We start from the raw sequence: 144179 nt of genomic DNA, 5'->3' as shown, positions 1-144179 counted from the left end.
GTCAAGGCTCAAACGGCGATGACGCTGCATTCCGGCAGCTTTATGAAGTGAAACACCAAAGGAAAGGAAACAATGATGGCATTCATGGGATGTCATTTTCTTCAACTTTTATCTGAGGAATTTGTTGAGTATTACTCCTGTTTCTATAACGTAATGTGTGCTCCTTGTCCAAAGTGGGCCATGAAAGCTAAATGTCCAGGTCAGCTGCTCGTCACAGCTACACCCCTCATTAACCCAGAAGAAAAATACACCATAATATGATAAGTTGTGAGTTTTGGCATCCACTCAAAAATGATTTTGACTCAGAATGGAAAGGCAATAATGCGTGGAAAACATCTGATACGATTTTACTCATACTGCTACCAGCCTTCCCAATTCGAATGGATTCAACGTCCATCACAATCAATGGGCCCAAATAACTGTATTTTGTACAGATTGGCTTGGCCTACTCAGGTGTTGTTGTTTTTTTACTGAAAGAGTTAGCAGAGTTGTTCAGAAGCAGTGCTGTCACAGATTACATGAAAAAGTAATCTAATTACTGATTACGCCTCAAAAAAGTACTCCGTTACTTTACTGATTACTTCATTATTAAAGTAAGTTGGTTACTTTAAAAGTAATCAGTTACTTTTTACCAATTTTTCTCCCTTTGTCTCCTCAAAGATGACAACAGAAAAATGTCATTGCATGTAATTGACATTCCGATAATTTTTCACATAAGGCTTGATTTTTGAGTTACCGAGGTTTAATTAGTCAATGGAGTTGATTTCAACCCCCATTGACTCGCGCTAGCTTAGCCCCTCTGGAGCTCTGAAACTAACAAATTACTGACAAACTGCATGGAATTTGTTGAAATCAACTCCACTGACTAATAGCAGCACATAGACATATTGTTCTATTAAACACAACAGTTGTTTCGCCTTAAAATACAGTAGTTTCTGCTGCTTTTTCAGCCTTGTCTGTGTTTTCCGCCATATCTTCTCTGCGTTGGAAAATAATGTAAGGTGTTAAGAAAAAGATAATTTGCTACCTTGCTTCCCCACATTGCTTCCCATGATATTTCTAATCGTAGGGAGAGGGATTGTAAGGCTTTAGCCAATTAAAAAAAGGCTCCAAAGGCTGCCAAAATTCACTCTACTCATTTTACGCTGCCTTTTATCTCTCTATATAGGTAAAACGGCGCCATTACAGTTTGAGCGCGACAATGCGTGAGTGGGTCGTGCAGCGCACGCATTAATTGAGTTAAATATTTTAACGTGATACATTTTTTAAAAAAATTAATTACCACCGTTATTGGGATAAATCTGATAGACCGATCAAGTCTTTCTATCCGTGGATCCCTCTCACAGAAAGAATGTTAATAATGTAAATGCCATCTTGAGGATTTATTGTCATAATAAACAAATACAGTACTTATGTACTGTATGTTGAATGTATATATTCGTCAGAGTTTTATTCATTTTTTCCTTAATGCATTGCCAAAATGTATATGATCGGTAAAAATTATCGGGAATGATTGGAATTGAATCGGGAGCAAAAAAAAAACAATCGGATCGGGAAATATCGGGATCAGCAGATACTCAAACTAAAATGATCGGGATCGGATCGTGAGCAAAACAAACATGATCGGAACAACCCTAACTATAAACCCTCAAAAGTGCAACGTCTATTCCAATGCGACTTACGTTCTTTCTTCTTCAATGTCCATTTCTTGGTTAGTGCAACTAATATACTCAGGGGTGACTTATCATCCAAAAAATACAATATTTGAATCAGGTAGTTGAGAAGAATGTTCAAGTTTTCTCACCGATGGCATTGAAATAGTTCACTCACTCACTGACAGGCCTCTCAGTTAAAATTGCTGTGAATGAAAATGATTGACAACATCTTTTATCATACATATCAGACCTTCCTGAACAATGAGCGAAGCCAGTATGTCAAATTAATTATTACATGTGCTGTAGGCTTTTCTTTTTCTTAAAGTGATCTTCTAACTTAAATACATGTATGCTCTAACAAACCACCTTTTGTACTAAAATATGTTGTTAGAAACACATAAAAAGTTAAATCAATGGCAATTTTTTATAATATGTAGTCCATATTTTGACCGTTAGTTGGCGCCATGGTTTGCGGGCTCGCAGTGATGAAGTCATTGGCATCTTTCCAAATGTGTAGCGTGTTCAACAATTGCTTATTGCTGCCTAAACTCGCGAAGTAAAATGCCACGATGCGCTGCTTTTGGATGCAATTTCCAGTCAAATGGAAACAAGGGGAGTGAAATGAGTGGTCAGGTTGGAATTATTATTTTTAGTGAATAAATGTGCACAAGTGGAAGCTTCTCCCCCTTTTTGGTCCCTGTATGCGCGTATCCTACCCACCACGCGTTACAACTGGCGCCCGAACATTTTTCCTGGATCCTCAGTCAAGTAAGGGATCCATCTATTTTCTGGACCGACGGTCCCACTGCGTCTGCAATATTGGTTTCGGATCTGTTCATTTTTTTGATTTGTCTGTCTCACCGCGGCTTTTCGGATCAGTCTATTTTGTGGAATCGACGGTCTGATCGCAGCTACGACATTGCCATGGGATTGGTCTAATTCCTGGATATTCGAGTGAGTAAAAAACGCGGATTCGATCTTTTTTGTTGACTATTCTTCGTGGGAGTTTTCCCCAAATCATACAAAATGATTAAAGCACTATGGCACGCTACAGTGAACGACAGTGACTCTGACGTGGACCTTACAACAATGTTGGAGTTCGTCAGGGAACGCGTGTTTGCGTACTGCTGAGCTCCCGAGTGAAGAGTGGTCAAGGTGGAAATATTATTTTTTGTGAATAAATGTGCATAAGTGGAAGCTTCTCCCCTTTTTGCTACTTTTATACACGTATGCTAGCTACCACGCGTTACAATGTACAAGACATGGATTACACAAGGTGTGCTCTTTGGCCTGTACTGTATATAAAGCTAACGACAGCTCCGGATGCCAAAAATCTATATAATTATATAGGGATAAGTTTGAAAATGCAATATGCTTACCTTGAATATCTGCTAACAAAACCGGAAAGCATACACTCTCGCTCCCAACTGGAGTTCCCAACAGCATTCTCTCGCATCACCAGTTTTGCCCAACTTTTGTCTTATCAGGTATTTGCTGCACGCATTTTTCCCTGAAGCTTGTCTTGTGAACGACCGACAGTGCTGTCCTGCTCTTCACTTTTCAGATATGGTTCAAATAGGAAGGGTAGAACTGACGACATGTTGGGAAAGCTCACGAGAGACGCTGGAATTTCGTCAACGGGACCAGTGACGTCACGCACTGCGACCTATCACTTAAAATAATTTTACAAACTTTATTAAAACAAAAACATTAAGAGGGGTTTTAATATCAAATTATTATAACTTATACTAACATTTATCTTTTAAGAATTACTTGTCTTAAAAATAGAGGAGCCCTTTAAACGACCCCACATTTTACAAGGTCAGCTTAATCTGGGAAATAATTTGCACTGAAACAAAATTCCACTGAAAATATTTAGTTTCTGAATATGGTATCACCTGACCGCAGATCTGACAGGACTCACTATGCATTCCCTGTCAAAACTTTCCAATGCCACTGTTCTAACATGATGAAAATTTCCCCCGGTGCCTTGACGCTTCACTATGTGTCAGCCAGAAAAATGACTACATGTCAGGTGCAGTTGTTTTTCAAGAATGGATAAGGAAATACCTTCACTATGATCTGAGTGCAAACGGTCATCCGTACACTTCCCAGGGCTACTTGTGAGTTATTGTGAAGAGCCGGGGAAATTTCCCGTTGGTTCGCTAGACCATTATCTGATTAACTGGGCGTGTTGCTTGTGAGTCATAAGTGTGTGCATCAGTGACAAGTAAGACAATTAGACAGAAATAACAACAAATCAACTTGTCGTTAAAAAAATATCTCTTGAACCTTGAAAAAGTCTTTAGGAATGACATGATTAATGCTGATTGTCAGTTGTGTTTCAGGATAAGACTATTGGGCAGATGTCAGTCAGGGCGAACGCAACCAAATACACTTGCTCATTCCATCAAGCTGATCCAACAAAACCCAACAAGCAGACCACTGTGTGCACATGAAGTGGTATTACTCACTGAAGAATACAAAGCATTATATCATGCCATAATATACATTTTTTGTGTGTCCAACACTAATGCTCTAACTTTGCAGGGTGGGGCAAAGTCTTTGCTTTAGGGAAAAACACAAATAAATGTACATATTCAGTTTTTCCATAGTAGGGATTTTTCCCCCCCTTTTTTTGGATGGAGAACAGAGCATGTTCTAAACTGGTGCCGCAGGGTGCAAAGATAAAGAGAGTAATAGTTAGACTGCGGTCACATTGGTATGCAGACAGTCATGAAAGCAAAGCAGTACCTGTTGCATCTTGCAAATTCATTTGCTGAATATTGTGAAATTTACCAGCTTAAATTGAGAAACCACTTTTTTCTATTATTATTATTATTATCACAGCTTCGGGGATTGGAAGCAAATATGTGTGAAAACCATCAACAAACAGGTAAGTATTTTACATTGAATGGATCTTTGAAGTGACATCAATCACTTTGCGGCAAATCCTTGTTTTATAAAAAGAATTGCGCTCTGTCAAACTGTTTCTATTTTTACAAAAACATTGTTTTGTTGTGTTCTGACAATCGCCTGAATCCAAAGAAATTTGAATTTAGAGCACTGTACCGTAGCGATGAAACAATGACATGTTTGGAAGGACCTGTTATGACTGTTTTACAATAAGGGTCCCTTAATTAACATTAGTTAATGCATTTTTAGACAATAACTAATGTTTAAGTAACATTATAATAATTCATATAATCTGTTATCTAACATTAATTAATATATGAATGAACAGGAGTTAATGCAGTAGCCAGTGTTGTCACAGATTACTTGAAAAAGCGATTTAATTACTGATTACTGATTACTCCTCAAAAAAGTAATCTAGTTACTTTACTGATTACATCATTATCAAAGTAACTAAGTTACTTTAAAAGTAATCTATCAGTTACTTTTTACCCATTTTTCTCCCTTTGCCGCCTCAACATAAGAATGACAACAGAAAAATGTCATCACATGTAATTGACTTTCCTATGATTGAATTTAAAGGGGAATATCAGAATTTCGCGCAAGCTTAGCCACTCCGGAGCCCTGAAACTTACAAATATCTGACAAACTGCTTGGGATTTGTTGAAATCAACTCCACTGAGATGCCCACTATGGTTAAAATCCATTTCAGAGCACATACAAACAACATTGTATTCATTCACACGTATGGAAAATCTGACACCCCAGTAATGGCGGCAAACCACTAGAGGAAAAATCTCTACTCGGATTGGTCAATAGAGTAGACTGGCCTGTGTCTTTTGACACATTAATATGCCTGATTGCGCTCATTAACATATTATGTATTATTTTTCTGCAGCCCGGTAGCAAATGTGTCACGGTACCGGTCCCCGGCCACATGGTTGGCGATCCCTGTTGTAAATATCAACAACTTGACATCCTAATTAAGAAGTTATATTATGTTTAACTATATGGCGGAAAACAGACAAAGCTGAAAAAGTAGTTTCTGCTCTTGCACTCCTCTTTAAAATAAACTGTTGTATTTTAAGCCAAAAGAACTGTTATGTTTGATAGAACAATATGTCTATATGGTGCCATAGCAGATTCATGGCTCATTAAGCCCCCGAACTATTTTTAATTTGTCCGTTTTACCCTGGAAACTCCTGTTTCCGCAACCGCTTTTGTTTCAACTCAGCCATAAAATGAAAAATGTCTGTCATTTTTAGCTTAGAATCACTAATTGATGTGTCATATTTCGTTTAGAAAAATATATATATTTACTCACATACTTTAAACGTTTAAACAAATTACATCACAATGAAAAAAATTGTGTCTGCAAAAAAGTCACGGATATCTACCTCATAACTATCGCTTTATTGTTTTTTTTTGTTGTTGTTACTGTCGGATTTTCTCCAATATGTTAGATGATAAATAATCGATCCAAACAAAGATAAATTTAAAAATAACGTTTAAAAGAGTAAATATATGAAAAAGAAAATCTCGACCACTCCTTGATGTCTGCGATTTCTGCATCGCGACCCTTGTTATATTACCATGTTTCACCCATAAAATCCTCCAAAAATCCAGCTGTGGCCGTTCACAGCTGTGTCTTGACACTCAGTGATACATGCTACATGGAGTTTGTGGATCAAAACAAGGTAAGTACGCGACAATATCTCGTTAAAGTCATGGTGTCTTTAATTCTGCTTTTTCATGCTCTCACCTCCAGATAGGGTTTCCCTATTTAAAAATTGTATTTATTGTTTTTTTTAAATGCCCTCCTGTTCAAAATTTTTCTTCCCCCAGAAAATTGAGATGCATATCGGACAATTTTGAAAGTTGGCCAAATTGGGGGTCTCAGAGCAGAACTTCAAGTCACCTGTGTGTTTTCCGCCAAATATTTTTTGTAAGAACTTATAACCTAAAAGTGGTCAACCATTGCAGAAACATGAGAAATGAATATGGTCATGACAGTGCCAATGTTGTAGATACTAAACCTTGAACATTTAGCAGTGCTTTAATCCATTTGTGAAACACTGAAGATTTATTTGTCCAATGAATCGCAACACTTTAAAGGAAAAATGTGTTACATTCGTTTGTTGGTGTTTTCCATAACACTTGGGAACAATAAACATTATCTGCAATATTTGTTTGATATTTTATTGTTTTTAACAGTATAAAGCCACGGTCCTCAATTAGCGGACCGCGGTCCACAACCGGACCAGGGCACACCTCTCTGCGGACCCATGGATGTATGAAAAAATGAAAGAAAAACTCCAACTTTTTTTCAACATACATCATTTGTATGAATCGCAGATCTATCGCTATGTGCTACTATTCTATCGCAAAATTCTGTTTGATTTTTAGTAAAATATCTTACATGTTTTCACTTCTGTTGTCATCGCTATGACAACGATGCGCTGATTGGCTGAGAGAACCTGTGTGGATGCGCTCATTGGCTGAGAGAGCGATCATGGATGCGCTGATTGGCTGAGAGAGCCTGCATGCTACCAGCTAGCGTGGACGGACCGCGGCAGTGCCAGCAACCTCAAACACGCGTCGCACCCGACCCGTTTGTACATGCTGTCGTGTACTTTATTTTTCATTCAAGAACGTGAGTCATACTGTGAGCAAACATGATTTATTTATTTATTTATTTTCCAGTGTTACTCTCGCTGCATACGGGCAACGTTCAAGATCACAACGTTAAGCAACGTTCACTAACACCACACATTCCAGCAGTAGAAGATCACAACGTTAAGCAACGTTCACTAACACCACACGTGCCACCAGTAGAAGACCGAATCTAACAAAATGGCATGCTCAAAGTTGACCAAGAGAAGAAAAGTGGACAACGAAAATTGCTGTTTCAGTGAAGAATGGAATGACAAACATAAGAAGCCATTCTCTGATGGAGAAATAATAAAAGAGTGTATGAAGTGATGACAGCAATGGTCAAAGGGAAAGAAAACGAGAAAATGACAACAAAAATCAAATCTCACTCTCAGATTTATCAACCACAGGACACACTGAAGTACTGGCTGATGATGTGGGTAAACCACTTTGTGACCCTCAAATGCCATTTCTTTCATTGAGCAGTGTTTTACAGTTAGGTTACTGTCAATAATTGTTATGTTTGCACCTTGATGACAGAGCTTGTCATTTTTGTTCTGAACAAGTGAACATGGACTGTACTACTTGATCATTTTTTCTTTTTTTGTCCAACAGTGTTTTACAGTTACAAAATGTACTGTCAATAGTTATTGTTTGCACCTTAATGACAGATCTAGTCATTTATTTAGTGTCCATGTGTCAACATTGTTCTTGCGTGTGTGTTTTTTTTTTTTTTTGGGTAGTTTTATTTAAGTCAAAAAAATGTTTTGTCAATTTATTTCAGAATGTCCATTGTATTTTTATTTGGTCCATCGACATGCCTTGTACTTGACTGACATCAGCAAATAGACCCATGCTTGTATGAAAAAAAAAATAATTGTGGACCTTCAAGATTAATATTTGAGGAGCCCTGGTATAAAGGATACAACATAGTAAGTACTGGTAGATTGATGTGACGGTGAAAAACTGATATCACTTCCGTTGCCAAAATTGAATTAAAAACAGCTACTTATTCCAATATTTTGTGCCATTTCTGCCAATAAAAAACCTTATTTGAACAAGTCAAGGTTCTGAAAAAAAATTTGCTTGAGGTGTCAAAAAGTCCACATGCCAAAAATGTCTGACATTACATGCTGTCAAAATGCTAATTAACGAGACAACACATGGACTGTGGGTTAGCTCCTATTGGTCAGCGAATACACAGCCAAGGTGTCGACCTGTGATTAGGACTCCAGTAAATCTTCCCACCAATGCAGACTTGGAGAGGTGTTTCCCCCCCAGGTCACTGCACTGCTGCAGGGACGCGTGCCTCCCTTTCCTCCCAGTCTGCCCTTGGGGATAAATCTCATTCTTTGACCTGGATCTCATCCACCTGCCCTCCTTGCAGGTCACACCAGAAGCAAAAAGTTATTCTATTGCACATTCTCCATGACTTCCAAGTATTCACAATGTTTTTCATAAGCAGAAAGTAGATAGTTGGAATAGCATGTTGCAATATGTTGTGAAATGTAATTAATAAATGTGATAAGTGACAGGTAAACTTGCTTACCTTTTTTTGTTTTTTTTTCCATTTTCCTCTCAGGCAAATTCCTCACTCACTATCTCACTTTCTGTACTCTTTCAGTTTTTTTTTTTTCATTCAAGCCTATCATCCGTGTTAGAGAATAGGTTTCCAGTCAAATTTGTACAGATTGCAAGCTTCCAATAATAGTCATGGAAAGACCAGAGATTAGCACAATACAGTAATGAAGGCGAAATGTTACAGTGACATTAAAATGATAGCAAGCCATATTTTGGACAAAAATCCATCCAGTAAAGTGAAAGAAAATGCTTTATAGTCAAATTAGATCCTGATTAGTCTTCCTTCCTTAGCCTCAATGGCCCCGCCCACTAAAAAATCTCCAGAGATGTCACACCCAGAATGAGTTGAAGATTTTGCAGTCTGCTAGCATGCTATCCATAGGCTTTCGATTCTCTTGTTGCTGTGTGATCCTGCTGTCATTCTGTCAAAATGTACTAGCTAGCGCAGCTCTAGAAAGCTCACCATGGTCGTCAATATCACAACCAGGATTGTTGGGGGAAAAAAGCGGGCGTTCCCTGATGCATTGTTTTGTGTGGAATAACTATGAAGTGGTAAAACTGGCCAGATTTGAGTTCTAAAAGTGGGAGACAAAATGGTCACTACTATTGATAAAAATATAATTTGTCCATTCTCTATTTTGCTTGTTCTTATTAACCATTTCATGCACGAATTATGTTTTATTTTTCTTTACTTTTTTTTTTTTATTACAGGCATAAGCAGATTTTAAGGGGGGCAAAGGGGGACATGCCCCCCCGGTGGACGAAAAGTGCCATTGCATGAAATTGACTTTCCTATGCTGTATATATAAAAAAATATACAAAAATATATACAAAAATGAATGAAATGAACAAAAAAATCTTTTTATAATGGGTCAAAATTACTTTTCGAACAGTTCATATGATTAGCACCTTAGACGGTCATTTGTTTTGCATATAAAAAAAAAGAAAAATAGGGGGTGGGGCAATTTTATTTTTCAAATGATTTTTTTCTTGAAAATATTTTTTTGATTGAAACAATTTTTTGTCCTTTATAAGTGTCATGCCATGATTAACCAATATTGAGCCATATGTAAGGCGCATCGAATTATAAGGCGCGCTCTCTGCTTTTGAGAAAATTGAAGGCTTTTATGTGTGCCTTATAGTGCGGAAAATAAGGTAAAAAAACACAAACAAACACCCTAATGGAAGTTCACCTTTAAACTTTTCAAGCATATTGACCTTAACATTTTCAGCTCGATTAAAAAAAAAGTTGAATGAACAACTGACATGATGTGCTTGCGTCGTTTTATAACTGTCAATGTATATGTTGCTGTGTTTTATTTTATTTATTCTTTTTAAACCTGTCCTGTTCAGCTGTTTGACACGGAGAATGGAAGTCTAAGTGCCCGGATAGTCTTAACAGTTTTAATGTTTCACATTGAGAGTCTGACATACTCCCACTGTGATCATTTAACATACCTCGTTTATTATAACAAAGCAGCGAACAGGACGGGGTTATGGGGGAATAGAAGAAAAGAAACACAAGAGAAGAAAGAGAAGAAACACAAACAACAACAAGAAATACATTGAATGTCTAACTACACTAACTACTAATATGTTGGTGCTATCGTCAGCTAAATGTATTTCCGGTTGACACCATGTGGGGGGCCTGTTGACCAGGGAAAGCACAGCCCATCCCACCTCCCGCTGCTCAGCAAAGGAGCCCCCCCCCCCCACCCCCATGGAACCCAGGGTGGTCCCCGGGCCACCCGCACGCCAATTTACCGGCCTTCAGGGATGGGACGCACCACCAACCCCACGCCAGTCCCCAACCCCGTCCCCCCACGAGCCGCCGCCACAGCCCCCCAGCCGGCATGGCACGCCACGGGGCCCCATCAAGGGTCCCCCGCCGTAGCAGGCAACATCCAGCCGATACACCGCCGCCCAGCCAGCGATCCGCTGCGGGGCACAGGGCGGATGCCCAGTTAGAGAAGAGAGGGGAAGGCGGAGGCAGGAGAACGCCGAGGAGCCGCCATGGGGCAACGCGAGGCCAGAGCCCCGACCTCCCCCCACTCCCGTGGCCGGCAGCCCAGGCAGAAAGGAGGCCACGCCTCGGGAGCCATGCCATAGAAAAAAAAAGTGTGGGACCCACCTACCACCCTATTACTGTGGCTACCAGGTTCCCAGCTGGCAGCCATAACCCAGCACCGGGATGGGATTGTGAGGGGAGGGTAGTGCAATTTATGCATTAAAATAGGAGAGCTTGGCTTGGGGCAGTGGGAACGGAGCATGGAAATTCAGCCCAGCTGCCCATCCTACCGCCCTTTACCAGAGCTCTTCTGTGGAGTATGATGTGTGTGGCTGTGTTAATTACAACTTAACGAACCAAATTCAAAATCACCTCCCACCATTTAAAGTGCGCCGATTAGCCCCAAATTCAGATTCCGTTCAGACGTTCTAGTAGACTTTGATAAACCATTAAACACAACGATCAGACTCATCACCAAGGTAAGAAAACACAACAAAAGCGACATGCCCAAGAATTGGACATCCCACGAAAACCCTAGAGTGAGTGATTTTTTGACCACAATTTCTGAAGGTATGTCTGGAGAAACAACAAGGTTCATCACCAAAATAATCCTTCACCAAAGCATGAGAGTGGGTGCATCATGTTTTGGGAATATTTGTCTTCACGTAGCGTTTGACAAATTGTGAACGGTTCCAGATATCAGTCAGTGTGAGCAAAAAACCTTCCAACTCTTGCCGAATTAAAAAGAAAAATGGTCACGATCATGATAGGAGGATTTATCTTGGTTTATTGTTTTCATATTACAAAAACCTGGTATTATAACAGGGGTGTCTAGACTTTCCATATCAACTGTATACATATGGCGGAAAACAGGTGACTTGAAGTTCTGCTCTGAGACCCCCAATTTGGCCAAATTTCAAAATTGTCCGATATGCATGTGTGATACATCATTGGAAAGCTTAAAATTTCAATTTCTGGGGGAGGAAAAATTTTGGACAGGAGGGTTTTTTTTTTTTTAACAGCAAAACCCTATCTGGAGGTGAGAGCACGCAAGAGCAGAATTACAGACGCCACAACTTTAACGAGATATTATTGCGTACTTACCTTGTTTCGATCCAAAAACTCCATGTCGCATGTATCACCGAGTGTCAAGACACAGCTGTCAATGGCCACAGCTGGATTTTTTGGGGATTTTATGGGTGAAACATGGTAACATAACAAGGGTCGTGATGCAGAAATCGCAGACATCAAGGAGTGGTCGAGATTTTCTTTTTCATATATTTACCCGTTTTTTTTGTTTACTATTTTTCTTTGTTTGGATTGATTATTTATCATCTAACATATCGGGGAAAATGCGACAGTAATAAAAAAAATACAATTTAGCGATAGTTATGAGGTAGATATCCGAGACTTTTTTACAGACGCCATTTTTTTCATTGTGACGTAATTTGTTTAAAAGTTTAAAATATGTGAGTGAATAATTTTTTAAAGTCGTCTTTTTTTTTTTTTTTTTTTTAAACAAAATATTAGACATCAATTAATGATTCTAAGCTAAAAATGACAGAAATTTTGAATAATAAATATAATTACTTACCTTATTTTCATGGCTTGGTTGAAACAAAAACGGTTGCGCGGCGTCTGTAAACGGGGGTTTGCAGGGTAAAACGGGCAAATTAAAAATAGTTCGGGGCTTAATGCGCCATGAATCTGCTATGGCAGCATATAGACACATTGTTCTATCAAACACAACAGTTGTTTTGTCTTAAAATACAGCAGTGTCTTTTAAAGAGAAATGCAAGAGCAGAAACTGCTTTTTCAGTCTTGTCTGTGTTTTCCGCCAGTGTAAAGACGCAACTGGTGACTTCTGCACGGTAGGTGATGTAGTTAATTGTTGAAATTAGTCAAACATTTGCAGAGGGTGGCCGACCCTATGATGTTACCACTTGGACCAGGCCCAATGTACTGATGCATACTTCCCACTGCTTTTAGCAGACGAGACTCTAGCCTGTGCTTGTTTGCTGCTCAGAATGCCCATTAACACTTTCTTGCCCCCTCAGGTGATGACCACCTGAGCTATATAAGACAAGCGTGCCTATGACGCCACCTCCTCCTCACTCTCATCACTACACTTCATCCAGCACCTCCATCTGCTTGCTGTTGGTGATTTTCTCGCAGCTTTTTGCCATCTTCTGTAAATATTCTGACACCTTCAATGGGTCAAGAATACCTCTTAATCTCTGTGGTTCATTTCCACACTTCCTGTCTGTGTCCTCAAGCTATAATGGATGTATGTATCTTCCTGTCAGTGATGTACATTTCACTATCCTTGGATTACAGCTCCACCTAATCTAGAAGAGCAGATAAAGCTAATTAGGGGAAAGAGATGTCAGTCATCACAAGTGAGACTAGATATACACTCTACATACCAACAATAGAATTTCAGTTACTCAAAGCTACACTCAGTTGAGCACACATAGCTATTAGTGTGAGTTATGCCACGGGGAACATGTCAAAGACAGGAGTTGCATTGATGGCCTCTCTGCTACCAGTGCAACCTAGCAGCTGTTACACTTCCCCAAACTAAAATTAGTGCCAAAATGACACAAATGAGTACCTTTTGTTGGAATGACCTTAGTCGTTATAATTCATCCACGATAGCAGAAAACTGGCATGCAGTTCTGTTTGGATGTGTTGTACACATCAATATTGCTGTCACGGAGACATTCACACCCTTTCCGATGATTACAGAAGGTCTGGGGTGTTCAGTGAACTCAGAGAGATTTAGTGGGTGGAAGGTGACCGAGCAATGTAATTGTATCTAACTAGAGATCGATCATCCCGATCGATCGGGTCCGATCACGTCATTTTCAAAGTAATAGAATCGGCAAAAAAATATCGGACATGCCTTTTTTTAAAAATATATATATATTTTTTTTATTAAATTGTTTTCTAATTGTATTTAACGTTACAGCAGGAGTCGCGTTAACCGAATATTTTCCGTCGTTGACCGATTTTTTAAAACGGTGACGGAAAAAACTGAAGTCCATCTGTCATTTTGACAGGTTGCAATTCACACCCCAGACCACAGGGTGGCGAGTGAGCATATTAATTAGCTATTGTCTCTCTTGATGGATGACGTCGTTTGCCTTAGTCTGAAAAATGTCAAGGCACCTGAGTGTCCGAAGTTTCTTCAAAAAGCCCCAAAACGACGATGGTGTTGATAAAAGAGGTGAAAAAACGGGGACTGCACAAGCGGGCACGCAATTCAAGTCCATGCGCACCAGGAGGAAGGTGTGAAACTACGTTCAGGCCACAGCAGGTGAACTGTTAATTTCATTGTTCCATATGCTACATATGGTAGGCTACCTACCTACTGGGGCCACAGTCAGTTTTTTTTGTCACTGCGGAGAAAAAGTTACATATTCATCTGCTTGATGTGTGATGGCACGGTGTGGATTCTCTGCTAAGCTTGTTCAGACAGAATATTAATTTAAAATGAATGAAAACTAAAATGTTAAGAGTCTTGTTAGCTCAAATTGCTGTGTCCAGCCGCTTTAGCTCTGCTGCTCTCTGTGAACTCTCTATTCAAGCCGGTGTTCGGCCATTTCTTACTACGCGGCGTTCGGCCATTTCTTACTACGCGGCGAAACGTCCTACACAATGCTCAGGGCGCTTGCGCATGCATCCACACGCATGCGCACATCGGTTAGAAGCGGCGAGTACTCACTATTTTTGTTTTTATTTAGTTATTTAGAACCTTTTCACTGCCTCAAAGATACTTTTTGCATGTATTACCCTCTCATACTTTTAACCATTGTGTTATTTTGTATTAGCTTTGAAGCAGTTGACCACATTAGTCACGTAGCGTATTTAAACCGTCCTTATTTAATATAACCAGTGTTGTTAATAACGCCGTTACAATATAACGGCGTTACTAACGGCGTTATTTTTTTCAGTAGTGAGTAATCTAATTAATTACTTTTCTCATCTTGGCAACGCCGTTACCGTTACTGAGGACGGAAAGGCATGCGTTACTATGCGTTACTATATTGGTCGAAAATTCTGAGGGAGACGGACTCACCGAGACGACAGAGCGGAGCAGGAGTAGGGAGGAGGCAAGAAAGTTGTGACGCCGAGCAAACGCGATGCTAGGTAGCTCCAATAATACATGTTGTAGCCGATAGCCTACAAACTACGCCCGCATGTTATGGTAGATATGGTAGACATGGTAGATATCACATTTACTGTACATAGATATAACTAGATGCAAAATGACAGACATGGCACTAAATGAGTTAGTAGACAGCCGCCATCTTAAAACAGTAGACTTTTTAGGACGGCTCTGCTGTAGAGAACCTTCCTAGCGAACCTAAGTAACTTTTAATCTAAAATACTTCTAAATCGGCAAAATCTTGACTTGAATCTATCTTTAAATGATGAAACAGTTTTAAAACTTTCATATGTCGAAAGTAGAGAGAAGGGAACTAATGCAATAATGGGAGCAATTTTACCAACTTTTAACAGTTGATTCAGGGTAAAGGGTAAATTAGGGTAAAGAATTGGGCTCGGGCCAATTGTACCAAAAACCTTCACAAAAAACTTCCCATCGTGTGGCCAATGTTTTTTTTTTTTTTGTTTTTTTTTTGTGGGAAAAAAAAGAAGTAATTATCACCAATTACTTTGCCAAGTAACTAATTACTCTTACATTCAGGTAATTGAGTTACTAACGCAATTACTTTTTGGGAGAAGTAATTTGTAACTATAATTAATTACTTTTTTCAGTAAGATTATTAAGTATTTTCTGCAGGCATTTTTTGAGTACGTTATTCCTGTATGCATCTGAACAAAACAAGTTTAGAGCGCACGGTAGTACTTTAGGTGTCATATTCGACTAATGTAGGACGTTTCGCCGATGTAGCATAATTTGGCAGAACACCGGTGTAGGTGACACCGGAACGCGCGCGGCTCTTAAGTGTCTCTGTCACGTGACTGTGTCGTAGCCGCTAACGCGCTCGGCCAAAATGGACACACAAGTACGGAAGGTGAATTATGCCAAACAAAGGGTCACCACAATGTTATTATCATCATTTTAAAAATTTAAGTGACGGGTAAAAATAGATTATGACCGGATTTTTATGACCCTGTCAGTCAAAATGACAGACAACGAAAAAGTCTAGCGCAACCTCTGCGTTACAGACATATTATGTTACACTCATCCAGAGTCTTTAGTTTAGGCTTAAGGTAGGGTTATCAAATTTATCCCGTTAACCGCGGTAATTGTTTTTTAAAAAAATTTATCACGTTAAAATATTTAACGCAATTAACACATGCGCTGCACGACCCACTCACGCGTTGTCGCGCTCAATCTATAATGGCGCCGTTTTACCTATATATAAAGCTAAAAGGCAGCATAAAATGAGTAGAGTGAATTTTGGCAGCCTTTGGAGCCTTTTTTAATTGGATAAAGCCTTACAATCCCTCTCCCTACAATTAGAAATATCTTGGGAAGCAATGTGGGGAAGAAAGGTAGTAACTGATCTTTTTCTTAACACCCTATGTTATTTCCCAGCGCAGAGAAAATATATCAATTGGTACCACTACGCACAGTCATGGTTGCACTTCCCATCATGCATTTGGGCATGACTACAGTATCATTTACTGAAAGCTCAACAAATACACTAGATGGCAATATTTAGTCACAATATACAAAGTCACATTTATCCTTTAAGAATTACAAGTCTTTCTATCCGTGGATCACTCTCACAGAAAGAATGTTAATGATGTAAATGCCATCTTGAGGATTTATTGTCATAATAAACAAATACAGTACTTATGTACTGTATGTTGAATGTATACGTATATTCATCTGAGTTTTATTCATTTTTTTCTTAATGCATTGCCAAAATGTATATGATCGGGAAAAATTTTCGGGAATGATTGGAATTGAATCGGGAGCAAAAAAAAAAGCAATCGGATCGGGAAATATCGGGATCAGCAGATACTCAAACTAAAACGACTGGATCGGGAGCAAAAAAACATGATCGGAACAACCCTATATCTAACGCACCTTCACCCATAGATTCCACCATCAGTTGACAAGACAGCTCCCACAGACATTGCGCCACGCCTTCCCGTAGAGGGCCGACCCAGGCAGAACGTTGAGTTGGTTTTTACTGTGATAAACTCAAACACAAGCTGCGTTCTAATGCCGGCTTTAGGTGGAAACAGAATTAAGCTTTTACTGCATACAAGTAGGCATGAGTGTCTCATGAGGGATTTGGTGGAGGATTCAAGGTATTACCGTATTGGCCGGAATATAATACGGCCCTGATTATAAGACGACCTCTCTTTTTCAAGACTTTGAGTTTGAAAAAAGACTTTTTGAACACAAAATTAATTTTTATACAGAAAATAATTACAGTACATCCGAAACAAATGATTATAACAATATATTTGAGAGAAAAAGCATGTTATTTTGCCTCATTCAAATCTTAATATCTGAACATTTAAATATGTAAACTAAAGTGCAATCACATTCGTAAATGAATGGTTTATTTACAATTCAAAAACCAGAAGCCAATCTATTGTGATAAAACAACAAAATTGCATTAACTGCATTAACCATCAAAGTGAAGTCTAACTGTAACTGTAGTCTTGAAACAAATCTGAATAAGGAAAAACATTGCAATAAAATAATGCAAACTTGGTAAACTTGAGAGTAGCTGAGATCTGTCATGACAGAACATCGCTTCAATGATATCTGGCGCCATCTAGCGACGTGAATGGGTATAACGTCTAGACCGCGAATATAAGAAGACCCCCTCTTTTTCAGTCTTATTTCAATGCAAAAAACACAGTCTTATATTCGGGCCAATACGGTATATTAATTAGCACCATGCATGCACTTTGAAACGTTGTTGAAAAAAAATCAATGGATAAGATAAGTGTAACTTTGGTTTGAAATTCATTCATTCATTCATTCATTTTCCATGCCGCTTCTTCCTCACGAGGGTCGCGGAGGTGCTGGAGCCTATCCCAGCGAACTATGGGCAGTAGGCAGGGGACACCCTGAACTGGTTGCCAGCCAATCACAGGGCACAAGGAGACATACAACCATTCACGCACACACTCATACCTACGGACAATTTAGAATGTTCAATCAGCCTACCATGCATGTTTTTGGGATGTGGGAGGAAACCGGAGTCCCCGGAGGAAACCCACGCAGGCACGGGGAGAACATGCAAACTCCACACAGGAAGGCCGAAGCCCGGGATTGAACCCTTGATCTCAGAACTGTGAGGCAGACGTGCTAACCACTCAGCCACCGTGCCGCCATGGTTGGTTTGAAATATCTATGTAAAATGAATGATAATTGCCCGTTTTTTGTTTTTAACCAAGAATCTACAATGTTTTATGTTCATATCTATAGAAATTTCGCAATTTAAGCATTTATTTGAAAGAATATTCAACTTAAAAAGCTCTTTGTTTTGTGACGACCGCCATGTTGGATTTCACAGTACCGTAACTTATGCTTGAAATGAACAATAACTGCCCATGGATGAAGGTTTTACTTCATACAAGCAGGCAGGAGTGTCTCAAAAGTGTTTTGGTGGAGGATTCAAGGTAAGTATTATCTTAAATGGCACCATGCATGCACTTTGAAATCTTGTGAATAAAGTCAATGGATAAGATTAGTGTAAATTTGCTTTGAAATATTTACGTAAAATGAATGATAAATGGCCGTTTTTTGCTTTTAACCATGAATCTAGACTGTTTTACGTTCGTATCTATAGAAATTTCGCAATTTAAGCATTTATTTGCAAACATTTTCGACTTAAAACCTCTTTGTTTTGTGACGGCGGCCATGTTGGATTTTGCATATCTAGACCAGGGGTGCCCAATCCCGGTCCTCGAGAACCCCTACCCAGCTTGTTTTCCATGTCTCCCTCCTTTAACACACCTGAATCAAATGATCAGCTCATCAGCAAGCTCTGCAGCAACCTGATAACGATCCTGATTAGTTGATTCAGGTGTGTTAGAGGAGGGAGACATGGAAAAGAAGCTGGATAGGGGCTCTCGAGGACCGGGATTGGGCACCCCTTTTCAACACAATAGCGGAATTCAACCAAGCAAGTTGTGATTGAATATAGAAAAGTGCAAATTTTGCTTTTGTTGAGTAAAATTAAGACGATTCTGCATGCTTTCCTCAATTGAAAATTGAGTGATTTATTATCTGTTGAAAAAAAAAAAGTCACTATCTTGGGCAAAAATGTATATGATATGTTAAATATTGCTATTGATCCTGAAAATATAGGTAATTATCTATGTATTTGGTGATTTTTGTGCATTTAGTGTAAAATTTAACATTTGAAGCCATTTTAAGTTTTGTTATATTTGTATAAAAAATAATTAATCGGGATGTTATTAGGGAACGACTTTCAATTTTTTTTTTTATGTCGCTGCTCATGGTAACTCATATATGGCTAAGGGAGGTGACTGTTTTGAGTTTAGGTCACTTTGGTTTTGAAAATATTTGATTTTCAAGTTTTTGAAAATAGTGCAGTTTAGTTCTCAGTTGTAATTATGAATTGTGTTTATGGCACCAGTATGTGAGTTGAATATGCCTGCCATATAGAAAATAAATCATTATTTTGGGTCATTAAAAAATACTTAACCCTATGAAGACCTGGTATCCACAGACGTGGACATCACATTTTGGGCATGTAGGTCACCTTTTTATACCAAATGTTAATATTGTGGCCATGTAGGCCACAATATTGTGGCCTACATGGCCACAATATTAACATTTGGTATAAAAAGGTGACCTACATGACCCAAAATTACCATTTACACGCGTATCTGGTGTACCCCGCCTCCTGCCTACAGTTACTTGGGACAGGCTCCAGCACCCCCGAGACCCTCTGGAAGATAAACAGTACAGAAGATGAATGAATGAATAGCTGTTGAGAATTCATGATCTGCTGTAATAGTAGCAATTGATAGCGACATAATGTGTCAGGCCCCGGGCTAGGTGAGTATGTGGGTGTGTCTGTCATCCCATTAGAGCACCGGCACTTGACTGGATCGTCTCTTTCAGATGATTGGCAGTGCTTTCTCGCGTTGTGAATATTTCTGAGTGTACTCATCTGATCTTTTTCACTTTGTCCTAGAATTTTGCCTACGCCTTGCGTCTATTGGTACCTTCGACCAGGCTCTCCCTGCCAAGTACCTCACGGCTCTGTATTGAAAAAACCATTTGACTTTCTACCCTCGCCATCTCATGTGCCTGTTATGGGGTTATCTGCCCATGAACATAACATAATGTCGTTTTTCATTTGATGCAAAGAACATTAACCTAAGAAAGTACCTCTCTTTTTTATTATGATTATTACTTTTTAAATAAACTTAACGGTACACTGATGTATTTATGGTCAGCGTTGGCCTGCAGAGAATCTTCAAAACTCCAGAGTCTTTGTGAAAAAATGAGAAACCTTGGGGAGTACCACAGTCAGGAGAGATCCACTCCCAGGACGGATAGACAGGAAGCACCAGGACTGCTAATGGTAATTAGAAGGCAAAGTTACAGTCTGTAAAGATGGAGTGGAGTAAAGGAACAAGAAGAGGTCCATCTAGCCAGATGAGACGGGGGTAGCAATGAGGACGTCCATCCAGCCAGGGGTCCGGACAGTCAGGAGGCTGCAGCTGAAAAATAGTGACTAGGGATGAAGAGACTACACAACTAGATATTAACATTGGAAAATAGAAATAAAGTAAGACAAGTGGTAGGTAGAGTGAGAAAAAGAGATAGAACTCAGTGGCTGTACTTCCCCCAGCATTATAGCTTCTTGTGCAGCTTAGACTAAACCGTGAGTCTACTCCGACTTCAACTAGCCTGACCATAAGCTTTGTCGAATAGGAACGTTGTTAATCTAATCTTAAATGTGCAGACTGTCTCGGCTTCTTTAATATTAGCTGGAAGCTGATTCCATAAAACAGGGGCTTGGTGGCTAAAGGCTCTAGCTCCGACAGTACTTTTAGAAACCCTGGGAACTACCAGTAGACCTGCATTCTGAGAGCGGAGTGTTCTGTTGGGGCGATATGGAACCAGAGCATCAGTGAGATAAGATGGCCCCAACCCATTAATGGTCTTAGATGTAAGAAGGAGGATTTTAAATTTAATTCCAAACTTGACTGGAAGCCAGCGAAGGGCCTGGAGCACAGGGGTGATGTGCTCTCTTCTATTAGTTCCTATTAAAAGTTTTGCTGCTGCGTTTTGGACTAGCTGAAGACCTTTTAGAGAACTTTTAGGACAAGCTGCAAGTAAGGAGTTACAGTAATCCAATCTCGATGTACCGAACGCGTGAATTAATTTTTCTGCATCGTTTTTAGATAAAATATTTCTAATTTTGGCTAAGTTGCGCAGGTGAAAGAAGGCCGTTCTGCAGGTTTGTTTAATGTGAGCTTTAAACGATAAGTCAGGGTCGAATAGAACTCCTAGGTTTTTAACTGTGGTGCTGGAGGCTACACTTACATTGTCCAGAGTGACTATCTGGGCAGCTAAAGACAGTGAGCTGGCTATGATGATGATGTAAATCCTGGCATGGAAGTTGGTGAAGGTGCCTTGTCTCCAAAGCTTCATCTCCACATTAATGAGAGGTCCCTTGGAGCATCAATCTGTCGGTGTAAATAGACGACGCCCGTGTGGGCATTCAGATTTCGGTACTAAAGCAGCCTTCTCGTTTCTCTTGCCGGTGCTGACGATGAGGAGGCAGGCAGGTGCTGTCTGATGTGAAAGATCTGAGTTGGGATGACGATGTTGAACTGGAAGCTCAGGTCCAGGTTAGGTGATTCTAGTTTTGGCACTACAGGTAGTTGGGACAGCTTATTCGGTCACAGCACCTGCAAATGACAAAATCCAATTGTCACACACAAACATAAAAAACTAAATGTTGGAACTGCCCATAATTTCTTCATTGGCTGCCATTTATGGTGATAGAGGAATCAGATCTGGTCTAAATATGAACTGTTTTTACATTGACAAGATGGTAACTTTGACATCTCGCCTCTTCACTGAACCCAAGGAAATAGATCAACAAGCTTCCTATTGTTGTAACTGCTTTAATGTTATTTCATAAGTTAACCCATTGGCTGCCACTGATCCATTTTGACTATGAGGTTAGACGCATAAGCGGAGTTTAAGGGGAGTCCAGGGGGTCCAGGCCCTCCTGGTGGCCGAAAAGTGTCGTTGCATGTAATTGACTTTCCTATATATATAAATGTTTTTAAACCAATAAAACAAACAACAAAAATGAATGAAATGAACAAAAAACGATATTTTTATAATGGGTCAAAATGATCTTTCGAACAGATCATGTGACGAGCACCTTAGACGGTCATTTGCTTTGCATATTATTTTCCCTTAAAAAAAAAAAAAAAAATTAGGTGAGGGCAATTTTATTTTTCCAAATGATTTTTTTTTTTTTTTTCTATTTATTTAAGCAACTTTTTGGGGGATTAAATAATTTAGACACAAATGTCACAAAAAAAGGATTGCTAAAATCAAAGAAATGCAAATATTTGAGTATCAAATATTTTATTACATTCAAAAACTTTTTTTCTCTGATTGAATTTTTTTCTTTTTTTGATTTAAGTGATTTTTCTTTTGAAAATATATTTCTGTTTGAAGCAATTATTTTTTGATTGAACAATAAAGACACAAATCTCCTAGCCAAAATGTGGCCAAAACGCAAAACAACATTACTTCAATCAAAAAAGTTGATTCAATTAAAAAAAAAAAAAAAAAAAAAATCAAAATCAAAGAAAAATAGCTTTCAAATGCATTTTTTTTTTTTGTTTCAAATTTATTTTTGCATTCAAGCACATTTTTTTGATTGAAGTGACTTTTTGTATTGAAAATATATATTTGAATTTAACTTTTTTTTTTTTTTAATTGCTTTGGGAACACTCATCAATATTATTCAACTGGGTGTAGATAAAATCCAAATCATAAAGGAAGTAACACCATCTGCAGTAGCACGGATAGGAGACACTCCTGACTGTAAGGACTACACAAACATTCATTCACATCTGGAGATGAAAGGTTCGAGCTCATTACTGTCAGAATCCACGCGATCAAAGCCATTTCAGTGTTACAAACCTAAAGGAGAAGTAATGTTGTTATTAAACCAATTATGCTTTTATTTGCACATGCTTGAAGGCATGAACCAATGCATTCAACTGTAATACATTTGTGAATAATCCACTGTTCACTGGACTGTAATAGGAATATAAAAAGTCCAGCCCACAAACACCGACAGACATGTTTGTGCCCCTTCACCCAAAAAAAAAAAAAATACACTGACATGCACCAACACGCACAAATGGATGCGCACATATCTACTTTAGCAAGCATTAATACGCACAACTTCACAGTTATTGCCATCGCTGGATAGGTAGAAGCCCTTAGTGCATGAGCACTATTAGGAGCCTCGAGGGTGCTCGCAGGTCTGAGCACACAGACGGCCTGGGTAGTGCCAGCACTCATTTACATCTAAAAAAGTAGAAGAAGAAAAGCTCAGACAGGGTGGATTCACTCCTCCATAGTTTTACACAGCATGTATGTGTGACGATTCCAAAGGTCATTACACCTACAGTGTATCACAAAATTGAGGACACCCCTCACATTTCTGCAGATATTTAAGTACTGTATATCTTTTCATGGAACAACACTGACAAAATGACACTTTGACACAATGAAAAGTAGTCTGTGTGCAGCTTATATAGTAGAGTTAATTTATTTTACCCGCAAAATAACTCAAAATATAGCCATTATTATCTAAACCCCTGGCAACAAAAGTGAGTACACCCCTTTGAAAAAACGTACATCCCTAAATGTCCAAATTGAGTACTGATTGTCATTTTCCCTCCAAAATGTCATGTGACTCGTTACAGGAGTGCAGTCAGCATTGCTGCAGAGATTGAAGAGGTGGGGAGTCAGCCTATTAGTGCTCAGACCATACGCCACACTCTACATCAAAAATTGGTGTGCATGGCAGTCACCCCAGGAGGAAGCCTCTTCTGAAGATGGTACACAAGAAAGCCCACCCACCTCATCAGACCATAGGACATGGTTGACAGTTATAGACATCAAATCCATTTCAACTGGGAAGGCTGGCATTGAGTGGTAATGTTTCAGTGCTATTGATGATTATAGACCCAACTCACCAACGTCACAGAATGACGTGTCGCTGTATCCGGCCGCCATATTGTCCGTCATTGTTTATCCGTATTCTTAATGGTTTCAATTTGTTGTGCAATTTATAGTGCAATTCATGGAAGCCCCGGTGCTTTCAGACGCTGTAAATCCATTGGATGCGTTGCATAAAAGGCGTTATGTGGAAAAGCTTCAGTCTATCCATTCGCCAGATCCATATTTGATGCCTAAATCGATATTTTTCGACCCGCTGTCTTCGCCCTCTCTGCCTGACATCTTCTATCCTGATATCTACAACTATCTTGTCCACACAAAATCAGCCTATTCTCACGAAAGTTTGAAAAACTTTAAGAGCAGCACTCTAAGCAACATTACCCCGTGTGACCCTTTACTTCCAATTTTCTATAATGGCGACAATCAATAAAAAAAAAAGAAGTTGACTGCGATGGCCGACGCTTCAAGGATAGGTGGATGTTGGACTATTTCTTCAATAAAACACGCAACAACTGTGTCTGCCTCATTTGCAAAGAGACAGTCGCTGTTTTCAAAGAGTTCGATGTGACGCGATAATGATATTACCGAACAAGACACGCTGACATGTACGACAACATTACAGCGAAGATACGCAGTGAGAAATTATAGCAACTTGAAGCTTGTTTAATTTCACAGCAGCAGTATTTCGCAAGAGCCCGAGTGTCGAAAGAGAACGCCACAAAGACGAAACTGTTAAAATTATGAATTAAAAATAATAATAAAGCAAATGTGACACAGAGAAGGGCTTGCTAACATTTGTTTAAATATATTGTTCTATGTAAATTAGCCAAGGTAGCCCCCCGCATTTTTACCACACCAAATCTGGCCCCCTTTGCAAAAGGTTTGGACACACCTGTTTGACTGATGATCCGTAGACGAGGCCAGCTTCTTTCACTTGGTACCAGCTAAATATTATTCAAAATGTAATGATGGTGGAAGAAATAAGCATCTTGAATTTGAAACTGTATGTTGTCGGCGATTAGCCTCGCAATGATCTTAATTGTGGTTGTCAGCCCAAAACCCTCTAAATATATATTAAATGCATCTTACCAGATATAAAATGACTACTACATAATCCGTGGTACTTATTTGGAGCCCACTTTTCTCGTCGAATTGCAGCAGTCCATGTCACTCTCCTCTCCGGGTCTCTCGGAATACGATAGAACTTCAAGTCTCGTCGTCTATCTTCTCTGTTATTGCAACCAACCGCCACACACGCCTTCACCATTTTGATTATTAATGTTAACGAGCAGAAAAACACGCCATAATAGGAGGAATTTACGTAGCGGTAATGCGTCAACACAGCGAGTTGACGGACAATATGGCGCGGAGGCGTGGTTGTGACGTCATGTGAGTGGGGTCTATTAGTGCTCAGACCATACCCTGCACTCTACATCAAAAATTGGTGTGCATGGCAGTCACCCCAGGAGGAAGCCTCTTCTGAAGATGGTACACAAGAAAGCCCGCCCATCTCATCTGACCATAGGACATGGTTCTAGTAATCTATGTGCTTTGTTGACATGTCTTCAGCAAAATGTTTGCGGGCTTTCTTGTGTACCGTCTTCAGAAGAGACTTCCTCCTGGGGTGACAGCCATGCACACAAATTTGTTGTAGAGTCCGGCGTATGGTCTAAGTACTAACAGGCTGACCCCCCCCCCCCCACCACCACCACCACCACCTCTTCTCTTCAATCTCTGCAGCAATGCTGACAGCACTCCAGTAACAAGTCACATGACATTTTGGAGGGAAAATGACAAGGAGTACTCAATTTGGACATTTAGGGATGTTTGTTTTTTCAAAGGGGTGTACTCACTTTTTTTGCAAGGGGTTTAGATAATAATGGCTATATTTTGAGTTATTTTGAGGGGAAAATAAATTAACTTTATTACAGTATATAAGCTGCACACAGACTACTTTTCATTGTGTGAAAGTGTCATTTTGTCAGTGTTGTCCCATGAAAAGATATAGTTAAATATCCGCAGAAATGCGCGGGGTGTACTCACTTTTGTGATACACTGTAATTTAGAACATACCCAATCTGACATTCATGGCACAGTAGTGTGCCGTGCTGCAGCACAGTAGTTGAAAAACACTGCTCTTGATGATTTTGTTGCCTGAAACCCTTAGCTCATTCATTGGCATTGACAGTTATAGACATCAAATCCATTTCAACTGGCAAGGCTGGCATTGAGTGGTAATGTTTCAGTGCTATTGATGGCTATAGATGTTCAATCCAATTTGGCTGTAAGGGTAGCAGCGACATCACCCCTCCCCGTCAAAATGGATTAGACGTCTATCATGACAATGGCAGCCATTGAGTTAATACTTAAAAATTAAAAGAAATGAATACATTTTAAAAAAAAAAAAAGAAAAAAAAAAAGGTTATTTTTTACCTGATTCCGATCTTCTGAAAATGATGTGATCAGGCCCGATTTCTGGTCATATGATTGGATTAGGGACATCCGTAGTTTTCGGTCTTCTTCACTGCAGCATTTTCTACAAAAGTTTTCAGGTTTCAATTCATTGGATTTTTTTATACTTGCAACACGGCGGCCGTGGTACAGTTGGTAGCTGGAGTTTTCCTTGGAACGAAGGGTCAGTGGTTCGATTCCTGGCTACGACTGCCCACTGTCAAAGTGCCCTTGGGCAAGGCACTAAATCCTGTTTTGCCTCCACTGGGTTGACAGCGCCTTGCATGGCAGCAGCCCCATTGGTGTGTGAATGTGTGCGTGAACAGGTAAATGTGTGCTAATTTAAAGCGCTTTGGGCAAGGTAACCATGCAGATAAATGCGCTATATAGACCCTGCCCACCGACGTCACAAAATCACGTGATCGCTGTATTGTTCCGCCCCCTTGTCCGTCATTTTGTGTCTGTATTATCAATGGTCTCAATTGATCGAGCAATTTATAATGCATTTCATGGAAGACCCGGTGCTTTCGGATGCCGTAAACTCACTTGATGCGTTGCATAAAAGGCGTTATGTGGAAAAGCTTCAGTTTATCCATTCGCCAGATCCATATTTGATGCCTAAATCGATGTTTTTCGACCCGCTGTCTCCGCCGTATTTGCCTGACATCTGCTAGCTACCCTGATATGTACAACTATCTTGTCCACACAAAATCAGCCTATTCTCACGAAAGTTTGAAAAACTTTAAGAGCTTGGAGGCTTATAAATACTTCGTTGCTGGTTGGGTGAAACAGGTCCTCGTCCACGAAAATTCGGCAGGAATCTATCTTGTGCTTGGAAAGGTGAGTTACGAAATTTTCAATTCAAAATCTTTTGTTCTTGCTAACATCCACTGTCAAGTCTAATATATTTCATGTCATTTGTCAATGGAGCTAGGGCTTTTAATGTTTATATGGTTTAGCGATAGCACTCTCACTACATACATACGTGTATGTTGTCGGCGATTAGCCTAGCAATGATCTCAATTGTGGTTGTCAGCCCCAAACCCTCTAAATATATATTAAATGCATTTTACCAGATATAAAATGACTACTACATAATCTGTGGTAATCGTTTGGAGCCCAGTTTTCTCGTCGAATTGCAGCAGCCCATCTCGCTCTCTCCTCTCCGGGTCTCTCGGAATCCGGTAGAATTTCAAGTCTCTCCGTCTATCTTCTCTGTTATTGCAACCGACCGCCACACACGCCTTCACCATTTTGATTATTAATGTTAACGAGCAGAAAAACACGCCGTAAATAGGAGGAATGTACGTAGCCGTAACAGGCAAACACGATGTGTTGACGGACAATTGGGCGGCACCAGTCAGGAGGGCGGAGTTGTGACGTCACGTGGGTAGGGTCTATAAGTACTGTCCATTTACCATTTAACACCCACACAATACCGTGGTCCACAAGAAGATTTTGTCATAGACACGGCACCCTAAATTGCGCCTGACAGGCAGTGTAGTGCCTCGCAGAGAACGCTTACTGTTCTATGAATGAGTTAATGTGAGCCTCTGTAAAGTGCTTTGGTGACTGTGATGGTGTAACGTATTGTACCGTATTAGCCCGAATATAAGACGGCCCTGATGATAAGACGACCCCCTCTTTTTCAAGACTCAAGTTTGAAAAAAGACTTTTTGAACACCAAATTAATTTTTATCCAGAAAATAATTACAGTACTTCCGAAACAAATGATTGTAACAATATATTTGAGAGAAAAAGCATGTTATTTTGCCTCATTCAAATCTTAATATCTGAACATTTAAATATGTAAACTAAAGTAGAATCACATTCGTAAATGAATGGCTTCTGGTTGTTTAAATGTAAATAAACCAATCTACTGTGATAAAACAACAAAACTGCAATAACTGCATTAACCATCAAAGTAAAGTCTAACTGTAAATGTAGTCTTGAAACAAATCTGAATAAGGAAAAACATTGCAATAAAGTAATGCAAACTGGTTAAACTTGAGAGTAGCTGAGATCTGTCATGACAGAACATCGCTTCAATGATATCTGGCGCCATCGAGCGTCGCGAATGGGTACAATATCTAGACCGCGAATATAAGACGACCCCCACTTTTTCAGTCCTTTTTCAATGCAAAAAATACCGTCTTATATTCGGGCCAGTACGGTATTTCCAATTTTATTTTATTTTTACCAAATGTCGGTAATCATTTTTACTGCACCACATTCATAAATGCAAATGTTATATATGAATGAATTATCAGTGTGAAAAAAAAAGTTTTCCAACTTTCCAATCTTCTCTCTTCGATACTGTATTATTACTTTGCTGTGATAAAAACAAGATGTCTTTAGATTAGTGCACACATTAGTTGCCTACGGCAGATGATAACTGCCCATTCATGTGTATATGTACAGTATATGACATTAGGTATAATTTAACCGTCTTCTTGAATCCAAATTTTTGTAAAATCGCTTAATTTCTCTAATAAGAGTGCTTGTCCTGTCTCTTGTCGAAGTGTTTTCCCTTGACATACCCAGTTTCAATCAACTTCATAATTCAATGCCGAAAACTGGTTCCTGTTTCCAATGTTGATTTATAAGGGTGTGCAATATTCAAATTCTCTACATCATTACGTACAGTGGGGCAAATAAGTATTTAGTCAACCACTAATTGTGCAAGTTCTCCTTGAAAGATTTAGAGAGGCCCGTAATTGTCAACATGGTTAAACCTCAACCATGAGAGACAGAATGTGGGGGGAAAAAACGGAAAATCAGATTGTTTGATTTTTAAAGAATTTATTTGCAAATCATGGTAGAAAATAAGTATTTGGTCAATACCAAAAGTTCATCTCAATACTATGTTATGTACCCTTTGTTGGCAATAACGGAGGCCAAACGTTTTCTGTAACTCTTCACAAGCTTTTCACACACTGTTGCTGGTATTTTGGCCCATTCCTCCATGCATGGGCACTGCTCATCACTGCTCATCACTGCTCATTACATCACTGTTCTCCTCTAGAGCAGTGATGTTTTGGGGCTGTTGTTGGGTAACACGGACTTTCAACTCCCTCCGTAGATTTTCTATGGGGTTGAGACCTGGAGACAGGCTAGGCCACTCCAGGACCTTGAAATGCTTCTTACGAAGCCACTCCTTTGTTGCCCTGGCTGTGTGTTTGGGATCATTGTCATGCTGAAAGACCCAGCCACATCTCATCTTCAATGCCATTGCTGATGGAAGGAGATTTTCACTCAAAATCTCTCGATACATGGCCCCATACATTCTTTCCTTTACTCAAATCAGTCGTCCTGGTCCCTTTGCAGAAAAACAGCCCCAAAGCATGATATTTCCACCCCCATGCTTCACAGTGGGTATGGTGCAATTCAGTATTCTTTCTCCTCCAAACAAGAGAACCTGTGTTTCTACCAAAAAGTTCTATTTTGGTTTCATCTGACCATAACACATTCTCCCAGTCCTCTTCTGGATCATCCAAATGCTCTCTAGCAAACCGCAGACGGGCCTGGACATGTACTTTCTTCAGCAGGGGGACACGTCAGGCAGTGCAGGATTTGAGTCCCTGGCGGCGCATTGTGTTACTGATAGTAGCCTTTGTTACTGTGGTCCCAGCTCTCTGTAGGTCATTCACTAGCTCCCCCCGTGTTGTTCTGGGATTTTTGCTCCCCGTTCTTGTTATCATTTTGACGCCACGGGGTGGGGAGGGAGTTGAAAGTCCGTGTTGCCCAACGACAGCCCCACAACATCACTGCTTCTAGAGGAGATCTGCATGGAGGAATGGGCCAAAATACTAGCAACAGTGTGTGCAAAGCTTGTGAAGAGTTACAGAAAACGTTTGGCCTCCATTATTGCCAGCAAAGGGTACATAACAAACTATTGAGATGAACTTTTGATATAGACCAAATACTTATTTTCCACCACGATTTACAAATAAATTCTTTAAAAATAAAACAACGTGATTTTCTGGGTTTTTTTCACATTCTATCTCTCATGGTTGAGGTTTACCCATGTTGACAATTACAGGCATCTCTACTGTTTTCAAGTGGGAGAACTTGCACAATTAGTGGTTGACTAAATACTTATTTGCCCCACTGTACCAGTATATTTGATTCCACCGGGACTAATCTGATAGCCATGGCCGTATATAAAGGCCAAATTATACCGGACGCGTCTGCGGTACGGTCCGCCAAGCTCTGTGTTGACTGGGTACGCCGCAGTACGTCAAAAATAGGACAAAACATAGTGGCTGCGCACATCTGTGGTCCGGCAGCTCCATCCCGTCATTAGCTCACGCGATAATGTGGCATTAAAAAACAACAACAAACACATAGAGCCTGTACTCAACAGAGAAGAAGAGAGAGAGGTGGGCTTGATCTGACTGAACATTTTTTCCCTATTTTTTTTTTTTTTTTGCTTTTAGCATGGGTTTTTGACACCCCAACCACGTCAAGAACTTGTTCTCTACTATTTAATCACTTTTTTGAATTACATACCTTGCATAACTCACCGTCCGCCCTCATAGCTTCTGCTATGGCCTTCCATGCAGATTCTTTTTTAAACTTTGTGACTTTCCACCTCCACAATGAATCGTTTATCGTCCCTGTTCGCTGGTGTTTAAACCGTGAATAAGCACCCGGCCTGTTGACTGCAGGTCTGGCTACGCCCATTTTGACAGATGCGTCTCCGGCAAAAATAGAAAATAGCCCAAACCATTCGGCGGGCTCTGGCACATCAGAGATGGTCCGCAGTCAATCATTAGTGCATATACAGCTGGTATAATTTGAACAATATGATAGAATGGAAATAGATTGGCTCCGCCGATATATCTTGGTGGATCCGTACCGCACACGCGTCCGGTATAAATTGTCCTTCATCCAGCTTTGGCACATGTAGGAACCCCATCAACACAGTTGGGTCATCCTTCTGTGTTGATTAACTGAACTACATGGCTCAGTCTAAGACACATCAGTGTCTTGTGCAAAAGGAAACAGGGAGTTGAGCAGAGAAGACCACAGAGGCAGTATGACACGACTTGAACCACACTGAAATATCAAGAAAAACACATCACACAGTTGTAATGCTTTGAAGACGTGAGCAGCGTGTCGAATTTTCTCCATTTTTCAGAGCATTTCTTGGACTTCTTTTACAGTGGCGTCGGCTGCCTCAACTTGTCCCAGTTCCTGCCCCTGGGGGCTAATTCCACAGCATCAGTTTGTACTCAGGTAGGACACAGGATTGCCTTTTATCCGCCCCCCCTGAAGCCCCCAACAGCAGCCTCTCTGATCTCCTGCCTGTGTGGCATTTAACCCCTGTGTCACTGCAGCCTGCAACTCATTCACCTGTATGTGTGACACACCATGCCGTCATAAAAGGCAGGGAGTCACCTGCTGGCTATGACTGCAATGTAATTAAGATTTTAAAAATAACCATTCATTCATTTTCCAAGGCGCTTATCCTCACGAGGGTAATAATTAAAAAATAAAAAAGTTCTCTTCAACATCAAATTAATGAACTGCCAATGGCGTACCACACACATGCTATTTTTAGACCGTGACATCGCAACGTAAAGCGGAAGTCAAGCAGAAGTGGGACATTATAGACCCGCCCTCGCATAGAAACAATGTTAATTCTGCTACTTTTCTCCAGTAATCTTTCAAAAACTAACCTGCCGATCACACATTGCTTTTTGGAACTTGTAGAAACGACTTAGACATATGAATGATGTTTTCTTCATACGTTTCTCGGAACCAAAACTCGGAGGAAAAAATGAAGAATGAATCAACTCGCGCTGACTTTTAACGCCAGCTAGGCAATAAACATTCATGCAGCAAACATTTCGTTGGGTTGGCATTGTCTCTTAGAGGACAAAGAGGTAAGCCATTTTGATATTTTTAACTTATTTTTCAGCGTGACGTTGTGCCGTGCTACTTCTGTCTGACAATGAATGACCTGAAAAGAATTAAAATGGTATCTGACTGCCACTGTTACATTTTCTGTTGTAAAAAAACAACTTTAGTGAGGGGGAAGTGTAAATAAATTATAGAATTAAGATTTGTTATCAATGAAAAAATTAAAAGTGTTCGTTATCTGTCACTGAGTAGCATTTGTGATTGCTACGCAAAACAAACAATATAAATTACCCCCAAGAACGGTCAGAGACGTAGGACAACCAGAGGATATAATATATAAGAAAGACAGGGCTGGTGGTAAAGGATAGCTTGTTGAAACAGGAGAATGTCATTGTCAGCCGCGTAAGAAAAAGGTGTCGATAAAAAAGCTAAGGCTATGCTTCGGTCGGCTCGTTTGTTTTTGTCTTCTCCAGCCCTCAACACTCAAGCCATCTCTTTAACTGAAAGCTCTTCCACATCTTTGCCAGTGAATTTGGCACCAGGGACCTCATTTTTGGAGAGAATTGGTAGGTTTAGCGCTGTAAACATCTCCTTCGTACACGATTTCCATTCATTTCCTATTGGACAAATGGGCGTGTCCCCCCTTAGCAACAGTAGCTAACGTCATGAATATTAATGAGCGGAAGTGACGTGTTGCTTGCGGTACGCCATTGACTCAACTGATCTAAGAATCAATATCTATTAGAGAGACTGTCAGAAATATTTGTTCATATACCAAAGCCGGCCACAAATAGCGACAGGTAAAATAGCATACTATTTAATTTGCAGTATTTACATTTAGCTCTTGTTTGCTACCATTTTCTCATAATAAATATATGCCTTGGTTCAATAAAGTTTGGGAAATATTGAACATGTGTTTTTTTATTAACACAATTATATATATGGTGGAAAACACAGACAAGACTGAAATAGCAGTTTCTGCTCTTGCATTCCTCTTTAAAATAAACAGTTGTATTTTAAGCCAAAAGAACTGTTGTGTTTCATAGAACAATTTGTCTATATGCTGCCATAGCAGATTCATGGGGCATTAAGCCCCTGAACTATTTTTAATTTGTTCGTTTTACAATGGAAACCCTTGTTTACAGACGTCATGCAACCGCTTTTGTTTCAACCTAGCCACAAAAAGAAGGTAATTATATTTATTATTCGAAATGTCTGTCATTTTTAGCTTAGAATCATTAATTGATGTCGAACATTTAGTTAGAAAAAAAAAAAAAAACGACTTTAAAAAATTATTTACTCGTATATTTTAAACTTTTAACAAATAGCGTCACAATGAAAAAATTAGCGTCTGTAAATAAGTCATGGATATTTACCTCATAACTATTGCTTAATTGTATTTTTTTTCGTAACTGTCGCATTTTACCCAATACTTTAGATCAGGGGTTTTCAACCCAGTCCTCAAGGCACACTGTGGGTCCTGGTTTTTGTTCCAGCCGATCCAGCAGAGACAGTTGAACCAATGAGGCTTCTGCTAAAACAAGCCACACCTGACTGCAATCAACTGATTGCACTTGTAGAACACCAGATTGGGGAAAAAGTGTTGTCATCTTGTTTGGTAAGAATGAAATCCTGCACCCACAGTGTGCCTTAGTGGAATAGGTTGGGAACCCCTGCTTTAGATGATAAATAATCGATCCAAACAAAGAAAAATTGAGAAAAGGAAAAAAAAGGAGTTTAACCCTTTAATGGCAGCAATATGAAGCAACGATCAGAGAATCCCAAAATTTGAAAAATAAGGTCCTAATGAAACCTTTTTTTCAAATTTGTAAAAAGAAAAGTCTAAATGAATATGTGTAATAAGCGCTTAGATATCTATAACCCTTGCTAAATCCTGGGGTTTTTTTCTCATGGAACCTGCAGATGCATGTGTTGACTTGCATCCATCATTTTTTTTTTTTTTTTCAAAAAGAAATGTCAAAATCCTGAATTAGTCTCAAAGTCATGAAACTTTAAGTGTATCAAATGTGATACATTTGGCAATATAGGGTTGAAAAACATAAATATATGAAAGTGAAAATCTTGACCACTCCTTGATGTCTGCCATTTCTGCATCACAACCCTTTGTCATGCCACGTCGTTTCCTGTTTTATTTTGAAGGCTTCACCCTCTTCATAGTTGCGTACTTGCCCTTCCTCTTGTCAGCTAATCACCTATTGTTTCCACCTGTTCCCCATTAACTTGTGTGTATGTAATGCCCTAGTTCCCCTTGTCTTGTGCAGAAGTGTCTTTCATCTAAGGTCAGTCACGTCAGCCTCTTGCCATAGCCATCATAATTATTCTGAACATTATTCTCCGTTCTGAGTGCTTTGTGTTAGAACCTTCTTGATCCTAGCCAGCTTGACTTTTTCCTCCATTTGGAGGGCTTTATGTTTTTGCCTTACCTCCCTTTTGGAGTGCTTTGTGTTTGAAACCTTATTTTGTTTCTAGTCATCCTGATTCAATCCTCCGTTGGAGCGCTTTTTGTTTGTACTTTTCTCATCCCCGCATGCAAGCGGAAGAACCTCTGTTTTCAAAATAAAGTTTTGCCTGAACCTCCGCAACTGAGTCCGCCTCGTCATCTCGGCCTGACACCCTTGTTATACTGCTATGTTTCACCCATAAAATCTCCCCGAAATCCAGCTGTGGCCATTCACAGCTGTGTCTTGACACTCAATGATACATGCTACATGGAGTTTTTGGATCGAAACAAGGTAAGTACGTGATATCTCGTTAAAATCATGGTGTCTTTAATTATGCTCTCTCATGCGCTCACCTCCAGTTAGGGTTTGCTGTTTAATTAAAAAAAAAAAAAATTTTAAATGCCATCATGTTCAAAATTTTTCTTCCCCCAGAAAATTGAGATTTTAAGCTTTCAATTGATGTATCACACATGCATATAGGACAATTTTGAAATTTGGCCAAATTTGGGGGTCTCAGAGCAGAACTTCAAGTCACCTAAGTGTTTCCGCCATATACAAACAAAAACAGGCTCTTGACAGTACAGCATCATAACGAAACAACAAATGACAATCTACATCAACATCTACCAACTCCTATTTATTGAACATGTGTTTCTTTGAGTACTGTTAAAACATGTAATGTTGCATAAAACCACAAGATGGCAACATGGTTTAATGGTAGACTATGTCTCATGTTTTGCAGGCTTTTCACCGCTGTTAAATTCTCAGAACTGAAATATGATTGCGTCATTTTTAAAATGAAAAAAAAAAAAAAAGGGGGGGGGGGGTTCTTGTGCTAATTATAATTATTTAAATAATGCAATTCTTATTTTAGCTATCGAAATTTTACAGAAGTCACATGGCGTCTGTGTGTTTGCCTAAGCAGAAACTAATGTTATTCTTCAAGACTTCTCTCAAAACCAGCTTTCTTAGGGGTTTACTTGTCATCAAACGGAATCTGTTGTATGGGATGATTTTTGTGCTACCGGAAACTGAATTTGAATATCTACACTGAATCGGAAATTCTAAACTGGAATTTGAAATACCTAACTGGAATACTTGAAATATCAAACTATGTTGATCAATTTGAACCACTGCATTGAAACCCAAGAGCGTAGGTTTAGTCTCAACATTGGTAGGAATGCTATAACAGCATAACCTGCATAGACACTTTTTGTTGGGGATGGGACATTAATAAGACCAAACAGATTGGGTACATTTCTCAAAGAAAACTGGTTCCTACGTTACAAAAAAAAAAAAAAATTACAATAAAATTATTTTCATGGGAGAAAGTCATTTTTCAAAATGCTTGCTTCGTGTAAAGGAAATTTACAGTGGTTGTTTTTTTTTTTTGGGGGGGGGGGGGGTCAAAAATGTGCATCGGCTGCAAATAAAAACATTTTTAAATGATGAGATATAAAATATATTTTAATTAGGGATTAAATGCACAGTTGGATTAACGTTGACAGTAGAAAAAGTATATGAAGACACGTCTCTAAGCAGCTTTCTACTCGAGTTTTACAGGTTAGCAAGTGCACACAGTCTAATGTTATGCTAACTTTGATGAAGGTCGGACTTTCAATTGCAAAAATAGTGGTGTGTTCCCCACCTTCACAACATTGACGTCTTTTTACATTACGTAAAGTGGCTGCTGCTGGCCGAAAATTGTCGGGATTGTGTGAATGTGGGGGTTCTAGACATCAGCCAATCAAACGTGCGTTTGAAGGGGGTGGGGGGGTGGACCAGCACATTCAGCAAGTGAAAAGGGGTACATGTAAATCTGAACATAATGTAAGTTCAATTCTATCCTTACAACTTATGGAAAGAAAATCTAAATTACCTATATAACTGAACTCATTATATAATGCAAATATGGTTGCTTAAAAGTTGGTGGGGACAATTTGAGCAGCCTTAAAAGTTGGTGGTGTTTTATCCCTACCGTCCCTATGCAAATCTACGCCCTTGTTGAAACCTGATCATCAAACATTTAATTTGAAATGGAATAAATAATTTTTTTCCCCACGAAAACTGAAACGGAATGCAAGACAATAGCCACGTTTACATGCTGACTTTTTTTCATACCGATTCAAATCATTCCGAATGGAAATTTCACATCAGCTGTTTACATGTCACTTCATCTATTCCGATCCAGCGTTTACATGTGTCTGCCTTTATTCCGAAAGGACGTTTGACAACTGCCGTCTGACATGCGCAGATTAATCAAAACAAAGCGTCACGTTGCAAAACATGGAGATCGATCGTCAGATCAGCTGCTGTTCTAACTTTTCGAGTGGAAACAAAACTTCAGAATGACACGCAGTTCATTTAAAAAGTTGTGTGGGTGCGCTGTGCGTGTGCTTGGAAGCCATGTTGCATGTGACGTTAATTACGTCACCAAGTGACGTCACCACGTCAGTACGGAGCATGTGCAGAAAGAACGCAGCCAGACACCATTCCGCTTCCCTGTTTACATGATATAATTTTACTTCTAATCGGTTTGGGAAAAGGAATATTCCTCCCCTGTGAATCGGAATGAAATTCCATTCGGTTTGGGCCTGTTCATTCCGAATGAGGTGTTTATATGGAACACATTTATTCGGTTTGAACAAATATTCCCATTGAAATTGGAATATTTGGCTCCATGTAAACGTGGCATATGACATTCAATTATCTGTAATTCTGAACCACCCTAAAAAAAAAAAAAAAAAAAAAAAAAAAAATTTAATTCACCTCTCATGAAAAAAAATCAGTTAAAAAAAATACTCAAAATTTAATCACTTTTTGTTTGACATTCAGGTTCTTGGGAAAAGCAATATAATTTTTTTTTTTTTTTGCATTCGAGCAAAGGTAACGAAAAGTATCCTCTTGGCCAATCAGCACATTCGTTTATAGCACATGACACTTGCAGGCTAGTTGACAAGTTTTTGATTTGTTTGTATATTTTTGGCTAGTGGACTATGCATCAGGTCACTCGCCGCGGCAAACTATCATCGAAGCGCTCAGTTTTTAGTGTTCGACTGTCTGTTATTTTTCTTTCTTGCTGACGAGATCGTAAGCACGTAGTGGATTCAACTTGGTCCACGTATTCCACACGATGAATGCCGTCCTAAGGCCCGTATGGTGACGGTTTGTTTCTATTTCATACACCTAATCTATAAATTTACCTCTTTGTAGTTTCCGACACGCCTTCTGAAGCTTCCGAAAGCTAAGTTGATGATGTTGCTTTTCTTCCTCTTCTTTTGGCAGAATATACATATTGATTCAGTTTTAACCCTGGAATACCATGACGTCTTGAACTTTTTTCCATATGGAACGAATCATCGAGCAAAAGCTATAAAAGACGACCTTATTGTATTTGATGCTACCCTAACTGCTGTTGAGGATGATGTTGAGGTTCGTTCATCCTTTTAAACATCAATAACGTTTGAAATGACATAAATATTATAATTTTCATTCACGCCAAACTTATTAAATTCGTATTATAGATTGGTATACCTTGTAATGTATCATAATGTGTTATATTATGTTTGGTTTTTGAGTTTTATCTGCCAAACGTGACCAAAAAGTTAAAAATAAAACAGCTGTGGTACAGATTTTGTGGTAACCAGTCACGTGTGTCCATCTGGTTACCATGGTAACCACACACATTATACAGTCCCTGACAAAAGTCTTGTCGCTTATCCATTTTGTAGAAACACTTGCTAATAACCTGACTTTTAATTACCGTAATTTCCCGAATATAAGGTGCACCCGTGTATAATGCACACCCCAAATTTACTTGTAAAATCTAGGGAAAATTATTGTACCCATTTATAACGCGCACCCTAATTTTTGCACCAATAAATAGAAGAATACAAGAAAACAGAGCTCGTGTACAGATATACAAATGTCATTTTACTGACTGGTGAAACACAGCACAAGCATGGCACATTGGTAGTTCAAAACATTACCATAAACTAACAATATTTACGGTAATAATATGATTTGACGACAACTCCAACTTACCAGAATCTAGGAGAAAACAAAACAGATGTGCCAAAAATGTTATATATTATCAAGCCTATTAATATTGTTATCGGATTTATTGGGATGACATCATAATTCCTACTACTGAACCAATAATTATCGTGCATCTGTAATTGTAATGAAGTTCAACTTGTTCCTACAAAAGAGCAGTCACGTGGTGCATCATTCTCAATAGGATGCACTGCATGGAAACTAAACATTTTATCGTGAAGGCTCATTATGTATTTGTAACTAACAGTCATTTTGATATACGTAGTAGGCTAATATAGCTAAAGTAGATACATACAGCATGTGTTGGCTCCATTATATGGCTTACATAAGGCTTTTAATATTTTGCGGCTCCATACATATCTGTTTTTTGCATTTTTGGTTCAATATGGCTCTTTCAACATTTTAGGTTGCCGACCGCTGCTTTAGGCTGAGCTCTCTAGCAACGTACTCATCTAGGTTTTAATTAAAATGTTGTGAAATTATTATTTTTTTTCATTTTCAGTGTTCTTGTTGTAGTGCCCTGTTAAATTCAGTAGATTAGACTGATTAGTAATTTCCTGTCCTCTGTTCTGTTTTTTAGAAAGGTGGGGTCCACCAACTCACCACGCCAGTCCAGACTGAACAGGATGTTGAAAGCTATAACCCTATTGTACTTACTCCAAGTATTCTCACATTCCCATGGCAACCAAAGATCGGCGCATATCAGCACACAGTTAAGGTATAATTAGTGTCAAGACCAAGTTTCTAATCGTATTCTGTTATACGACTTTTTACTAGGCCTGCAGAATATATTGTTTGAATATCGCCATCGCAATGTGTGTATGCGCAATAGTCCTATCGCAGGATGTGCAAATATTTTTATTTCTTTTGAAAACGTAAATTTTTGGTTTGCTTTATAAAAGCAGCAAGTGTGCCGATACATGGATTCCTGTATCCCTTTTATATACAGCAATCTTCATCATTCACAGATAAACCCCTTTAGCCTGAATTATACGCGATTATAGGAATACAATCATATATCTCGCTTTTGCAATTTTTTGCACTTTGACTTCTTAAATGAATGAATAATAAACATATAAATACAATAAAAGTATATTGAAGCACCTTTAATCTACAATCCCTAACAAAAGTCTTGTCGCTTATCCATTTTGTCGAAACATTTGCTAATAACGTGACTTAATTATTCAATTGGTTTCAGAAATGGCTCATATGAAAGCTAAGACCCTCTCAAATTATGTTGAATGTACAAAAATATATTTGTTTCATTGAAAAAAGATTTTATCATTTAATGAAGACATAAAGGTCAAATTTCGGCAAGACAAGTTTTGTCGCCTATAGAAAGTAGTGTGAAAATTGAACAAAAAATGTACTTCAAATACAAAAATATGTTCCATAACATTAGCGAATTAAGTAGTGGTGCTGTGAAATCCAGATTTAATATTTTGTATGACTTCCTTGGGCGTGAAGGACTACATCCATGCGGTTCGGCAAGGATTCATACAATTTATTGATGAAGTCATCAGGAACATCAAAGAAAGCAGTCTTGCATGCCTCCCAGAGTTCATGAATATTCTTGGGTTTCGTCTTCCATGATTCCTCTTTCATCCTACCCCAGACATGCTCAGTGATGTTCATGTCTGGTGACTGGGCTGGCCAGTCCTGGAGGAACTTCATCCTTTTTGCCTTGAGGAACTTTGAGGTAGAGATTGAAGTGTGTGATGGAGCACCATCCTGCTTCAGAATTTGTCCCTTTTTATGGTTAGGAATGTAAGAGGCAGCTAAGATTTGTTGATATTTCAAACTATTTATCTCTCAGGGTGCAGACACTTAAAAAAACGTGTGGCATTTGCCAAGGCCCACAGCCTGTCAAAAGAATGGACTCTGGAAAAGTGGCAAAAGGTGGATTTTTTCGATGAATCTTCCATTGAATTACACCACAGTCGCCGCAAATATTGCAGGAGACCTATAGGAGCCCACATGGATCCGAGATTCACTCAGAAAACAATGAAGTTTGGTGGTGGCAAAATCATGGTCTGGGGTTCCATCCAGTATGGGGTGTGCGAGAGATCTGCAGGGTGGAAGGCAAAATAAATAGTCTGAAATATCAACAAATCTTAGCTGCCTCTTAAATTCCTAACCATAAAAAGGGACAAATTCTGCAGCAGGATGGTGCTCCATCGCATACTTCAATCTCTACCTCAAAGTTCCTCAAGGCAAAAAGGGTCAAGTTCCTCCAGGACTGGCCAGCCCAGTCACCAGGCATGAACATCACTGAGCATGTCTGGTAAGATGAAAGAGGAAGCATGGAAGACGAAACCCAAGAATGTTGATGAACTCTGGGAGGCATGCAAGACTGCTTTCTTTGATGTTCCTGATAACTTCATCAATAAATTGTATGAATCCTTGCCGAACCACATGGATGCAGTCCTTCAAGCCCATCGAAGTCCTAAAAAAAAAAATTGGGATCTCACAGCACCACTACTTAATTCGCTTATGTTATGTAACCTATTTTTGTTTTTGAAGCACATTTTTTGTTCATTTTTCACACTACTTTGTGTAGGCGACAAAACTTTTGTCAAAAAATTTGACCTTTATATCTTTATTAAATGATAAATATTTTTTCAGTGCAACAAATATATTTTTGTACATTCAACATCATTTGGGAGGGTCTTAGCTTTCATATGAGCCATTTCTGAAACCAATTAAATAATTAAAAGTCAGGTTATTGGCAATTGTTTCTACAAAATTTATAAGCGACAAGACTGTCAGGGACTGTACTAGTATAATGCAACAATAAAAATTACAGAAACTAAGATAACATTTTTATAATGAAGAATTTGATAAATTGTTTAAGAATGTAAAATAAAGGAAAACATTTAGAATACAAGGATAAATGAAGAAAACAAGGGGGAACCTCAGGGGGAAAAAATGTTATGAAACACTGAATGGAATACACTAATACAAAACATGATGAATCAACCAAAGTCTTCCCAAACAGAACTATTCACGTCATCTGGTGAAAATTATTCTATTTTTAAATTTGCAATATATATGGCAAACCCCCAGGAAGTCGCAATGTACGTTTTTATTCAATATCGTTCAGCCCTTCATTTCACTACATTGAGGTGTCACTCTACTCTGTATCTGACAGTTTGTCCTCAATGCTCTGGTTAGGCAGCAGGTGGCAGTGGAAATTTCACCTGGTCTTCCTCCAACATTAGTGTGGCCACAGTGACTGTCAAAGGTGTTATGACAACAGCCAGTAACAGTGGTTTCAGCATAATTTATGCTCATGATGTGCATAACCCACTCGACGTTGGCGAGATGAAGGTATCGTAACAAAGAATGTCAACTTATCAACAGTTACAGGTAGGGATGTCCCGATCCAGGTTTTTGCACTTCCGATCCGATACCGATATTGTTTTGCACTTCCGATCCGATACCGATACTGGCCTATACCGACCTATCTGAGCATGTGTTAAAGTTATTTAGCCTCCTTACTTAGTTGTCAGACTCATGTTGAAAAAGGTTTTACTACTCTTGATAACAACTAGCCAGCTGAATTAGGTGAGTTTGAATAACACACAACGGTTGGTAACAAGAAACTGACCTGTGGCCTATACTACGAACCGAGTTCAACCTCCCCAGAAGTAATCCAGTTTACCATCGGGTAACCGGAGTTGACAAAACCTGGTTGTCTAGTTTGTGGTCAATCGGTGCTACGACGCTGATTATGAGGTTGATTAGTCGAACCTGTGTCAACCCAGTCAGAGTTACTGCGCGTTCACATAAAAGGGGGCGGTGACCAGAGTCAAACACTACTTGTGACGACGGCACGGGCACCTTACTTCACGGAGGAGGAATGCGCGATGATCATGCGGAATTATGAGGAATTAAAATCCACCCTCACCGCGAAATCCAACAGAATTTACAGATCGTGTGATTTGTGAATGCGTCAATATGCCAGTTTACTTATGTCCATGAAAAGAAATAAAGCCTGCTGTCAGGACAATAAAATAAGATTTGGGACATTAACAGTAAGAAATAATTGTCACGCATCACCACACGAAACAGGATGATTGTATGTTTAGTCCCCTTGACTGTACGAATACGTATGTTCTTTTTTTTAGTTTGGACCTAAAAAATCCAGCCCGACCCGAGCCGAGTCCAATCAATAAACTTGATTTGCAGGCCCGAGCCCGACAACCCCCCCCCCCCAAAAAATTTAATCTCCTCGAGTTGGCAGAAAAAAACGCAAGTTTTCTCAATGTTTAAATAGTCTACATATTTCTATGATTATTATAAATGCATCAATTTGAAGCGTTTCCATACCCCACTCCGAATCGCACGGCATACAGTGTTCTTACGCAGATATTCAGCATCACCGATGGAATACATATAGTGTCCCTGGCGAAAGAGCGCACGGACAGGCACACACAATCTGCGCGGTTGTGAGGGCCTGACTCGGCGGGTTACATTAGTGACGTCTGCCTAGATCAGTTGGCACAGGTAAAGAATTCCCTCAGCTGAAAATCTATATCTTTCATGGAGAACATCTTCCGGGTACGCCAGCGGATTCTGGCGGTCCTGAAATACCCGTGCCCTCCGGAGAGAGCCCCTCACAATCCGCGCGCCAATGTCGTATGGGTCGTCCAAGTACGCTGTCATTGTCAGGAGGACACGTCCGCAGAGGAGTGCTGTTTAAATAGAGCGTGGTTAATTGGAATCATGATGTTAAGCAAGATCTAACTCTGACACGACCAGGTTTGGCGTGTGGCGTGTGTTGCCATGGCAACACTTCTCGGTTCCAACATATCCACCTTTCGTAGTCTCGCATAGCCGCGAACTTACGTCGCACGTGATAAAGTTACTCTCGAAGTTACCCTGCTAAGCCAGAAAACCGGCTTCGTAGTATAGGCCACTGTTTATTCAGTGACAAACACAAAACATTATAAATAACAAACAGAAATGGCATAGTCAGTCAGTAAAACGTGCAAATAATGTTGTAAACTGTCCTAAAAAAAGCAAAACACACCAACAACCTCAGTGGAAAATCCTACAATTCCCCATGCTATTCGATGCTTTTAATGTTTCGTGCATTAGTTATAAAAATCGTATAAAAAGCCTCTCAGGTTTAAATAAACGTCTATTTCAGTATCAAGTTAACATTTTAAAACAGTAAATAAAATACTCAAGTCCCCATTCTGTATTAGCAGCTTTAAACTACATTCATCCATCCATCCATCCATCCATTATCTTCCGCTTGTTCCGGGGTCGGGTCGCGGGGGCAGCAGCTTTAACAGGGAAGCCCAGACTTCCCTCTCCCCAGCCACTTCAACCAGCTCCTCCGGCGGGATCCCAAGGCGTTCCCAGGCCAGCCGAGAGACATAGTCTCTCCAGCGTGTCCTGGGTCGTCCCCGGGGCCTCCCGCCGGTGGGACATGCCCGGAACACCTCTCCAGGGAGGCGTCCGGGAGGCATCCGAACCAGATGCCCGAGCCACCTCAGCTGGCTCCTCTCTACGCGGAGGAGTAGCGGCTCGACGCCGAGTCCCTCCCGGATGACCGAGCTTCTCACCCTATCTCTAAGGGAGAGCCCGGACACCCTGCGGAGGAAACTCATTTCGGCCGCTTGTATCCGGGATCTTGTTCTTTCGGTCACAACCCAAAGCTCGTGACCATAGGTGAGGGCAGGAACGTAGATCGACTGGTAAATCGAGAGCTTTGCCTTTCGGCTCAGCTCCTTCTTCACCACTACGGACCGGTGCAGCGTCCGCATTACTGCAGACGCCGCACCGATTCGCCTGTCGATCTCCCGCTCCCTCCTACCGTCACTCGTGAACAAGACCCCAAGATACTTGAACTCCTCCACTTGGGGCAGGATCTCATCCCCGACCCGGAGAGGGCACTCCACCCTTTTCCGACTGAGGACCATGGTCTCGGATTTGGAGGTGCTGATCTTCATCCCAACCGCTTCACACTCAGCTGCGAACCGCTCCAGTGAGAGTTGGAGGTCACGGCTTGATGAAGCCAACAGCACTAAATCATCTGCAAAAAGCAGAGATTCAATGCTGAGGTCACCAAACCGGACCCCCTCAACGCTTCGGCTGCGCCTAGAAATTCTGTCCATAAAAGTTATGAACAAAATCGGTGACAAAGGGCAGCCTTGGCGGAGTCCAACCCTCACTGGGAACGAATTCGACTTACTGCCGGCAATGCGGACCAGACTCTGACACCGGTCGTACAGGGACCGAACAGCCCTTACCAAGGGGCTCGGTACCCCGTACTCCCGGAGCACCCTCCACAGGATTCCCCTAGGCACACGGTCGAACGCCTTCTCCAAATCCACAAAACACATGTAGACTGGTTGGGCGAACTCCCATGCACCCTCGAGGACCCTGCTGAGGGTGTAGAGCTGGTCCACTGTTCCACGGCCGGGACGAAAACCACACTGCTCCTCCTGAATCCGAGATTCGACTTCCCGACGGACCCTCCTCTCCAGCACCCCTGAATAGACTTTACCGGGGAGGCTGAGGAGTGTGATTCCTCTATAATTGGAACACACCCTCCGGTCCCCCTTTTTAAAAAGGGGGACCACCACCCCGGTCTGCCAATCCAGAGGCACTGTCCCCGATGTCCACGCGATGTTGTAGAGGCGTGTCAGCCATGACAGCCCTACAACATCCAGAGCCTTTAGGAACTCCGGGCGGATCTCATCCACCCCCGGGGCCTTGCCACAGAGGAGCTTACCAACCGCCTCAGTGACTTCAACCCCAGAGATCGAAGAGCCCACCTCAGAGTCCCCAGACTCTGCTTCCTCAAAGGAAGGCGTGTCGGTGGAATTGAGGAGGGCTTCGAAGTATTCTCTCCACCGACTCACGACGTCCCGAGTCGAGGTCAGCAGTACACCATCTTCACTATACACAGTGTTAATAGTGCACTGCTTTCCTCTCCTCAGACGCCGGATGGTGGACCAGAATTTCCTCGAAGCCATCCGGAAGTCGTTTTCCATGGCCTCACCGAACTCCTCCCATGTCCGAGTTTTTGCCTCGGCGACTGCCGAGGCCGCAGTCCGCTTGGCCAGCCGGTACCTGTCAGCTGCCTCCGGAGTCCCACAGGCCAAAAAGGCCCGATAGGCCTCCTTCTTCAGCTTGACGGCATCCCTTACCGCTGGTGTCCACCAGCGGGTTCGGGGATTGCCGCCACGACAGGCACCAACCACCTTACGGCCACAGCTCTGATCGGCCGCCTCAACAATGGAGGTGCGGAACATGGCCCACTCGGACTCAATGTCCCCCACCTCCCCCGGGACAAGGGAGAAGTTCTGCCGGAGGTGGGTGTTGAAACTCTTTCTGACAGGGGATTCTGCCAGACGTTCCCAGCAGACCCTCACAATACGTTTGGGCCTGCCAGGTCTGGCCAGCATCTTCCCCCGCCATCGGAGCCAACACACCACCAGGTGGTGATCGGTTGACAGCTCCGCCCCTCTCTTCACCCGAGTGTCCAAAACATGCGGCCGCAAGTCCGATGACACGATTACGAAGTCGATCATCGAACTGCGGCCTAGGGTGTCCTGGTGCCAAGTGCACATATGGACACCCCTATGTTTGAACATGGTGTTCGTTATAGACAAACCGTGACGAGCACAGAAGTCCAATAACAGAACACCACTCGGGTTCTGATCAGGGGGGCCGTTCCTCCCAATCACGCCCCTCCAGGTCTCACTGTCATTGCCCACGTGAGCGTTGAAGTCCCCCAGTAGAACGAGGGAGTCCCCAGAGGGGGCGCTCTCTAGCACACCCTCCAAGGACTCCAAAAAGGGTGGGTATTCTGAACTGCTGTTCGGTGCATAAGCACAAACAACAGTTAGAACCCGTCCCCCCACCCGAAGGCGGAGGGAGGCTACCCTCTCGTCTACCGGGGTAAACCCCAACGTACAGGCACCAAACTACATTCAATTCATTTAATTTTGCGAATCAACTGTTAAAGTTGTTAAAATTGCTCCCGTTATTCCATAATTTCCCTTCTGTCTACTTTCGACATATGAAAGTTTTAAAACTGTTTTAAGTTGCGTATGACCTTTCTTTTTGTCTTCGGTTTTCTTAACATACTCCTCATATTGTTTGTGGTGGTATTTCGCTAAATGCTTGATTAGGTTGGTTGTATTAAAACTTCTTACAGCTTTACCACTACGCTTGACTTTATTGTGGCATATGTTGCACTCTCCCTCTTCGTCTTTGTCGTCCTTTAAGGTGAAATGATCCCACACAGCTGACATTTTTACCGATAAAGTCTCTCGGTAAATTGGGAGATGGTAATGTCAATGTAGTGTGTTGAAGGTGTGCCGTCAAATGCGGACCGGGTTTTAAGCAAACCGAAGCAAAACTGGAATGGATTATGTAAATCGGTGCGCTGGAAAAGAATTGGAAAAAGCTGGAAAAAAAAAAACTGGATCGGAAGTCTGGATCTGAATTTTTCCGTGTTCCGATCCGATACCGATGCACATTTTTTTGCCCATATCGGCGTCCGATCGATCCAAATATCGGATCGGGACATCTCTAGTTACAGGTGATTTTCATAATGCTGGTTCCCCACCTCACATTGCCAGAATTATGCACACCCTACTTTTCCTTCCCACATTTCTTTTCGACTTACCTTCCCTCTTCTTTTCCTTCGGTTACCACCCCCTCACCCCCAAATGTGTCCGTATGATTGTGTCTAAGCAGCTGAACACAGCAGGGGAAAAATATATTTAAAAATTGAAAGAAAAAAAAAAGAATCTATGATGTGGAAATGTACCCAGTACAGTATTTGAAAAGGGCATATTCTACAGGTATATGTTCTTGAACCTGTGGAAATGGCCTTTGCTCCCTGCCAAGTGGAGGCACGCGTGGGCACAACTCTAAAGATACCGCTCAGGATGTTTGGATTACTGGAAGAAAGGATGGAGCGAGTTATGATGATTGACTGTTCACACTTTGACCTACAGGTTGATGAGAAACTTAAAGGCAAGTCTGTGAATGCATTCTGATGTTCCCACTTCCCTCACTCACAGCACGTTTACCATCAGGTGGTGTTCACTAACAAATGTATCTTCATTCAAGGAGTCATTCATTGCTAATCCCATTTAGTACAAAATGCCAGTGCGAGCTAAACTGCTCAGAAGCTTTCCAGTTAGATTAGACAGAGGTCCTTAATAGATCATGTTATAAGGGCATACAGTGTATCACAAAGTGAGTACACTCCTCGCTTTTCTGCAGATATTTAAGTGCATCTTTTCATGGGACAACACTGACAAATTGACACTTTGACACAATGAAAAGTAGTATGTGTGCAGTTTATGTAATAGCGTTAATATATTTTCCCCTCAAAATATAGCCATTGATATCTAAACCCCTGGCAACAAAAGTGAGTATACACCCCTTAGAAACTACGTACATCCCTAAATGTCCAAATTGAGTACTGCTTGTCATTATCCCTCCAAAATCTCATGTGACTTGTTACAGGAGTGCTGTCAGCATTGTTGCATAGATTGAATAGGTGGGGGGGGGGTCAGCCTGTTAGTGCTCAGACCATACGCCGCACTGTACATCAAATTGGTGTGCATGGCTGTCACCCCAGGAGGAAGCCTCTTCTGAAGACTGTACACAAAAAAGCCTGCAAACAGTTTGCTGAAGACATGTTGACAAAGCACATGGATAACTGGAACCATGTCCTATGGTCTGATGAGACTGGCGAGCTTTCTTAAAAAGTCAATGTTTGTGTTATCTTCAAAATATATTCCATTTCACTGTGCATAATGTAAGTCATTTGTACTTATTCTGTTCTACAATTTTGTATGAAGTAAGTGTTATGCAGTAGCCTAATGCATGTCTAAAACCTGTTTTTTTTTTTTTTTTACATTTCTGTGGTTTTAGGAGGTTTGAACACCCCCCCACCCCCCGAAAAAAAAAAAAAAAGACATCTGGTTCTGCAGCGACCTTTTTGTCAGGGAGTTCTGGCAAGACATTCTAGCCACTTTCACCCCTCGTTACACGTGGACGAAATGAGGCGGAGTCAGATGCAGAATTCAGTCTTTTATTAATACAAATGGTCTGAGGCAGGAACAAACTGAGGGCGGTCTAGAAGGAGGAAATAACGGGCAATGAAACAAAATGATACAAACGAGAAACAAGGGAGCCAGGCAAAATGCACTGGAGTAGGTCACTACAACAAATGACTAGGCATAAGGCACAAAATAAACTGTGATAGAACACTATAAACAAACTTACAATGCAGAATATCTGGCCATGGATACTGGCTGTAGCGGCAACGAAGGGCAAAGACACTTTGGCCCAAGACCAGGGAGTGACAAACAATGGCGTACCGCAAGCAACACGTCACTTTTGCTCATTAATATTCATGATGTTAGCAATTGTGGCTAGGCAGGTCAACCACCCGTTTGTCCCCAATAGTAAATTAATGGAAATAGTACGAACGAGATGTTTACTGAGATAAACCCATACATTCTGCCTGGAAATGATGTCCCTGGTGCCAAATTCACTGGTAAATATGTGGAAGAACATACAAATGTTCAGTTTAAGAGCCGAGCCAACCCGACCTAAGCTTAGCCTTAGCTTTTTATCGACACCTTTTTCTTACGCCACTGACAATGATATTCTCCTGTTTCAACAATCTATCCTTTACCACCATATGTCCTTTCTTTCTTAAATATTATATCCTCTGGTTGTCTAACGTCTGACCATTCTTGGGGGCAATTTGCGTTGATATTTTTGTGTAGTGATCGCAAATGCTACTCGGTGACTGCCAACGAACACTTTGAATTTTTTCATTAATAACAAATCTTAATTCTATAATTTATTTACACTTCCCCCTTACTAAATTGTTTTTTTTTACAACAGAAAAGGTAACAATTGCAGTTAGATACCATTTTAATTTTTTTTTCAGGTCATTCATTGTCAGACAGAAGCAGCATGGCAAAACGCCATGCTAAAAAATAAGTAAAAAAAATATCAAAATGGCTTACCTCTTTGTCCTCTGAATGAAGGACCATGGCCCCCAACAAAATGTTTACTGCATATGAAATGTGAATGACTTCACCTTCCTGGCGTTAAACTGGTCTTTTGGACATCCGCGCAAGTCGTTCCATTTTTCACTTCATTCCTCATTTTTTCTTCTTGAGTTTTTGGTTTCGGTAAATTTATTAAGAAGACATCCTTCATATGTCGTAATGTCTAGAGTCGTTTCTACAAGTTCCATATCAGCAGTGTTTGATCGACATGTTCTTTTTTGAAAGATTACCAGAGAAAACAAACAGAAATAACATGGATTGTATGCGAGGGCATGCCAATAATGTCCCACTTCCGCGTTACGAGGCACAGGTGGGAACAATAGGTAATCGCAATCAAAGACAGGTGAAGCAGCAGGAATGGTGAGTGGTGGAAACAGCTTCAAAATAAAACAGGAAGAGATAACAGTATTCGTAGACAGGACAAACCCACCCAGGCGTGACAGATTGCACATTGAATACGTCGTCATATTTGTGAATTTGGTAGATACATTTATGGGACTTGTTTGAGGTTGAATCTTTACAAGTTCTCTTTTTATTTATTTATTTTTTAAACTCTATTATTGTTTTTTTTTTTTTTTTCCCATTTTGCATGTTTCACTATTAATTGGAAGACACGAGCACTTCTATTAACAGGGATGAGTGAGTGTGTCTGTTTGAGCAATTGAGGTTGTTTGTACTATTTTACCACTTCTATTTGTCCCCTAACACTTCTGTTTCTACATTGCAGATAGACTGGCTCCTGGCATGGGCTATTGCAGTGGAGTGCGAGCCAAAGCCTTGGCTCCAGGTTACACCAAACTCTCAGTCAGCTACAACCAAGGCAATGTTAGCCTCAGTGCAAATATCACTCTTGCAGCTTATCCTCCACTTATTGTGAGTCTTAAAATACAGTATACATTTTTAAATAAAATAACATATTAGACTCTAGTAGAGGTGCAACAATTAATCGATTAATCGACAACAAATCGATTAGCAAATTAATTGACAACTACCGTATTGGCCCGAATATAAGATGGCCCTGGTTATGAGACGACCCCCTCTTTTTCAAGACTCAAGTTTGAAAAAAGACTTTTTGAAGACCAAAATAATTTTTATACAGAAAATGATTACAGTACATCCGAAACAAATTATTATAACAATATATTTGAGGGAAAAAGCATGTTATTTTGCGTCATTCAAATCTTAATATCTGAACATTTAAATATGTAAACTAAAGTAGAATCACATTCGTAAATGAATGGCTTCTGGTTTTTGAAATGTAAATAAACCAATCTATTGTTATAAAACAACAAAATTACAATAACTGCATTTACCATCAAAGTAAAGTCTAACTGTAACCGTAGTCTTGAAACAAATCTGAATAAGGAAAAACATTGCAATAAAGTAATGCAAACTGGTTAAACTTGATACTAGCTGAGATCTGTCATGACAGAACATCGCTTCAATGATATCTGGCGCCATCTAGCGTCGTGAATGGGGAGTAGCTGAGATCTGTCATGACAGAACATCGCTTCAATGATATCTGGCGCTATCTAGCGTCGTGAATGGGTATAATGTCTAGACCGCGAATATAAGACGACCCCCTCTTTTTCATTGTTATTTTAATGCAAAAAACACCCTCTTATATTCGGGCCAATATGGTATTTTGATAACAGATTAATCGTTTAGGAGCTTCTTCTTTTGTCTAGATTCTTAAAATGATAACAAATACCGTAATTTTCGATCTACAAGCCGCTACTTTTTTCCTTCATTATGAATCCTGCGGCTTATAGTCCAGTGCGGCTTATTTGTTGATTTATTTGGGTTAATAGGTAACTCTTTATTTGACAGTAACGTCATAAGACTCATAGGACGGTCATAATTTTGACATGACACTATCATGGGCATTACTGAATGCTTATGACAGATGTCATTAAGTGTCATCCGGCAAATTATGTCACTAAATTTATTTATGTTCAGCTCGGATCTTTGACATCTATTCATAAGTGTCATAATTTGCCAGATAACACTAAAGACATCTGTTATAAGCATTCATTTATGCATATGACCGTGTCATATCATAATTCTGATTGTCTAATGACAGTCTTATGGCGCCACTGTCAGTCATAGTGTTAACAAATACCATAACTAGCGATTAATGAAACAACTGGAAGAGTAACTGAAGAAATAATTAGCACAGAACATGAATTTTGATTGTTATTTACATCTGTAGCGCTGCAATGCATGCTTGGAGGCGTGTTGGACAACAACGGAGTTGACAGCAGAGGTTGACTATCTCCTCAGGGAGCAGTGATGACCAAATGATGCTTCTTGAAGCAATGAAGCTTTGCTTTTTCATGGTGGTTCATTTGGTCTTGTCGTACGATGCCCATGTCAAATAGAGTGTTACTGGTTAATATCTTCAGGTGTAAATATCCCATAATCCAGTGAGGACATCTTATAGTCCAGTGCGGTTTATCTATGAACAAATGCCATTTTCGTGTCAGATTTGGTTTGTGGTGGCTTATTAGAGCTGGGAATCTTTGGGCACCTAACGATTGAATTACGATTACGATTCAGACGCTCCGATTCGATTATAGAACGATTATTGATGCACCCCCCTTCTTTCTTTCTTTTTTTTTTTTAAACAAATATTTTGTACATTAGTTACAAAATTGTTCAAAAATCCTCTCAGGCTAAACCAAACTACTATTTCAGTATCAAGTTAGCATATAACAGTAAACAAATATACAAAAATAACAGTAAATAAAATACTCCAGTCCCCATTCTGTATCAGCAGCTTTAAACTACATTCAATTAATTTAATGTTGTGAATCAACTGTTACAGTTGTTAAAATTGCTCCCGTTATTCCATAATTTCCCCTCTGTCTACTTTTGTCAAAGTTTTAAATCTATTTCATCATTTAAAGATAGATTCAAGACAAGATTCTGCCGATTTAGGAGTGTTTTAGAGAAAAAGTTAATTAGGTTCACTACAACAGCCTTCTAGAGAAGTCACTGCTTTAGTACTGCTTTAAGATGGTGGCTGTTTACTAACGCCGGAAAGTCAGTCATTTCGCATCTCGGTTCAATAATACATGTTCTAACGCCGCCTTCATCTGTCATTTTGCATCTAGTTCTACATACATATATATATGATATCAACTGTAGCCGTATGTTTGTAGCAACTAGCAACTGGGCGTTGTTTGTAGCGGCTGTCGGCCGCAGTCAGGTATGATTGTTTTTTTTATCTAGCGGCATGAGTTGAACATGATATTTACTCTCGGTCCGTTCCTCATTGCGTCCCAAAGACCGTGTTGACTGTGTTTTACTTCCGTTTTACCTGGTATAATTCAATAATCGGAATTTGGATATTTGTGAATCGTTCTCGAATCTTCCACGGCAGAATCGCGAATAATCTAAGAATCGGAAATTTCGCACTTCTCTATGGCTTATAGTCAAGTGCGCCTTATAGTGCGAAAATTACGGTAATAACATACAGTATTTCTCAGTTGTAAATATTATCAGATTTCTTCATTATATTTTAAGTCAAAGTAGGACATGAACAAAAATCTGCTTTTACTTTGGAAAACAACATTTCACATTTTTGCCAATTTTCAGACATTTGACTGTCTAAACTAGCTTCTTAATAAGGCTGCAATAACTAATCAATTAAATCGATGAATAAATTAGTTGCCAACAAATGTGGTAATTGATACCATTGTAGACTACAGTTAAGTCAGGAAGCTGTAAAAAAAATATTATTTTTTTCAGGAAATAGTCATCCATTTTGTCTTTATTGCCACTTACAACATGCCGAAAACAACTTTGAGGTAAATTGTGAAGGTAATTGAAAGAAGTGACATTTATCCGATTAATAGTTTAAATGATTGTCCAATTAATCGAGTATGAAAATAATCGGTAGTTGCAGCCCTAGACTTTAGCTGCTCCTTCTTGACTGACATTGATGATGAAAAAACATCTGTGCACTTCGATGAAGATGATGAAGATGACACTATGCACAGGTGTCAAGGGAGCCTTATACATTACCTCAAAAATCCGTGAATAAATGAAACCGCAAATTTCCAGGCGTAAACTGGCAATTTGGTAGTTGATTCTGCACTTCTTTCTTAAAACCACTGCAAACTTTCAACTGGTGTTTTCAGGTCAGTTCTGCAGTTTTATCCCAGCACTGTGCGGCTATAGATTTCTGGAAAAATTGTCATCTTTGTTTAATATTTTCCTTGGAAAATAATACCTGATGGCTTGTTTATTCAAGCCACTGTCTTAAAGAAAACAACGAAAGGCAGATAATTACAGTAACTGCCTAAATTATTTTGATTTGCAGGCAATTGACCCTGTGTCTGTGGCTGTAGTGACTCTGGGTTCATCTAAAGACATGCTGTTTGGTGGGGGGCCTCGACCTTGGGTTCGGGAGCCCTCTAAATTCTTCTGTGACCTGAAAGCAGAAAATGAAAAAAATGTCAGCGTTTCTCTGACCAGCCCATCATCCCATAATTACAACCAACACTTTGCCAGAGTAACCTGCAGAGCATTGGGAGAGCAGGTAATGTCTCTGTCCGTATTCATTAAATGAGGTTGTGTCGTGTACTGTTAAATGGTTACTTGATAGGCATGACTCTTGAAAGTGCTGAGCAATCTTTAGATTAGTTTAACAGCATTAGTTATAACGACACACATTGTGCCGGGCGATATCGAAAAACTATTTTAGCACGATAAAGACATGCCATGATTGTGTCTATTTTTAAAATAATAAAACCAAGTTAAAAGAGAATAAAATTATATCTTATATAGTGCTGTCAAATTTATTGGTTAACGGGTGGTAATTAATTTTTTTAATTAATCACGTTAAAATATTTGACACATTTAACGCATGTGCGGAATGACCCGCTCATGCATTGCCTCGAACAGATTACAATGATGTCGTTTTTTGCACATTGAAAGCTATGAGGCAGAGAAAGGCAGTAGACACAGGCGTTCATTGGATCGTGCCGTTTATTGGCATAATCTTCGGCAACTCCTTCACAACAAACATAAGTATCATTTAGTGAAAGCACAACAAAAATAATATTCCTATCTCTCAAAAAAAATGTTTACAAAAAGAAAAGCACTTCAATCTGTATTAATTAGCCCCTATTCTCACACAGTTAAACAATGCAAAGAGAACTGGCATTCCCAATCAAAATAGCTATGCAAAATACACATAAAACTTACTCAGACTTTGGTCAAACTCTATTCAAACATTAAGTTTAGCTCCACAAATACACTGGATGGCAATGTTTAGTCACAATATACCAACTATCAGAGGTCTCGTACGTTGTGAAGCCAGCACTCAAATGGCCGTGAAGGGAACTACGGCGTCAGTCGAGGGACAAAAGACACTCATTGGCTTGATTTCTAAGTAATTTAAAACTCGCCATTGACACCTTGTGGTGTATTTCAATCACTACGTTACGTAAAAGTATAACTTGTACTAACATTTATCTTTTAAGAACTACAAGTCTTTTTATCCGTGGATTCCTTTCACAGAAAGAATGTTAATAATGTTAATCCCATTTTGTGGATTTATTGTTATAATAAACAAATACAGTACTTATGTATAGTATGTTGAATGTATATATCCATATTGTGTCTTATCTTTCCATTCCAAGAATAATTTACAGAGAAATATGGCATATTTTAGAGATGGTTTGAATTGCAATTAATTACAATTCATTTTTAAGCTGTGATTAACTCGATTAAAAATTTTAATCGTTTGACAGTCCTAATTTTAAAGGGGATGTAGCGCCCTGGGAAAATTTTGATATTCCATCATTTATCCATAAACGCATGCCTTTTGTATTCATATCATGCCACTTCGTGTAATTACACACAAGAAAATGAGAGAAATTTGGCTCGATTGTCAAGCTAAAACGACCGGCGCCCGAGATCTGGCAGATTGTGTGCGTGACGTCACGTCAAGTGAAGAGAGTGCCACCGGCCACTAGGGGGGCAGCGCCTGTCTGCATCAATATAATTCCTTCTAGTGTGGGGAGAATTAGGGGTGTTTTGAGCTGTTTATGCTGATGCATTGTGTTCGTCCTGCACATATTCCAGGTTCCCTCATGAAGAAACACCGCTCGTTGTCAATAAAAGAGAATTCAGAGTTGGCAGTGAGGGCTGTTTCTTCAACAAGAAAAAGGCTCAGTGCTTTAATACTGAATGGCGGCGATGATGGCAGACAATTTCGTTTCTAGTTTCAGCGACGAATCCGACGTAGAAGGACGTAACGAATGTTCATCTAATGGTGACGAGGAGAGTTGCAAAGCTTTAATCGGTGTTATAGGTGACCAATTTGAGCCCAAACGAACGCCAATGCAGCGTAATGAAACGGTCATTGAGGGGAGCAATGACACTGATGAAACATCGGCAGCAGATCGTGTGGGAAACACCAATGACTTGTTTAGCATTTCTTTTTGTGAAGCTGATACACCGTGACTGCAAAATAAAGGAATGCATAGAATAATTATAATTTATTGCGCTATCATAGCTTTTCGCTCTGCCAACAGACACAAATATGAACGGGATCAGAGGATTTGTTCTATATATTTTACGAACGATCATTTATACATGTGTCGAGTCCTGTATCCAAAGGGGTGACATTTTTTTTTATTAATTATAAAAGAGTACTCACTCTGGCCATTTCAAGCTTGGCTGCTCCCTTCTTTGCGTAGCTTTAGCCTCCTTTAGCAGTCATCGTCTCTCTCTTGATATCTCGGGACATTTAGGTGGCTGTGCATCTATGGTCGGCACCGCATCTCCTTTGAGCAGCAATCTTTTAGCAAAACCCGATTTCTCTTGTCCATAGTTCGGGAAGCTTTCAGTTGGAAAATGCGCACCACAGAAAAGCGTGCCGGAGGCTGTGTCTAGAAAATTAGCCCTCTTTGCACGGACGAACTTTACCCATTTTCTGTGTAGTCCAGCTTTTTTTTTCGCGTTCAGGAACTCATGGATACTATATTCCGATAAACAACTATTTGTACACCACATAGCACAGCAGTTTTGAACCATTGTTGTGATGTTTTGGTCAAACAAACCCCAACGCTACTCTCTCGTCGTTAAAAAACAATGGCACCTAGCTCCGCCTCGACTTTCAATCACTTGTCGTGACGTCGCCGCCCCATTCGGCTGTTTCCGGAACACTTTCGGTAGTGTTCGTCATTTTCGATCTATTTTCGATAATTGCTCATTAATGTGATTGATTTTTTTGTTAACTTTATCAATATTTGTTATCTTGGCGCATAACGGTTCTATTGATGTCTCACACCCCCTTTGCCGAAACATCCCCTTTAAATTACTTGCTTGTTTTAGTTAGTTCTTGCTTTGTTTGTTCACTTTCATTAACTCTTAATTTATGCACGTTTGTGTTGTGACATCTAGTTGTTGTTCTTTATCATTAATATATGAAGTATCAGCACTAGAGTTCAGTGTATTTTCTTTTAGTAACATTAAAATTGGCGATAGAAGAAATATTTGACAATTCAGTTGGATCTTGGCGAGGTAGTATATTGTCTGCCTCCGAGTCTGAATACTGTAAATTGTCATTTACGCAATGTTATGTTACCACTACATCACCACTTGTTGCTAGTCACTTATCCACTTAATTAACACACCGAACAGGGGGTACAGAGCCTTCTCCCTTGCTGCCTCATGCCTTTGGAAATCTTCCGAAACCCATCCACATCTGTTCATAAACTGCTAAAACCCCCGCTTTTTTAAACTGGTTTTTAAATTACAATTCTGTTATTTTCATTTTATTCTGCTTATGTCGTTTGCTTGTTAATGTTTTAACTGTAAAGCGTCTTTGAGCATTTGTAAAAGCGCTCTATAAATAAAAAGTATTATCATTATTTATTCCCAATGTGTATACATTGTAACTTTTGAATGTTTTATTAGTCTTATTGTACTTCTGTTCTATGTGTCATGGTTAAGCTTTAGATCTCGTTTGACTCTGCAGAATGACAATAAAGGCTTTCTATTTTATTCTACTGTATTCTATTCGTGTCGTATTGCCCAGCACGAACATAGTGTAAACCCTTAGAAGTAATATGTTTACAATACTTTACTGATTTCATAGAAAGAAGTGTATTATCCATGCTGAACCATGGTCATGACCTATTGTAGTGAGCCGTCATTTTTCTGCAGATGCTGGAGGTGATGGTGAGTAACAAGGAGTGTGCGACCAACCCTTATCCCGCTGTGGAGCGTGTATCTGTAAAGTTTGTTTGCGCTCCTCCGTCACAACTTACCCTGGTTCCAGTAAACGCCATCCCACAGCTGAAATTACCGTGCCCCTTGCTGCAGGCAAACAAATCTGTGGTAAGTGTTATATACTTCTTTTCATTTTGAAATCACCTTCGTATAGTCATGATGTTTCAAAATTATCATGTTTTGACCATTATGTTTTTAAGGTACCAGTTTCAAGTTACCGCAACTCCGTCTTGGACCTTGCAGCTTTTGATCAACAAGGGCGGAGGTTTGACAACTTCAGCTCACTGAACGTAGTGTGGGAATCAACCAAAGTGAACTTAGCTAGTTTCGAGCCAAATCTACCTATGAGCCTTCAACTTTATGTGGATGAAAACAAACAGATGAAACTAAACGGTAAACATTCTGGTTTAAAAGTTGCTATGTTTGAATTCAATCAGAGCGAATCCGAAGACTGGCAGTTCATTTTGAATGGATTTGACGTCTATCAGAGTCAAATGCGAGTGATAATTGACCGAAATTTCTTAAGCTTTTTGGAAAGGAGTTCATCTAAATCGAATGCTCTGAATTCATCTCACATTCCTTGACAATAACCTCCTCAGCCCAGAAGACAACATACATTTACACCTGTAGCGCTACAATACATGCTTAGAGGCATGCTGGACAACAACAGTGTTGACAGCAGGTGGCAGCAGAGGTTGACTCTCTCCCCCAAAGGGGCAGTGATGGCCAAATGAAGCTTCTTGAAGCAATGAATCATGGTGGTTAATTTGGTCTTGTGACAGTCGTATGATGCCGCTGTCAAAGTGTTACCGGTTAATATCTTTTGGTGTAAATATCTCATAATACAGTGGGACAGCTGCTGCTTATAGTCCAGTGCGACTTATCTATAAACAAATGTTATTTTAGTGTCAAATTTGGTATTTGCCAGCTTATAGTCAGGTGCTCTTTATAGTGCAAAAATTACGGTAACTTTATTTCTTCAGCAGAACAGCAGAATTATGCACGAGTCGCACGCTGCATTGAAAGCTAAGCATTTGAAAACACGTCTGAGCTGGGGAAGTACTGGTACATTTCCCTATGTCTGAAAGCCACGATCCGGGTAGATTCCGGGTCACATGACCTCGTAATGTTGCAGCATATATTATCTGAAAGCATCTTGACAATATCGCTCTTTTTATTTAGAAAATCATTTTCTTTCTCATCTATGATAGGACGGCAGACTGTTGTTGTACATCGTCATTCAGGGATTGCTCTCGTCACAGCGACAGTACAGAATTACCAGCGTTCACATATCGAAGCAGCTAAAGCTCATGGCCAAGTAAATGTCACATTTGACTTTTTTCTAATCATTGATTATAATTTTCCACTCCTTGATGTGAAAGTAACCCATTTGCCCATGTGAAGAAGAAAAAGATGCTAAAATTCTCTTCAGTACAGTATAACACTATACTACTATAAATAGTGGTACCCCGACATACGATCGCTTCGACACACGATCTTTTCGGCATCCGATGTAAAATTTGACTCGCCATTTGTTTCTACATCTGACGACATGATCGAAATACGATGACATGACAGCACCGCAGACAGACGCACGGTTGACTTTTTTTTTGTGAGAGAAATCAACACAGGTTTCAAAAAGGTTGGTACATGATGTTAAACAAGGAAAAAGGTGACACCTTCTAAATGAAGATGCAAATTATAGAGAAAATGAGCGTGGGGTGCGCATCTTTATAAGTTGACAATTATTATTGTAGTTACATCGCCAAAGAAATCGCCAGCTTTGTCAGGTTTTTATCATTTATTTCAGAACTTGTCCAACTTCTGCTATTCGCCGCAATTAACTATGTACTCAAGCAAACATTAAAATCGAAAGTAAACTCAACCGCACCGCTCCTCTCTGTGTCACGTCAGTCACGCGGTGCGTTCAAGTACAGAAAAAACGTCCGCCACATTAGAACCCGATTCGTTACATTATTACAGGAATTATTATATTATTATTCCAATTTTTATTTAAATAATTAATGTGTTTTGCTATGTGTAACTGCCATTGCCAGTATTTATTAAGGATTTAGTGTAGGTTTTTGGGCTGTGGAACGAATTAATGGAATTATAATTTGTATGTAGAGGTACCACTGTACAACTATTAAAATTCTCAAAGCTGCAAGTGTTGCATTATCACTTTTAAAGTATTTTTTTATTATCAAGCCCCCATTTAATGCTATCTACCATGAGGTAATATAGCTGGAGAATGAAAATCCCAGGTTTTTGTCAGTTGTAACTACTCAGTGATTGTCTTAAAAAATAACTGCATTGAAAAAAACCAAACAATTCAGTTTTTCTCAAGTTTTCCTTACATTTCTGTTTCACATACAATGTCAAATGTCTGGCCTCTGTGGATTGACTTATTTAATATTTTTGGGGCCAATAAACAAAAACGTTTATTAGTTTTAGCTATTATAGTGTTAGGCTATTATATTTTTGACTGACAGTACAAGCATGTTTCTTTTGGTATATGCAAATGTCTGGTGATTATTTATTATGTTTTTACTCCTTTTTTGGTGAGGGTGAAGTGTTCACTCCCGTTTCAGCAACAGTGGAGCTCAGATTATTTGGACATGTGAATGTTTTTCCTGAAACATTAACCATATACAACCACCCAGATGTGAGGGTAAGAGATTAATTTTCATTTTACTGCTTGTTTGCGATTTATGTCTGACTACACAATTTCAACCCGACAAACAAATCATGGGAATCGTTGAGTCTCATGGCCGAAATTTGGAAATGGAGGGTTACGATGCCTCGTGTAGTGTGCATACGTGTCAACTTGTACGGATTTCCCATATTTTGAATGGGAAATTCAATCTTTTTAACAGATAAGCTGTACAGTAAAAAATCATATGGGAAAACACGACAGTTAACAAAAACAAACATCCATTTTAAAGTCTAAAATGACAATAGTAACTAGCAGACACCAACGAAACAAAAACAAAAAAAAAACGTTTGCTCTCACTCGTCCACCCATCGTGGGGTGTTAAGAGATACCAAGTAAAACAACACCAGAGGTGGGTAGTAATGAGTTACATTTACTCCATTCCATTTATTTGAGTAACTTTTTGAGAAAAATGTACATCTAAGAGTACTTTTACCTAGCCATACTTTTTTCACAGATTTGTGAAGAGGAAACGCTACTCTTACTCTGCTACTTCGGGCTTTTTTTTTTTTTTTTTTTTTTTGCCAGTGATGCCAACAGTAGCCCTACCAGTTTCACCAATAATCACATGACTCCATTATACCAATCAAACTCAAGCTTGCCTGTTAGGTTTCTGGGTGAGCGGGGTACCCAAGCGCAGAGAAGTAAGGCAAGGTGGCAGTGGTAAAAATTGTTTATTGCAGTATGTGAAGGTAGTCTGTGTCCAAATGGTCAGGCGGGCAGTTGGTGGGTGAGCAGGTGAGCTGTGAGGGCAGGTGAGCAATGCAGGATCTGTGAACAAAGGCAAAATGAGCTGAAGCGAGGCAATAAAGATTTCTGGAGTTATCAACAGCTAGAGTCACAAACTCATGGAGTGGAGTTGTTGATCTGCCAATGAGGTGATTCATTACACTGCCGTTCTATGATCACGCCGGCCTGTTCAATCACATTGCGTCTTTAAAGCAGCATAAAAAATTAAGTATTTTACGTAGAGAGCAGCCCTCAACATGACTCGAAAGCATGGATTTTAACTTCTCTCCCAGTTTTTATTTGGCACCGATCGACGACGGCAAACTAGAGATATGATCCTTTTAATTTCATAATAGAAACTATGAAGGAACTATTCAATTATTCAAAGTGGGAACTATTTTCTCCAGATGCCAGCAGCGTGTGGCAGCTACACGTGTTACTCCAACCCATGCAGACAAAATAGACTCTGAATTCCATTTTCCTGTCTTGTTTATAGTGAATGTGTTGATCTGAGAAGAGAAGACAACCGTCATTATTATTATACTAAGTGCTTCTGTCACCATTAATTATTATCAGCTACTTGCCCCACCAACTGACAATGTCAGCTGTCAATTTGGAGTTAAGTTTTTTGTTATGCCTGCAGGTCAGCCTTGACGTGCGAGAAGGTTCAGGACACTTTTTTGTCAATACCAGTATCAAAGGCATCGCAGACGTGTTATTAGAGGACACACAAAAAGCAGCTCAGGTACATAGTGGCATGTGGAAATTTATTTTAGTGACTAAGATAGAAATTCATGGTGTAAAGGCACAACAGATTAAAGAATGACTCTCCTGACAACTTGAATATCTCTGAATTCCCAGATTGCCCCCATTAAGGCAGGGGTGGTGCAAGTGATGGTCTATGATCTCTGTTTGGCATTGCCATCGACAGCAAAAGCCACAGTGCATGTTTCTGACATCTTGAAGGTGAATTTGACCGTGGTTGAAAAGGTCAGTTTTGAAAATAATTACTCATATATTACTCATTGCCAGGCGCCAGTGTTTTTTTCTGGCTTAGATCATAAATGTGTATATTGTAAACACATCATGACATGGTGTCATGATGTTTTCATTTTATTTGTGAGAGCCCTTCAAGTAATTTTCTTTTTCGTCTTTTGGACAAACATACTTACTAGTCATATTTTAGTCATTTTAAAAATCCCAGACAAATTTCGTCTAGTTTAAGTGGACAACTACTCAAAATGGTTTTAGCTGTAAAATTCAAAACTTTCAGTCCCAAAATTAATAAATAAATCTATCCTAACTCTTTCAAATGAACATTGACAAACGAGCACATATTGTAGCGTCTACACGGACAAGGGCAACTTCATTATGATAATACACACTCAGCAGGAATACCGTACATCATTTCCAATTAATTATACACACCTGGATGCCATGAACCGTTTGTAAAAATAAAACGTTGTCCAAGAGCTTAAGACGACACTCGCCATGCTAAATATTAAAGCTAACGCAAATGCTATGCAAATGCTACGGGTTACATTTAATGTGTGAAGCAAAATTGCATATTCTTGCTTGCCAAGATAAGAAAACAAAACTTACCATGCTTTAAGCACATCCTAGCTCCCGTGAGGAATGGGGAGGGCAGCACCTCTCACGAGTGACACGACCCACGTACTCCACATACAGTATGAAAATGTCACGCAATATGAACATATGACGAAAACTGGCATTCTTCTTTTTAACCTTTTAGTCTCCCAAGCCATGTTTTATACTGTCACGTCATCGTCATTAAAAAAATTGTTCGTCAAAAAAATATTTTCTTTATCATCAGCATTGACGGAAACAACAATGAATTCAGCACACTTTGTTAGACCCTACTCACGTGACGTCACAGCCACGCCCCCGCGCCATGTTGTCCGTCTACTCGTCATGTTAATGCATTAGCGCTTCGTAAATTCCTCCTATTATGGCGTGTTTTTCTGCTCGTTAACATTAATGATCAAAATGGTGAAGTCTCGTGTGGCGGTCGGTTGCAAAAACAGAGAAGATAGACGGAGAGACTTGGAGTTTTACCGTATTCCGAGAGACCCGGAAAGGAGAGCGAGATAGACTGCTGCAATTCGAGGAGAAAACTGGGCTCCAAACGACCCCCACGGATTATGTAGTAGTCATTTTATATCTGGTAAGATGCATTTAATCTATATTTAGAGGGTTTTGGGCTGACAACCACAATTAAGATCATTGCTAGGCTAATCGCCGACAACATACACTCAGATGTTGTGAATGAACTACCTGAAAATATATAAGGGGATAATAAGACAGTTGTCATACAATTAATTTACAATTGCACTATTGAGGTCAAAAGCCAAAAAACAAATTCAACTAGGGACAATCTGGAGTAGTGCTATCGCACTTCATATTTATTACATATTATATATGTATGTAGTGAGAGTGCTATCGCTAAACCATATAAACATTGAAAGCACTAGCTCCATTGACAAATGACATGAAATACATTAGACTTGACAGTGGATGTTAGCAAGAACAAAAGATTTTGAATTGAAAATTTTGTAACTCACCTTCCCGAGCACAAGATAGATTCCTGCCGAATTTTCGTGGACGAGGACCTGTTTCACCCAACCAGCAACGAAGTATTTATAAGCCTCCAAGCTCTTAAAGTTTTTCAAACTTTCGTGAGAATAGGCTGATTTTGTGTGGACAAGATAGTTGTAAATATAAGGGTAGCAGATGTCATGCACAGACGGCGAAGACAGCGGGTCGAAAAACATCGATTTAGGCATCAAATATGGATCTGGCGAATGGATAAACTGAAGCTTTTCCACATAATGCCTTTTATGCAACGCATCCAATGAGTTTACAGCGTCAGATAACACCGGGGCTTCCATGAATTGCTCTATAACTTGCACGACTAATTGAAAACAATGAGAATAAGTCTAAAAAATACGGACAATATGGCGGCCGGATACAGCGACATGTCATTTTGTGACGTAGGTGAGTAGGGTCTATACCAGGACAGCTGAACAGCATTGCTACTTTTCCCCACCTATTGTACTCAATCAGTCTTAATTGATCTTCCTCTCCTGCTTATTTTTGTTTTCATAAGGAAGACGATCAAATGGGTTTATTAAAATTACGGTCAAAAACATTCATATCATTTGCCATGATGTGTACCCTGCTCGCGGTTGTTAGCAGATTCTCATTTTACAGATCAAACAAACATTACACAGAAGCCAAGCATCTGGGCCACCGTACTGCCCCATAGAAACGCAGTTAAACTAAGCGTACTTATCTATGTCTAGAACTAGATGTGTACTGCAAGCTAATAGCGATTGCCGTTATCACTTGTCGACCATTTTGTGTCAGTGCCATTCAATAAACAGAACAATAAAGTCAATGGAGAGTGTACTTTCAAATACATTGATCTCTCGGAACACCGGGCTTCAAACTTCGCGCCCTCAGTCCATCACAGATTTTTTTTCAATTAGAAAAAAAATACAGATGATCTGTACCGAGCCGATCGTGTAGTCTCATGCTCCCTCTCCCTGCTCTTTGTTGGTCAGGCATTGATTGCACTGGAGTTGCTTATTAGTTACCCCGGTAATACGGCTGGCACGTCTACGGCGTGTCAACGTTGCTGCCACGTCAACGCAGTAAAACATGGGCATTAAAGTCAAGTAGCGTGTGCACACCTAGTCGCAGTGCGGCCGCATTTTAGGTGCGTCCTAGAAACACTTCAACGCGCCGCACTCAAAACGAATGGCAGAGTTTATTATTTGACGTGAGACGCAACTCTCCTGTGTCAATACTACAAGGCAGGATCGGAAGTCACTTGTGTACAAATACGGTGGATCCAGTTGATTTTCCAAATAATATGCTTTTAGATTTATTAATTTCTGCTTGGCGCTTCAACTTGAGAAAATCCATCAGTAAAGCTTTTAAAAAACGTGCATGAGAAAAAACAATGGTTCATTGAGGCATTTCATTTGTAAAATACATGTTAAAATCTTTTTCATTGGGATTGTTTTTGTCTTTAGCACAGGACTTCTTTTTTCTTCTTTCTTTCAAAAAGACAGCTGACCAGTACGCGGGGTCTGAAAGGCAAATGGTTGTTGTATTATTATCTTTAAATGCCTGTCCTGTGGAAATTAGGGGTGAGCGTCAGCCGGCAACGTTGACGCGCCACAGATGTGTCTGGTGTTTTACCGGGGTTAACAATGATTGAAAGACGATAATGTTTGATCTTGGCAAAGAAGTGAACTTCAAAGCGCCTCATGCGTCAATCATCGTTTAACTTGTTAAACAGTTGCTGTGGCTACTCATTGTGTGTGAGTGAGCAGCTTGAGCGGATTTGAGTGGACTCACTCAATAAAGCATGTAATAAAGCCAAGCATTTTTCTGCTTTATCCTTTTTTAAAAATAATTTGGTGGGACAGTAACATAACTGTGAAAAACGAGTGTACACTGTAATTATAAATTGATCAATTTTCAACTATTTTTAAATGCTTTGGTGTGTCAAAAACGTAAACGATGCACCTGATCATTCTGGTTAATGCTGGAACCGCTCGAATTGATTATCCTTATTAGAGTTTTAGTAACATGCGTTCCATGCGTGCCTCAGTGGCACTCAATGTTTGTTCTGTCTTGGTGTTTAACGTGTACTATATTCATGGAACTTGGTCTTGATAGACACCTTTTGATTTGCCCTTCCTCTGAACTAAATTGATTTCCCTCATGACTGACTCATTTTTTTCTTATTTACAGCTAGAAGTTGGTAATTCTATAAAATGTTATATCACAGTGTTTGATGATAACAAAAAGCCATTCCCAGTCAGCTATTTCCAGTTCATGAAGTTGAACGTGACAGCAGCATCTTCCATAGTCTCCGTAATGTAAGTGAAATGAAACTTGCTTTGCTGTTGTTGAAAATATAAACCCCCACAGTCTAAAAATCCATTTTCCAGCCCTCAAGCAGATTCCACAGAAAATGACAGTGCAGTATACCTAGTAAAAGGTGTTTCTATTGGCCAGACGACTTTGTCAGCTGCTGTGAAGAATAGAAATGAGAAAGTAATTGTATCTGCCCCTCGTCAAATTGAGGTATTTTGTTATGCCCATTTGTAAAGCAGTACGTGCTGAAAATTACGACAACATTTTCTCACATTTAGCGCCACACAGTGTTTAAAATGTGGTGTAAAATCTTTAGAGTCACTTTTTTATGCAGATTTGAAGCATTATTTAGTAACTTAAATTTTTATTATTTTTTTTTACATAAGTCGTTTTGGACCTGATTGTTTAAATCCAGAACTAAATATTTGATTTAAATCTTAAATTTATGTCCTGCATCCTAAATGTTAAATCTGGAAACAGTTGGAACTAAATATTTAGCTAAATATGCAAATTCACATGACTGGAGACCGGAAGTAACAAAATAAAAGCTGGCGCACACAAAATACGGTATAAATTGTTTCTCCTAAATGTGTATTTTAGCTGTATATTGTTGTAATCACAATGACTCATGTCCAAGAGCCAACCGACTGCCACAGTTGAGTAGGTTTTATTCATTTTAATCAACGTAAACAGACAGTCTGAGTTGCTCCAGCTTTTATTTTGTTACTTCCGGTCTCCAGTCACGTGAATTTGCATATTAAGCTAAATATTTAGTTCCAACCGTTTTCAGATTTAACATTTAGTATAAAGGATATAAATAAATATTTAGTTCTGGATTTAAACATTCAGGTCTAAAACTTCTTATTAAAAACTAAATGTTTAAGTTGCTAAATTGCGTTGTAAATGTGCAAAAAAAAAAAAAAGTGACTAAAAATTTCAAACCATTTTAAACACTGTGTGGCGCTAAACGTGAGAAAATGATGTCGTAATTTTTAGCAGCAAACGCCGCCCCATATTTTGTTTGTCACGTAATTCATTTGCAACACTGCTAACACATTGAAACTATTTGTTAACGGTTTCTTCATAGGTATTTAAACTCTTCAGACTCATCCCCAGGAAAATGACTTTGCTGATTGGAGCAATGATGCAGGTTTGTGTGTACTGATGCTTAGAGTAACAGCAGTGTTAGACTCTCTAATGTACATTATAAAATGTCTTTAGAGAGAAACAATTATTTTGCCAAACTTTTGTTTTCCAGATAACGTCTGAGTGTGGACATCAGTGCAATATTCTCTTTTCTATCTCCAGTGAAACCATTGTTTCTGTAAACGACATTGGTCACGTTACGGGTTTGACCATTGGTAATGTCACCGTGACAGGACTCATCCAAGGTGTTAATGCAGAAACTGGAAAGATGGTTGTTGTGGGGAAGGTAATTAACATGATTAGGTGTTCCAGGTTAGTTTACTTCAAACAATCTATGCAAATGCAATTACAATCTTCTGTGTCTTCAGGGTCAAGTAGAAGTTGAGGTTGTGCGTTTAACTGCGATTCGAATTAGGGCACCCATTACACATATAAAGAAAGGAGCGCAGGTACAACTTTGACAATGTACATTTTAAAGTGATCCTCTGATTTAAACCACAATTGTTCTCTTGTACTAAAATATGTTGTTAGAAACACATAAAATGTTAAATCAATGGCAATATTTTATAATATTTAGTCCATATTTTGACCGTTAGTTGGCGCCATGGTTTGCAGGCTCGCAGTGAAGACGTCATTGGTATCTTTCGTGTTCAACAATTGCTTATTGCTGCCTAAACTCGCGAAGTAAAATGCCACGATGTGCTGCTTTTGGATGCAATTTCCAGTCAAATGGAAAAAAGGGGAGTGAAGTGAGTGGTGAAGGTAGAATTATTATTTTTATTGAATAAATGTGCATAAGTGGGAGCTTCTCACCCTTTTTGGTCCCGGTATGCATGTATCCTACCCACCACGCGTTACAACTGGCGCCCGAACATTTTTCCTGGATCCTCAGTCAAGTAAGGGTCCCATCGCGTCTGCAATAATGGTTTTGGATCTGTCCATTTATTTTTATTCGTCGGTCCCACAGCGGCTTTTTGGATCAGTCTATTTTGTGGAATCGACGGCCTAATCGCGGCTGCGATATTGCCATGGGATCGGTGTAATTCCTGGATCTTCGAGTGAGTAAAAAACGCGGATTTGGATTAGTATTGCTATCTTTTTTGTTGACTATTCTTCGTGGGAGTTTTCCCCAAATCATACTAAATAGTTAAAGCACTATGGCACGCTACAGTGACGACAGTGACTCTGACGTGGACCTTACAACAATGTTGGAGTTCGTCAGGGAATGCGTGTTTGCATACTGCTGAGCTCCCGAGTGAAGAGTGGTCAAGGTGGAAATATTATTTTTTGAGAATAAATGTGCATAAGTGGAAGCTTCTCCCCTTTCTGGTACTTTTATACACGTATCCTAGCTACCACGAGTTACAATGTACAAGACCTGTATTACACAAGGTGTGCTCTTTGGCCTGTACTGTATGTAATCAATCTACATAATTATATTGGGAAAACGTTTGAAAATGCAATATGCTCTTCTTGAATATCTGCTAATAAAAACCGGAGTTCCCGAATCCCAACAGCATGCACTCTCGCTCCCAACAGGACACTCTCGCATCACCAGTTTTGCCCAACTTTTGTCTTATCAGGTATTTTCTGCACGCATTTTTCCCTGAAGCTCGTCTTGTGAACGACCGACAGTGCTGTCCTGCCAGTGTTTCCCACCAATGAACGAGACTGTGGCGGGCCGCCACAGTCTCGTTTGCCCCCCCCCCCCCCCCACCCCCCCGCCGAAAAAAAAAAAAAAAAAAGATAATAATCAGATGCGTCAGTCAGCCGATTACACAGCTGTAGCCCATTCCACTCTACTCGTGCGGGTAGTTGAGTAGCATTTTAGAGTAGTATTTTATTTATTTATTTATTTATTTAAGAGACGCAAGGGGAACGAGTAGGAAGAATGGGAGAACGAGCGAGATAGCGAGAGATAGCGGTCGCATGTCTTAGCAGCCCGCTGTTATTTTGTTATTGTTTTTCTTTATTATTGTTACCACAATCAAGTGGGTAAGCAAATACAGACTTCTCTCCTTCTTCCCCATATCCGGGGCATTACAATAGTTTGGATCGGACTTTTCGGCGAAAGTGAGCGGTGGACGGCCGTCTTGGACGGAAAGCAAACTTTGATTGAACTTGGGCGGAGAGGCGGGGCCCAAAATAAAGCCTTGCTCTATTTTCAGAGCGTTGGTCAGAGTAAAATATTTATTAGTTCAAGCAGAGTAAAATGATACATATTCACGGTACAAGAACGTCGTTTCCGTGTCCATCGATTGGTAAGAAAAGGCTGTTTGTACGAGTGACGTGTGGGCGCTCCCGTCAGGGGGGACATTTCGCGTGGAGTGGCTATTTTTCGGCAGAAAACCGGCGCGCCAACTTCAGACAATTACGGCTGACGAAACTTGGATAAATGCGCGTCCCCCCCTAATTTCGCGAGCTCTGGGACACTCGAAAAATGACTCTCATACCTCTCCTTGCTAAGTTAATGGTACCTCGATGTGCGTTTGTGTGGAAATTTAGTTCACGAACAACGGGGAAAAAACTATTCACCTTCTCACCGAATCAAGTAAAACCCTTTACACGGCTATTAGAATTCCCTCAGTCCTGTAAATGGGTCAGTTGACAGAAGGACTGTTATTGTTGTGGTAATGTACTTATGAGGGTCAAATAAAAATGGTAAATGGTAAATGGTGTTAAACTTATATAGCGCTTTTCCACCTTTCAAGGCGCTCAAAGCGCTTTACACTATCGCGCCATTCACCTACTGGTGGAAAAAGGAGGACTACGACGGCGGTCTGAAACCCGCGGCTCTCGGGCCGCATGCGGCTCTTTAGCGCTGCTTCGGAGCTTTTTTTTTTTTTTTAATGGAAAAAGATGGGGTAGGGAAATATAATTTTTGTTTTAATAGGATTTCTAGGAGGACAAACATGACACAAACATTCTTTCAATTCATTAATATTGTAATGAAGTTAAACTTGTGGTGGCATCGTACAACAGAGTAGTCACGTGGTGCACTATAGGATCCACTGCAGGGAAAATATTAATCATGAGGGGTAATTATGTATTTCTAGCCAACTTAGTCATTTTTATAGTAGGCTAATATAGCTAGTATTGATAATTATAAGGCTTGTACAAGGCTTTTAATTTTTTGCTGCTCCAGACATACTGTATCAGTTTTTTTTTTTGGGGGGGGGGCAAATATGGCTCTTTCAACAGTTTGGGTTGCCAACCTTGAGTCACTACGAGATGTAAGTCGTACTATTGCTACGAGAAAAAAAGTCGCATTATTACATAGGGTAACGTAGCTGTAATCAGCAACGCATTTTACATACATGTACCGTAGCTGAGAGCTATAACATTAGCCTAGCTAATGAAATATTTCAAATATATCTTTGTTATGGTTCTTCTTGGGGGGAAAAAATAATGAAAAAAAAAAAAAAAAAACTCGCCGTGGCACGAAATGGTGTGGCTGTCCGACTCCGATGCAGCCCACCACCACAGTTTCAAAAAATCCTATGGTCAGAGACCCTCCCACCACATTCTCCTAAAATCCTGTGGGAAACACTGCCTGCTCTTCACTTTTCAGATCTGGTTCAAATAGGAAGGGTAGAACTGACGACATGTTGGGAAAGCTAACGAGTGACAAGCTGGAATTTCGGCATTCGGGGCCAGTGATGTCACACACTGCGACGTAACAAGAATGGCGACCTATCACTTAAAATAATTTTGCAAACTTTATTAAAACAAAAACATCAAGAGGGGTTATAATATCAAATTATTATAACTCATACTAACATTTATGTTTTAAGAATTACTTGTCTTAAAAATAGAGGATCCCTTTAAGAAATCCTATTTCCACTTATCTCATTACCTTCTGTAGATGCCTGTGTATGTGATGGGCTTGACTAACAGTCAAACACCCTTCACATTCGCGAATGCCGTGCCACAACTTAGCTTCCATTGGTCCACCACCAAAAGAGACATCATCGATGTTCAGTCAAGACACTCATTGGTATCGCTCTCTAATATGTTCTTAAACTGAGTTTATTTTTTTGTTTTGCGACACACTGTCCTTGCATATCTACCACTGTATGATCCTGTCGCCACCTTTTATCTTATTTAGCCTTTTTAAACTCTAGGCTAATATGGCGCTCATGTCAGAACACAATTTTGGAATGAGTGTGACTGGCCGGACAAGAGGGCAGACCTGGCTCAAAGTTGTCGTAAATGTTGTCGACCCTGATACTGGTAAACTTTCTGGTAATCTTATGGAGCTCAAAGACGAGATCCAAATCAAGGTAAAACTCTTTAAAACTACACACTTACATTTATAATTCACTGCAATATGACCTAACTACTGCGACAGATTGTGACAGACCGTGACATATGCCACTCGTGCCATAATTTTCAAGTATTGATAATAATGTTGTTTTTGATATATGTATTTTGATCAAGGTCTATGATGACCAACACATGCATAATCCCAACATTGAGTCTGGAGAGATACTCATGGCTCCAAACTCAGTCCTAAAACTCCAAACAAGCAAGTGAGTCCTACTCATATGATTTATCTAGATTCTTGAAAGCACTGTCCAATCGAAGTAAAAATGAATATATTAATTGGGCAAAAATAAAGACTGTTGTTAACAAGGCTGCCAAATTTGCACGAACAGAAAAACTAATGAGTATACTTTATGTAATTATGCTGGCCTGTTAGTTCTGAGACGCTGTAGGTGTGTTGCATGACTGTGCTCAATCCAAGCCTCTCCCCTGTGTCAACTTGTCAGTCATACTGCACAACCTACAGCAGGGGTTCTCATTGAGTTTTGGTCCTTGTTGTCGAAGTCCTTACTAAAATGGAAAACCGACTGACTATGACTAACCAGGAAGAGCCACCAATGGGGTGCTTAGTGTTACATGATGATGGGAACGGGCCAGAAAGAAAGACGTGACGACACCCGATTTAATTTTAGACCTGTCTAAAAAATCCTGGCAAAAATCCAGACAAAATAAAGGAATTTTTGACTATCACTCAAGAGATTCAGCACTCAATTGTGCTTATGTTTTCAGCATCTAGCATACAGTATGTCATGCACTCAGAATAGTGCTGACAAATTTATCGCGTTAACGGGCGGTAATTAATTTTTGTAATTAATCACGTTAAAATATTTGACGCTCTTAACGCATGCACGGAATTATCCGCTCATGCATTGCCTCAAACAGATTATAATAATGCCGTTTTTGCTAAAGATACACGATAATATCGGCTACCGATAATTATCGGCCGATAATGGCAATTATGACGTCACACAGATAATACAGATAATAAAAAAATCAACCGATAATGCAATCTGATATTTATATACTTGATTTAGCCTCCAAATGTGCGCAACCAAGCAGTTTTCTCCACTTCTTCACTGCCGCCTGCTCAACCCCTCCCCTCTCTGAAGCCCCTGTGGGAGGAGGGGTTTAGGAGTACGGCGTCATAGAGGAGGCGGTGTTACACATCAATGTTGAGGCGCTCTCACTAGCGTGCGTTGCTTTTGCAGTGTGTGAAAAGAAATAAACGACGCTCTCGCCATCTACAAAACAGTTTCTCAAGGCCTAAAGAAAGCGTCCTCATTGAACACCGCTAGCACTAACCCAGCAGCCATTTAAAACTGCATCACAATTATTTTTGGAACGAATATGAGGCTGCTGCTAGGACGAATGCTAAAGCTATTGTTAACAAATAAACTATAAAGGAAGCTGCGGGGCTTGTGACAATACAGAGACGCTGCGGTCCTCCCGGAGTCGGGGTGTTTGGGAATGCAGCCCAAAGCGAGTGGTAAACTCCCATCTATGGCTAAACACCTCACGAGATCGATAGTTGACGAGTAGCTCTCTTCCGACGGAGCCCGCCGGTCCGGCAGGCCGCCGCCGCCGCCGCCTCGCCCTAGGCGGGTAGAGCATGAGAGCAGAGCCATGCACCGAATGCGCCGCAGCGAGCCGGCCGGGGCGGGCGGATATCCGGTACGAACTTAGCTGCCGCCGCCACTCCAGTTCGAGACAGAGGCCTGGCGCGGGTGCTAATTTGGCAGCCGGGCGGACTGAAGGGCACAGGCGGGAGGAAATTCCCGAAATGACCCGATAGCCAAACCCCTGGATGAAAAAATAATGCAGTTTATACGACCACGATTCTTCGTGAAAGACATGCCGATCACATCAGTTTTACCACGGACATTTACACAGGTGATGTCAACAAACCATGTTTATCATGACGGCACAGTGGTTAGTTGATAATTGTAACATGCACCAAACGACACAAAGAAGTCATCCAGTCAGTAATGCATTCAGTACGCTTTAAATTTATGACGTCTTAATCAGATCATTATTCTTAAATCTAGTCAAATAATTTTCCCCATCTTGTTTGAGTGTTGAAGACTAGTTGAATGCGCCAGATTATTCCACTTACTTGAACTAAATATTGCAATTTGTTCTCATTAAGCCCAAACATCTACAAAAAATAAGGTCATTTTTCACCTAAATCAAGAAAAAATTGCTTTCAAATAATGTTTTGAACCATACATATTCTTGAATAAAGAACATTTCTGACAAGGTTTTTTTTTTTTTTTTTTTTTTTTTTTTTAGGATTATGTATAATAATTTATTGCTTAAGATAAGGCTGTTAATCTTATTTTCAGCTGGCCATTTTTCTTCAAGAAATCTGAGTGAAATATACTTGAAGTGCTGGCAGTTAATTTAACTTATTTCCAATAGATTTACACTGAAAACAAGGGACTTTAACTAGTCTTAAGAAGCTGTGTAGTAATGTTATACTTTAGGAATGGCATACTTTTAAAGCCATTTTTGTGCAACTTATGTATTTACTCTGTAAGTAATTGTTGCCAAAAGTTTACCATTACACAATGTCAGACAATCTGTCTTTGTTTAGATGTTGGAATTTACTACTACTACTACTTGTTCACATTTGATGTTGAAAAAAAAGAGCAATATTATTTTTGCACAGCAATATTTTCTCTTGTGTATACTTTAAAATTTTACATAAATCTTTAATAAAATTATCGGCTTGACATTATCGGTTATCGGTTGGAACGAGGAGGAAATTAACGGTTATCGGTATCGGCTGAAAAATGCATTATTGTGCATCACTAGTTTTTGCATATTGAGAGCTAAAACGGCAGTGGATTGCGAGTGGACACGGGCGTCCATTGGACCGCGCCTTTTGTTGTCATAAGCTACTCGTTCACAACAAACCTATCTATTGCGGCGAGCGACGTGGGGAAGCGAAACAGGAGATGATATTTTTTTAACACCCTGTGTTGAACACGAAGATACGCAGAGAAGATATACCATTTGCAGCCACCACTGACAGTCATGGTTGCCCAACTTCCCATCATGCATTAGGGCAGAACAGTTAAGTCGCTACAGTATCATTTAGTGAAAGCACAACAAAAATAATATTCCTATCTCAAAAAAATAATGTTCACAAAAAGAAATCAATTCAAAATTTTACAAATCTTATTAAAATGAAAACATTAACAGGGGTTTTAATATAAAATTACTATAACTTGTACTTACATTTATCTTTTAAGAACTACAAGTCTTTCTATCTGTGGAACAGAAAGAATGTTAATAATGTTAATGCCATCTTGTTGATTTATTGCTATAATAAACAAATACAGTACTTATGTACAGTATGTTGAATGTATATGTCCGTCTTGTGTGTTATCTTTCCATTCCAAAAATAATTTACAGAAAAATATGGCATATTTTAGAGATGGTTTGAATTGCGATTTACTACGATTAATTAATTTTTAAGCTCCGATTAACTTGATTAAAAATTTTAATCATTTGACAGTCCTAGTTTAGAAGCACATCATCAAAATGACTGGACAGTGCTTTTAACTAAATACCAAAACAAACGTCCCTGTAACTTGAACTTTTGTGAACTAGGGATGGAGTGGGTGTACTCTCATATCAGATTCTGAATGGCACTAATCAGACTGCTGTCGCGCAAGTTGACGATAAGGGCCTCCTCATCTCCGGCCCACTCCCTGGCATTTCATCACTGCTAGTGACCTCACAAGAGTCCTTTGGTGTCAATCAAACTCTTATTATTTCAGTAAAGGTCAGGCATCCACTGACATATATTTTTATTTATTTTTATTCATGCAGGGCAACGCACTGATTTATAACATGCATTAAATGTTAGCAGTATAGGATTGGTAGACAGAGGTTGGTAGAGTAGCCAAAAATTTTACTCAAGTAAGAGTAGCGTTACTTCAAAATAATATTACTCACGTCAGAGTAAAAGTAGTCACCCAAAAAATGTACTCAAGTACAAGTGGAAAAAAATTATCCAGTGAAAAGAATACTTAAGTCATGAGTAACATTTTGAGTTACTACTTTTTTTTTTCTTTAAACAATGTGGTAACACTTTACAATAAGGGTCCCTTAATTAACATTAGTTAATGCATTTTTAGAAAGTAACTCATGTTTAAGTAACATGACAATAATTCATTTAATCCCTTATCTAACATTTATTAATATATTAAATAACATGAGTTCATGCATTAGTTAATGCATTTTAAGACAATAACTAATGTTCAAGTAACATTACAATAATTAATATAATTGCTTATCTAACATTTATTAATACAATAATTAACATGAGTTCATGCATTAGTTAAAGCATTAGTTAATGCATTCATTAATGCATAACCAGACAGTAACTAATAGTTTGGTAAAATTAAAAAAAAAAAAAAAAAAAATATATATATATATATATATATATATATATATATAGGCCTATATAGCGTTAGGGTTTTGGGTTTGTTAACTTAAGCATGTATAATTTCTTAGTTAAGGGACATGTGCTACACTTTACAATAAGGGTCCAAAAAGCATTCAGTAATGGTTAATAAAGGTTAAGGGGGGGTTGGGGGGTAACTTAAGCATTTATAATTTATTAGTTAAAGGACACATGTGCTACACTTTACAATAAGGGTCCAAAAAGCATTCAGTAATGGTTAATAAAGGTTAAGGGGGAGGGGGGGGGGGGACTTAAGCATTTATAATTTCTTAGTTAAGGGATACGTGTGCTACACTTTACAATTGAGGGTCCAAAAAACATTCAGTAATGGTTAGTTAAGGTTGAGTAATACTTAACTAAGAAGTTATAAATGCTAAGTTAACAAACCCTAACCCTAAATCCTAACCCTAACACTATATAGGCCTATATATTTTTTTAATTTTACCAAACCATTAGTTACTGTCTGGTTATGCATTAACTAATGCATTAACTCATTTTAATTAATGTATTAATAAATGTAAGATCAGCAATTATATTAATTATTGTAATGTTACTTAAACATTAGTTATTGTCCTAAAATACATTAACTAATGTTAATTAAGGAACCCTTATTGTAAAGTGTTACCAACAATGTTTTTTTTTTCTCAGCACAAATGTATCTATATGAACTGTTGTTTTAATGATACTGGACAATGACCCATTACACAACCACATTAAGCCACATTAAATTAAAGAGGGAAAAAAACAGTAACGAAGTATTTTTCGTCCAAAGAGCATGGGTTTCCTGCCATCTAGTGGAGAAAATAGTTCCTAGTTTGAGTAGTGAATACTGTATTTCAGTGGTCTCCAAACTATTCCACATAGGGCCGCTGTGGGTCCTGGTTTTTGTTCATACCGATCAAGTACAGACCTTTTCACCAATCTGGTGTTTTGCAAGTGTAATCAGTTGATTGCAGTCAGGTCCTGCTTGTTTTAGTACAAACCACATTGGTTAAAAGGTCTGTACTTGATCGGTATGAACAAAAACCAGGACCCACAGCGGTCCTCAAGGACAGGTTGAGAGACCCCTGCTGTATTTCCTTCATAGTTACTATCATGAAATATATATCATGAAACTGGGAGTGAGTTTTGAATCCGCGATTTCGATTTATGTTGAAGGCAGCGCTCTATGTCAAATACTTAATTTGTTACGTTGCTTTAAACACGCGTGATTGAACAGGCTTGTGCGTCATAGAACGGCAAGCTTGCGTCTGATTGGTGTAATGGCGTCATGTGATTATTGTTGCGACGTCTCATTGGGGAAATTAGTAGCACTAATCTTGGCAATAGACCCCAATCACCAACGTCACACAATCACGTGATCGCTGTACTGTGCCGCCATATTGTCCGTCATTGTGTGTCCGTATTGTCAATGATCGTAGTTTCTAAAAGTGGATTCACTTGCAAATTATAGAAGCCCCGGTACTTTCAGACGCTGTAAACTCATTGGATGAGTTGCATAAAAGCCGTTATTTGGAAAAGCTTCGGTCGATCCAGTCGCCAGATCCATATTTGATGCCTGAACCGATGTTTCCTCCCGTCCGGTCCCGTCCCGTGCGTCAGAGCTCGTCCTGAGACCACAAAATTTCCAGTCATACTTCAGTTTATGTCACGATGAGGAGTCGGGTACCAAAAATCAGCACCGGCCCGAATATAAACTGACATTTGGTCAGCTGAGCGTCACCGTTGTCACTATTGTAAAATGAAACTTGATCGACAACGGGCCGGTGTGTGCCGAAAAATAGCTGCCCCGCGTGAAATGTCCCCCCTGACGGGAGCGCTTCTTTATAACCAGGGGTGCACATAAGTGGTCCGCATGCGCGCATGCGTACTGGACGTAGACAAACACGCTGGCCCTCAACGGCTTCCATACGCTTTTGCGTACCGATGTCTGACCACTGTATTTGCGGCGGACACAAGAAAATATCTTCTCAAAATGTCGAAGAGGCAGGCCCTACTGAGTAGAGGTGTGCAAAATTTCCGATTCTTAGATTATTCGCGATTCGGCCATGGAAGATTCGAGAACGATTCACAAACATCCAAATTCCGATTATTGAAATATGCCAAGTAAAGCGGAAGTACAACACACTCAGTGCGCCGCGCGGTCCTCGGGACGGAACGGAGCGAAAGTAGCTAAACATCATGCTTCTCATTAACCGGCCCCTCGGGTAATGCCAACGCTCAACTCACGGCTCTAGCTCAACTCATGCCACGAGATAAAAAAACACAACAACATACCTGACTGCTGCCGAAAAGCTGCTACAAGTACAGCTACATAATGTTACGGTAGATATCATTTATATAGGACTAGATGCAATATAGACTCGGTAGTGGTAGCAGCACATCTGCAAAAAGCTAGATGCGGGCGTTAGTAAACGGCCGCCATCTTAAAGCAGTAAACTTCCCTGCAATGCTGTTGTAGCGAACCTTCCAAGCAAACCTAATTAACTTTTTATCTAAAATACTCCTAAATCGGTAAAATATTGACTTGAATCTATCTTTAAAATAGTTTTAAAACTTTCACATGTCAAAAGTAGTCAAAAGGGAAATTATGGAATAACGGGAGCAATTTTAACAACTTTAACAGTTGATTCACAATATTAAATTAATTGAATGTAGTTTAAAACTGCTGATACAGAATGGGGACTGGAGTTTTTTAATGTTATTTTTGTATATTTGTTTACTGCTATATGTTAACTTGATACTGAAATAGTAGTTTGGTTTAGCCTGAGAGTATTTTTGAACAATTTTGGAACTAATGTACAAAACTAATCGAATCGTTAGGTGCCCAAAGATTCCCAGCTCTACTACTGAGTAATTATTTCGTGTTCCCCCACCCCCGTCAAAAGACAGACAGACGACAGAGACGTCACCGGAGCTACCGGGGAAAAAGGACTTTCGCTGAAAAGTGGCTGCAGGAGGTACCATGTCTAGAAGTAAATGATGCTCGCACGGAAATGCGGTACAAAATGTGCTGTGAGAATCCCAATGTCGCTGATAAGAGCAGTGCATTTTATGTAGAGTCAAAGAATTTCAGCCATCCAAACTTTGAAAAGCACGAAAAAAAAAAACAGAGCATGTGGCAATTAAGCAAACTATCGATGTCAAACAGGACCCCACTCGCCCTATGGACAAGTGGCGGAATAAAGGTAATGAAAACAGCACCATGCACTGACAAACGTGTTTTTTGTCGCATTTGACAAAGCTAAACATGCACGTTCAATGAGGTCTTATGAGGAGGACATCACACTTATGCAAAGGCTTGGAGTTAATGTGGGAGCCGCATAATGCCCTTTATTTTGGATTGGTGCTTTTATGTTTATTTCTTTACATTTCACTTTAAAGTAATGGCAATTATGTTGTGCCAGTTGATGTTAATTAAGCATTAATTGTTAATGTAATTAATTAAAGTTAATTGGCTCTAAGTAAAACTTGTCATAATTTTATCGCATCAGGCGGGTCTGCTCTCAAGCTCAATGAGGACCAAGTCATATCTCCAGGTCCTCCTCTGAGAACCTGGGCAAAAAAAATATGTGCACCCCTGTTTATAACGCTTTATTGACGTGAAAACATGAAATGTTTTCATGGACGCATTACAGTAATGGATTTACGACTGTAAGATCAGTTTTAAATAATTAAATTACACAAAATATTAGTACTGTATTTTAGTAGCAAATCGTAGACTAGGCCACATAACCATCTTTGAACAGAAATGTATTAGTCTACAGGTTTTCACGACTATATCCCAATGACAATCACACAGGTATGAGATTTATTAGTTCAAGCAGAGTAAATTAATACATATTCACGGTACAAGAAAGTCATTTCCGTGTGGGCGCTCCCGTCAGGGGGGACATTTCTGCAGGGCGGCTATTTTTCGGCAGAACACCTGTTGTTGCGCTCACCTTCTTGCTGCGCGACCGTGGCGACGAGCTTCGTAGTCTCCGTCTGATGATGTCTGTGATTGTGTTGGCATCACATTGATGTTTTCGCTGCTGTCTAACGGCTGTCGACACAAACACATCATGGACCGAGATAAACAAACCGTGCTGCTTTAGAGATTTGCCCTTTTAACAATGGGCACACAGCAACTACTAAAATGACCATTTATCTTCTCTGTTACTGCAACCAACCGCCACACATGCCTTCACCATTTTTATTAATCAATGTTAACGATTGTCAGGAAGGTTTTCGGGTTCATTTACTAGGCGGTGATTCGTTAGACAAGCAGAAAAACACGCTTTAATAGGAGGAATGTACGTAGCGGTAATATGTAAACACGATGAGCTGACGGACAATATGGCGGCACCAGTCAGGGGGGCGGAGTCGTGACGTCATGTGATTGGGGTCTATACCATCGCTAGCAAAAAAAAAAAAAAAATCTAACATTTAGAATAAAGACGAAAAATGTAACGACTCTTTTGTAGCCCAAAGGAGTGGAGTACGGTAAGTAGAGTTTTTTTCTTCACAAATCTACTCAAGTAAAAAGTAAAAAGTATGGCTTAATAAAACGACTCTTAGAAGTAGATTTTTCTCAAAAAGTTACTCAAGTAAATATGACGGAGTACATGTAATGCATTACTACCCACCTCTGTCGGTAGATATCCGAAATAAATGCCTGACTACATAATAGTGTAGAATTTACAAGCAATCTAGCTATTATGGAATGTTTGGTTCTGTACTCAACCATTGTGGAGTTGGTCTTCTTTGTTTGTATCCATATTTATATTGACCTATGGGCCTTTTTTTCGCTATTCCATGAGGTGATCCCCATCCATATTTACACAACCTCTGAGATGCTAAATCTCTTACTGTCTGCTGCATGATAAATTATCCCTGAGTGCAACACTCCTCCTCCTATGTACGGTCTTCATCCCTCAGGTGGTGCCTGTGTCTTATGTGCGCTTTAGTACCAGTCCAGTGTTGCATACATTCTCCAAGGGAAGCCTGAAAGCTCTACCTTTAGGTCTAGTGCTCACCTTCACTGTTCATTTTCACGCCAGCACTGGAGAGCCCCTGCACAGCTCCAACAGCCATCTCAACTTCTCCACTAACAGGTCAGGTTCCACTCCACAGCCAGATCCTATTTAACATCCCAGTGTTATTCAAAGAGGAAGTATGCACCATAGCATGTTTAATTGAGTCTTAAGCCCCTTTCAGACATACGATGAAGTCTGGTTAGGTACTGGCAAGCTCTTAGTGTAAACGCAATTTGCCAGCTCAGCTGACATGGACATTTGCCAGAATTTTACCGGCTTTACGACGTTGTCAAATTATTAGGTCGTACGATGTGTAAACACAGAAGGTAATGTTCTACTTATGAACTCCGACGTTGATGACGTGGTAATCTCATGACTATGTTACATGTCCGCATTTTTTAAACTATAGAATGAAAGAACATTTGACAAGCAGCAAACAACTTAATATCTACCTTAATAAATAAACTAGGTCCGACAACAGTTCGTCAATCTTATGGCTTAGGAGGAGGCTTAATTTTTGATTGGAATGGTGTGGGCTGAGAAAAAGCAGTATGAATGTTCATGGGGTAGTTTCGTCATATTATTTTTTAAATAATCATTGTGATTGAAGACGTGTTGTTGTACAGTTTGGTCTCTTCGAAAGGAATGGGTCTGATTGGTACAGTAAATTAAATTAATTCTTAACAGAATTTAAAGAAGTAAACATGATAACCGCATGCCCGAATCGCATGCTGCGGGTGTATGACATTTTTTCGATAAACGAGGTGGTGTGTACGCTGGGTGTGACAATATATGGAAACGGTGATATATTGCGATACTTTGTATTTCAAACGTTTATGGGTATGCTACCGCCAAGAATCCATAAATCTTTTTTTAAAAAATGTGTCAGTGTTCAAAACAGACTTCATAGACTTGACAGGACACGGGAAACGGGGCCGATCCGTAGGGGGCCTATTTTCCAAAACTTCAAATTAGAATATTTTCAAAACCAAAGCTGCTTAGGAGTGGGAACCTCTTGGTACCTCACAATACGATACGATTTGCGATACAAAGCTAACGATAACAATGATCTGACGATATGGCGATACGATTATCGATACATTGGTCAGGAAATCGTTCTAGGATATTCTACAAACAGCTAATGAACAGAAAAAAAACTTCTAGTATGAATTGGAATTAGTTTATCACTAGTAGACGTCCAACGAACGTCTATGGCTGTCAGTGGCAGTCAGTGCCAGGCAATTAGGTAATTTTGGGCCATTTAAGGTCTCACTGGAACAGCACATATTGTCAAGTCAAGAATCTGCATTGGACAAGGTGATGATGCTGGAACTTTTGTTTGGTGCCCTTCCAGTGAGATTTATAAAGATGATTGCCTGAAGAAGACATCCAAATTCCCTGTGTCCGTCATGATATGGGGCTGCATGTCAGGCAAAGGCACTGGGGAGATGGCTGTGGTTAAATCTTCAATAAATACACAAGTTTACAGTGAAATTTTACACAGCTTTCTTATCCCTTCAATTGAAAATATGTTTGTCATTTTCCAAGATGGCAATATAACATGCCACAGAGCTAAAACTGTGAAAGCATTCCTTGGAGAAAGACTCATCCAGTCTATGTCATGGCCTGCAAATTGCCCAGATCCTAACCCTATTGATAACCTGTGGTGGAAATTGAAAAAAAATGGTCCACAGCAAGGCTCCGACCTGCATGGATGATCTGGCAACTGGAAGCTGTCATAAAAGCCAGACGCGGTGCTACTAAATCCTATAGATGTGTTTTGATTGTTATTTCTATGTTTGTTTCTCATGATTACATATTTTTTTCCTCAGAATGGAGTGATTCCATATATATTTCCCGGCACTTGCTCTATAAAATTAACATTTACATACCACCACAATGTTTTTATTAATTTCTCTTAGTGTTTCTGAATGCTAAAGAGTTGCACTTTTGAACTAATACATTATTTTTCAAGCTTTTTATCCGAGTTTGTTCTACATGGTAAAATGTCTGAGTGAGTGCTTGTCTGAGACTGGTGATTGCATACTTCTTGTTCGGGCTTGTATTATGGCGGAAGATTATGATAACAACTTGTTGTTGTTTTTTTTTTTTTTTAACATTGACACCTTTTTAAAACAATATCTTGATTCTTGGCAGGAGCATATCGATAATCTTTTGGGATGCAAAGTATCACGATATATCACCATTTCGATATTTTGTCACACCCCTAAAGCTGCTACCGACCTAAAACCAAAACAGGCACCTCCATCAGGCATATATGAGTCTCCATGAGCAGTGGCATCACAAAATTCAAAGTCGTTCCCTAATAAAATCCTGATGAATTATTTTTTTTATATCGGTATAACAAAACTTAAAATGGATATAAAATCCTGCTACGCTAGATGCGCAAAAATCACCAAATGCAGAGATAATCATCTATGTTTTCAGGATCAATAGCAATGTTTAACATATGTTTTTTTCCCAAAATAGTGACTGAAATTGTTTTTATTTAGTGCCATTTTAACATGTTTTCAACATTTAATAAATCACTCCATTTTCACATCAGAAACTTAGTAGTTGAAGACAGCATGCAGAATCGTCTTCATTTTACTCAACAAAAGCACATTTTGCATTTTTACATATCCAATCAGAACTTATTTAGAATTTTATTTTATTATTTATCTTATTTGAATTAGGATGTCACTATTGCCTCAGCACGTCTTGCTGCTTTCTGGCCCTTGTCTTTTTGTGATTAAAATGTTACATAAAATAAGACTCATAAAAGCTGATTTTTTTTTCGTATGGACACAGAAATGTCTAGATTAATAGTTTTTTTTTGTCAAAAAACGGGCAGTTGCCTGAAAATTATTTGATTGTTTGAATGTAAAGTTAACCTTTTGTGTATGGATACAAAATCCAACATGGCGGCCATCACAAAACAAACAGCTTTTTAAGTTAAAAATTCTTGTATATAAATGCGTAAATCCAGAAATTTCTTCAAAAATGAATGTAAAACAGTCTAGATTCTTGTTTAAAGGCAATAAAAATGGGCACTTATCATTCATTTTACATAAATATTTTTCAGCTAAAGTTACGCCAATTTTTTCCATTCATTTGATTTTTTTTTACGTTTCAAAGTGCATCCATGGTGCTATTATGTACAGTATAATAATTACCTTGAAGCCTCAATCAAATCACTCTTGAGACACTCCTGCCTGCTAAGATGCACTAAAACGTTGGTCTTTTCCACCTAAATCCAGTATTAGAACACAGCGTGTGTTTGAGTGTGAAAGCTGCCATGGCGATCTTCGGGAAGCCATGGCGCAGTGTCTGTAGGAGCTGTCTCATCAACTGATAGTGAAGTTTAAGGAACGAACATTCATTCACTCAGTCTTCCCGTTTTTGGTGACATTTATAGGTTACTTTCTGTTCATTTTAGGGCATTTACAGGTCACTTCCTGTTGATTGTGAGTCACTTCTGATTCATTGTGGGACATTCCCGGGTTACTTCCGGTTCAGTAACCAAAAATCAACAACAAGTGGCCCGTGTATGCCACAAAGTCAACCATAGGTGACCCAAAATCACCAGCAAATTGCCTTATATGCCCCAAAATTATCTCATTGACATAGACATCCAATTTGTTTGAAGTGGCTGCCACCATGCCAGTTCAAATGGATTGGACGTCTACTAGTTATAAATTCATTTAAATTCAAAGCGGAAGGGTGAAAAGACCTTGTTTTTCCTCTTTATTAGTTGTATCATAGAGTGATTTCCTGATCCGAATATTGATAATTGTTGTATCGTGATATCATGAGACATTCGTTATTGTGGGACTTGTACCGCAAAATCGTAGTAGTGTACTAGTGTACGTAGACATTTTTTCCTGACAGGGGGGGCAAAATACTTGTTTCTAAAAACTCGGCTACCTTTGCATTAGTCCTTGCATTTGACACAATTGTCAAACAAAATATTTGATTTATAAAGTTTGTTTTAGATTATAAATAAGACAACAGATCATTATTTTAACCCAAAAAGTACGGTTTTGTGTCAGACACTCCATATAATCAGCTAAGTCAATTTACTATGCTGTCCCCGTCACACAGATTCACAAGGAGCTGAGTTACAGAGTGAGTTAAATGAACGGAGGTGTTTAGCAGGGAGTGAAGTGTCTGAGCGTCTCCTCATCGCTCTTCACAATAAATCCATTCTATTCAAGTGCACTCAAGGTGCTGACTTTGACTTTCGGGGGGGGGGGAACCATTCAAAAACATAGTTATACAAAGCTGAAAGCTCACGAAGCCGGAAAAAAAAAAAAAATAAATAAATTTAATCACATCCTAACAATAGGATTTGACAGGTATTCAATCTGAGTGTACTTTGTCAGAGAGTGACATTTTTTAGCGAAAGAATATCTGCAAAATTTAAACAATACGCAGCTTTTTCTAATTTATGGCCACAGCATTTGGTCGGCTGCTCTGTTTGAGACTTGGAAATTGGAAATACATGTCTGATGCGTCTAGTTGAAGATGTCTAATATTAGTTTTTTTTAGGCATGAAATGCTTCGCAGGTGAACTATTTTCTCTAGTCAGACAATGAAAGACAACAGCTGGGATAATCACACAGCTGTATCTGCTGGTTAATGTAAAATTAATTTAAACTTACTTTTAACTCATTCACTCCCAGCCATTTTCACCGGTGCAACCTCCTTTGCTCCCGGTCGTTTTACTGGATTTTGACTGATTTTGCAAGGCACACAGAAAATTCGGTTCTATTGCTATAAAAACATGGAACCCACCAAAAGAAAGATTAGACTCTCTTCTTTCAGCAGGAAAAAGGGTTAGTTCATATCTTTTTCCATTCTTTAGAAATCAGCACTAGAGAACAGCCTGGTTTGAGCAATTTTCCAATTTCTGATGAAAAAACGGAGAAATTGAGCCTTTTGTAAAAGCATACATTTCAAACATAACTTTGACTTTAAACCAGCTATGTTTTGCTTTTGTGACATCCCAAACATCTGAATAATGTTTTCGTTCTACAAAATAACATAAACAACAAGACAAATAGAGCTTTTGATAGAAGTAACAATTTATTTACACATAACTAAACTATTGAACTGAGAGATGACGCTGCTGTGGCTGCGACAGCCGGCGTAAACTTTTCCCTTATCGCCGCCTGTCTCATCAAGATGGATTTTTTTGAGTCTCTCTTTTGTTGGTGACCACTGCCTCGTGGCGGAGTTCGCCTGGGGAACTTGTGTTCTTGGGGGGGAACTGGTTTGGCTGTGCGCGTTTCCGGCTGAGTCGTGCTACACTGGAGGGTTTTGGGGGACGCGAGCAGCCGAGCACAGCAGCGCGGGCTCTGCTCGGCAAACAACACGGACTCAACGGCATCGTCCGCTGCACTGGTGGTCCCGGTCGTTTTGCTCGTTCGTCCAGCGCCTGGCATCCTGGATGTCCATTCGGTCGTCTTCCGACGGCGCCCTGGCCATGTGGCCCAGCCTTTCGTTCTGTTGAATCGGGTTGCGGGTCTTACCAAATGCGCCACTGCCCTCTAGTGGCCAGTGTTATTGCATTAAAATGGTTTTTTAGCATTGTACTTTGGAGCTAAGTTGCATTAGAACCTAGAGATGTCTCTTGTGAAAAAAAAAAGACATTGAAACAAATATAGAATGCATTTATGCGTTTTTGGGAGCAAATGAGTTAAAGATCTGTTTGTTAAGATTGATTTTTAAAAAAGTTTTGCTCGTTTCATTCAGGCATGATCTTGTGCAGGTCAGCTCTGGGCCTGATAACTGTACTTTGACAGTAAGGCTGGTCAACGCAGGCCTCACGCTGCTGTCTGTATATGACAGTGAAAACACTGTTGTGGCGGACTACATTCCGCTTCCTGTTGAGCATGCCATCCAGCCAGGAAAGTCCCAGACGCTGGTCGTCGGCGACGTTGTTTGCTTTACTGCTAAACTGGCCACTCAAGTTGGTGAGAGACTTTGAGTATAGAATTGTAGACTGTTCAACAATTTCAATCTGACAACTTGGCCATGTTTTTCCTTGTAATCTTCTTGGTAGGAGGCCATGGTACTTGGAGCTCCTCAGCCAATGCTGTACTCCAGGTAGACGCCATAACTGGTGCAGCAGTAGCCAGAGACAATGGGACTGCGACTGTATACTACGAGATACCTGGTGTTTTAAAAACATACAGAGAGGTACAGTATGGTGTCTTGACTTTAGTTAGTAATTATCGAAAGTTATAAGTCACTCTTATAATTAATCCTAAATTAACTTAATTTTTTACCTCTGGGAGTCATGGTTTTGCTGATTAGTCGCAAACAACTGCTTTTGCTCTCACTATCCTTATCAAAATCTTGGTTGCATTTGTGAATGCAGTTTTGGGACAGTTTACTTTAAAAATTATATAAAATGAAATACACTAGAGTTTAGTTCATAATTGATTGTTCATTTATTTAATTTTTTTTTGGGTGCCAAGTCCGTAGTTATTTTTCTCTCCAATATATTGCTGCTAGCCGTTCACCATCATATGAGAGGCCGTTTGAGAAGTAAATCATACTTGCTTTCACATGCACAACTATAATCACACACACTGTAATATTCTCACACAAACACTATTATACCCTCTGACACATAGTAGTATAGTCTCTCATATAAACTACAACCCTTAGCAAAAACTATGGAATCACCAGTCTCAGACAAGCACTCAGACATTTTATCATGTAGAACAAACTCGGATAAAAAGCTTGAAAAAAATAATTAGTTCAAAAGTGCAACTCTCTAACATTCAGAAACACCAAAAGAAATTAATAAAAAACATTTTGGTGGTCAGTACATGTTAATTTTGTAGAGCAAGTGCAAGAAAATATATTTGGAATCACTCCATTATGAGGAAAGAAATATGGAATCATGAGAAACAAACAAAGAAATAACAATCAAAACACATCTCTAGTATTTAGTAGCACCACCTCTGGCTTTTGTGACAGCTTGCAATCTCAGAGGCATGGACTTGAGGAGTATTCTTCATCAATTTGGTGCCAACTCTCTTTGATTGCAGTTGCCAGATCATCCTTGCAGGTCAGAGCCTTGCTGTGGACCATTTTTTTCAATTTCCACCACAGGTTATCAATAGCGTTGAGATCTGGGCTATTTGCAGGCCATGACATTGACTGGATGAGTCTTTCTCCAAGGAATGCTTTGACAGTTTTAGCTCTGTGGCATGATTCATTGTCATCTTGGAAAATGACAAAGATATTTTCAATAGAAGGGATAATAACGCTGTCTAAAATTTCAATGTAAACTTGTGAATTTATTGAAGATTTAACCACAGCCATCTCCCCAATGCTTTTGCCTGACATGCAGCCCCATATCATTGAGGACTGGGGGAATTTTGATGTCTTCTTTAGGCAGTCATCTTTGTAAATCTCACTGGAACAGCACCAAACAAAAGTTCCAGCATCATCACCTTGTCAAGAATCTGCATTGGACAAGGTGATGATGCTAGAACTAGGGTTGTTCCGATCATGTTTTTTTGCTCCCGATCCGATCCCGATCGTTTTAGTTTGAGTATCTGCCGATCCCGATATTTCCCGATCCGATTGCTTTTTTTTTGTTCCCGATTCAATTCCAATCATTCCCGATAATTTTTCCCGATCATACACATTTTGGCAATGCATTAACAAAAAAATGAATAAAACTCGGACGAATATATACATTCAACATACAGTACATAAGTAATGAATTTGTTAATTATGACAATAAATCCTATAGATGGCATTTACATTATTAACATTCTTTCTGTGAGAGGGATCCACGGATAGAAAGACTTGTAATTCTTAAAGGACAAATGTGACTAAATATTGCCATCTAGTGTATTTGTTGAGATTTCAGTAAATGATACTGTAGCCATGCCCAAATGCATGATGGGAAGTGGAACCATGACTGTGCGTAGTGCTACCAATTGATATATCTTCTCTGCGTTGGGAAATAATAATAATAAGAAAAAGATCAATTACTACCTTACTTCACCACATTGCTTCCCATGATATTTCTAATCGTAGGGAGAGGGATTGTAAGGATTTTGCCAATTAAAAAAAGGCTCCAAAGGCTGCCAAAATTCACTCTACTCATTTTACGCTGCCTTTTAGCTCTCTATATAGGTAAAATGGTGCCATTACAGATTGAGCACGACAATGCGTGAATGGGTCGTGCAGCGCATGCATTAATTGCATTAAATATTTTAACGTGATACATTTTTTAAAAAATTAATTACCGCCGTTATTGGGATAAACTTGACAACCCTACCTTGAGCCTAAACTAAAGACTCTGGATGAGTGTAACATATTATGTCTGTAACGTTAAATACAATTTGAAAACAATTTAATTAAAATATATATATTTAAAAAAGGCATGTTCGATATTTTTTTGCCGATTCCAATACTTTGAAAATGACGTGATCGGACCCGATCGATCGGGATCGGGACATCTCTAGCTAGAACTTTTGTTTGGTGCTGTTCCAGAGAGATTTACAAAGATGACAGCAATTGTTAAAACCTCACCTATTTAAACTGGCTTTTAATTTATATTTCTTTTTTCTATTGTTTTGTACTGCGCACGTTGTGTGAGCTTTTTCTTTGTTTCAACTGTAAAGCGTCTTTGAGCATCGGTAAAAGCGCTCTATAAATAAAATGTATTATTATAATTATTATTTTCCCCAAAAGCTCTTTTTTGTCTCGTGACCAGAGAACATTCTTCCAAAAGGTTTTTGGCTTTTTCAGGTATGTTTTGGCAAAATCCAGCCTGGTTTTTTATGTCTCTGGGTCAAAAGTGGGGTCTTCCGGATATCCTACCATAGAGTCCCTTTTCATTCAGATGCCGACAGATAGTACGGGTTGACACTGTTGTACCCTCGGACTGCAGGACAGCTTGGACTTGTTTGGATGTTAGTCGAGGTTCTTTATCCACCAGATGCAAAATCTTTCGTTTAAATCTCGTCAATTTTTCTTTTCCCTCACATCTAGGGAGGTTAGCCACAGTGCCATGGGCTTTACACTTATTGATGACACTGCACACGGTAGACACAGTAACATTTAGGTCTTTGGAGATGGACTTGTAGCCTTGAGATTGCCCATGCTTCCTCATAATTTCACTTCTCAAGTCCTCAGGCAGTTCTTTGGTCTTCTTTCTTTTCTCCATGCTTAATGTGGTACACACAAGGACACAGGACAGAGGTCGAGTCAACTTTAATCCATTTAAACTGGCTGCAAGTATTATTTAGTTATTGCCACCACCTGTTATGTGCCACAGTAAGGTAACAGGTGCTGTTAATTACACAAAGCATCACATGATTTTTCAAAGGGTGCCAATACTTTTGTCCAGCCCATTTTTGGAGTTTGGTGTAAAATGATCATTTTTTTTCCCATTCTCTTTTCTGTTTTTTCATTGCAAGTAAAATAAATGAAGATATTACTACCAAAGCAATTGTAATTGCAATCATTTTCTGGAGGAAATTGAGCATTATCTGACAGAATTGCAGGTGTGCCAATAATTTTGGCCAGCAGTGTATGTGGAATTAATCTGTAAAGTTGTCATAGGGTCAGCTCGTGTCAGCGTCCAAATAGAAATTGATTTTTTCCCGCTGATTAGGTCAAAGTGGAATCGGCTACAAAGACAGCTGCAATCGCACAAGCCAAACCAGTCCGAATTGGCAAGCAGACCAAAGTCCTACTCACAACCAAAGGAGAGGGAACAAATCTCATTGGTATGACTCATTTTTTGTCATCAAACGAACATAAGAATAGCTGACCGGTAATGTAATACCTGCATAACATTACTCCCTACTTTGAGCCTCCTGGCACTCACACTAATTAAAATAACAGCCTCAGTTTAGTTCAGTTTAGACTCAGTTTAGTGTGACATTTTAAATTCAGAATACATCAATACTGAATTGCTTGAATAAAATGCTTTCTGCAAAAATCTACTTCCACTTTTTCATTCTTCACATAATTTAGATAACTACGGTGTGTATAAATTTGTACTTAACCCTACAGGAACCTGCTCCTCAATCCAGACCAAAGCCATTGCGCATTTGCAACCAGAAACCTCTGTCACCTGCCAACTTGTTTTTACCAACGATGCTGTTGATTTCCCTGCGAGCAGCGTCTTCAAAACACGTACCAGCTTTGATCCCAAAATTGGTATGTCTTGATGTATTTTCATTCCCGTGAAGACTAGGGAATTTGATGACGCCATGTATCATAATTCTATTTTTAGAAATACATACACCTGAGGCTTCACTACCCCTTAGACACTAGAACTACCAAGGGTGGATCAGTTGATACAAAACCCTTTTGTATCCAGAGAATGGTCATTTGACCCTAATCATCATATATTTTAACAATAATAATGATAATACATTTTACTTGAAGGCGTCTTTCTGGCACTCAAGGTCGTCGTACAATCATTTAAAACATTTAAACTAGGGCTGTCAAAAATATCGCGTTAACGGGCGGTAATTAATTTTTTAAATTAATCACTTGAAAATATTTGACGCATATAACGCACATGCCCCGCTCAAACAGATTGAAATGACAGTACAGTGTAATGTCCGCTTGTTACTTGCTTTTTGATGTTTGGCGCCCTCTGCTGGCGCTTGGGTCCAACTGATTTTATGGGTTAGTACCATGAGTGAGCATGGTGTAATTATTGACACCAACAATGGTGAGCTACTAGTTTATTTTTTGATTGAAAATTTTACAAATTTTAATAAAACGAAAACATTAAGAGGGGTTTTAATATAAAATTTCTATAACTTGTACTAACATTTATCCTTTAAGAACTACAAGTTTTTCTATCAATGGATCGCTTTAAGAGAATGTTAATAATGTTAATGCCATCTTGTCGATTTTTTGTTATAATAAACAAATACATTACTTATGTACCGTATGTTGAATGTAAATATCCCTCTTGTGTCTTATCTTTCCATTCTAAAAATAATTTACAGAAAAATATGGCATATTTTATAGATGGTTTGAATTGCGATTGATTACCAATAATTCATTTTTAAGCTGTAATTATATTGATTAAAAATGTTAGTCGTTTGACAGCCCTAATTTAAACATATTAAAAGTGAGAAAATTAATTTATAGAACGTTTAAGGCAATTTTAAAATACTAAAAGAGATATAAGGGCACAGGAGGGAGTTGTAACATGAATGAGGTCGGACAAGTATGGAGGGGCGAGGTTATGGATGGCCTTGAATGTGAGGAGGAGAACTTTGAACTGGATTCGAAAGTGGACCGGGAGCCAACGAAGCTGTTGGAGGACTGGAGTGATGTGGTGGTTGGAGGGGGTATGGGTTATGATGCTGGCAGCTGAATTCTGGACCAGTTGGAGTTTATGGTTTATGAGGGAGGCCAAAGGAGAGATAGTTGCAGTATTCCAGGCAGGAAGTGACAAGGGTGTGAACCAGAATTGCACCAGAATGTGGGGTGAGGGAAGGGCGGAGGCGATTAATGGTGCATAAGTGAAAGTGGGCAATCCGGGTAATGTTATTTATGTGGGATTGAAACAAAAGTGTGTTGTCCAGGATAACTCCTAGGCTCTTGACTTGGGGGGAAGGTGAAACAGTGGAGTTGTCAATGGTAAGGGGTAGGCTATGTATTTTTTTGAGATAGTGAATTTGGAACCAACGAGGAGCACCTCAGTTTTATTGCTGTTAAGTTTTAGGGAATTGAGGGTAAGCAAGATTTTTATTTCTGTTATACAGTCAATCAGGGATGAGAGCGGGAGAGGGGAGCAGAGTTCGGAATTGAGGTAGAGGTGGGTGTCGTCGGCATCGCAGTGAAAGTGGATGTTGAATTTACGAAAAATATTAGCAAGGGGAAGTAGGTATATGATGTAGAGTAGGGGCCCGAGAACAGAGCCCTGAGGCACACCAGAGGTAACTGGAGAGGGTGCACAGTAGATTTAAATGACTTGAGTTGGATATATTGGGTGCGCTCAGAAAGATAGGATGAGTACCAGTTCAACGGGGTGCGGGTGATGCCAATAGTGGAAAGCCGCTGGAAGAGTGCGGTGTAACTAATGGTATGAAAGGCTGCAGATAGGTCCAGGAGGATGAGGATGGAGAGCAGTTCAGTCTTTGGGTTGTGTGATATTGTTGAGGAGTGCGAAGAGCGTTTTGGTGTTTCCTTGACTGGTGGTGATTATTCTGGAATAGTAAAGGGTTTTGGTGTTTTGTGAGCATTGAGGTCCTCATTAGTCATTCCCATTCACACTCGCAAAACCACAGGGTTGGATTGCTCCAATTAGCATCTTGAGTGTTTGCAGGGCAGGGGTGCCATGGCTTTGTCAGACAGTGGACCGCTCAGGCAGACAATTGGGCGAACAACCTTTTTACATCTTCCAAAAGCTGCAGTTTGCCTACAGTACAAGGGACATGTGTAATAAAAAACAAAACATTTTTTTTTTTTGTAGTGACATATGACACTTCGCCCTTTTCCCGGGGCTAGGTGTTGGAGGTTGTTGCCGAAACAATTTTTCCTTCTGCGCCTTCTTTGCGCCCGCATGAGAGTGAGCCAATTCCTTTGCAAGAACCACCAGGAAGTCCACCCGTCTCGCTTGCCTTCTGGTGCATGCCTGATCCAACACATACACTACTAGGGATGGGAATCGAAATCCGATTCCAATTCAGAACCGGTTCCTTGTGTTTCGAGGCCTCGACATCACAATGAAAAAGCCTGAACGATCCCTTTAACGATTCCTAAAGACGCATATTGCGTTGTGACATGTCTTGTTGTCCAGACGCATCAAACTAGCATGGCTCCAAGAACCACTCGCTCCAAAGTTTGGCTACACTTCACCAGGAAAGAGGGTGAAAATGAAAGGTTACGATGGTTTAGCACGAGCATTGCAGCCGTAAACATAACAATGACAGCACGTAGGTTCAAACGCTCGAAAGTGTCTTTACTTCACGAGGAAAAATTACAACAAAACGACTTGCAGTCTTGCAAGGTGGAGATAACTGCATCGGGAGGGAAGGTGGAGATAACTGCATCGGGAGGGAATAACACTGCATTGTCCTCACAGAGACGCTAAGGCTTAGTCCTGGCTATACAGCTAGCTAAACTCCCAAATGAGGATACAGAAGACGTTGATATAATTTGCTGACTTTATTCAACCATCACTTGAAGAGTGAAACTAAAAATAGAAATAAAACAAATCAATTTCGTCCCCAATAACAAACAGGTTTGCATCAACGTAAATCAGCGATGATTAGCTGCTAATACGGTTAGCATGCGTTCGCTAGCATTAGCACATCGTTCAATCTACTACACAACTGGATTTAAGTGTCCGATCGCGAGTGGAAGCACACAACAACAACACAAAAGACGATACATACAGGCGTTGCCTCTGTAGATATTTTACAAACATTAAAAAAGAACGTAGGCTCGTAGCAGTGTTTCCCCTCTCTCACTAACTAGGCCACTCGCTTGGATGCGGCATTTCTTCTTCACGTGTAAGCGCGCTCCTTTTCACTTGAGGAAGCGCAAGGGCACCCCCACTTGAGCATGAAAGCGCCATAAAAACTAATGCATTTCAATATACTGGTAAATAATACACTTTAACAGGGGTCCCAAACTACGGCCCGCGGGCCGAATACGGCCCGCCCCCACATTTGGTCCGGCCCCTGAACAATACCAGAGAGCATTTTGAATTTTTTTTTTTCTTAATAGTGTTATTTATTTTCTGGCCTTTTTCTGTGAAGAACTCAAATAGATAATAACCAAATAACCCTCTCTGATTAATAGTGTTATTATTATTTATTATTGTTATTATTATATTATTATTTTTATTTTATTTACTTTTGTTCTGTAAAGAATCCAGAAAGGGTTATTTGATTGCGGCTTTCTGAAAAGCAATATTTTTTTACATTTCGGCACTCCTGCAATCGTCACACTTTTTCTGTGTTCTGTTCAAACTGACCCTGGCCCCTCATCAGTTAAGTTATGTGGCCCTCACAGGAAAAAGTTTGGGGACCCCTGCTTTAACACATATTGCCAACGGCAGAACAACGACCTATATGCCAATATTCATTCATTCATTCATTTTCATATTTTTTATTTCTATTAGAAAAATGTTTCAGTACAATGTTACACATTCTTGTGCATTTGCCACTTATTGCCACAGTTAATATTGAGGCTTTGGGCCTCTTTTCACCTCGTTGTGAGTTTGTAAGGTTGTGACTTCTGATTAAACTCGATGCCAATCGAAATGTTTGTTCTTCTTTTTCCCCAAATTAGAATCGATAAGAGAATCGATAAAGATTTGAATCGTTAAGCAATATCGATAATGGAATCAGAATCGTAAAAATCCTATCAATTCCCATCCCTATACACTACCGTTCAAAAGTTTGGGGTCTAAGAGACCCTAAACCTTTGAACCGTAGTGTACATAATTACAGTTCAAAAGTTGGGTCGCTAGACCCCAAACTTTTGAGCGGTAGTGTATGCATTCAGTGATGCCATGTCAATCATATTGTAGAACACGGCGACTGGCCATCCCGGTGTTTGACAAAGCAAAGGGAGCCCTGGATTTGCAAATATTCAAGATGCTAATTGTAGCTATCCAGAGTGAACCCCCCCCTCCCTTTCACACCAGGCAGCGACTCCACAGGAGTGTGTAGGGGGGGTTGTATGCTTGATTGCTTGTTTGAGTAGTCTATTATTTGACAAAGCCAAGTAGTCAGTTTGGTATCGGGGTCATTTGATGCCTTTCTGGTCTTTATAGCCCAAAAAACCTGGGACTTGCAGTGTTAGCCATTTAGTTTTGAAAGCTTTGACATCATGGATTCGTAGAAGATAGTCTGAAAATCAAACTTGGTCGCCGTAGTCAGGCACAATGAGAAGGGGCAGGTGTATACTGTTTACAGGCTATAATCAATATCTGTGTAGCCAGAGGAGTGTATTTAACTGCTCCTATAAAAGGTGCCAGGTTGATGAATTGATCTGCAGCGGCTACCTAATGCCCGAAAGCTTGTGTGTATATATATATATATATATATGTATATTAGGGCTGTCAAAATTATCACGTTAACGCGCGGTAATTAATTTTTTTAATTAATCACGTTGAAATATTTGACGCAATTAACGCACATGTCCCGCTCAGACAGTATTCTGCCTTTTGGTAAGTTTTACAGCAAGGCTTTTTGTGCTGTCTAACAGCGAACTCTTGTGGTCGCTTTGCGACATGGTTTATTGTTGTCTTGCCAGTTCAGTATGGCTGCAGGACGTCTCGGGCTGGCGCCTACGTTGTAATGTTGTGCTTATATGATCCTTGGACAAGATTTGTCCGTAAGTATGGTTGTTGTAAATAATGTACATATTATGTTAGTAAGCGAAATGTTCTATTTTTTGTATGAGACGCTTTTTGTTTATGTTTTGTGAACCTGTATAGCGTGCTAAGCTAACGTTGTTGCTAATGCAATGCTTGTGTACTTTTTTTTGTAGTTTTACGACGGTCTACAGAGGACAATCGTTTGAGGCCATTTTATTAATAAATCAGATGAAAAAGAAAGATGTCTGATTATTATGGCGTCGTTCACTAGCTGTCTAGCTTTGGAAAAAGTAGATGCTTCGGAGTGAGGACAGCATAGACAGATTTAAATGACAGCAGAGTGAAATGCCCACTACAGTCCTTATGTACCGTATGTTGAATGTATCCATCTTGTGTCTTATCTTTCCATTCCAGCAATTTATTTTACAGAATATATAATTTATAGAAAAATATGGCATATTTTATAAATGGTTTGAATTGCGATTAATTGCGATTAATTATGATTAATTAATTTTTAAGCTGTAATTAACTCGATCAAAAATTTTAATCGTTTGACAGCCCAAATATATATTTATAATACAGTGGGGAGAAGTGTTCTCCCCACTGTATATATACATATACAGTATATATATATATATATATGTATATGTATGTATGTATATATATATATATATATAATATATATATATATATATATAGTATATATAAACGGATGTATACATTCAACATACGGTACATAAGGACTGTATTTGTTTATTATAACAATAAATCAACAAGATAGCATTAACATTATTAACATTCCGCCAGTGTTGATGTCAATAATTACTTACACAATGCTCATGGGTGCTGAAGCCTATAAAATCAGTCGCACCCAAGCACCAGCAGAGGGCAGCGAAACTCCATAAAACACAACAAGTGAGCGTTTCACTCTACTGTCATTTAAATCTGTCTGAGCGGGGTATGTGCATTAATTGCGTCAAATATTTTAACGTGATTAATTTAAAAAATTAATTAACGACCATTAATGCGATAATTTTGACAGCCCTAATATAAACCGATTTTTTTTTATTTTATTGACACGGCCACGTTGTGGTGAATAAACATATGCGGCGATCCGTTGCAGACCATTACGGCACGTGACGTCACCATTTTGTTTCGGTAATACTTCACTCTGATCGGCCGAATGATTTCGTCTATTTTTCTGTTTTTTTCACTCTTCATAAAGCACAGAATTTAGTTTCTTGAACTCATTTGAGTCAACGTTTATTGCAGCTCCGCAACTCGGACCATAACAAACGTAACAACAGACTACCTGTGTGTGTCCGTCAACTATATCTGTCCCTCGGGAAACTCAAACCCAAATAACAATCGTTCCTATTGTTACTGTCGTGTCGACAGCGATGAGTGCTCTAGGATTTCCGACTTACGTTCTCACTTTCATTTTACCGTATCAATCCATGGAAGAAACATTTATTCATCATGATGAAACGAGCCAGTTATACAGCAGCCTTTAAAAGAAAAGTCACATCTGTTTTGTTTTCTCCTAGATTCTGGTAAGTTGGAGAAGTTGTCAAATCATATTATTACTGTAAATGTTGTCAGTTTATGGTAATGTTTTGAACTACCAATATGCCGTGCTTGTGCTGTGTTTCACCATTGAGTAAAATGACATTTCTGTATCTGTACACGAGGTCTGTTTTCTTGTATTCTGCTATTTATTGGTGCTAAAATTAGGGTGTGCGTTATAGACGGGTACAATAATTTCCCCTAGATTTTACAAGTAAATTTGGGGTGCGCATTATACTCGGGTGCCCAATATATTCGGGAAATTACGGTCATTTGTTTACTTCAATCATAGTGTTGACACTAACACGTTGTTTCTCATCTTTCCTTCATCGTCAATCTCCTTTTTGCCCTTGCCACAGGCTTCTACACATGTTCCATGACCTTGCAACATATGGCTGACCAACTGACCAAACTTCTAAGCATGTCCATGCCCAACTTGCAAGTGAAGGCAGGCTTGGAGGGCAGTACCTTCTCTGGGGAGCAGGTCATCGCCACACTGCCTATTGAGCTCGGCCTCTTCTCCAACCTGACTGAGCTGATGCTCTCCACCCTGCACCCATCTGCAGAGCTTACAGTTTTTGGTCCAGCTGCTGCTCTAGCTGACATGGAAGTCAGGGGCAATATATTTTTACAAATTTAATGATACCTTACTCTGTGTAAGGACAACGAATTTAGAAAAACATCCTTCTGTGTGTTAGGTGGTCTCCAGTTGTCCCGACATTGGTATTCAAATATTTGAGGCAGACAGTGGCTTTGCATCTTGCTCGAAGTTAACAGTCAAGGCTCTAGACCTCCGAGAAACTGGTTCTGCTTCCATTACCATCAGCAGCGCCTCCTCGGGTCAGAGTTTCATCATCCCGATCACCTTGATACACGTGGCTGAGCCCGGTGCAAGCACACAAGGTCCGTTTTCTGTTCTAGATTAACTGCGAGTCACAATGAGGCAGTCACGTACAAATGATTCAAGCAGAGTACCGTATTGGCCCGAATATAAGACGGTGTTTTTTGCATTGAAATAAGACTGAAAAAGTGGGGGTCGTCTTATATTCGCGGTCTAGAAATTATACCCATTCACGACGCTAGATGGCGCCAGATATCTTTGAAGCGATGTTCTGTCATGACAGATCTCAGCAACTCTCAAGTTTAACCAGTTTGCATTATTTTATTGCAATGATTTTCCTTATTCTGGTTTGTTTCAAGACTACAGTTACAGTTAGACTTCACTTTGATGGTTAATGCAGTTATTGCAATTTTGTTGTTTTATCACAATAGATTGGTTTATTTACATTTCAAAAACCAGAAGCCATTCATTTACGAATGTGATTGCACTTTCGTTTACATGTTAAATGTTCAGATATTAAGATTTGAATGAGGCAAAATAACATGCTTTTTCTCTCAAATATATTGTTATAATCATTTGTTTCAGATGTACTGTAATTATTTTCTGTTTAAAAATTAATTTGGTGTTCAAAATTCTTTTTTCAAACTTGAGCCTTGAAAAAGAGGGGGTCATCTTATAATCAGGGCAGTCTTATATTCGGGCCAATACGGTAATTCCTTAATTTGCTTTGATCCATACCTACTTGAAATATACCGAGACACACTGTATGTATGACAAATTGCTATTGTTGAAGACTTTCAAAGCAGTATCATGTCAGATTAGATTCTGTATTCATTTAGGAAGGATTTTACAAAATGGCTTGCAGCAGCTAACAGAAATCAAATTTCATGACCTTATTGAAGCATTACATTTTGCTGTAATTAATCATTCATACTTTGTTGTCAATAATCCCAGCCCTCAGAATACATTTTGATAGGCTGTTATTTATCCTGTTCTCTTCTATGGCAGCTGCTGCAACAGTTGTGAACACGGAATGGGAGCTCCCGCTAGATGATTCTTACCATCTGAGGCTGTTGACCCTATTCGCCACAGTAGCATGTGCATCCATCGTCTACTTGGGTAGGATACCAGTTCTACTGAAAATTAATAGAGGTGGGTAGAGTAGCCAAAAATTATACTCAAGTAAGACTAGAGTCACTTTAAAATAATATTAATAAAGTAAAAGCAGTCATCCAAAAAATGTACTCAAGTACAAGTAAAGTATTTGATGAAAAGGATACTCAAGTAATGAGCAACACTGTGAGTAACTGCTTTAAAAAATTCACGGTGATTGTGGTGATCATGTTTATTTTCTTATGGTTATTCGCAGACTTTTTGCATGGTTTGAGGATAAAAGACACCAAATCATTAGTCAAGTGACAGTCTCACCCTTATTCGGAGCGGGCCTGCTACAACTACACTAATATCAGTGTTATGTATGGATAGGTATACCCATTTCTTTACGGACCCTTGATGAGTTGACACACTCACATTTTAACAGTAAACCAAATTTAAATCCCCCCAGAAAACAAAACACAGCGAGTTGTGAGAATTATATCTGGTTGTCTATGCACAACATTGTGTCATGTGGAGCTTATTGGTGGAGTGTTCTTTCCCCAACCCAGAGGTTGAGGGCTCAGTTCCCCCACCCTGGTGACCATGTAAGTGTCCTTGAGAATTATAGTGAGCCCCATGTTGCTTCTGATGCTTCCTCATCAGCAGGGGTGGGTAATAACGCATTACATGTACTCCGTTACATTTACTTGAGTAACTTTTTGAGAAAAATTTACTCCTAAGAGTAGTTTTACTAAGCCGTACTTTTTACTTTTACTTGAGTAAATTTGTGAAGAAAAAACACTACTCCGCTACTTTGGGCTACACAAGAGTTGTCACACTTTTCCTCTTTTTTAATTTTTTTTTTTTGCCAGCAATGCCAAGAGTAGCTCTACCAATTTCACGAATGAGACATTGCAGCAATAATCACATGACTCAATTATACCAATCAAACGCAAGCTTGCCGTACAATGATCGTGCCAGCCTTTTCAGTCATGTGGTGTCTTTAAAGCACCGTAAAAAAACGAAGTATTTGACACTGAGCGCTGCCCTCAACATGACTCGAAAGCACGGATTTTAACCTCTCTCCCAGTTTTTATATGGCACCGATTGACTACGGAAAACTGGAGGTATGATCCTTTTAATTTCATAATAGTAACTGTGAAGGAACTAATCACCATTCTAGCTACGAACTGTTTTCTCCACCAGAGGGCACTCATGCTCTTTGGACCAATAATGCTTAATTTTTGTCTTTTTTTTTTCTCACAGGAATTCAGTGATTTTTTTTCTTTCTTTGGCTTAATGTGGTTATGTAATGTGTTATTGTACAGTATCATTATAACAACAATTCATATTGATGACTTTGAAAAAAAAACCTAACAAAAACGTAAGCAGTTACTCACAATGTTACTCATTACTTGAGTATTCTTTTCACCAAATACTTTTTTACTTGTACTTGAGGACATTTTTTGGATGACTACTTTTCCTGAGTAATATTATTTTGAAGTCACGCTACTCTTACTTGGTAAAATTTTTGGCTACTCTACCCACCTCTGCTCATCAGTAGGTGATTGAGGAATTTGTGTCAAAACGCTTTGAGTATCTTGGAGTTAGAAGAACGCTATACAAGTGTAAGACCATTTACCATGAAGCTAATCTCTTAACTACTAACATGCTTTGCCTCCTGCAGTCCTCTACTTGGTGTTCCCTCACGAGCAGCAATCGTACCCTCAAACTTTTGTCCCCAGGACACCTCCACCTGTTGATGGTAGGACACTATTACAATTAATTAGTCCTGTAAAAAATAAAAACAACAAATATTGTTACAAGAAAAACTAAAGCCTTTAGAATTGCCTAGATCACTGCATTAATTGGCCACAAAATGTGGTCTAATCTTAATCCAAGTCATAACAATGAATCAACACAGGCTCCTTTAACTAATACCATGATTATTACAAAAACATTACGGATGGGCCAAAATTCAAACCCTTTGTTTTTTGGACTAATTTTTTTTCTTTTACTATTACTACGTATGATCCTTAGCAAGTGGAAAATCAATCGCAATGTTCTGCCATGCATTTTCTTATTTTTAAAGGGATATCTTAAGTGTATAAACACATATATGTGTATGTGTGTGTATATATATATATATATATATATATATATATATATATATATATATATATATATATATTAGGGATGTCAAAATTATCGTGTTAACGGGCGGTAATTATTTTTTTAAATTAATCACGTTAAAATATTTGACGCAATTAACGCACAAATGCCCGCTCAAACAGATTTAAATGACAGCACAGTGAAACGTGTACTTGTTGTGTTTTTTGGAGTTTTGGCACCCTCTGCTGGCGCTTGGGTGTGACTGATTTTATGGGCATGAGCATTGTGTAAGTAATTATTGACATCAACAATGGCGGGCTACTAGTTTATTTTTTGATTGAAAATTTTGCACATTTTATTAAAACGAAAACATGAAGAAGGGTTTTAATATAAAATTTCTATAACTTGTACTAACATTTATCTTTTAAGAACTACAAGTCTTTCTATCCATGGATCGCTTTAACAGAATGTTAATAATGGTAATGTAATCTTGTTGATTTATTGTTATAATGAAGAAATACAGTACTTACTGTATGTACCGTATGTTGAATGTATATATCCATCTTGTGTTTTATCTTTCCATTCCAACAATAATTTACAGAAAAATATGGCATATTTTATCGATGGTTTGAATTGTGATTCATTGCGATTAATTACGATTAATTATTTTTAAGCTGTAATTAACTCGATTAAAATTTTTAATCGTTTGACACCCCTAATATATATATATATATATAATATACACTGCTGGCCAAAAGTATTGGCGCCCCCTACAATTCTGTAAGATAATGCTCAATTTCTCCCAGAAAATGATTGCAATTTCAAATGCTTTGGTAGTAATATCTTCATTTATTATGCTTGCAATGAAAAAAACACAAAAGAGAATGGGAAAAAAATTAAATTATCATTCATTCATTTTCCATGCCGCTTTTTCCTCACGAGGGTCACGGAGGTGCTGGAGCCTATCCCAGCTAACTACGGGCAGAAGGCAGGGGACACCCCAAACTCGCCAGCCAATTGCAGGGCACAAGGAGACATACAACCATTCACGCACACACTCATACCTACGAACAATTTAGAGTGTTCAATCAGCCTACCATGCATGTTTTTAGGATGTGGGAGGAAACCCACGCAGGCATGGGGAGTACATGCAAACTCCACATAGGAAGGCCGAAGCCCGGGATTGAACCCTTGATCGCAGAACTGTTAGGCGGACGTGCTAACCACTCACCCACCGTGCCGCACACTAAATCATTATCATTTTACACAAAACTCCAAAAATGGGCTGGACAAAAGTATTGGCATACCTTGAAAAAAATCATGTGATGCTTCACTAATTTGTGTAATTAACAACACCTGTTACTTTCCTGTGGCGCATAACAGGTGGTGGCAATCACTATATCACTTGCAGCCAGTTAAAATTGATTAAAGTTGACTCAACCTCTGCACTGTGTAGTGTTGTGTACCACATTGAGCATGGAGAAAAGAAAGAAGACCAAAGAACTGTCTGAGGACTTGAGAAGCAAAACTGTGAGGAAGCATGGCCAATGTCAAGGCTACAAGTCCATCTCCAAATACCAGAATGTTCCTGTGTCTACCGTGCGCAGTGTCATCAATAAGTGTAAAGCCCATGGTACTGTGGCTAACCTCCCTAGATGTGGACGGAAAAGAAAAATATATGAGAGATTTCAACGAAAGATTGTGGGGATGGTGGATAAAGAACGTCGACTAACATTCAAACAAGTTCAAGCTTTCCTGCAGTCCGAGGGTACAACAGTGTCAAACCCGTACTATCCGTCAGCGTCTGAATGAAAAGGGACTCTATAGTAGGATACCCAGGAAGACCCCACTTCTGACCAGAGACATAAAAAAGCCAGGCTGGAGTTTGCCAAAACTTACCTGAGAAAGCCAAGAACGTTTTGGAAGAATGTTCTCTGGTCAGATGAGACAAAAGTAGAGCTTTTGGGGAAAAGACATCAACATAGAGTTTACAGGGGGGAAAAAACGAGGCCTTCAAAGAAAAGAACACGGTCCCCGCAGTCAAACATGGCAGAGGTTCCCTGAGGTTTTGGGGTTGCTTTGCTGCTTCTGGCACTGGACTGTTTGACCATGTGCATGGCATTATTAAGTCTGAAGACTTCCAACAAATTTTGCAGCATAATGTAAGGCCCAGTGTGGGAAAGCTGGGTCTCCCTCAGAGGTCATGGGTCTTCCAGCATGACAATGACCCAAAACACACTTCAAAGAGCACTAGAAAATGATTTGAGAGAGAGCACTGGAGACTTCTAAAGTGGCCAGCAATGAGTCCAGACCTGAATCCCATAGAACACCTGTGGAGAGATCTGAAAATGGCAGTTTGCAGCAGGCACCCTTCAAATCTCAGAGACCTTGATCAGTTGGCCAAAGAAGAATGGTCTAAAATTCCAGCAAAGCACTGTAAGAAACTCATTGATGGATACCGTAAGCGGTTGTTCGCAGTTATTTTGTCTAAAGGTTGTGCTACCAAGTATTAAGCTAAGGATGCCAATACTTTTGTCTGGCCCATTTTTGGAGTTTTGTGTAAAATGATAATGATTTTTTCCCCCATTCTCCTTTGTGTTTTTCATTGCAAGCAAAATAAATGAAGGGATTACTACCAAAGTATTTGTAATTGCAATCATTTTCTGGAAGAAGTTGAGCATTATCTTAGAGAATTGCAGGGCTGCCAATAGTTTTGGCCAGTAGTGTATATGTATTGCAATTACTAAATATTTCAAGTTTCAAGTATATTCAGAAATACAACAAACTATGCAGTTTTTGCACATCACATTATACAACGTCAATACACAGTGACACATAATTTTATTATTCCAGTCCAATAATTGAGTAATTTAGACTGATTTAGCCTAGATTTAGATTTAGTCTGAGAGAAAGGCACAGCGTTAAAATAGCTTCAAGATTAAAATGCAGTTACTATGGGGCAAATAAGTAATTAGTCAACCACTAAATGTGCAAGTTCTCCCACTTGAAAATATTAGAGAGGCCTGTAATTGTCAACATGGGTCAACCTCAACCATGAGAGACAGAGTGTGGGGAAAAAAAACAGAAAATCACATTGTTTGATTTTTAAAGAATTTATTCACAAATCATGGTGTAAAATAAGAATTTGGTCAATACCAAAAGTTCATCTCAATACTTTGTTATGTATGTAGAGCAGTGATGTTTTGAGGCTGTTGTTGGGCAACACGGACTTTCAACTCCCTCCACAGATTTTCTACGGGGTTGAGATCTGGAGACTGGCGAGGCCACTCCGGGACCTTGAAATGCTTCTTTCGAAGCCATTCCTTTGTTGCCCTGGCTGTGTGTTTGGGATCATTGTCATGCTGAAAGACCCAGTCACGTCTGATCTTCAATGCCCTTGCTGATGGAAGGAGATTTTCATTCAAAATATCTCGATACATGGCCCCATTAATTCTTTCCTTTACACAGATCAGTCGTCCTGGTTCCTTTGCAGAAAAACAGCCCCAAAGCATGATGTTTCCACCCCCATGCTTCACAGTGGATATGGTGCAATTCAGTATTCTTTTTCCTGTGTTTCTACCAAAAAGTTCTATTTTAGTTTCATCTGACCATAACACATTCTCCCAGTCCTCTTCTGGATCATCCAAATGCTCTCTAGCGAACCGCAGACGGGCCTGGACGTGTACTTTCTTCAGCAGGGGGACACGTCTGGCAGTGCAGGATTTGAGTCCATGGCGGCGCATTGTGTTACTGATAGTAGCCTTTGTTACTGTGGTCCCAGCTCTCTGTAGGTCATTCACTAGGTCCCTCCGCGTGATTCTGGGATTTTTGCTCACTGTTCTTGTTATCATTTTGACGCCATGGGGTGAGGAGGGAGTTGAAAGTCCGTGTTGCCCAACGACAGCTCCAAAACATCACTGTTCTAGAGGAGATCTGCATGGAGGAATGGGCCAAAATACCAGTAACAGTGTGAAAAGCTTGTGAAGGGTTACAGAAAACGTTTGGCCTCCGTTATTAACAAAGGGTACATAACAGAGTATTGAGATGAACTTTTGGTATTGACCAAATACTTATTTTCCACCATGATTTGCAAATAAATTATTTAAAAATAAAAAAAAAAAGTGATTTTCTGTTTTTTTTTTTCCACATTCTGTCTCATGGTTGAGGTTGACCCATGTTGACAATTACAGGCCTCTACAATATTTTCAAGTGGGAGAACTTGCACAATTAGTGGTTGACTAAATACTTATTTGCCCCACTTTATAAATCACTGGGGGAAACCCTTGCTTTAATTTAACTAGTGGTTAGGATAAGATCACATTTCAAAATCAATATACAGTAGGTAGGAAACCAGGTCAATCCAAATTTTTACACTTTTTCTTGTGACTGTACAAATGAATTTTTGTTTTCTCAGCCAATCTTAAAGACTTGAATTGAACAGAACAGAACCAGTGTCTGTCAACAAGCAGTCTGACAAAATGTGAAGAAATTAGCACTTTAATTAATTAAAATATGCCAAGCATACGATTCAACTTTGTCAAATGATGACTGACACTTCTTCTGATTCTTCTTCAGCCCCAGATTCCAGGATGATTCGACACAGAAGCCGCAGGGTGCGTCTCTGGTCTGTAAACTACTCGTGCTGACAAAGCCCATATTATGGTCACTCCTGTCCCACAGCTGGTCATAATTATGTACCTCATCCTGCTTAGAATGAAAGCAGTGGGATCTCAGTGCAAAATAATTGCATTTTAATATTATACTTTGTTGTTGTAGCCTGAGCACACAAACACTGCCCACTGAAAACAATCGAACCTGTTCCAAATCCTTTTAATGTGTGTCATCAGTTCCTCTTTATTATTGTCATTTGGGATATCTGTTCAAGCCATTTGTGTGTGTGCAGCTTCTGTTTGAAATTCCAGATAAAAGAAGCCTTGATGCTTTAGATCATAGGTGCCTGTTTGCATCACATATAAAGTTATTTCTTTTTTAATTGCTTGCTTTTTTTTTTTATCCTTATTTCCTTTATTCTGTATTTTAGCAGGGGTGAAAGTGGGCCGGAACGCCATTCTGGCATACGGTACGGAAATATGTCGGCAACTGTCAAAACCCCATGTTTTAAAAAACTGTGACGCTGCATCACACGCATCTCAAATAAAAACAATCTACTAATGTCAGATTTACATACACAAGTTTTAACAACAAGCCTAATAAAGAGTTTAGGGCTGCAGCTATCGAATATTTTAGTAATTGACTGAAAATTCTATCGATTAATCGAGTGATCGGATAAAACTTTTTTTAAGGTAAAGAGCAATTGTAAATATACATGAGGAAAAAAAGACATTTAATCCAATATTGAACCATTTTCAGTCAATCAATGTCTTTATTTTCGATGTACATTGTTGGAAACAGCCAACAATTGCATCTCAGATGTGACTAGAAAAAAAATTCACTGCTTTCACTCAAAAAACTTCTAGATCTTATAAAAAAAACAACAACAACAAAAAAACATTTCATACCTAAAAATGTAATTACGCTTGATAACACACATCACTTGAAAGCTATGTGTTTTTCCCACGTGTTTCAATATAATTTGCATTTGTGTCAAGCTATTTTTAAGTTCTAGTTAAGTTAGTCTAAACTGTAAGTACTGATAGGATTTTGAGTTTTTGCAGTGTTCAAAATAAATGTATGATACCTGTTGTATTGGAGCACTTTAGGGACCAGTGCTACTTGGTGTTTTATTCAGCAATGACTACTGAGCCAAAACTGACAGCTTTATTATGTTTTAATTTTACACCCTCATCACTACAGTGCTGTGTTTTTTACAGATTATATAAAACCTGTATGTAAGACACGTTAACCATGCATCGACTGTGGTCATAATCAATAGAAACCTAGCCCTCCGAAGAGCTAACGTTACGTGACCGAGTGACAGTAATGTTGTATTTATTAGCAATGAGAAGTGTACTGCTTAAAGATGGCGGTTGTTTATTAACGCTGCCCAGACGTGGCCGAGTCTGTCATTTCGCATCTAGTCCTAAATGCATGCGATATCTATGAGACGCATCGGACACTACCTGCTACCAAACTAGCATCATGCGGGTGTAGTTTTTAGCAACGTCGGCGTAGTTTGTAGCGGCTGTCAGCTGCAGTAAGTTTTTTTTTTTTTTTTTTTAATTGCTACGTCAGCGCGTTGTCCCGCGTTAAATGTAGTCCGGGCAAAACGTGATGCTTAGAGCTGGCAAAATTAAACAATTCCTCGAGGTGAATAAAATTACTCGGATCAGTTTTTAAACTCGAGTTACTCGAGTTGCTCGAGTATTCGTTTCCGCTCTAAAATAAATAAACCTCAAGTTTTTTGAGTGAAAGCAGTGAATTTTTTTTCTAGTCACATTTGAGATGCAATTGTTGGCTGTTTTTAACAATGTACATCGAAAATAAAGACATTGATTGACTGAAAATGGTTCAATATAGGATTAAATGTCTTTTTTTCCTCATGTATATTTATAATTGCTCTTTACCTAAAAAAAAAGTTTTATCCGATTACTCGATTGATCGATAGAATTTTCAGTCGATTACTCGATTACTAAAATATTCGATAGCTGCAGCCCTTATTTATTTATTTATTTATTGAGTAATAAGAACAGTCTAACTAGAAACTGCAATTTCTGGAGAAATTACTGTGGGTCTTTGCTGTGTGGGAATACAGATCTTAGCCCCACCCAAGTATGGGGGCATTTCGGGGACAATATAATGTCTATTCCTGTTGATTTGGAGACATTTGGGGGCGTGTCCTGGTCATATCAGGTCATTTGGGGACATTATGGGGATGTGTCCTAGTCATATCAGGTCATTTGGGGACAGTCTAATAACGTCAGATTTACATACACAAGTGTTAATTAACAAGCCTAATAAAGAGCTTGTGTAGCATAATCCCTTTCCACTTATATTTATTATTCATGTATATATTCTACGTAGTTCTTCCCAGCGTCTCTCTGTATTTGACAAATCGCGTCGCCCTGCATGCAGTCAGCAAAAAAACAAAAAAAAACTGGACTCTGCTGACTGTTCATGGATATTTAGCTGTAATTGGTTCAAATGCACGTTTTTTGGGGGTAATAACAAATAGAAGGAAAAAACAGGCTTGTTGAATTAAAATAGTAATGCAACAGAAAATTGATCAGATCTGTAAGAGAAAGGAAATAGTTTTGGAGGTTCAGAGCATCTTTCATGTTAATGTGCACATTTTGAATGGAAATCAGTTTCTCATTTATGCCTTGTTCCAGTTTAATGCAGTCGCCTAATGCATGTGCGAAACCTTTCATTCATTCGTTTTCCAAGCCGCTTATCGTCACAAGGGGCACAGGGGTGCTGGAGCCAATCCCAGCTAACTATGGGTAGTATACGGGGTACACTCTGAGGCTACGTCTACATTAGGACAGATCATTTTCTCCAGGGTATTTTGCCGACTATTTTTATACCTGTCCACACTTCGTTTGAGGTGCATTTAAGGGCCTTCGCGCTTCTGCAAGGTACGCCTGCATTTGCGCGAACTACGCATGCGTAAAAAGGAGAAGCCTCATGTGTTACTTTGTCGCCCGCGCAGTTTACCTCTGAACTGGAAATTCATTCCCTGCCCGCGGCAAATTTTGAAATTACTACACAATCTAGACTGTTATTATTTTGTGATCACTGTTTTTTTTTTTTGTGATTGCAATTGAATGCATCACGCAGGAGCGAGAGTGGAAGGAAGAGCACGCTCGGATTTTACGAGCAGGCGCCGTGTTGTCATCGAAATAAATCGTTAGAAAACAACGAAAGCCTGACATCATTACTTGGGATGTTACTATTGATGCTCAGTTCCGCTCTCACCACATGGAAAATAACAAATAGAAGCATATGGTGTGGCACTGCGTATATTTCCTGGAAGCCGCAACCAGGACTGCTTGTGCATAAAAGTGGCGATCCTGGAAGTGGCAACAGTTTTGACAGGCAGAAATGTCTTGGGAGAAAAAAAACTGATCACGCGCCTCTTTGACTGGGGGTACCACGAAGGTCACTTTTTGGGGTACGCATTTTTATATACAGTACTCATGTTCGGTCGGCATTGAGTTGGGAGGGTCCAGCTGGCTGATCGGAGACAACTCGGGAGATGAGCTCTTTAAAAAAACACTCATTTCCTCCTCATCCGCGATCGGAGGACCCCAAATGGGCACTGAATTAAAGCATATTATTGAGACTGTAGTTTGAAGGTTCAAGAAAAATATGTGGAAAAGAAAAGAGGAGCAGGAATGCCACATCGTGATCGTCCGCCTCCATTTTTTACGATGCTGTCATGCCGCACTAAAAATTGCGACGGCATGACGTCCCTTCCTGAATATTGGAATGTTGTACAGAGACAGCAGTCCATATCAGGCGGCGTGTAGGCGGCGGGTAACATTACCCGCCTACATTGTCCGTCTAACAACTAATCCGGATAAGAGGCATACTAGTGTAGCCGACATGCCGTATAGTCCAACTAATTTCACGTTTAAGGCCATTATCCATCCTAGTGTAGACGTAGCCTGAATCGGTTGCCAGCTAATCGCAGGGCACAAGGAGACGAACAACCATTCGCGCACACAGTCATACATAGTAACAATTTAGAGTGTTTGATCAGCCGGTGTACCCGGAGAAAACCCACGCAGGCATGGGGAGAACATGCAAACTCCACACAGGAAGGCCAGGATTGAACCCTTGATCTCAGAAATGTGAGGGAAATGTGCGAACCTGTGTGTGTGAATCCTGTTGTGTTTTATTGTGTGTAATATTTATAACTGTGCCAAAAGCAATTTCAATTATTATGTCAATACTTCATATTTTTCATAAATTCATGTAAGTCTGTATGTTTTGTCAAGTTCTGACGGCATTGTTTGGGCATCATAATTCTGGCAAGCTGGAGACCTATTGTCCAAATAAATGGTTGTTGAGAGGTAGACGACATCGTTAATTCGGACTTTGTAGCAGCCATTCATTCATTCATTTTCTGAGCCGCTTTTCCACACGAGGGTCGCGGGGGTGCTGGAGCCTATCCCAGCTAACTATGGGCAGTAGGCGGGGTACACGCTGAATCTGTTGCCACTGAAGAAGAAAAGGTAAATTTCCTCTTTTTACAGGTTATTTTATTCTCATAACGAACAGTAGATGGCACGCACAATTCAGGAACAAAAAGAAGGCAATAATCACCTAACAAGATGTATTAAAATGCCTGTGACACAATAAAAAAAATCTTAATTAAAATCATATTTTGAGACGATTCTACTATATACAATAATTTGGCAAAGCGTTGATGATGAAAAATGAGTCTCAATGTGCCGTTTAGCTACTTCTGTCATTATAGCGCCATCTGGGTGATGACGTCGATTGAGATCAGTTTAGTTAAAGCCTATTGTTATATCTTGACTTCTTTTATGTCGGGTCCAAGACATTTTGTTAAACTGCTGTTGTTTTTTTTTTTGTTTGTTTTTTTGTGACTTTATTAAATTGAATTTTCACCTACGTTGAAACGCCAGTGTCCTTGTGAATGTTTGGTCCACTAAGAGATTAATGTGTTTTTATATATATTTTTTTCCAAAGCGTTTGAGACAGTTGTACAAAAATTTCTGTTAGAAATTCTTCCTGAGGTTTTAAAGTAAATTTCAGTCATATTTTAAAAATGTCATACAACAATACAGTGGGGCAAATAAGTATTTAGTCAACCACTAATTGTGCAAGTTCTCCCACTTTAAAATATTAGAGAGGCCTGTAATTGTCAACATGGATAAATCATGGTGGAAAATAAGTATTTGGTCAATACCAAAAGTTCATCTCAATACTTTATTATGTACCCTTTGTTGGCAATAACAGAGGCCAAATGTTTTCTGTAACTCTTCACAAGCTTTTCACACACTGTTGCTGGTATTTTGGCCCATTCCACCATACAGATCTCCTCTAGAGCAGTGATGTTTTGGGGCTGTCGTTGGGCAACACGGACTTTCAACTCCCTCCACAGATTTTCTATGGGGTTGAGATCTGGAGACTGGCTAGGCCACTCCAGGACCTTGAAATGCTTCTTACGAAGCCACTCTTTTGTTGCCCTGGCTGTGTGTTTGGGATCATTGTCATGCTGAAAGACCCAGTCACGTCTGATCTTCAATGCCCTTGCTGATGGAAGTAGATTTTCACTCAAAATCTCTCGATATATGGCCCCATTCATTCTTTCCTTTACACAGATCAGTCGTCCTCGTCCCTTTGCAGAAAAACAGCCCCAAAGCATGATGTTTCCACCCCAATGCTTCACAGTGGGTATGGTGTTCTTCGGATGCAATTCAGTATTCTTTCTCCTCCAAACACAAGAACCCGTGTTTCTACCAAAAAGTTCTATTTTGGTTTCATCTGACCATAACACATTCTCCCAGTCCTCTTCTGGATCATCCAAATGCTCTCTAGCGAACCTCACACGGGCCTGGACATGTACTGACTTCAGCTGGGGGACACGTCTGACAGTGCAGGATTTGAGTCCCTGGCGGCGCATTGTGTTACTGATAGTAGCCTTTGTTACTGTGGTCCCAGCTCTCTGTAGGTCATTCACTAGGTCCCCCCGTGTGGTTCTGGGATTTTTTTGTTATCATTTTGACTCCACGGAGTGAGATCTTGCATGGAGCCCCAGATCGAGGGAGAATATCAGTGGTCTTGTATGTCCTCCATTTTCTAATATATGTTCCCACAATTGATTTCTTTACACCAAGCGTTTTACCTATTGCATATTCAGTCTTCCCAGCCTAGTGCAGGTCTACAATTTTGTCTCTGGTGTCATTCCCTCTTTGGTCTTGGCCGTAGTGGAGTTTGGAGTGTGACTGATGTGGACAGGTGTCTTTTATATCGATAATGAATTAAAACGGGTGCCAATAATACAGGTAACGAGTGGAGCCTCGTTAGACCTCGTTAGAAGAAGTTAGACCTCTTTGACAGCCAGAAATCTTGCTTGTTTGTAGGTGACCAAATACTTATTTTCCACTCTAATTTGGAAATAAATTCTTTAAAAATCAAACAATGTGATTTTCTGTTTTTTTTTTTTTTCCACATTGTCTCTCATGGTTGAGGTTTACCCATGTTGACAATCACAGGCCTCTCTAATCTTTTCAAGTAGGAGAACTTGCACAATTGGAGGTTGACTAAATACTTATTTGCCCCACTGTATGTCCAGCTCTGTTTCTCTGAATCCAGCTTAAACAGGATCCCTATCAAACTTTTCATAAACAAATTGGTCCTGTTATGTATTTCCCTGATCTAAGTACATGTAAGGCCGAGACTTGAATGGAACAACACTTCTTTATTCAGTGTGCTTCTCATCATATATGTCACAGAGACATTATCAGATTCCTTTTTATACTGTAATACCACACCCACAGGAAGTGCACACTATGGCAATAGCAGTGTGACATAAATATGTCACAGGTCCCGCCCATAATTTTTCTCCTCAAAATTAAAGTTTATCAAACAGTAGTATTCATATTGTTAGAATAAATCCCATTTGAAAAATGAACATCGTATATATGCCATGCAGCAGGGGCGGACTGGTAATCTGTAGCTTCTGGAGGCTCACAGAACGGCCGGTGCTCTGGACGGCCGGCGGCCGCCATGCATACATCACTGTTTTATCCCCTCTATACTCTGTGATTATCTACAGTTCGCATCCAATCCGACAGGTGGCAGCAATGCGCCTGGCTGAAAGACTTGTTGTGGCCCACAAAGGGGCAGGATAGAGCGATAAGAGCTTTGGCTGACTTTCTAGTTGCCACTGGGTTGAGATGGAATGAAGAGGGTTACTTACTAGGTATATTGGCAAACATTTTAGCTGTAAAACAACGTATGCACACGTAGCAGCAATATTAATTCAGAAGAAATATAACAAAATATTAATAAAATGAATGGTTTTACTTTAAAGTTTAGGTAGCTAAATTGATATATATATATTTTTTTATTCATTTATATATCGTTTTGTTTTCTGGTTAATACTTTCCAATGAAGGTTATGTATACAGGATTTGTCTTTAAATGTTTATTGTATTTTCATTGAAATGTATTATTTGTGTGGCAAGATTAATTATGGCATAAACAATGAAGTCAATTTATAGACACGGGATAGGTGTTATTATAATCAATTGGATACATAAAACTTGCTTTAAAAATTAAATTATTTTATTTGTATATTCAGCTTGATTATAGAACTAGGGCAGAAGATGAATCCAATTCCAGTTCATCCTCGCAGTACTGTGAGCGGCCCAAGTCAGACAGTCACAGTCTAGACACATTTTCTTCATTTTTCTCTCAAAGTGAACGAAATTGATGCATTTTACAACAAAATATTTTTTTAAATTATCGCTGAGAGCATACAAATAAGCTCGATGATTATGACCCACCAACATCACAAACTGGACATATTTGATCAAGGGTCTCAGACCTTTTCAAAACCCCAAGGGAGACAAATGCACAGGGAACTGAATCCTACAATTGACTTCCACATCTTTTCCGCGTTTTGAAAATTGAGCTAAATATGCAAACTAACACCGACTACATTATCATTTGTACATATAAAACTAAAGAAAAGTAAACTGACCTTGGATAAAATAAAGCCACCCAGTGGTGTCACTAGCTTATAAGAATTAGAGGGGCTTGGCTCCCAGGAGATGACCACAACACAGTAATTGTTCCCAAATATTTGTAAATTGCACAGAATTACATTTCAGGCACATATGTGACAAAAATGTAATTTAAAACCCTGAAAAATATTACTAATTTCTTGATTTCTAATTTCTTGAAGTAATATCCGGGTCAGGCTAATTTGCCTTACACACGCAGCTGCACAAATATATATCCAAACATTTTACATACATACATACATACTGTATAAATATATATGGCAGAAAACACAGACAAGGCTGAAAAAGCAGTTTCTGCTCTTGCACCCCTCTTTAAAATAAACTGCTGTATTTTAAGCCAAAAGAACTGTTGTATTTGATAGAACAATATGTCTATATGCTGCCATAAAGATTCATGGCACATTAAGTCTACAAACTATTTTTAATTTTTCCGTTTTACCCTGGAAACCCCCATTTACAGATGTCGTGCAACCACTTTTGTTTCAACCTGTCCATAAAAAGAAGGTAAGTAATCGTATATATTATTCGAAATGTCTATCATTTTTAGCTTAGAATCATTAATTGATGTGTAATATTCAGTTTAAAAAATAAAATAAAACACTAAAAAATTATTCACTCGCATATTTTAAACTTTTAAACAAATTACGTCACAATGACAAAAAATTGCGTCTGTAAAATTCGTAGGGGGCCTATTTTTAAAAACTTCAAATATTTACAAAACCAAAGCTGCTACTGACTTAAAACCAAAACAGGCACCTACCTTAGCTATATATGAGTCTCCATGAGCAGCGGCATTTTAAAATGGCTATAAAACTCTCAGATTTTACACTAGATGCACAAATATAATCAAATGCAGAGACACCTATATTTTCAGGATCAATAGCAATATTTCACATATATAGGTTTTTGACCAAAATAGCAACTGAATTTTTTTTTTATTTACTGCAAGTTTTCAGTAAATAAATAATAAAAAATAGATCACTCAATTTAATATCAGAAACTTAATACTTAAGGAAAACATGCCGAATCAATCATAAATAATATGTAAATAGATAATTAAGACTATCTACAATCACAACTTATAGAATATCCCTTTATTATCATTATACACTATATGCTGTTAGTAAATGAGGCTAGCGGCCGCCTGGCGTAAACAGACCTTTTCTGGCAAAAATTCTTGTATATAAATGCTTAAATCCCCGAATTCTTCATAGATATGGACGTAAACAGTCTCGATTCTTGGTTAAAAGCAAAGAAACTGTTCAGTTAGCGTTTATTGTACGTATATTGGCGGAGTACAATGCTACCATGTAAGCGAATGAGGCTAGCGGCCACCTGGCGTAAATGGAGCTTTTCTGGCCAAAATTCTGGTGCATAAATGCTTCAATCCCCAAATTTTTCATTGATATGGACGTAAAACATTCTCGATTCTTGGTTAAAAGCAAAAAAACCATACAGTTAGCATTTATTTTACGTATATTGACGAAGTACCATGCTACTATGTTAGCGAATGAGGCTAGCTGCCAGCTGGCGTAAATGGAGCTATTCTGGCCCAAATTCTTGTGAATAAATCCTTCAATCCCCGAATTCTTCATAGATATGGACGTAAAACAGTCTCGATTCTTGGTTAAAAGCAAAGAAACCGTGCAGGTAGCATTTATTTTGTGTAAATATTGCTAACTATGAGGCTAGTCAGTTCCGAAGATTAGCTGCCTCCATGTCCAAACAAAAGCGCAGCCCATCTTTCCCCCACCCCGGGATTCAGGTTGCTCCCCCGGGCACCCATCAACCGGACTTCAGGGACGGCGAGAGGGGACACCAACCCCACGCCTAACCCCAACCTCGCCCGCCCACCCGGAACATGAGCCGGGTGGGCTAATATAATATCTAGCTTGGATCCTCGAACAAATTAATTGTTAATTGTAAATGTTAATACTTTGTACAGCCCCCTTTTGCCGACAAAACAGCACCTAATCTTCTATAATGTTTCATAAGCTTGATTTTGTGTCTGGTGAACCATTTCTGTGATTTGGCCATATGTTTAGGGTCATTGTCTTGCTGAAAGACCCAGTGACGACACATCTTAAGCTTTCGGGCAGAGGGCAACAGATTTTGATTTAAAATGTCCTGGTATTTCAAAGCATTCATGATGCTATGCACCCTAACAAGGTTCCCAGGGCCTTTGGAAGCAAAACAGCCCCGCAGCATCACTGACCCACCCCCATACTTCACAGTGGGTATGAGGTGCTTTTCAGCATGCGCATCTTCCGTGGCACGCCAGACCCACTTAGGCTACGTTCATACTACAGGTCTTAATGCACAAATCAGATTTTTTGTCATATCTGTTTTTTTGGCGTGCCCGTTCAGACTGCCTTTGTCCATTGAGACCATTCAAGTATTACGCATGCGCACTAATTCGCAGTCCGACAAGTGCTGAGCAAGACGACCCGCATGCGTAGAAGCATCAAAACAAATGACCACACATGCTGGCTGTCATCCGTCATTCCAGGGATATCATATTTTGCTTTTCAATAAGAGGACACAAATAACAGACATAAATAATCCCAGTTGAGGTTTATATTCTAAGTATATGGAACGATAGCATGTCACACACACATACGCGCAGTTTGACTCTCGGCCGTGTAAGCGATGCTGAAATATTGCTTATATGGAGAAGACAGAAAACCGATCATTCTCAGGCTTATCCTCAACCCACTTTTATTTTTTTATGACTGTTGTCAAGTCCGACTCTTCCTAAAAAGCAGTGTTCAAGGCAAGCTAGGCGCTAATAATTACAGCTGCACCGCTACCCTGGCGTCTCTCTCGCTTTTTGATGACGTAATTGCTGCATGAATTCCGATTTGAGAAACTGGACAGTACAGACCGCCGCGGCAGTCTGGGAAAATGTGGCCCAGATCGGATTTGTACCACATACGAAAGGGACCCAGATCGGATTTGAAATGGTCCAGTTCTATGCGACTTGTCTCGTTCAGACCGTCAAGTTAATGCCTCACTCGAGTCGGAAAAACACGAAAAAATCGGATTCGTGCATTAAAACCTGTAGTATGAACGTAGCCTTAGAGTGTTTGTTGCCAAAAAGCTCAATCTTGGTCTCATCTGACCAAAGCACACTGTCCCAACTGTGAATGCTTTGTGCTTTGGTCCCAACTGGGACGGTGGTCTCTAGCGTTTCATGGTCCACATTCCTTGGTTCTTGCTCAGTAGTTGTTGTCGCTTTTGAAAGCTTAGGTTTGAAAAAAATTACAGTCATCCATCTTGCCTTTTCCGTCCTCGTGTAGTTTTGGCTAAGCAAAGCAAATGACCGTCTAAGGCAGGGGTGGGCAAACAGATCCTCAAGGGCCGTAGTGGCCTTTGTTCCAACTGATCCAGCACAAACAGTTTAACCAATGAGGTTTCTGCTGTAACAAGAAGCACCTGACTGATCAACTGATTGAGCTTGCAAGACACCAGATTGGTGAAAACGTTTCCTCTTAATGGGTTGGAAGGGAAACGCGCACCCACTGCGGCACTTTGTGGAATAGTTTGCCAACCCCTGGTCTAAGGTGCTAGTCACATAATCTGTTCGAAAAATAATTTTGACCCATTATAAAAATGTTTTTTTGTTAATTTCATTCATTTTTGTTTTTTATTTTATTGCTTTACAACTTTTATAGACAATATTTTACCAGAAAAGTCTTAATTTTAAACTCACATACAGTATAGGAAGGTCAATTACATGCAATGACACTTTTCGGCCACCAGGGGGGCCTGCCCCCCCCTGAAAATCCGCTTATGCTTTTCGACACTTTTGACAACCCTAGTTTAATTTACAACAACAAATTATAACATTGAAATACAATGATTTTGCACTTCAATCCACAGCTTTCGTTCTGAGGGGATGAGTGAGGTGCTTGAATAATGCCCTGTTGAGGAACCATGATAAGGGCTTTGTCAAACTCAGCACTAGTAGTCCACAGACCAGAGACGCACCCTGCGGCTTCTGTTTCGAATCATCCTGGAATCTGGGGCTGAGAAAGAGCAAGAAGGAGTGTCAGTCATCATACAGTTGTGTTCAAAATTATTCAACCCCAGCAGTGGGTAAGTGTTTTTGCAAGTTGGTGGTGGTGTGGCTCAGTGGTAGAGTAGTTGTCCCCCAACCCAGAGGTTGTGGATTCGATTCTCTGCCCTGATGAACTCGCCTAAGTATCTTTGAGCACGATACTGAACCCCACATTGCTCCTGGTGCTGCGTCACCAGTAGGTGGATGGCGATGTAGTGTAAAGCGCTTTGAGCGCCTTGAAAGGTGGAAAAGCGCTATACAAGTATTTTACCATTTACCAAGTTTGACATTCATTTTTCATCATCTTTATAATCACATGAAATAATGACGTCAAATAGACAAATGCAACTGAAATAACGAAAATATATTGGGGAATATTCTAATTGGCTTTTCTGTGATTACCTCATTGACAAAATTATTTACACATGCTTGAGACCATCAGAAGCAAACAAATTAATCTTCGTCTCATCAGACCATAGGACATGGTTCCAGTAATCCATGTGCTTTGTTGACATCTCTTCAGCAAGCTTTTTGCGGGCTTTCTTGTGTACCGTCTTCAGAAGAGGCTTCCTCCTGGGGTGACAGCCATGCACACCAATTTGATGTAGAGTACGGCGTATGGTCTGAGCACTAACAGGCTGACCCCCACCTCTTCAATCTCTGCAGCAATGATGACAGCACTCTTGTAACAAGTCACATGACATTTTGGAGGGAAAATGACAAGCAGTACTCAATTTGGACATTTAGGGATGTATGTACTTCCCATGCGGTGTACACACTTTTGTTGCCATGGGTTTAGATCTTAATGGCTATATTTTGAGTTATTTTGAGGGGAAAATAAATGAACTCTATTATATAAGCTGCACACAGACTACGTTTCATTGTGTCAAAGTGTTATTTTGTCAGTGTTGCCCCATGAAAAGATATACTTAAGAGGGATGTACTCACTTTTGTGATACACTGTTCGCTTCATATCTAAAGGATGTTGTACTAAGTACTAAAGTTATACATACCTAAGGGTTTGAATGATTTTGTCAATGAAGTAATCACAGAAAGGCCATAATTTGAAATATTCCCCAAAATATTTTTTGTTATTTCAGTTGTATTTGTCTATTTGACATGTCATTATTGAATGTGATTAATTCAATTTCAATTCAATTTTATTAGCCCTGTATCACAACAAGTTTGTCTCAAAGGGCTTTGCAGAGGCAATATGATACACAGTCAAAAACAGTAGATGAATTAAATAAAGTTCGAGTCCAAGTCCTGGGAATCCCTCATCCTTAGACCCTCAATTTCAGCAAGGAAAAACTCCAAAAACTCTTTGGGAAAAAATGAGAAACCTTGGGGAGAACCACAGTCAGGAGAGATCCACTCCCAGGACGGATAGACAAGATGCACCAGGACTGCTAATGGGAATTAACAGACGGAGTTACAGTTTATAGAAATGCAATAGAGTGAGGGAACAAGAGGAGGTCCAACTAGCCAGATGAGACGGGGGTTGATTAATAAACAAGACGAAAAATGAATGTCAAATTTGCAAAAACACTTATCTACTGTGGAGGTTGAATAATTTTGAACACAACTCTACGACAAAGTTGCACAGCATGCTTTGGTTTTAATGAATTAATCCTTCAACAAATTTTCTTAGACTGGTTGTTGACAGAGAACTGTTTTGTTCAATTCAAGCCTTTACAGAGAATGAGAAAATCCAGAATCATTTGTACTGTTGCAAGAAAAAGTGTGAAATTTTGGAGTGACATGGATTCCTACATACAGTGGGGCAAATACGTATTTAGTCAACCACTAATTGTTCAAGTTCTCCCACTTGAAAATATTAGAGAGGCCTGTAATTGTAAACATGGGTAAACCTCAACCATGAGAGACAGAATGTGGGGAAAAAAACAGAAAATCACATAGTTTGATTTTTAAAGAATTTATTTGCAAATCATGGTGGAAAATAAGTATTTGGTCAAGACCGAAAGTTCATCTCAAGACTTTTTTATGTACCCTTTGTTGGCAACAACGGAGGCCAAACGTTTTCTGTAACTCTTCACAAGCTTTTCACACACTGTTGCTGGTATTTTGGCCCATTCCTCCATGCAGATCCCCTCAAGAGCAGTGATGTTTTGGCTGTGATGTCGTTGGGCAACACAGACTTTCAACTCCCTCCACAGATTTTCTATGGGGTTGAGATCTGGAGACTGGCTAGGCCACTCCAGGACCTTGAAATGCTTCTTACGAAGCCACTTCTTTGTTGCCCTGGCTGTGTGTTTGGGATCATTGTCATGCTGAAAGACCAAGCCACGTCTCATCTTCAATGCCCTTGCTGATGGAAGGACATTTTCACTCAAAATCTCTCGATACAAGGCCCCATTCATTCTTTTCTTTACACAGATCAGTCGTCCTTGTCCCTTTGCAGAAAAACAGCCCCAAAGCATGATGTTTCCACCCCCATGCGTCACAGTGGGTATGGTGTTCTTCGGATGCAATTCAGTATTCTTTCTCCTCCAAACACGAGAACCTGTGTTTCTCCCAAAAAGTTCTATTTTGGTTTCATCTGACCATAACACATTCTCCCAGTCCTCTTCTGGATCATCCAAATGCTCTCTAGGGAACCGCAGACCGGCCTGGAAGTGTACTTTCTTCAGCAGGGGGACACGTCTGGCAGTGCAGGATTTGAGTCCCTGGCGGCGCATTGTGTTACTGATAGTAGCCTTTGTTTCTGTGGTCCCAGCTCTCTGTAGGTCATTCACTAGGTCCCCTCGTGTGGTTCTGGGATTTTTGTTGCCTGGCATGGCCAGACTATTCTCCCTGTGTTTTTCAAACACTGAGAGTATAGTCTGGGACCAAGCCCATTAACGGCCTCTCGAGCAAGTACAAAATCAAATCAGATTCGTTTATTTGCGTGACGTGTTTTTAACGAGGAACGTCACTCTTCCGCATCGGAAGTAGTCTCCACAACAACACAGATGGTGACAAGGAGAGCCGAGAATATGTTCCAATCCACGGTAAAATCAGTTTTGAATTACCAAAAACACATCGACACAAGTCATTGACAACAGTCTGTCTCACGCTAGCCATGTTGAATAAACTCCGCTCTCCTCGTATATTTACTTCTGCGCGCAAGTCCCTCGTCCCGCCCGTCGCTGATTAGTCCACTCCGCTGTCTCTTTGCTGTGGCTTGCTCCGCCCTGGAAATTTTATCCGCTTAATGGTGGCCAGACTCAATAGCTGGAACAGCGGTGAGTCCGGAGTACCAGGCTAGGATTTTTGCTCACCGTTCTTGTTATCATTTTGACGCCATGGGGTGAGATCTTGCTTGGAGCCCCAGATCGAGGGAGATTATCAGTGGTCTTGTATGTCTTCCATTTTCTAATAATTGCTCACACAGTTGATTTCTTTACACCAAGCGTTTTACCTATTACAGATAGTCTTCCCAGCCTGGTGCAGGTCTAAAATTTTGTCTCTGGTGTCCTTCGACAGCTCTTTGGTCTTGGTCATAGCAGAGTTTGGAGTGTGACTGACTGAGATTGTAGACAGGTGTCTTTTTTACCGATAATGATTTAAAACAGGTGCCATTATTACAGGTAACGAGTGGAGCCTCGTTAGACCTCGTTAGAAGAAGTTAAACCTGTTTGACAGCCAGAAATCTTGCTTGTTTGTAGGTGACGAAATACTTATTTTCCACTCTAATTTAGAAATAAATTCTTTAAAAATCAAACAATGTGATTTTCTGTATTTTTTTTCACATTCTGTCTCTCATGGTTGAGGTTTACCCATGTTGACAATTACAGGCCTCTCGAATCTTTTCAAGTAGGAGAACTTGCACAATTGGTGGTTGACACTGCAGTCACGCATCACTGCCGAGAGGGTGAACAAGTCCAGTGACTATGCCATAACCAAAGCCCTCCATGCCACTCGATCCTATCTGGAATGGTGGGAGAGCTATGTACAGCTGTCACAGTTTTACCGTTGTGTGCTCGTGTTTTCAGGAACTTGTGCCGACTGTAAACTTTATTTGCACTAACACACAGCCAGACATACTGTAAATGAGAACAAAGCACCTAGCAACGTAGCAACCAGCCTCAGCGCCCAGGCACGCAGATTAAATTGTCCAACTTCCCACTGAACATAATAGTAGTCTTGTTGCTATAATTCCCTTTTACTGCCAAAATGGCTTTCTTGTGCAACAAAGACAGGTGGATCTTGTATGGTATGTTGCTATCAGCACTGACATATTTGTTATGACTTAAGCCTGAGTTATGCTCCTGCGTTGCGGTGACGGCGAAGTGACTACGGCGTCAATGAGCATTCGATAGTTCTGCGGTGAGGGAACGCTTTGCTCTGTAATTCACCGCCAAGCCACTAGAGGGACGTGGCGTTATGTTTGTACTGTTTTGGGGCATGTTTGTTGACTTCCGCTAGTCTTGCTTAATGGAGCAAAAAATAAACAATGCAAGATGGAACGCTTGAACGTAAATCATACAAATGTTTAGGCGCAAGCAACACAGAAGACGGTTTCGAGGAGGTCTGTCCAACTTTTGATGCCGCATAGAGTTCTAGCCTCGGGTGGAAACCAGCGAGCTGTAGCGGCTAGCTTCAAACTGGCGTCGAGCACTGCGTCCAGCGTTTTATCCGAGGTGTGCAAAGCCATATATGTTAGAGTTCGCGGAACCGGTGGGGGGATCCCAACGCAGGCAACGTGACAAACACGATGAGAGGGATAATTCTCGTTTATTTGGGTCTCTAGCTTCAAGCGAGGCAGGAGGCGGAATGTTCGTGAAGAACACTCTGGCTGCCACGTGTGTAGCTGTCAGCTGGGAGTTTGAAAGGCTGGGTTTGACAGAAGTACCCGACGAGGGGCGCGCTGATCAGGTCCTGGAAACAAAAGATATCGTGAGCCGGAGGTCAAAGCCAATAGATACACTAGGGATGCGAGAATCAACTGACGTGGAAAACAGACAAGTTGTTCGGGCGACGTGGTGGTGCGTCCGCTGGGCTTTTAAGCTGGCTGATGACGATTGCTTACAGCTGGCCGCTCCACCCGTCTGACGTTCGACCTGTAATCAGGCAAAACTCCCCTCACCTGAGGCAGGGATCAGGAAGGAGGGACGGAGGCCCTAACAGGACCCCCCCTCCCACGGGCGCCACCTGGCGTCCGACGGAGAGCATCGGGATGGGCGCGGTGGAAATCCCGGATGAGAGCCCGAGACAGCACCCACCGGGACGGGACCCAGGAGCGCTCCTCGGGACCATAGCCCTCCCAGTCAACAAGGTACTGAAGCCCCCTGCCGCGGCGTCGGACGTCCAACAGGCGACGCACCCTGTACGCAGGGCCTCCATCGACAGACAGAGGTGGAGGAGGGGGCGGAACAGGGGGGGACAAGGGACACGAGGAAACCGGTTTGACCTGGGAGACATGGAACGTGGGATGGACACGGAAATGCTGAGGAAGCCTGAGACGGACGGCCACGGGGTTGACCACCTTGATGACCTCGTAAGGGCCCACAAACCGGGGGGTAAGTTTAGCTGAACCGTTCTTCACCGGCAGAAACCTGGACGACAGCCAAACCTTCTGGCCCACAGCGTAAACAGGTGCCGGCGTGCGACGACGGTTGGACTGGGCCGACGATGATTGTGAGGCCCGTTGGAGCGCCGTGCGAGCCTGGTTCCAGACCCGAGAGCACCGGTTGACATGGGCCTGGACCGAGGGGACAGCGATGTCCTGTTCCTGCGAGGGGAATAACGGCGGCTGGTAACCAAGGGAGCATAGGAACGGGGACATACCGGAAGAGGCGTTGGGGAGGGAGTTGTGAGCGTATTCAATCCACATTAGATAATCGCTCCAGGAGGCAGGATGGGCCTGCGTGGTGCATCGAAGGGCGGCTTCCATCTGTTGGTTAGTACGCTCGCATTGCCCGTTTGTCTGCGGATGATAGCCGGAGGAGAGACTCACCGAGATGCCCAAGGTTGTGCAGAAAGCCTTCCACACCTGAGAGGTGAATTGTGGCCCCCGGTCTGAGACGATATCTGCTGGGATACCATGCAGGCGGAAAACGTGCCGTGTGAGCAGATCAGCTGTCTCCGAGGCGGTGGGAAGCTTACGGAGAGGAACGAAGTGGGCTGCCTTGGAAAACCTATCAACTATCGTGAGGATTGCTGTGTTGCCTTTGGACGGCGGGAGACCGGTGACGAAGTCCAGGGCGATATGTGACCATGGTCTGCTCGGAATTGGTAGTGGGTGTAGTAGTCCAGCACTGGGCCTGGTGGTCGTCTTGCTGCGTGCGCAGACAGTGCATGCAAGGACGAATGAGCGGGTGTCCGTCACAAGGGTCGGCCACCAAAAACGCTGTCTCAGCACCGCCAACGTCCTCCTAATGCCGGGGTGGCAAAACAAACGAGAAGAATGGGCCCACTCCAGTACCTGGGCTCGAAGGTCTGGAGGAACGAAGAGGGTTGGTTGTGGCCCCACACGAGGGTCGGGGTGGTCCTTGAGTGACTCTTTCACCTTCCCCTCAATCTCCCACTCCATGGCGGCAAGGAAGCAGGTTGGCGGGAGGATGGTCGAGGGTTCCTCCTGGGACTGGCTTCTCTGGAACTGCCGGGACAGGGCGTCTGGTTTTGCATTCTTGGAGCCTGGAATGTACGACAGATTAAAATTGAACCGGCAAAAGTACATGGCCCACCGTGCTTGACGTGGATTGAGACGTTTGGCGGACTTGAGGTATTCAAGGTTTTTGTGATCGGTGAGTACAAGGAACGGTACGGATGCTCCCTCCAGGTGGTGGCGCCACTCCTCCAGGGCCAGCTTCACAGCGAGGAGCTCTCTATCACCGATGCTGTAGTTACGTTCGGCTGGGGACAACCTGCGGGAAAAATAGGCGCAGGGGTGCACTTTGTCGTCGGCCCCGCGTTGGGACAACACAGCACCCACCCCAACCTCGGAGGCGTCGACTTCAACAATGAATTGACGTGCCGGGTCGGGATTGAGTAGCACAGGAGCAGTGGTGAAACGGGCTTTGAGGTCGCGGAAGGCTACGCTGGCAGCATCAGACCAGCGAAAGGGCGTGGCTGTGGAGGTGAGGGCCGTGAGAGGAGCAGCAATCCGACTGTAGTTGCGGATGAACCGGCGGTAGTAATTCGCAAAGCCCAAGAAGCGCTGGAGCTGTTTTCGGTCTGTGGGAAGAGGCCAATCCAGGACTGCTGAGAGCTTAGCTGGGTCCATTCTTAAGTGGCCTTTGCCGATGATGTAGCCAAGAAAGGTAGTCTCGGGGACGTGGAACTCGCATTTTTCTGCCTTCACAAAGAGCTTGTTCTCCAGTAACCGCTGGAGCACTTGGCGGACATGTTCCTTGTGTTCGGCGAGGGTGCGGGAGTAGACCAGGATGTCGTCAAGGTAGACCACCACGAACCGGTTGATCAGGTTCCCGAGGACATCGTTAACGAGGTTTTGGAAGACAGCAGGGGCGTTTGTGAGACCGAATGGCATAACGAGGTACTCATAGTGACCCAGGGGCGTGTTGAATGCAGTCTTCCACTCATCTCCCTCACGGATACGGACGAGATGGTAGGCGTTGCGGAGATCAAGTTTGGAGAAGATGGTGGCATCCTGGATGGGGGTGAATGCAGACTCGAGGAGCGGGAGCGGATACTTGTTCTTTACGGTGATATCATTCAGGGATCGATAATCAATGCACGGGCGTAAGCCGCCATCTTTTTTCGGCACGAAGAAGAACCCCGCGCCCACCGGGGAAGAGGACGGTCGTATAATGCCCGTTGCCAAGGATTCTCTAACATACTGTTCCATCGCCTCCCTCTCAGGTTGAGAGATGGAAAACAGGCGCCCCCTGGGGAGGGCTGCTCCTGGTAGGAGGTCGATAGCACAGTCATACGGGCGATGTGGAGGGAGCGAAGCCGCGCGTTCCTTACTGAACACTTGCCCAAGATCACGATAGCACTCCGGGACCTTGGAGAGGTCGGGTGGCTCCGCTTCTGGGACAGGGCAGGACGGCATCAATGAAGACTGAAGACAGTGTGCATGGCAATATGAGCTCCAGGCGGTTATCTTGGGGTGGGACCAGTCAATGGTGGGATTATGTTTCTTCAACCAAGGCAGCCCAAGGACAAGGGGGGAGCGAGGGCTCCTGAAAACGAGGAAGGGGCTCACCTCTCTATGATTACCTGATACGAGGATGTCGAGGGCTTCAGTCTGATGGGTCACCCGGAACAAGATTTGGCCGTCCAACGCCGTGGTCTGCATAGGTGTCGAGAGAACATGCATGGCGAGCCCCAACTGATTAGCCAGTTCTCGGTCAATGAAATTTTCATCAGAGCCACAGTCCACCAAAGCAGTGACGGCGCGCGACTGGCCCTTCCTGGAGAGGGTAACTGGGAGTTGGAGGCGGCAAGAGGGGATGTTGCTCATATGGCTCACAAGCAGTCCCTCTTTTACTGGCGAGCCAGAACTTCCCGGGCGTACGGGGCAGTCACAAAGGAAATGTCCCCCTGTCCCGCAGTAAATGCACAATTTGCTTTTGAATCTTCGCTCCCGTTCTCCTGGCGTTAATCGTGCCCGACCCAGTTGCATGGGCTCCGGGTCGTCGACAGGGGGCGCGCCCGTGGGCACACACGCAGCGCTGGGTGCCGGGAAGGGAGGCGGAAGCGGCCGGGTTAGCAGTGGGCGCGAGGCTCGAAACGGCAGCGGGGTGGCCGGGGGGTAACGGGGCCGTATGCGAGTGAGAAAGCGATGTGAGCCGTGCCTGGATGGCCTGGATTGTCTGGGAGACGTCAGTTACCTTATGGAAGAGCACTTCTATGGCCTGGTGATGATCGAGGAGTGACGTAGGCAAGCGGGCGAGGTTGTCTGCGGGATCCATGTTTTGGCCCGAACAAACTGTTAGAGTTCGCGGAACCGGTGGGGGGATCCCAACGCAGGCAACGTGACAAACACGATGAGAGGGATAATTCTCGTTTATTTGGGTCTCTAGCTTCAAGCGAGGCAGGAGGCGGAATGTTCGTGAAGAACACTCTGGCTGCCACGTGTGTAGCTGTCAGCTGGGAGTTTGAAAGGCTGGGTTTGACAGAAGTATCCGACGAGGGGCGCGCTGATCAGGTCCTGGAAACAAAAGATATCGTGAGCCGGAGGTCAAAGCCAATAGATACACTAGGGATGCGAGAATCAACTGACGTGGAAAACAGACAAGTTGTTCGGGCGACGTGGTGGTGCGTCCGCTGGGCTTTTAAGCTGGCTGATGACGATTGCTTACAGCTGGCCGCTCCACCCGTCTGACGTTCGACCTGTAATCAGGCAAAACTCCCCTCACCTGAGGCAGGGATCAGGAAGGAGGGACGGAGGCCCTAACAATATAGCCCGATTTGTTTGCCGTGTCCTACAAACAGCCAGCCGAACCTGTGCTTTATTCTTCATATACTTGAAGTGTTTCCCGTAAATAAGTCACAGTCTCACAGCAAACATACGTACACAGTAAATGATGAAGTGCACCAACCAAAAATACGACATAAAGTGATAAAAAGCTGGCAGTTTTTGGCTGACCGGGTCACCGCTTCTTGTGGCCATTCGATTCCGAACACACACATACTGTAGTTGTCTCGGTGGTTCTTCCATTTTTTTAAATTAATCACTGGCTGACCTCCAGCCCCGCATTTTCAGCAATCTCCTCCCACAAATTGCTTGCCATTTGGCAATCTTAATAATGTCTTCACGAGACATTGTAGAAGTTGTTGTACTTGCTCTTAGTTGATACTCTCGTCAGCTTGGTCCATTTTTGCGTGTAGAAAAATCATGTTTGACAATGCCGGTGTACAGGTGTAGGCGCACTATCCTATTCCCCTCACTATCCACTCGCAGGGGCCTGCGCTTGTCAGTGATGTTCCTTATTCTCGCTATATGATTATACAACTTTAACATTTGTTAATAATACGCTCTGTGTGTAGTATCATACATCGCTTTTCCTTTTTAAATGGGCACTTTTAAGCGAACGCAAGAAGTAACAACGGGAACATTTTTAAACAGGCATTTCACGGGAGAGTATTTCTACTCTTCGGCCAATCATATAGCGAGAGCGAGTGGATAGTGAGGGGAAGAGGATAGTTAACCTACACCGGTGGTTTCGCGCTGAACCGGAAACAACAGTCTGAGCGGACCAATCATAGTCCAGTTCCACCAAATCACATGCTTTGACGCGACGCGAAGTCAAAAAAAAAAGGAGCCAGAGAAGCTACGGCGCAGGGTCGTAAATCGGGTCTTCCTTGACGGCGCAGGTCTGACGCGGAAGTTTAACTCGGCCTTTAGATGAAAATTACACTAAATTCTATTGCCAATTTAAAGTGCGTAAGACAGGATAAAAAAAATCTTAAATAGCATTATTATGTGAATTTGAATCATATTTTGAGACGATTCGACTATTTACAACAATTTGGCAAAGCGCAGATGACGAGAAATTGGTGTTTTAATCCGCCGTCTAGCCACGCCTACCATTATAGGGCTCTAGCGTCCCCAACAGATGGAAGACGTCAGCAGGAGAAAGGTTTCAACTGATATCTGATTTAGTATGCAGCCCATTGAGGGGGAATTATTCATAACGAGGAAAATGCGACGAAGAGAGCCGCAAAATGTCATTGTTTCAGTCTCTCTACTCCAATATTTTTAAAGGATATTCTTTTTATCGAAGTGTTTTTTCCCTAAATATATGGTATGGTCATGACAAATAACAATCTTGTACTAAATGGAATATGAAATAATAATAATGCATTTATTCAATACGACATGGCAAAATTACTCCCTAAAGGTCAAAACTGTCGACTTCACCTTTACTGTCGCACCTCCCATATTATGCCAGGCTTTTGACATTTCCCTACCCCCCGGCTTCGAGAATGTAAACAAACCGGCGTGACAGCTAGCCGACATGATAACCCGAACCGAGTGACGTCTCAAAGTCTTATTTTCGCTTTTCGAAGCGAAAAATCACACAAAACTAGCCCGGATCATGTCACACTGCCGTAGGGTTGTCGATTGACTTCGCCGATCAGCAACCCAACCAGCGGAGAGCAAGTTACAGCTCGTTCCCCTGATACTACGGACAGGAGAGCGCGCCAGGGAAGCAGCTGGAGAATGACCGCAGAACAAACCGGCCGACGTCGGAGGAGCACGTAGCTGCCATATGGTCAACACGAATATAGCGTAAATTAATGCTTAACTACACGGCGAAGATGTAAACAGTGAGAGCGCGGCTGCAGTTGTTGTGCAGCTAACATGGCCGGATGTGTCTGAGACATTTTCTATATGTTATACATGATCAAATGTAAGTAAATTGTCCTTTATTTAAAGAAAGTTTGTAGCATTTACGTTGTAATCATTGTATTTGCGGCCATTTTTAACACAAAGTTGCAATTTCCGATAGGGTGGAAAATTTGACAGAAAACCGGGCACACGAAGAGGGCAATAAGCCGAGTATAGTGCTTTCCCAGCGTGGGGATATGCGACAAGCCGCCGGTGTCGTCGGCTGAGTAGACAAGGAGCATGTCAGCCACAAAATGCAAGCCACCTACGTATTAAAATCATCCCAGTATTTGACATAATACAAAACACGATGTTTACTCACTTCCTCGTAAGTCCAACGGTCCCACAGTAGTAGGGCTTGTTTTGGCCAATATTCACCGGTAAATGGGAACCTTTTGAAACCCCAAAAAGACTCACACGCCTCTCCCTGGTGCAGAATTTTTTTTCTGAAGCCGTTTGGCTGGCGTGATGTGAAAAATAAACAAATTAATCCGCAAAATCAGCTGAATCTGCAGTCCTTCTCATACAACAGTACGGCAGGACAGTGAAGAGGACTCCTACCGTACACGTCACAGCGCCCTCTTTCTCAACTCGAGACTGTAGCCGGAAGTCACTCATTTTCATTGAGTGGGATTAAAAAAACTAAACAAATATAACGATCGCTCCCACACACATCCAAGCGGTCCATTTCAGTCAGGAGCATAAAATACCGCGGAAAATATTAAAAAAACATGCTTTTTACAGCAGGACAGCAGTGACGGGTGGGGTGGTCAGGAATTTTTTTTAATGTCGGACGCTTGGTATGCAAGTGGGGAAAGCGGCACACAGCCAAAAAAGCGCTCCAGAGTGGCCAAAACGATGACTTTTTACAACGCAACATAGGAGTGTACACATTTGTGTCCTGTTTCTTCAATTCCAAGCTTGGCTGCACGTCGGCTGTGAATGAACACCTAAAGCGCCGTCACCCAGTTGTAATTTTGGAAGACAACAGGAGGCAATTACAAGCTAGCAGATCGTAAGTCCATCTAACTAACTAACGGCATGTTTTATTGAAGTTGCTAAGCCTGTCGTGATATGCAAGGAGTCCATTTTTCGCTCGGTAAATAAAAATGAGGGCGGTAATTTTCACGGCTATGTTTTATTGCCGCGCGTGCGTGCATACATTTGTGCGTGCGTGCGTGCTGATGGCATATAAGACTTCAGTTCCTTTCACAGATGTTTATTGGTCATCAACTCGCCATAGAATTAAAGTTCAGACATACAAAATAAGGAAATACGTCTAATTAAACTCTGTAACGTGAGCATTGCTACATTGAGGCTAATGGGGAAAAAAGACAACCTACTTTAGCCTGCTATAAAACATTGGCAGTCTTCTCCAAAACGAAAACTTGCGGTTGAAACGTAACACTTCAAACATGAAAAATCGTTGGTTAACAGCATTTGCAAATGAAAAAAAACAACAACAAAAAATATTGTTTACTGACACCACATGCAATGACACCACATGCGTAGTGTAAAGCATACCGTTAGCGGTTTAGCAAAGGTACTTAAAGTTAACATTTCAAAATAAAAGCATGTCATGTTCGTCATTAAATACCGCTTTCTGGAGTTTTTTAATCCCACGTACTTCAGAATTCAGATTCCACACTAAGAATAGCTTTACAATGACACCATTTATGAAAAATCTGATTGGCAATAAATAATTATTACACTACTATTGTATATAGTAGTATACTATAATATTAATGCTACATATTTTTTTAGGAGTTGTTTTGAATCATGTTGGAAAGGCGAAGTCAGTGTTCTGAATCTGTTTACATTCCATTCTTTTGCACTAGTTAATGCTATTAGCATTTGACCACATTGTTTATATGTGATTTATTGTTGTTAATTACATGTTTATTTGTACTTTAATAAAGAATTTAAGTGTTCCAAAATATTTAATAAAGGACAAAAAAAAAATCATTTGATTAGTTGACTAATCGTAAAAATAGTCGGTTGACTAATCGGGAGAAAATTTGTCGTTTGGGACAGCCGTAGTTGTACAGTGTACCAGTGTTCTGCCAAACTCTGCTACATCGGCGAAACGATGAGTCGAATTTGATACCGAAAGTACTACCGTGCGCTCTCAACTTGTTTTGTTTAGATGCATATAGGCAGAACGTACTAAAAAATGCCTTAAAAAATACTTAAATATAGTTATATTAAATAAGGATGGTTTAAATAAGCTACGTGACTAATGTGGTCAACTGCTTCAAAGCTAACACAAACACAATGGTTAAAAGTATGAGAGGGTAATACATGCAAAAAGTATTTTTGAGCCAATGAAAAGGTACTAAAAAACTAAATAAAAACAAAATTAGTGAGTACTCGCCACTTCTAACCGATGTGCGCATTGTGTAGCACGTTTCGCTGTGTAGCAAGGAATTGCCGAACACTGGAACATATTTCCTCCACACCTTTCTCACCTTTTTAACCCCTGACCCATTTTCATGCCTGTATGTTGCTAGGTTGGCAATTCCACATAAGGGCACTCTACCAACGACTTTATCCCATCCCTTTAACCAACAACTCCAGTGCTTTCTCACTGATAGAGCTTTGTTGGTTGATAGACTCAGATGAGCTCCTTAGAACCTTCACAGGGGCGCTGGAAGTCACTAACAGCAGGGGGTGAGGAGGATCTTTTTGAGTGTTTCTCATCCAAAAACAGCCGTTTCGGTTCAAAATTGTCATGCTCACGCGTTTTCTCCATACAAGGTATGCACAATGGCTGTACACACACATGCTGGATAGTTTACATACTACTACTAGGCTACTACAAAGACAGCGTTCCATTTTGTGTTGGGGTTTTTGTTTTGGAAATAAAAGCACCTGTATATTTTGATGCAAATCATAGACGCATAGTGACACACGAACACATTTGAAAACTAAAAGGTCTATAGGTAACAGGTAATAATAATAAGGTAATAAGCCTCACTTTAACGCCCTCTTTTCACAACACTAAAACAAATTGCACAAGAATATCCAACAGCGCTCTGCACGGCGGCAGCTCATCGGCAAAAACAAACAATAATATGGCTACAATGCAATCATGTCTTACCTATTTGAAGACACCAAAGGTAGATAGAACTATCATCATAATTATCTTCATTTTTGCCCTCCAATTGAATTTTAGAACATTTCGCTGTTTTTGTAAAGAAGAAAATCGCTAATTCGTTTTTGCACCATGTTAACAGTTAACTTTTCCAGTAGTGCTTTATTCAATGTGACCTGGTAGCAAGCAAGGTGTCAGGTGGTGACCATGTTATTAACAAAAAACAAAACTTGATATATATTTAATAGAGCTGTCAAACGATTAAAATTTTTAATCGAGTTAATCACAGCTTTAATTTAGATTAATTAATCCCCATTCAAACCATCTCTAAAATATGCCATATTTTTCTGTAAATTATTGTTGGAATGGACGGATATATACATTCAACATACTGTATATACGTAAGTACTGTATTTGTTTATTACAACAATAAATCCACAAGATGGTATTAACATTCTTTCTGTGAAAGGGATCCACGGATAGAAAGACTTGTAATTCTTAAAGGATAAATGTGAGTTTGTATATTGTGACTAAATATTGCCATCTAGTGTATTTGTTGAGCTTTCAGTAAATGATACTGTAGCGACTTAACTGTTCTGCCCAAATGCATGATGGGAAGTGGGCCAACCATGACTGTGTTGGTGGCTGCAAATGGTATATCTTCTCTGCGTTGGGCACAATGCAGGGTGGTAAGAAAAAGATCAACTACTGTCATTCTTCCCCACGTCACTACCCACAATAGATGTAGTTGTTGTGGAAGAGATGTCAAAGCTTTTGCCATTTATAAGCACAGCCTCAATGAACGCCTGTATCTACTCCTTTAACTTGACGCTGTCTCGTACCTCTGTATATACATAAAACAGCGCCATTGTAGTCTGTTTGCGGCAATGCGTGAGAGGGTCGTTCCGCGCATGCGTTAAATGCGTTAAATATTTTAACCCGATTAATTAAAAACAATTAATTACCGCCCGTTAACGCGATAAATTTGACAGCCCTAATATTTAATCCCCAAAGTTAAATACACTATTGTTTCAACAGGTTTTATCTATTTATTTTTAACAAAACCAAAAATTAATCAACCAAAACACTTTTCTTTCTCTCCAACACCAGGGGGTGCTGTAGCACCACAGCACCCTGCTTCCCGCGCCACTGGGTGTTCATGTTCCTTTTTCACTATTGATGGTACAAGTTGTTTCCAATAAAAACATTATTTTCATCCTCATTGTATTACTTATAGGGAGGGGACTGTACTGTGATGACTTGGCTCAAGATTAGACCACATTTTATGGCCAATTCATGCAGTAATCTAGGATATTCCAAAGGGTTGACTCTTTCTTGCAACAGTAGTTGGTTTTTTTCGCACTTCTTTACAAGAATAATCATTTTTAATAGTATCCTACCAGCATCAGGAGGCTTCCCGAGGCCTAATGTTCCAGGGTAGCTTGGTTGAATGGGAGGGAACACCAAGCTAATGACTGTTAAATGACAAAGCAGTGAAGAGATTAAAATCATGACACCATCATGTGCAGAGACAGGTAAGGACATGATTCTCACAATTGGTTGATTGTTTCGTTTTCTTGGCAGATATGAAAAAAAGGAAAACGTATTTTACCCCCAAGTTCAGATCTCAAGTAGTGTTGAAATGTAACGTATAAACTAACTCAGGGCCTGTAAAGAAATGTGTATACTAGACATGTGCCGATTACCGTTTCAAGGTATACCGTGGTATGAAAATGTCACGGTTTCAAAACCGCAAAAATTTTCCGTCATACCATCCCTACGATATTAGCTATTTTTTTTATGTCCCAATAATGCAGGGAGAAATACATCGCTTGCAACTGCAAGGCTCAACCCTTCACCACAGGTTGTTGCTCAGTGTCAGTGAGTCAGCTGTGCTACAAGGTGGCTGTAGGAGGTGAAACTCCTGAACTTCCCCATTGAAGAAAACAAAATTGCTGGTATGGGAATACTTCGGCTATAGAAATGTTACAGACGGTCGCGGCGTAGAGGAGGAGGGCCAACCGACATGTAAAACATGTTTGCGGAGGGTGGCTGCCGAGGAGGCAATACCTCCAATATGACTTCGCGGCATATTTACCGTATTGGCCCAAATATAAGACGGTGTTTTTTGCATCGAAATAAGACTGAAAAAGTGGGGGTCGTCTTATATTCGCGGTCTAGACATTATACCCATCCACGACGCTAGATGTCGCCAGATATCATTGAAGCGATGTTCTGTCATGACATATCTCAGCTATTCTCAAGTTTAACCAGTTTGCATTATTTTATTGCAATGTTTTTCCTTATTCAGATTGTTTGATTGTTGCTGTTTCAAAACCACAGTTACAGTTTGACTTCACTTTGATGGTTAATGCAGTTATTGCAATTTTGTTGTTTTTTTACAATAGATTGGTTTATTAACATTTCAAAAACCGGAAGCCATTCATTTACGAATGTGATTGCACTTTGGTTTACATATTTAAATGTTCAGATATTAAGATTTGAATGAGGCAAAATAACATGCTTTTTCTCTCAAATATATTGTTATATTCATTTGTTTCTGATGTACTTTAATTTTCTGGATAAAAATTAATTTGGTGTTCAAAAAGTCTTTTTTCAAACTTGAGTCTTTAATCAGGGCTGTCTTATATTCGGGCCAATACAGTAGTTTGTCTAGCAGTGATAAAACACAAATTTATTTTCTCTCTGGCAACTGTCTGTGTTGAGAGAGTGTGTGTGTGTGTGTGTATAATGTAAACATGATACGAGTCATACACACGTGCATTTTATGGAAAATAATTCAATTATGTTTGTTCTGATGATAATAATGTTGAGCTGTGGCTGTGGGTTTAGCCTCACCTAAAGGACTGGATTTATTTTTGTTTTATTTAGAATATTTCAGTTATTTTTTTAATATATCCACTACCGTTCAAAAACTTTTGAACAGTAGTGTACATAATGAAAAATTCCATATGATACATCACCATTCAAAAGATTGGGGTCGTAGTGTATATTTTTTTTATTTTAACTTAACATTATACTATGTTCCAATTAGGGCTGTCAAATGATTAAAATTTTCAATCGAGTTAATTACAGCTTAAAAATTAATTAATCGTAATTAATCGCAATTAATCGCAATTCAAACCATCTATAAAATATGCCATATTTTTCTGTAAATTATTGTTGGAATGGAAAGACACAAGATGGATATATACATTCAACATACGGTACATAAGGACTGTATTTGTTTATTATAACAATAAATCAACAAGATGGCATTAACATTATTAACATTCTGTTAAAGCGATCCATGCATAGAAAGACTTGTTCTTAAAAGAAAAATGTTAGTACAAGTTATAGAAATGTTATATTAAAACCCCTCTTAATGTTTTCGTTTTAATAAAATTTGTAAAATTTTCAATCAAAAAATAAACTAGTAGCCCACCATTGTTGATGTCAATAATTACTTACACAATGCTCATGGGTGCTGAAGCCTATAAAATCAGTCGCACCCAAGCGCCAGCAGAGGGCGGCAAAACTCCATAAAACACAATTAACAAGTGAGCGTTTCACTGTACCGTCATTTAAATGTGTCTGAGCGGGGCATCTGCGTTAATTGCGTCAAATATTTCAACGTGATTAATTTAAAAAATTAATTAACGCCTGTTAACGTGATAATTTTGACAGCCCTAGTTCTAATATGCTAATATGTTTTGAAAAATAAAAATCTTGTTCAATGAAAAAAAAGATTTTTTTTTTAAACCATAATATCTTAAAGTAACACATTTTAGTGCTGTACAATACAGGCTTAAGGTTATCCCATCATAATCTCATACCGGCAAATGCCTATTACATACTGGTGTTTAACAATAACAATGAAGAAAAGGTCACATAAAACTGATATAATAGCAGTTACATGGCACCCTACCAATGTAGATGATGGATGTACATGCTAGCATAGCAAACAACAAGAACTGCATCTTCAGATTGATGATGTCAGCGCGCGAGGTATCCTCCTCTGTGCGAAGTGGTGCAGCAGCTGCCATAGAAGAGAGTAGGGTGAAATCACAGCCCTGGAAATAGTGCTTCAACAAGGCCATGAAATATAAATTCTGCTAGCAACAGTAAATCTACCCATTTGGTAAGATCATTCCTGAATAAATATTGAATCTGATCCGACATGGTACTGCGAAACACGAGCAGCTTGTCACTCAGAAGCACAGTCATATGTCATCGATACAGTGTGTCAAAATTATCGTATATTGGGCGAGTGGGGATCAAAACAAATTGAGGAATTACTCTGCTTGTATCATTTTTAGGAGACAGCCTCATTGTGTCTTGCCATCAACCCAAAGAGGTAAACTGACCTTGCGTGCTTGCATCAGGCTCAGCCAAGTGTATCAAAGTGACTGGGATGATGAGACTTTGACCCAAGGAGGCACTGCTAATGGTAATGGAAGTAGAGTCAGCTGCTCGGAGGTTCAAAGCGTTGATGGTGTACTTCAAGTGAGGTGGGAAGCCGCTGTCTGCCTCAATTCTTCGAATACCAATGTCGGGTGAACTGGAGACCACCTTACCATACAGAAAGATGTTTTTCTATATTCTTTTTCCTTACACGGAGCAAGGTATCATTATAAGTGGAAAATGGTATTCCCTCTGACCTTCATGTCAGCAAGGGCAGAAGCTGGACCGAAGACTGTGAGCACTGTCGATGGGTGCAGATTGGTGAGCATCAGCTCAGTCAGGTCAGAGTAGAGGCCGGGCTCTATGGGCGGTCTGATGTTGACCTGCTCCCCAGAGAAGGCGCTGCCCTCCAAGCTAACCTTCAGCAGTAGTTTGGTCATAGAAATACTCAGAACTCTGGTCAGCTGGTCTGCGATTGGCTGCAAGGTCATGTAACATGTGTATAATCCTGTCATTAGGACAAAAAGGAGACAGAAGGGCGAGAAACAACGTTAGTGTAAACAGTAAAAGCTGTCTGCAAAATATTTAAAGGGATCCACGGATCGAAAAACTTAAAAGATAAATGTTATTATGAGTTAAAATAATTTGATATTGAAAACCCTCTTGATGTTTTTGTTTTAATACAATTTGTAAAATTAGTTTAACTAGTAGGGCGCCATTGCTGTTGACATCGCAGGGCGGTGACATCACGTGGTTACGCTGCCGGGCTTACAGAGTTTGACTCTAGCGACATAAACTTGGCATCTGTTCAACCCTTTTATTTTGTACCCGAGAGCATGACAGCACTGTTGATATTTCACAAAAGCAGCAAAAGAAAAATGAACAGGAAAGACGGGATGAGAGAGGACGATAGTTGGGAAAAAAACGGTGCTCTGCCAAAATGTCCTACACCGGGGAAACGTCCTACAAAACGCAAATTTGACACCTAAAGTAATACGCTCCACTTTCAGCTTGTTCTGTTTAGATGCATACAGACAGAACATACTAAAGATGCTTTCAGAAAATACTTCAACGTAGTAATATCAAATAAGCGTGGATTAAATATGCTACGTGACTAATGTGGTACACAGAACAACAATCTGCTTTAAAGCTACCACAAGAAAACACAATGCTTAAAAGTATGCGAAGGAAACACAAGCAAAAAATATTTTGAGGCAATGAAAAGGTAATAAAGGACTAAATAAAAACACACATACACACACAGTGAATACTCGCCGCTTTTAACCACTGAGCGCATGTGTTGGACGTCTTGCCGCGTAGAAGGAATTACAGTAACCAGGTAGTATTCGTCGAGTGAATGACATCACCCCGAGCATCCATTGGGTGCTTAAAACATGGCGCCCTCCGTAGGTCAAAACATGTACCGTATTTTTCAGTCTATACGTCGCACCTGAGTATAAGTCGCACCAGCCAAAAATTGCGCAATGAAAATGAAAAAAACATAAGTTGCACCTGAGTATAAGTCGCATTTTTGGGGGGAAATTTATTTGATAGAATTCAGTACCAAGAACAGATATGTCATCTTGAAAGGCAATTTAAAATACAATAGAGAACAACAGGATGAATAGGTGTACGGTATGCTAACACTACATGACGCTAGAAGTTAGAGCGGGCCTAAAAAATCCAGCCTGACCCGACCGGCCCGTGGGTATTAAAGCCCGACGCGGCCCGAGCCCGATCAATTACCTTGATTTGCTTGCCCGAGCCCGAAAAAATCTGAAATTTTATGTTTTATTTGTAGGCACGAGCTCGAAAACCCCCCCGAAATTTTTTGTTTTATTTGTGAGGACTCATGAGAAGGAGGAAATGCGGGGATGCGATGCATGGTTGCGCTTTGTGTGATCACCTTTGTGAGGATGCTGGTGCATATATTCATAATGATAACAAATTAAGGCCTGTCTTTTGTAACAAATTCTCCCAGTTCAACAATAAACAAGCAAAAAGGCAATCCAATCTTCATAGCAGGAACATCAGTTTTACCTAACACGAGTGTGCATGTAGTCAAATTCTGTTTTAATGTCTAAATTTGTAGGGGAAACATAATTTCTGTGACAGCTTCCCTATAAGACAGGGGTCTGCAAGTCTGGTCCTTGAGAGCCGTTATCCAGACTTTTCCGTGTCACCCTCCTTTAACACACCTGAATCAAATGATCAGCTCATCCGCAAGCTCTGCAGGAGCCTGATAACGATCCTGATTATTTGAACGATTTGTTATGAGCATTGTAGAAATTCTTTTAGCATTTTATAGCACTTAAGCTAACGGACTTTTGCTGTGCAAGTTAGCCAATTGTTCACTTTTTGTACTTAGATCTTCGGACTTTTGCTGTGCAAGTTAGCCAATTGTTCACTTTTTGTACTTAGATCTTCCTTTATTTATTCTCGGGTATTTTGATTTATTTTAAATGAAAGTGCAATTTTGCATAGTTTGAAGAAACACTCGGTAATTTTATTTTGTATTCGCGTTTAATGCTCTTCTGAAAGTGCAATCTTAGCAAGACTTCGTTTTACACCGCCTAAAATTTATTCTGCAACGCATTAAAGTGCCTGTGACACGAAAAAGCATGTTTATTTCATAATACACGCGGTATTTTATGCCCCTGAATGATATGGGCCGCTTGGATGTGTGTGGAAGCGATCGCTATTTTTATTTAGTTTTTTGAATCCCGCGTCATGAAAATGAGTGACTTCCGGCTTCGGTCTTGCATTGAGGAGGAGGGCGCTGTGACGTGTACGGTAGAAGACGTCCTCTTCACGCTACAGTGTACTGTTGTGTATGAGGAAGAAGGATTCAGCTGATTTTGCGGATTAATACGTTTATTTTTCGCATCACGCCAGCCAAACGGCTGCAGAAAAATCATTCTGAATGAGGGAGAGGCGTATGCGCCTTTTTGGAGTTTCAAAAGGTTCCCATTCACCGTGGATATTTACTGTGGGACCATTGGACTTACGAGGAAGTGAGTAAACATGTTGTTTTGTATTATGTCAAATACGAATACAGCGATTACAAAGTAAACACTACAAACTTTCTTTAAATGAAGGACTACTTACGTTTGATCATTGATAGGCATGTAAAAAGCTCTCCTAATGCTCATTAGCAGCAGCACGTTAGCTGCACAACAACTCCAGCCACCCTCCTCCGGGGAACGAACTGTAAATTGTTCTCCACCGGGCGGTTTGCCGATCCACAATGACAATCGACAACCGGGTCGTCATGTCAAATAATCCAGGATAGTTATGTGTGATTTTCCGCTTCGAAGACTTTGAAACATCACTCGGTTCGGGTTAGCATGTCGGCTAGCTGTCACGCCTTCTGGTTTGTTTACATTCTCCAAAGCCGGGGAAGGGAAATGACATATGTCCGATTTAGGTGTCATAAAATATCGCTCTGGAGGTGCGACAGTAAAGGTGAAGTCGACAGCTTTGACCATTGTTGAGTAATTTTGCCATGTCGTCCTGAATAAATGCATTTTTATGATTTCATATTCCATTCAGCACAAGACTGTTATTTGTCATGACCATGCCATTTATTTAGCAATTGGGGAAAATACTTGGATAAAAAGAATATCCTGTAAAAATATTGAAGTAAAGAGACAGAAACAATGACATTTTGCCGCTCTCTTCGTCGCGTTTTCCTCATTGTGAATAGTTCCCCCTCGACGGGCTGACTGGTCCTTCTCAAGGAATTTATATAGCTATTGGGGAAAATACTTGGATAAAAAGAACATCCTGTAAAAATATTGGAGTAGAGAGACTGAAACAATGACATTTTGCGGCTCTCTTCGTCTCGTTTTCCTCGTTCTGAATAATTCCCCCTCAATGGGCTGAATAGTAAAACCGATGAGCCCAGTCTACCGCTGACGTCATCCACCTGTTGGGGACGCTAAAGCCCTATAATGGTAGGCGTGGCTAACTGGCAGATTAAAAGACTAATTTCTCATCATCTGTGCTTTGCTAAATTGTTGTATATAGTCGAATCGTCTCAAAATATGATTCTAATTCACATAATAATGCCATTTAAGACTTTTTTTCTCGTGTCATATGCTCTTTAAATGTTCCTATTCTGATTACTCGATTATTCGAACCAACTAGTTGATCGATTAATCAGCTACTACAATAATCGATAGCTGCAGCCCTAATTTGATTCGGGTGTGTTAAAGGAGGGAAATATGGAAAACAAGCTGGATAGCGGCTTTCGAGGACCGGAGTTGCAGACCCCTGGACTAAGGAGTAGTGAAGCCTCAGATCTTTATATTTCTTTAAAAACAAACCAAAAGGTTATGATACATAGCCTAGTCAAATTCCATCAACCTTGTGGGAATGAAAAGAATGAAAATCCATCAAGACATACCAATGTTGGGATCAAAGCTGGTGTGTGTTTTGAAGACGCTGCTAGCAGACAAATTGACAGCATCGCTGGTAAAACTGAGTTGGCAGGTGACAGAGTTCTCTGGTTGCAGTTGCGCTATGGCTTTTGTCTGGAACGAGGAGCAGGTACCTATAGGGTAATGTACAAGTACAATGTAAATTACATGAAGAATGGAAAGGTGGAAGGGTCCTAGCAGGCATGAAAATGGCTCAGGGGTCAAAAAGGTGAGAAGGGTGTGTGGGAAATATGTTCCGGTACACTGTACAACTTGGGCTGTCCCAAACGACTAATTTTCTCCCGATTAGTCAGCCGGCTATTTTTATGATTAGTCGACTTTTTCTTTTTTTTTTAACTACCGTAATTTCTGGACTATTGGGCGCCCCTGATTACAAGGCTCACCCAGTACATTTTTAAAGGAAAAACCTTTTTGTGCATAAATAAGCCTCTCCTGCCTATAAGCCACGTGTGCCCACTTAGTAACAAGAGACATTGACAAAGAAATATACAGTTTTCAAAATTTTAATAACACACCTTAACTTTTCGTTCCAAACAGCGCCGGCAAACACGGCAGTTATATAGCAGCGGCACGGGAGTTGCATAGCATCAGCATGGCGGTGCAGCACTAATTGTGCTGGTTTATAAAAACATAAAAGTATTTGTTAGCAATCTTCATCTTCCTCCTGTGCATTCAAACCATGGAAGTCTTCACCCTCAGTGTCGGATATGAAGACGCTCAGATGCACTTCGCCACGCACCTACTCCTCGCGTCCCTCCTTCGCTGTCGCCTTCAATGTCTCCCATAATGAGGCAAATTCACTTCTAGCCCGTGCTGTCCTCGTCATGCAGCAGAATGGCCCCTTCGAAACCCGTTGGTCATGGCGGACTCTTTCACAGCGCTTCACGCTGCCAGGCTCCCCCGGCAAACCTGTGCAAAAGCTGCTCTTTGCATGCGGCGAGTCTTGGCAAACGATCTCTCGCCGCTCGTCATCAAAGCTTCCCATACAACTCGGATGGCCAATTTAATTTCTTCGAGCATTTTCCATGATGCAGGTATGCCAATTCTACTCATGCACAAAGGCGGATGCACAACGCACAAAGTTAAACTACCGGTAATAGTGCAAACTAGCGTCTTCCTCCACACATATATTCCACATGTCTCACTCCCACATTCCATGCTCGAGCGCCCCTGGCGGGCGTCAGAAAAATACACAAATTGGCCGCATCATATCACACGCCGCAGGACCCAAAATGAGGGGAAAAAGTAGCAGCTTGTAGTCCGGAAATTACGGTAATTTAGCAATTAAATTTTTGATGACGCTTATTAATTCACAAAAACCTTTTGGAACTCTTACATTTTTTATTAAAGTACAAATAAACACGTAAATAACAACAATAAATCACAAATAAACTGAGGTCAAATGCTGATAGCATTAACTAGTGCAAAAAAATGCCATTTAAACAGATTCAAAACACTGACTTCGCCTTCACTATCGTAATTTTCGGACCATAAGCCGCTACTTTTTTCTCTCATTTTGAATCCTGCAGCTTATAGTCCAGTGCGTCTTATCTTTTGATTTATTTGGGTTAATTGGTAACACTTTATTTGACAGTAGCGTCATTAGACTGCCATAAGACTGTCATAATTGTTACATGACATTATCATGGGCATTAATGAATGCTTATGACAGATATGATTAAGTGTCATCCGGCAAATTATGTCACTAACTCCATTTATGTCCAGCTCGGATCTTTTACATCCATTCAA

The 144179-nt window shown here is 40.2% G+C and overlaps 2 protein-coding genes across 4 annotated transcripts in view; one reads left to right on the top strand and one right to left on the bottom strand.

Annotated features, from left to right (window-relative positions):
* The first annotated feature begins 37754 nt into the window (after window positions 1-37754).
* Window positions 37755-107629, top strand: LOC130911906 (nuclear pore membrane glycoprotein 210-like). 3 transcript variants are annotated; one of them, XM_057829566.1, is made up of 33 exons: window positions 37755-37962; window positions 38083-38229; window positions 39434-39571; window positions 42028-42183; window positions 47685-47867; window positions 49263-49279; window positions 50654-50795; window positions 54250-54468; window positions 58107-58280; window positions 58373-58565; window positions 59384-59490; window positions 60739-60843; window positions 62258-62359; window positions 62476-62604; window positions 66400-66527; window positions 66600-66735; window positions 67613-67675; window positions 67784-67957; window positions 68040-68120; window positions 71537-71668; window positions 71796-71954; window positions 72112-72203; window positions 75613-75787; window positions 81392-81567; window positions 87247-87467; window positions 87557-87693; window positions 91142-91256; window positions 91546-91692; window positions 98758-99008; window positions 99097-99301; window positions 100248-100358; window positions 102022-102099; window positions 107022-107629. In XM_057829566.1, exons 1-33 carry the CDS (start codon window positions 37954-37956, stop codon window positions 107090-107092), a joined length of 4473 nt encoding a protein of 1490 aa, XP_057685549.1. In that variant the 5' UTR covers window positions 37755-37953; the 3' UTR covers window positions 107093-107629. The 3 variants fall into 3 exon arrangements, with proteins under 3 accessions (XP_057685549.1, XP_057685548.1, XP_057685547.1); XM_057829565.1 differs by lacking the exons at window positions 37755-37962; window positions 38083-38229; window positions 39434-39571; window positions 47685-47867; window positions 49263-49279 and having other exon boundaries at window positions 42077-42183; window positions 50650-50795; XM_057829564.1 differs by lacking the exons at window positions 37755-37962; window positions 38083-38229; window positions 39434-39571; ... (1 more) ...; window positions 47685-47867; window positions 49263-49279 and adding an exon at window positions 50134-50402 and having other exon boundaries at window positions 50650-50795.
* Window positions 107630-133037: 25408 nt separating this feature from the next.
* LOC130912183 (nuclear pore membrane glycoprotein 210-like) overlaps window positions 133038-144179 on the bottom strand; it is a 57303-nt gene continuing 46161 nt past the window's right edge. The window contains exons 27-32 of the mRNA XM_057830070.1: window positions 142397-142543; window positions 138246-138496; window positions 137952-138156; window positions 137513-137623; window positions 134985-135059; window positions 133038-133147 (exon numbers count right to left, since the gene is read on the bottom strand). Of these exons, the coding sequence (XP_057686053.1) occupies window positions 133038-133147; window positions 134985-135059; window positions 137513-137623; window positions 137952-138156; window positions 138246-138496; window positions 142397-142543 (899 nt within the window). The remainder of the gene's footprint in view (window positions 133148-134984; window positions 135060-137512; window positions 137624-137951; window positions 138157-138245; window positions 138497-142396; window positions 142544-144179) is intronic.

This window comes from Corythoichthys intestinalis, chromosome 2 (assembly GCF_030265065.1).
Source record: "Corythoichthys intestinalis isolate RoL2023-P3 chromosome 2, ASM3026506v1, whole genome shotgun sequence".
Classification (NCBI taxonomy): Eukaryota; Metazoa; Chordata; class Actinopteri; order Syngnathiformes; family Syngnathidae; genus Corythoichthys; species Corythoichthys intestinalis.
Note: the sequence above shows the minus strand (reverse complement) of the source record. Positions and strands in the feature narration are given on the sequence as shown.

What these genes read in the sequence shown, in the direction of transcription:
- LOC130911906 (XM_057829566.1), top strand. An exon ending in ACAACCACCCAGATGTGAGG is followed by an intron (nt 60,844 to 62,257) that starts GTAAGAGATTAA and finishes TTATGCCTGCAG; the next exon opens with GTCAGCCTTGACGTGCGAGA. An exon ending in GCCCGGTGCAAGCACACAAG is followed by an intron (nt 99,302 to 100,247) that starts GTCCGTTTTCTG and finishes CTTCTATGGCAG; the next exon opens with CTGCTGCAACAGTTGTGAAC.